General features: G+C 38.1%; 1 protein-coding gene across 1 annotated transcript; it reads right to left on the bottom strand.

Annotated features, from left to right (window-relative positions):
• Positions 1-77,225: 77,225 nt before the first annotated feature.
• Positions 77,226-132,143, bottom strand: LOC307069816 (sodium- and chloride-dependent neutral and basic amino acid transporter B(0+)-like; the record flags this gene model as incomplete). The annotated part of the gene is given in 15 exon segments (XM_079728126.1): positions 77,226-77,372; positions 78,075-78,242; positions 80,251-80,360; positions 80,618-80,717; positions 81,266-81,384; positions 82,591-82,621; positions 82,624-82,671; positions 82,675-82,732; positions 117,153-117,385; positions 122,185-122,325; positions 123,919-124,051; positions 125,205-125,343; positions 126,144-126,305; positions 128,108-128,239; positions 131,972-132,143. Coding segments are annotated over 15 exon segments (1,893 nt in total).
• Positions 132,144-144,179: the final 12,036 nt, after the last annotated feature.

Below are 144,179 nucleotides of genomic sequence, written 5' to 3'. Positions count from 1 at the left end.
ACCTACTTGAGAATGGACTTGAGGATATGGGGAAGGGGAAGGGTAAGCTGTGACAAAGGGAAAGAGAGGCATGGACATATATACACTACCAAACGTAAGGTAGATAGATAGTGGGAAGCAGCCGCAGAGCACAGGGAGATCAGCTCGGTGCTTTGTGACCGCCTGGAGGGGTGGGATGGGGAGGGTGGGAGGGAGGGAGATGCATGAGGGAAGGGATGTGGGAACAGATGTATATGTATGACTGATTCACTTTGTTATAAAGCAGAAACTAATAAAAAAAATAATAAAAATAAAAAATAAAACTAATTATTTAGAAATCTATATAGCAAACAAAACAAAATGAGCAAAAACTAAAAAATCATCTAGTAGTTCCTCTAAATTTACCTGTCTTGAATTTTATAGATATTCAAGTTTAATTTTAGAATTAAATAGATTAATTTCTTTCATTTCATTAGATTAATTTAAGTTTATTTCACAATTACCATAATTTTACATAACTACAAGAGAATGGCTGAGGGATAGTGGAATCTAATATATATGACTTTATACAAAATAGATGATAATGTATATCATTTAATATCTAATACTTTTGCATTTTAAAGTAAATCCAGTTGTCAAACCTAGTAATCAGTGAAAATTAGCTGGCTAAAAAGTCTAGCTAGATCTTCTAAGTTGGTAAAGCACTTATATTATTATGGAGACTTGTGGAGACTTGTGAAGTAAGGAAAACAATATTTAGTAGCACTGTGAAAATCATTTAGCAAGAATATGGAGCATACAAATATTTTATTTCAGCACACCCAGTTCCCAACCGCTCACTACTTGAACCTGACCTTATAATGTTAAAAACACCCTCTAAAACAAATTCTAGATCAAATTATGTAATGGCCTTTTCTAGGAAAACCTTTGAAGCATGGGGGCAGTGAGAACCAAAGCATCCTCTATAAGGCTTTGCCACTGCCCCACCCCCACCATTATCTCTAGTCCATAGAAATTCTCTGTCCCATTAAGTGTTTATTTTGGCATTCAGCCTTTTACTGTCCTGAGCTTTTATTTAAGGATATCATGTCTATATGTCATGTTTCTCCAAGAAGACATCTTTTGCTTTCCCCCAGCTCCTAAATAGCACCAATTTTTAACATAAACTATTGCCTCTATTGACACACGTGAGTTTCTTTTAGTAATTTCAGATACTAAACACTTCACATAAAAAAATATGCATTAACAACCGAGTGTTGTTTCTTAGCAATTAGTATATTTAGATTGAATTCCTTGAAGGCAGAGACTGGGTCTTAAGCAGAGAGGTTAAGAACATTGTAGATGGCTCAGCATATTTTTTAGGGAATGAGCAAATGACTGGCTTTTAAAAATGTATCCTATTGATAATTTTTAAGTATCTAGGACCTTTAAGTCTATAGGAGCCTGGTTATTTTCTCAAATGGTAACTGTTTAAGCCTATGGCCTCAAAACTAAAACTACGAAGAAAGGCATTGTAATTTAGCCAACTTGGAGGCGCCAGTCATGAAGTAAAAGTTGAAAATCATTACTTTATGACATTAATTTGCCTTACTCTATTCAGTGTGAATAATTCAAGTTTACCTTAGAAGTGTTTAAATATATATATTATTGATACCAAATTCATGGCATGTTAATACTTACCGTCAAAAGGATAGGCGTAATGAAAAACCAGCAAGCTCTCCACCATAGCCAGAATATCCACCTTTTTGCTCCAGTCATCATTTCTATATCTTCAATGAATCTGTTGCCTCCTAAAAACAACAAAGAGTGCATTCAGCCCTTATTTATACTTTCATTCATTAATCATTGTGGCCCCAAGTCATCTTTCTATGTCTAAACGTTTCTAATACTACAGCAATGAAGCATATATATACCTTTCACTACATTTTATTCATAATAAATTTTTGTCCAGTATATTATACTTAGCTATTACAGTAAACATAATGAGAAGGAATCAAACTAAGTCATTTTAGTAAAATGTGTAGATAATTCTATATTCACTATTTACCATAAGTCCAGATGATCCCTATTAGTTCCAGTATAGCTGCAATCAAAATGCCCCATCCAACACAGAAGTGGTCAATCAGATGAACCCAGTAAATTCCAGCCTACCAAAAAATATCAGTTACTTTTAAGTATATTTTTAATTATTTCTATGATTGATGAGGTACTCAAATTGAATCTTCTAATTTGATTTTAACATATGCTCCTTGGTTTCACCTCTGCCAAAATGCGAAAAGGAATGTTTTCAAATGTAAACACAAACGTGGCTTTAAATATCTCAAACAGGATGTACCTTTTATTCTATACCGAGTCACTGTTAAAAAATAAGCATTTAGAATAGTTGATTATCAAAATGATATGCAGTGTGTGCTGTGTAGTAGCTGCCAAGAAATACAGCCTATGTTTAAAGTATATAACTTTATTGTAATTGGGGAAACTGTCCATTATTGGGCTTTTTCCCCCTCTGCAAAATATACTTACTATTGAAATTGTGTTATACTGGGGAAAAAACCTGGGCTAAAACTCAGAAAATCTTGATGCAAGTCAGACTTGGACTTGTCACTAAACATCCTCTTAAACCTTGGCTTCCTCATTTAGATTATAAAGTACATTCCAACTAATATTTTGTCTATGAAAAAATACTGTAGTATACCTGAGTCACACAGACGAGGCCAAGGAGAAACAAAATGAAGCAGCAACCCAAAGTTATGGGAACCCTCATTTTCTTCATCACTTTGGGAAATAAATCTTGAATCGTTGTTGTAATCGTCTCTTCAGAAGGGAAAAAATGACATGTCAACTCATTTGCCAATAATTTTAATCACAGAAATCAACTTCTATTAATCAAATTTACAAATATGTGTTGAGAATATATGCTGGGCCCTACTTCTTACTTTTAAAAACCCACGGGGTCCTTTCTCTTGCCAGTGACCACTCATCAGTTCTGATAAAAATCAAATGGAGCTCTATTTGTTGTTTTTAGTCTGTTTTATAAGGTTTTTCATTGGTAGCAATTATAAGGTAACAGGTTCCCAAGGGCTGAAGTAGTTTGAAAGAGGGTTATAGGGAAGGAAGAATTCTAGTAGAACTTCTAAATAAGGTGAATATTTGAATAAATAACTTGGAGACAGAAAGGCCTTCTAGGTTTAAGAAATAAATGTGTTCGTGAAACAGGGTACTGGCTAAAAGTAGAAGGATATATGAGTAAAAGGATTAAGAAACATATTTGAGATTTTTGGAGGGCTTTGAAAGTCAACTAGAGGAAGCTGGACCTTATCCTGTAAACTATTAAAATGGTTTATGTAAGAGCACAATATGATGAAATTCAGAATCTTTAGGTGTGTACCCTAGGGGAAATCCCTATGTGTACACAGAACCATGTGCAAGAATAGTCATTGCAGCAGTGTGTGTAATTTTTAAAAATTGGAAATAATCCAAATGCCCATCATTATGGCAACAGATTGTGAATTAATTAGCACTATATGTCTATGTGTCAACATGGATTCATAATACATATAAAAAACAACTGTCAGAATGATATGTATGCTATGAAACTTCACATTTATGTGAAATTTTAAAAATTTATATGTTATTTATGGATACATATAAAATGTATACAAACATGGTCTGAATAACATACATAATCCATGGTGACAGTTGCTTCTAGGAAGGAAGAAATGTGAATTGTATTAGACAGAGAGACACAGGGGACTTCAAATTTATCTATAACAGTTTAGTTTTCTAAAAAACATCTGAAGCAAATATAAAATATTAATCTCTGCTCCTTTTGGGTGTCTGATACATGAGTACTTTGGATTTTTCCATATTTAAAACTTAAGTTAAAAGGAACTTTCAGAAAGATGATTCTGAGAGTAAAAGCTAGAGGGAGGCAACAAGGGTAAGAAAAGGATGTTTTTAAGTAGAGGAAACATGAGTAAAATATAAGAGGGATATGTTAACATTGGGAGTATTACTTACCAACGGAAGCAAACTGCGAGTCGAGACCCAAAGTCAAAAGCATGAAGAAAAATAATATGGACCAAAATGGCCCACCTCATATGGTATGCAGACCATGATATGCAAGTAATGCATTAAGATGCTTGAGGGGGGCTTCCCTGGTGGCGCAGTGGTTGAGAGTCCGTCTGCCGATGCAGGGGACGCGGGCTCATGCCCCGGTCCGGGAGGATCCCACATGCCTGCCGTGGAGCGGCTGGGCCCGTGAGCCATGGCCGCTGAGCCTGCACGTCCGGAGCCTGTGCTCCGCAACGGGAGAGGCCACAACGGTGAGAGGCCCGTGTACCGCAAAAAAAAAAAAAAAAGATGGTTGAGGGGATCAGGGAGGAGTGGGATATTGGGTCAGATTAAGGGAATCTGAAATGTGGTATTACCTGGGCTTTGGCTATCTGGGAGCGACTGAGGTAAACAAATTCACAAGGTATGAAGTGCTTAGTCCTGGGATTGGGTCTTGTTTTATTTAGTACTTCTGAGTTGCTATGACAGAATATCATGGACTGAGTAGTTTAGAAAACATTAATTTCTCACACTTATGCAGGCTGGGAAGTCTAAGATCAAGGCACTGGCAGAGGTGGCATCTGGTGAGGACCTGTTTCCCAGTTCACAGATAGCCATCTTCTTGCTGTGTCCTCACATGGCAGAAAGGGCAAGGGAGCTCTGTGGGTCTTTTTTATAAGGACACTCGTTCCTTTCATGAGGGCTTCAACCTTATGATCTAATCACCTCCAAAAGGCTCCACCTCCACATACTATCACATTGGGGATTAGGTTTTAACATATGATTTTGGTGGGGGATACAGATATTCAGTCTACAGCGTCTCTTATGGGAAGGTAAGTAATTTGATCCAATTATAGCTTTTTTCTAGGGGGTGGTCTCCTGTGGAATTTCTAGTATTGAGGCTGACAGTGTGGAGGGAGATTATTACATTAAGCACAAGAAACAATATATAACCCCCTTAGTCCTGCAGTGGGTAATGTTGCCACCTTGAGAGGGGTGGGCTTTCATGCAGCACAAGGAAACTGGAGCCCCCCCTTAAATCCAGTTCTGGAAGGAGGAAGTGGTCTTATCAAGAGTCTTTGGAGCTTTGAAAGACTAGTTTAAATACAGAAGTCCTCAGGGGCTTTTTTTTTCCTTTTTTTTCTTTTTTTTGCAGTACGTGGGCCTCTCACTGTTGTGGCCTCTCCCGTTGCGGAGCACAGGCTCCAGACGCGCAGGCTCAGCGGCCATGGCTCACGGGTCCAGCCGCTCCGCGGCATGTGGGATCTTCCCGGACTGGGGCTCGAACCCGTGTCCCCTGCATCAGCAGGCGGACTCTCAACCACTGCTCCACCAGGGAAGCCCTACTTCGTTTTTGAACTTGTTTTTGAAATGAATAATGGAGTGGTTGCAGCAACGATAAATCTTAACAAAAAAATAGGGGGGAGCATTTTTAAAATTCAGTATTTAACCAATTTAGAGTCTGTACTTCTACCATGTTTCAGCTTCCCGAAAATCCCAAACTCTCCCATCATCTCTAACTCTGAAACCAGGTGGGCGGTTACTAGGCGTTGCCTGGTTTCCTGAAAGCCGGTGTTACGGTGTTACGTCATCAGGTTGTGAGTAGCGCCCCGCTGCGTGTGCTTAATTGTGAGGTCACAAGCCCTCTCCGGCTGGACGCTGCCGCGCGTCCCAGTCGCACCAGGCGGTGCGGCGCCCTTAGCGTACTGGTCAGCGGCTTCCGTGGTCTGGGCGGCTAGCAGCCCCCTGCTTCCCAAGAGCCAGCTGAGTGCTTTGGTGCCCCAGAAAAGTGAAGAGGCCGTAGAGGAGCCATGAGCGGAGTCCTGTTCCTGCTAGTGAGCTGCTTTCTGTTCGCCTTCACGTTTGTCTTCTGGAAAACCTTGTTTCGGGTAAAGTGTACAAGAGCAATTGGAATTAGATGAAGCTCGATGAATACGTGGACTGGGGAGGGGCCGTGTTTAAGAGAGTAGAAAGATAGTAAAATAAGAGTAAGGGGGAGGTCACCTCATTCCTTTTTCTTTTGAAAGAGCCCCAGATGTTGAGTTTTTACCCGCACACTTCTCTCATATTGACCAGTGGTTCCACAGCTGAAGTATGTTATAAAAAGCCCCAAGTCACTAAGTGATATGGTCAGCTTTTCACCCACCTGAAAAGTACAGCAGAAAGCACCCACTCCCCAGCACCAACTCCCATTTTAAGAATCTGTACTTTCTCTCTTCTTTGGCTTCTACTGCCACATGTGTTTCTGTTTGCCTCTTCCTCCCTTGTATTTGCCATTTCAGCCATCTTTATAGGAGCTTTTGGGGGCATTCACAAGTAATTAAGGTCAAAATGTGGGTTTCCCGGTGATATTTAAAGTTCCAAGTGAAGTGCCTTTAGATAGGAATCAGACAGGATCCAAGTATAGACCTACTAGATTGCCCAAGAAATGTAAGCCAAGGGTATGGCATTTGGGCATTAAAAAACTACTTTTTCTGTGTTTGGGAAGGGCATATTTCCAAATCAGTGTATTCATTCAACAGATTTTTAACCTTCGGGGAGGACAATCAGTTCATTTTGGTAAACCAAGACTAAGGATGTTATTTGGTGGTATGTGGATATTACTAAACTCAATAAACTACATGTGTATAATTTCCTTCCCTTACAGAGAAACACTGGTGGGGCTTCCCCTGTGGCGCAGGACACGGGTCTGCGCCCCGGTCCGCGCCTCCGTCCGCGCCCCGGTCTGCGCCCCAGACCGTGCCCCGGTCCAAGAGGATCCTGCATGCCGCGGAGCGGAAGAAACTAAAAACAAGAAAAAGAGAAACACTGGTGAAATGTCATCAAAATCGACTTCTCTTGTGCTGGTGAGATCATCCTCTTCCACTCAGTCAACTAAGAGCAATACTGATAAGTGTCTTTCAGTCAACAGTCAATGGAGTATTAATCTCCAAAACTCGATAGCCATGGAGTGGAAAATATTTGTAAACCTCAGCATCGTGGAATACAATCTGGCTGAATTGGAACGATTCCTAGTTACTAAGGGTTTAAATCCTGCATTAAGTTAACCGGAACTCCACTAACAAGCCTACAGAATGTAATGACACTGGAGGCAATCATTAAAGGCACTTTGAGTGGATTCATTTGATTATATGTGTTTAATTATAAATGAATTATTATTTAAAAAGGGGAGGAGAGGGCTTCCCTGGTGGCGCAGTGGTTGAGAGTCCGCCTGCCGATGCAGGGGGACACGGGTTCGTGCCCCGGTCTGGGAAGATCCCACATGGCACGGAGCGGCTGGGCCCGTGAGCCATGGCCGCTGAGCCTGCGCGTCCGGAGCCTGTGCTCCGCAATGGGAGAGGCCACAACAGTGAGAGGCCCACATTTAAAGAACTGATTATGTTGCTAATATATATTTCACTGGGAAAGGAATGAAAGCACAATAGAAAAAGAAACAGTTCGAGTTGTTTTCTTTTTAATAAGCTACACTAAAAAGAATATTGAGATACAGTGATTTTAATTTCACTCAAGTGTGAAAAACAGTTTTTTCTAATGGTTTACAAAACAATACTGTAAACGTTTCCAAGTTTGCATTAAAGTAAATGGGATTTGATGGAACGCTTTCCATTATGCAGAATAGTCTTTCTTACCACTGCTGAATCTGTGTAATAATAATACTAAGAGCTATCATTGAGCACCCTAAAATGTGCCAGGCACTCTGTTAAGACCTGTACTTTACACAATTGTAAAGATAGTCACAGAAACTCTTAACTACTCTTTGTAGTCAGCTCTTGAAGTGGATTTCTTTTCCCGTACCAGCACTACCACCAATTAGATATTATCAGTATTTCATTAGAAGTGTGCCTAAATCTTCCCTGAACTGTAAGAGTCTTCGTAGAAAATTACATGCATTTTTTTATTTGGTGAAAAATCCACACCTCAAATAACACCAAAATATAAGGGTAGAATGCATGTAATATAATATGGATTAAAGTTAACATCTAAGCTGTAGTTATCTATTTCAAATAGTATTTTATAAAATCCAGTATAATTGAGGAATTCACAATCTGTTGACATTCACTAACAGTATTTGATCTACGCTCAAAGAAAACCCTCAAAATATCTAACACGAGTTCATCTTATATATGTACATAATTCACTGAGGTTTTTCAGTTACAGGCCTACCTATTTACCTACCTTCATGCCCCCTCCCCCCAAAATAAGTTACCAGTGTAAATTAAAGAAACCCCTTAATCCCTTACTCCTTTAATCTTCAATCAAAAGGAAGAGGAAAAGGAATTTAAAATGTATAAGAAATTAAGGCTTAAAATTATTCTTTTATTCCTCATTTGACAAGAACAAAAAGCCAGCAGTAGTATATGTGGTTCTTAAACTTTTCTGAGTCACAGATCACTTTTGATATTCTGGTGAAAACTATGTACTCTCGCCCTAGAAAAATGCATACAGACATACACGTAAAAAAATATTACATGTAATTTCAGCTTCCTACATTCTCTGAAGCCCAGCTTAAGAACCTTAAGAATAAATGAAAAGTTTCTTACATAGTTAGGTAATGGTCACGATCCTAGGCTGTGATAGTAAACCAGTTGTCAGTGATATATAGTCAATGTATAAACCTATTAGTGGATGGATCTAGAGACTGTCATACAGAGTGAAGTCAGTCAGAAAGAGAAAAACAAATATCATATATTAACGCATATATGTGGAACCTAGAAAAACCTAGACACAGATGTGGAGGACAAACGTACGGACACCGAGGGGGGAAAGTGGTGGGGGTGGTGGTGGGATGAATTGTGAGACTGGGATTGACATGTATACACTAATATGTATAAAATGGATAACTAATAAGAACCTGCTGTATAAAAAATAAATGAAATTAAATTTTTTTAAAAAGTGGATGGAGCACTTAGAACTCCCATGAGTTGTCAAAAAAAAATCTACGAGTGATATAATATGTTTTCATTATCTTTTGTAAGCAAACTGGGATATAGGACTTTCTAATTTGGCTGCCCTCATTCTTGACAAGTTTCACACGTTTATCTCCTGTAAGTATGTAAATAAGTTACCACCCATAAGTAGTAACTTATTCGGAGAAGACAAAATCATCCTACTTGATCTATTAACTAGAAGTAATCAAAGCTTCTGGATTCCATTTTCTAGATTCATCACTTACTGGCCATAGGATCCTTAGTTTTCTGTCTTACGTCACTATTTGTAAAGAAAGAATGTAACCACTAAGTTCACCTAGAAAAAGTGAGCCATGAATACATGAAGTTTTTAGACATATGAACCAAAAGTATTAAGCTACAGTCATCATAGTATATACACAGTCCAGTTTGTTCATATATATGGCATTTCTAATTAAGTGAGGCTTTCAATTTTAACAGTGTCTTTTAAATATATTGATTTATTTTCCCCAGCTTTATGGAAAGGAAGGATTATGTACTAAGAAAATGTAAGCAAGTGATATTTAAAAACTTGTTTAATAGAAAATATAATTATTTTCTAAATAACCAGTTCAAAATAAAGCCTTCAATATATTAGAAAAATATTATTTTTAATATTTTATTGTGAAATAGAGGCAGCTATGTGTGTGTTAAGATAATCTTAAAAGAAATATAATAATCACATTGCTAAACATTAGTAGATTCACATTTTTATATTACATTCCTGCTTAAATAGGGAAAAAAAGCTCATCATACTATTATGAACCTAGTATATACGTGTTTCTACTCAACATTCAAATAAATAAAACTTTCCTCTATTCTAAAATAACCATGTTACACAACCACATATTTTTAAAAACTAGATCTCATTCTGGTTTTCTACTGCCACTAACGGTAGGTATTTCATGGTCAGTCTCTTTTTTAGGATCTACCATATTTTTATACCTTTCCCCACGATGTCTTTCCAGGTATGGCCCCCAGTTAGGAGCTGGTCTGCAGCAGCTTACAATACGCTGAAAAGCAAAGAAAAAAAATGAAAATTTAGAGTGTTAAGTCTCCTTGCTAACCAAAATGAAATAAGAACCGTAGAAAAGTAAAAAATGATCATCTAAATTCTTAATATACTGTCTACCAAAAAAAAATGACACTCAAATGTAACCAGTTGTTAATAGAATTGTATGAACTACAAAGCCAAGATAATTGAGTATGTAAATGATTTCAAAAGAAAGTGTTTTGTGAACCCATTCAAGCAACAATATCACTTCATATACTTTCACTGAATTCTCAGACATTTCTATCCTGGCCTTAGGGTGAGGGTTAAGTGAGGATCTAAACCAGTGTATGCCTGGGAAGTTTCAAGAACCAAAGAGAGGGTCAAGCCATTGATCTAGATCCACAAAGCACTCACCTAGATCTTGAACCCAATCTGCCTGCTGAGCCTACCCTGTCATTGTCCTATTGAGATGTCATAATCAACTCCCCTAGACCTCCATGGAAGAGGGATAACTCAGGGTCTAGACTGGGTTCAAGAAATTTACCAGAGTTTTTCCAGTTTTAACATGCTATTACAGTATGTATTATAACCAGATGAAGTTTTAAGGGTGAAAATTATAGATATAAAGGAAAAAGGTCATTTGCTTTGTGTCATCTCAGTAGAACTCAGTACGGGTATAGATACCATAACTTTTAAAGTATAAATAATATTAACATGCTTACTTGAAGGATGGTTCCTTCAGCTTGAATTATTTTTATAATAGCCATAATTGGAATCCAAATAATGCAGAAAATAATCATACGCCAGCCTAGAGCAACTCCCCAGTCAGGGTATGGAATTTGGGCATAATTAGGTCTATGAAATTGTACCAATGACCAGATCAAGATTGCCTGTGAAAGTAAAATACGAAAAGAAAATGGTAAAGATTAAGCTTTGTTGCACTAATGATTTCATTTGCACTAAGTATTAGCAATTTGATTCCATTCCTTATCTAAAGCAATTAAAATGAAAATACATTCAAGCCAACTAAGATAATCAGGTAACTAGCCAGAAGATAAAATACTAAATGAACCAATATAAATAACTTGTATTTGGCTCTGAATAGATTCTTCCAAAATTAGCACTTCCATATACTTATAAAAGATACAAATACTTGTACAACATGTATTTCAATAAAATACTGAAATACAACATGTATTTCACTTATAATAGCATGGTTTTATTCTGTTCTATAAGCTAGCCAGCATATCAATCAATTCAATGAGAATGTAAAGTACACTTTAGTGAACATGCTCTGCACCTTGCTTAGCAGTTGTTTCTATTATTTTCTACTACACAGAGCACCCCTTACTCCACACCCAAAACACACACGCATTCACACATTGGTACATAATTACCAAAGAACGCTTCACTTTCTTATTGAGAAAAAAACAAGCTCAATATATGTTTGGGCAAAACAATGACTCTTCAAGATGAAAACTAAGGCCAAGTTTTTTAAAAAGTGTTTAAAAAAAACCTACTAGAATGTTGCAGCATTAAAACTAATTATTTAGAAATCTATATAGCAAACAAAACAAAATGAGCAAAAACTAAAAAGTCATCTAGTAGTTCCTCTAAATTTACCTGTCTTGAATTTTATAGATATTCAAGTTTAATTTTAGAATTAAATAGATTAATTTCTTTCATTTCATTAGATTAATTTAAGTTTATTTCACAATTACCATAATTTTACATAACTACAAGAGAATGGCTGAGGGATAGTGGAATCTAATATATATGACTTTATACAAAATAGATGATAATGTATATCATTTAATATCTAATACTTTTGCATTTTAAAGTAAATCCAGTTGTCAAACCTAGTAATCAGTGAAAATTAGCTGGCTAAAAAGTCTAGCTAGATCTTCTAAGTTGGTAAAGCACTTATATTATTATGGAGACTTGTGGAGACTTGTGAAGTAAGGAAAACAATATTTAGTAGCACTGTGAAAATCATTTAGCAAGAATATGGAGCATACAAATATTTTATTTCAGCACACCCAGTTCCTAACTGCTCACTACTTGAACCTGACCTTATAATGTTAAAAACACCCTCTAAAACAAATTCTAGATCAAATTATGTAATGGCCTTTTCTAGGAAAACCTTTGAAGCATGGGGGCAGTGAGAACCAAAGCATCCTCTATAAGGCTTTGCCACTGCCCCACCCCCACCATTATCTCTAGTCCATAGAAATTCTCTGTCCCATTAAGTGTTTATTTTGGCATTCAGCCTTTTACTGTCCTGAGCTTTTATTTAAGGATATCATGTCTATATGTCATGTTTCTCCAAGAAGACATCTTTTGCTTTCCCCCAGCTCCTAAATAGCACCAATTTTTAACATAAACTATTGCCTCTGTTGACACACGTGAGATTCTTTTAGTAATTTCAGATACTAAACACTTCACATAAAAAAATATGCATTAACAACCGAGTGTTGTTTCTTAGCAATTAGTATATTTAGATTGAATTCCTTGAAGGCAGAGACTGGGTCTTAAGCAGAGAGGTTAAGAACATTGTAGATGGCTCAGCATATTTTTTAGGGAATGAGCAAATGACTGGCTTTTAAAAATGTATCCTATTGATAATTTTTAAGTATCTAGGACCTTTAAGTCTATAGGAGCCTGGTTATTTTCTCAAATGGTAACTGTTTAAGCCTATGGCCTCAAAACTAAAACTACAAAGAAAGGCATTGTAATTTAGCCAACTTGGAGGCGCCAGTCATGAAGTAAAAGTTGAAAATCATTACTTTATGACATTAATTTGCCTTACTCTATTCAGTGTGAATAATTCAAGTTTACCTTAGAAGTGTTTAAATATATATATTATTGATACCAAATTCATGGCATGTTAATACTTACCGTCAAAAGGATAGGCGTAATGAAAAACCAGCAAGCTCTCCACCATAGCCAGAATATCCACCTTTTTGCTCCAGTCATCATTTCTATATCTTCAATGAATCTGTTGCCTCCTAAAAACAACAAAGAGTGCATTCAGCCCTTATTTATACTTTCATTCATTAATCATTGTGGCCCCAAGTCATCTTTCTATGTCTAAACGTTTCTAATACTACAGCAATGAAGCATATATATACCTTTCACTACATTTTATTCATAATAAATTTTTGTCCAGTATATTATACTTAGCTATTACAGTAAACATAATGAGAAGGAATCAAACTAAGTCATTTTAGTAAAATGTGTAGATAATTCTATAGTCACTATTTACCATAAATCCAGATGATCCCTATTAGTTCCAGTATAGCTGCAATCAAAATGCCCCATCCAACACAGAAGTGGTCAATCAGATGAACCCAGTAAATTCCAGCCTACCAAAAAATATCAGTTACTTTTAAGTATATTTTTAATTATTTCTATGATTGATGAGGTACTCAAATTGAATCTTCTAATTTGATTTTAACATATGCTCCTTGGTTTCACCTCTGCCAAAATGCGAAAAGGAATGTTTTCAAATGTAAACACAAACGTGGCTTTAAATATCTCAAACAGGATGTACCTTTTATTCTATACTGAGTCACTGTTAAAAAATAAGCATTTAGAATAGTTGATTATCAAAATGATATGCAGTGTGTGCTGTGTAGTAGCTGCCAAGAAATACAGCCTATGTTTAAAGTATATAACTTTATTGTAATTGGGGAAACTGTCCATTATTGGGCTTTTTCCCCCTCTGCAAAATATACTTACTATTGAAATTGTGTTATACTGGGGAAAAAACCTGGGCTAAAACTCAGAAAATCTTGATGCAAGTCAGACTTGGACTTGTCACTAAACATCCTCTTAAACCTTGGCTTCCTCATTTAGATTATAAAGTACATTCCAACTAATATTTTGTCTATGAAAAAATACTGTAGTATACCTGAGTCACACAGACGAGGCCAAGGAGAAACAAAATGAAGCAGCAACCCAAAGTTATGGGAACCCTCATTTTCTTCATCACTTTGGGAAATAAATCTTGAATCGTTGTTGTAATCGTCTCTTCAGAAGGGAAAAAATGACATGTCAACTCATTTGCCAATAATTTTAATCACAGAAATCAACTTCTATTAATCAAATTTACAAATATGTGTTGAGAATATACGCTGGGCCCTACTTCTTACTTTTAAAAATCCACGGGGTCCTTTCTCTTGCCAGTGACCACTCATCAGTTCTGATAAAACTCAAATGGAGCTCTATTTGTTGTTTTTAGTCTGTTTTATAAGGTTTTTCATTGGTAGCAATTATAAGGTAACAGGTTCCCAAGGGCTGAAGTAGTTTGAAAGAGGGTTATAGGGAAGGAAGAATTCTAGTAGAACTTCTAAATAAGGTGAATATTTGAATAAATAACTTGGAGACAGAAAGGCCTTCTAGGTTTAAGAAATAAATGTGTTCGTGAAACAGGGTACTGGCTAAAAGTAGAAGGATATATGAGTAAAAGGATTAAGAAACATATTTGAGATTTTTGGAGGGCTTTGAAAGTCAACTAGAGGAAGCTGGACCTTATCCTGTAAACTATTAAAATGGTTTATGTAAGAGCACAATATGATGAAATTCAGAATCTTTAGGTGTGTACCCTAGGGGAAATCCCTATGTGTACACAGAACCATGTGCAAGAATAGTCATTGCAGCAGTGTGTGTAATTTTTAAAAATTGGAAATAATCCAAATGCCCATCATTATGTCAACAGATTGTGAATTAATTGGCACTATATGTCTATGTGTCAACATGGATTCATAATACATATAAAAAACAACTGTCATAATGATATGTATGCTATGAAACTTCACATTTATGTGAAATTTTAAAAATTTATATGTTATTTATGGATACATATAAAATGTATACAAACATGGTCTGAATAACATACATAATCCATGGTGACAGTTGCTTCTAGGAAGGAAGAAATGTGAATTGTATTAGACAGAGAGACACAGGGGACTTCAAATTTATCTATAACAGTTTAGTTTTCTAAAAAACATCTGAAGCAAATATAAAATATTAATCTCTGCTCCTTTTGGGTGTCTGATACATGAGTACTTTGGATTTTTCCATATTTAAAACTTAAGTTAAAAGGAACTTTCAGAAAGATGATTCTGAGAGTAAAAGCTAGAGGGAGGCAACAAGGGTAAGAAAAGGATGTTTTTAAGTAGAGGAAACATGAGTAAAATATAAGAGGGATATGTTAACATTGGGAGTATTACTTACCAACGGAAGCAAACTGCGAGTCGAGACCCAAAGTCAAAAGCATGAAGAAAAATAATATGGACCAAAATGGCCCACCTCATATGGTATGCAGACCATGATATGCAAGTAATGCATTAAGATGCTTGAGGGGGGCTTCCCTGGTGGCGCAGTGGTTGAGAGTCCGTCTGCCGATGCAGGGGACGCGGGCTCATGCCCCGGTCCGGGAGGATCCCACATGCCTGCCGTGGAGCGGCTGGGCCCGTGAGCCATGGCCGCTGAGCCTGCACGTCCGGAGCCTGTGCTCCGCAACGGGAGAGGCCACAACGGTGAGAGGCCCGTGTACCGCAAAAAAAAAAAAAAAAGATGGTTGAGGGGATCAGGGAGGAGTGGGATATTGGGTCAGATTAAGGGAATCTGAAATGTGGTATTACCTGGGCTTTGGCTATCTGGGAGCGACTGAGGTAAACAAATTCACAAGGTATGAAGTGCTTAGTCCTGGGATTGGGTCTTGTTTTATTTAGTACTTCTGAGTTGCTATGACAGAATATCATGGACTGAGTAGTTTAGAAAACATTAATTTCTCACACTTATGCAGGCTGGGAAGTCTAAGATCAAGGCACTGGCAGAGGTGGCATCTGGTGAGGACCTGTTTCCCAGTTCACAGATAGCCATCTTCTTGCTGTGTCCTCACATGGCAGAAAGGGCAAGGGAGCTCTGTGGGTCTTTTTTATAAGGACACTCGTTCCTTTCATGAGGGCTTCAACCTTATGATCTAATCACCTCCAAAAGGCTCCACCTCCACATACTATCACATTGGGGATTAGGTTTTAACATATGATTTTGGTGGGGGATACAGATATTCAGTCTACAGCGTCTCTTATGGGAAGGTAAGTAATTTGATCCAATTATAGCTTTTTTCTAGGGGGTGGTCTCCTGTGGAATTTCTAGTATTGAGGCTGACAGTGTGGAGGGAGATTATTACATTAAGCACAAGAAACAATATATAACCCCCTTAGTCCTGCAGTGGGTAATGTTGCCACCTTGAGAGGGGTGGGCTTTCATGCAGCACAAGGAAACTGGAGCCCCCCCTTAAATCCAGTTCTGGAAGGAGGAAGTGGTCTTATCAAGAGTCTTTGGAGCTTTGAAAGACTAGTTTAAATACAGAAGTCCTCAGGGGCTTTTTTTTTCCTTTTTTTTCTTTTTTTTGCAGTACGTGGGCCTCTCACTGTTGTGGCCTCTCCCGTTGCGGAGCACAGGCTCCAGACGCGCAGGCTCAGCGGCCATGGCTCACGGGTCCAGCCGCTCCGCGGCATGTGGGATCTTCCCGGACTGGGGCTCGAACCCGTGTCCCCTGCATCAGCAGGCGGACTCTCAACCACTGCTCCACCAGGGAAGCCCTACTTCGTTTTTGAACTTGTTTTTGAAATGAATAATGGAGTGGTTGCAGCAACGATAAATCTTAACAAAAAAATAGGGGGGAGCATTTTTAAAATTCAGTATTTAACCAATTTAGAGTCTGTACTTCTACCATGTTTCAGCTTCCCGAAAATCCCAAACTCTCCCATCATCTCTAACTCTGAAACCAGGTGGGCGGTTACTAGGCGTTGCCTGGTTTCCTGAAAGCCGGTGTTACGGTGTTACGTCATCAGGTTGTGAGTAGCGCCCCGCTGCGTGTGCTTAATTGTGAGGTCACAAGCCCTCTCCGGCTGGACGCTGCCGCGCGTCCCAGTCGCACCAGGCGGTGCGGCGCCCTTAGCGTACTGGTCAGCGGCTTCCGTGGTCTGGGCGGCTAGCAGCCCCCTGCTTCCCAAGCGCCAGCTGAGTGCTTTGGTGCCCCAGAAAAGTGAAGAGGCCGTAGAGGAGCCATGAGCGGAGTCCTGTTCCTGCTAGTGAGCTGCTTTCTGTTCGCCTTCACGTTTGTCTTCTGGAAAACCTTGTTTCAGGTAAAGTGTACAAGAGCAATTGGAATTAGATGAAGCTCGATGAATACGTGGACTGGGGAGGGGCCGTGTTTAAGAGAGTAGAAAGATAGTAAAATAAGAGTAAGGGGGAGGTCACCTCATTCCTTTTTCTTTTGAAAGAGCCCCAGATGTTGAGTTTTTACCCGCACACTTCTCTCATATTGACCAGTGGTTCCACAGCTGAAGTATGTTATAAAAAGCCCCAAGTCACTAAGTGATATGGTCAGCTTTTCACCCACCTGAAAAGTACAGCAGAAAGCACCCACTCCCCAGCACCAACTCCCATTTTAAGAATCTGTACTTTCTCTCTTCTTTGGCTTCTACTGCCACATGTGTTTCTGTTTGCCTCTTCCTCCCTTGTATTTGCCGTTTCAGCCATCTTTATAGGAGCTTTTGGGGGCATTCACAAGTAATTAAGGTCAAAATGTGGGTTTCCCGGTGATATTTAAAGTTCCAAGTGAAGTGCCTTTAGATAGGAATCAGACAGGATCCAAGTATAGACCTACTAGATTGCCCAAGAAATGTAAGCCAAGGGTATGGCATTTGGGCATTAAAAGACTACTTTGTCTGTGTTTGGGAAGGGCATATTTCCAAATCAGTGTATTCATTCAACAGATTTTTAACCTTCGGGGAGGACAATCAGTTCATTTTGGTAAACCAAGACTAAGGATGTTATTTGGTGGTATGTGGATATTACTAAACTCAATAAACTACATGTGTATAATTTCCTTCCCTTACAGAGAAACACTGGTGGGGCTTCCCCTGTGGCGCAGGACACGGGTCTGCGCCCCTGTCCGTGCCCCGGTCCGCGCCTCCGTCCGCGCCCCGGTCTGCGCCCCAGTCCGTGCCCCGGTCCAAGAGGATCCTGCATGCCGCGGAGCGGAAGAAACTAAAAACAAGAAAAAGAGAAACACTGGTGAAATGTCATCAAAATCGACTTCTCTTGTGCTGGTGAGATCATCCTCTTCCACTCAGTCAACTAAGAGCAATACTGATAAGTGTCTTTCAGTCAACAGTCAATGGAGTATTAATCTCCAAAACTCGATAGCCATGGAGTGGAAAATATTTGTAAACCTCAGCATCGTGGAATACAATCTGGCTGAATTGGAACGATTCCTAGTTACTAAGGGTTTAAATCCTGCATTAAGTTAACCGGAACTCCACTAACAAGCCTACAGAATGTAATGACACTGGAGGCAATCATTAAAGGCACTTTGAGTGGATTCATTTGATTATACGTGTTTAATTATAAATGAATTATTATTTAAAAAGGGGAGGAGAGGGCTTCCCTGGTGGCGCAGTGGTTGAGAGTCCGCCTGCCGATGCAGGGGGACACGGGTTCGTGCCCCGGTCTGGGAAGATCCCACATGGCACGGAGCGGCTGGGCCCGTGAGCCATGGCCGCTGAGCCTGCGCGTCCGGAGCCTGTGCTCCGCAATGGGAGAGGCCACAACAGTGAGAGGCCCACATTTAAAGAACTGATTATGTTGCTAATATATATTTCACTGGGAAAGGAATGAAAGCACAATAGAAAAAGAAACAGTTCGAGTTGTTTTCTTTTTAATAAGCTACACTAAAAAGAATATTGAGATACAGTGATTTTAATTTCACTCAAGTGTGAAAAACAGTTTCTTCTAATGGTTTACAATACAATACTGTAAACGTCTCCAAGTTTGCATTAAAGTAAATGGGATTTGATGGAACGCTTTCCATTATGCAGAATAGTCTTTCTTACCACTGCTGAATCTGTGTAATAATAATACTAAGAGCTATCATTGAGCACCCTAAAATGTGCCAGGCACTCTGTTAAGACCTGTACTTTACACAATTGTAAAGATAGTCACAGAAACTCTTAACTACTCTTTGTAGTCAGCTCTTGAAGTGGATTTCTTTTCCCGTACCAGCACTACCACCAATTAGATATTATCAGTATTTCATTAGAAGTGTGCCTAAATCTTCCCTGAACTGTAAGAGTCTTCGTAGAAAATTACATGCATTTTTTTATTTGGTGAAAAATCCACACCTCAAATAACACCAAAATATAAGGGTAGAATGCATGTAATATAATATGGATTAAAGTTAACATCTAAGCTGTAGTTATCTATTTCAAATAGTATTTTATAAAATCCAGTATAATTGAGGAATTCACAATCTGTTGACATTCACTAACAGTATTTGATCTACGCTCAAAGAAAACCCTCAAAATATCTAACACGAGTTCATCTTATATATGTACATAATTCACTGAGGTTTTTCAGTTACAGGCCTACCTATTTACCTACCTTCATGCCCCCTCCCCCCAAAATAAGTTACCAGTGTAAATTAAAGAAACCCCTTAATCCCTTACTCCTTTAATCTTCAATCAAAAGGAAGAGGAAAAGGAATTTAAAATGTATAAGAAATTAAGGCTTAAAATTATTCTTTTATTCCTCATTTGACAAGAACAAAAAGCCAGCAGTAGTATATGTGGTTCTTAAACTTTTCTGAGTCACAGATCACTTTTGATATTCTGGTGAAAACTATGTACTCTCGCCCTAGAAAAATGCATACAGACATACACGTAAAAAAATATTACATGTAATTTCAGCTTCCTACATTCTCTGAAGCCCAGCTTAAGAACCTTAAGAATAAATGAAAAGTTTCTTACATAGTTAGGTAATGGTCACGATCCTAGGCTGTGATAGTAAACCAGTTGTCAGTGATATATAGTCAATGTATAAACCTATTAGTGGATGGATCTAGAGACTGTCATACAGAGTGAAGTCAGTCAGAAAGAGAAAAGCAAATATCATATATTAACGCATATATGTGGAACCTAGAAAAACCTAGACACAGATGTGGAGGACAAACGTACGGACACCGAGGGGGGAAAGTGGTGGGGGTGGTGGTGGGATGAATTGTGAGACTGGGATTGACATGTATACACTAATATGTATAAAATGGATAACTAATAAGAACCTGCTGTATAAAAAATAAATGAAATTAAATTTTTTAAAAAAGTGGATGGAGCACTTAGAACTCCCATGCGTTGTCAAAAAAAAATCTACGAGTGATATAATATGTTTTCATTATCTTTTGTAAGCAAACTGGGATATAGGACTTTCTAATTTGGCTGCCCTCATTCTTGACAAGTTTCACACGTTTATCTCCTGTAAGTATGTAAATAAGTTACCACCCATAAGTAGTAACTTATTCGGAGAAGACAAAATCATTCTACTTGATCTATTAACTAGAAGTAATCAAAGCTTCTGGATTCCATTTTCTAGATTCATCACTTACTGGCCATAGGATCCTTAGTTTTCTGTCTTACGTCACTATTTGTAAATAAAGAATGTAACCACTAAGTTCACCTAGAAAAAGTGAGCCATGAATACATGAAGTTTTTAGACATATGAACCAAAAGTATTAAGCTACAGTCATCATAGTATATACACAGTCCAGTTTGTTCATATATATGGCATTTCTAATTAAGTGAGGCTTTCAATTTTAACAGTGTCTTTTAAATATATTGATTTATTTTCCCCAGCTTTATGGAAAGGAAGGATTATGTACTAAGAAAATGTAAGCAAGTGATATTTAAAAACTTGTATAATAGAAAATATAATTATTTTCTAAATAACCAGTTCAAAATGAAGCCTTCAATATATTAGAAAAATATTATTTTTAATATTTTATTGTGAAATAGAGGCAGCTATGTGTGTGTTAAGATAATCTTAAAAGAAATATAATAATCACATTGCTAAACATTAGTAGATTCACATTTTTATATTACATTCCTGCTTAAATAGGGAAAAAAAGCTCATCATACTATTATGAACCTAGTATATACGTGTTTCTACTCAACATTCAAATAAATAAAACTTTCCTCTATTCTAAAATAATCATGTTACACAACCACATATTTTTAAAAACTAGATCTCATTCTGGTTTTCTACTGCCACTAACGGTAGGTATTTCATGGTCAGTCTCTTTTTTAGGATCTACCATATTTTTATACCTTTCCCCACGATGTCTTTCTTTCCAGGTATGGCCCCCAGTTAGGAGCTGGTCTGCAGCAGCTTACAATACGCTGAAAAGCAAAGAAAAAAAATGAAAATTTAGAGTGTTAAGTCTCCTTGCTAACCAAAATGAAATAAGAACCGTAGAAAAGTAAAAAATGATCATCTAAATTCTTAATATACTGTCTACCAAAAAAAATGACACTCAAATGTAACCAATTGTTAATAGAATTGTATGAACTACAAAGCCAAGATAATTGAGTATGTAAATGATTTCAAAAGAAAGTGTTTTGTGAACCCATTCAAGCAACAATATCACTTCATATACTTTCACTGAATTCTCAGACATTTCTATCCTGGCCTTAGGGTGAGGGTTAAGTGAGGATCTAAACCAGTGTATGCCTGGGAAGTTTCAAGAACCAAAGAGAGGGTCAAGCCATTGATCTAGATCCACAAAGCACTCACCTAGATCTTGAACCCAATCTGCCTGCTGAGCCTACCCTGTCATTGTCCTATTGAGATGTCATAATCAACTCCCCTAGACCTCCATGGAAGAGGGATAACTCAGGGTCTAGACTGGGTTCAAGAAATTTACCAGAGTTTTTCCAGTTTTAACATGCTATTACAGTATGTATTATAACCAGATGAAGTTTTAAGGGTGAAAATTATAGATATAAAGGAAAAAGGTCATTTGCTTTGTGTCATCTCAGTAGAACTCAGTACGGGTATAGATACCATAACTTTTAAAGTATAAATAATATTAACATGCTTACTTGAAGGATGGTTCCTTCAGCTTGAATTATTTTTATAATAGCCATAATTGGAATCCAAATAATGCAGAAAATAATCATACGCCAGCCTAGAGCAACTCCCCAGTCAGGGTATGGAATTTGGGCATAATTAGGTCTATGAAATTGTACCAATGACCAGATCAAGATTGCCTGTGAAAGTAAAATACGAAAAGAAAATGGTAAAGATTAAGCTTTGTCGCACTAATGATTTCATTTGCACTAAGTATTAGCAATTTGATTCCATTCCTTATCTAAAGCAATTAAAATGAAAATACATTCAAGCCAACTAAGATAATCAGGTAACTAGCCAGAAGATAAAATACTAAATGAACCAATCTAAATAACTTGTATTTGGCTCTGAATAGATTCTTCCAAAATTAGCACTTCCATATACTTATAAAAGATACAAATACTTGTACAACATGTATTTCAATAAAATACTGAAATACAACATGTATTTCACTTATAATAGCATGGTTTTATTCTGTTCTATAAGCTAGCCAGCATATCAATCAATTCAATGAGAATGTAAAGTACACTTTAGTGAACATGCTCTGCACCTTGCTTAGCAGTTGTTTCTATTATTTTCTACTACACAGAGCACCCCTTACTCCACACCCAAAACACACACGCATTCACACATGGGTACATAATTACCAAAGAACGCTTCACTTTCTTATTGAGGAAAAAACAAGCTCAATATATGTTTGGGCAAAACAATGATTCTTCAAGATGAAAACTAAGGCCAAGTTTTTTTAAAAGTGTTTAAAAAAAACCTACTAGAATGTTGCAGCATTAAAACTAATTATTTAGAAATCTATATGGCAAACAAAACAAAATGAGCAAAAACTAAAAAATCATCTAGTAGTTCCTCTAAATTTACCTGTCTTGAATTTTATAGATATTCAAGTTTAATTTTAGAATTAAATAGATTAATTTCTTTCATTTCATTAGATTAATTTAAGTTTATTTCACAATTACCATAATTTTACATAACTACAAGAGAATGGCTGAGGGATAGTGGAATCTAATATATATGACTTTATACAAAATAGATGATAATGTATATCATTTAATATCTAATACTTTTGCATTTTAAAGTAAATCCAGTTGTCAAACCTAGTAATCAGTGAAAATTAGCTGGCTAAAAAGTCTAGCTAGATCTTCTAAGTTGGTAAAGCACTTATATTATTATGGAGACTTGTGGAGACTTGTGAAGTAAGGAAAACAATATTTAGTAGCACTGTGAAAATCATTTAGCAAGAATATGGAGCATACAAATATTTTATTTCAGCACACCCAGTTCCCAACCGCTCACTACTTGAACCTGACCTTATAATGTTAAAAACACCCTCTAAAACAAATTCTAGATCAAATTATGTAATGGCCTTTTCTAGGAAAACCTTTGAAGCATGGGGGCAGTGAGAACCAAAGCATCCTCTATAAGGCTTTGCCACTGCCCCACCCCCACCATTATCTCTAGTCCATAGAAATTCTCTGTCCCATTAAGTGTTTATTTTGGCATTCAGCCTTTTACTGTCCTGAGCTTTTATTTAAGGATATCATGTCTATATGTCATGTTTCTCCAAGAAGACATCTTTTGCTTTCCCCCAGCTCCTAAATAGCACCAATTTTTAACATAAACTATTGCCTCTATTGACACACGTGAGTTTCTTTTAGTAATTTCAGATACTAAACACTTCACATAAAAAAATATGCATTAACAACCGAGTGTTGTTTCTTAGCAATTAGTATATTTAGATTGAATTCCTTGAAGGCAGAGACTGGGTCTTAAGCAGAGAGGTTAAGAACATTGTAGATGGCTCAGCATATTTTTTAGGGAATGAGCAAATGACTGGCTTTTAAAAATGTATCCTATTGATAATTTTTAAGTATCTAGGACCTTTAAGTCTATAGGAGCCTGGTTATTTTCTCAAATGGTAACTGTTTAAGCCTATGGCCTCAAAACTAAAACTACAAAGAAAGGCATTGTAATTTAGCCAACTTGGAGGCGCCAGTCATGAAGTAAAAGTTGAAAATCATTACTTTATGACATTAATTTGCCTTACTCTATTCAGTGTGAATAATTCAAGTTTACCTTAGAAGTGTTTAAATATATATATTATTGATACCAAATTCATGGCATGTTAATACTTACCGTCAAAAGGATAGGCGTAATGAAAAACCAGCAAGCTCTCCACCATAGCCAGAATATCCACCTTTTTGCTCCAGTCATCATTTCTATATCTTCAATGAATCTGTTGCCTCCTAAAAACAACAAAGAGTGCATTCAGCCCTTATTTATACTTTCATTCATTAATCATTGTGGCCCCAAGTCATCTTTCTATGTCTAAACATTTCTAATACTACAGCAATGAAGCATATATATACCTTTCACTACATTTTATTCATAATAAATTTTTGTCCAGTATATTATACTTAGCTATTACAGTAAACATAATGAGAAGGAATCTAACTAAGTCATTTTAGTAAAATGTGTAGATAATTCTATAGTCACTATTTACCATAAATCCAGATGATCCCTATTAGTTCCAGTATAGCTGCAATCAAAATGCCCCATCCAACACAGAAGTGGTCAATCAGATGAACCCAGTAAATTCCAGCCTACCAAAAAATATCAGTTACTTTTAAGTATATTTTTAATTATTTCTATGATTGATGAGGTACTCAAATTGAATCTTCTAATTTGATTTTAACATATGCTCCTTGGTTTCACCTCTGCCAAAATGCGAAAAGGAATGTTTTCAAATGTAAACACAAACGTGGCTTTAAATATCTCAAACAGGATGTACCTTTTATTCTATACTGAGTCACTGTTAAAAAATAAGCATTTAGAATAGTTGATTATCAAAATGATATGCAGTGTGTGCTGTGTAGTAGCTGCCAAGAAATACAGCCTATGTTTAAAGTATATAACTTTATTGTAATTGGGGAAACTGTCCATTATTGGGCTTTTTCCCCCTCTGCAAAATATACTTACTATTGAAATTGTGTTATACTGGGGAAAAAACCTGGGCTAAAACTCAGAAAATCTTGATGCAAGTCAGACTTGGACTTGTCACTAAACATCCTCTTAAACCTTGGCTTCCTCATTTAGATTATAAAGTACATTCCAACTAATATTTTGTCTATGAAAAAATACTGTAGTATACCTGAGTCACACAGACGAGGCCAAGGAGAAACAAAATGAAGCAGCAACCCAAAGTTATGGGAACCCTCATTTTCTTCATCACTTTGGGAAATAAATCTTGAATCGTTGTTGTAATCGTCTCTTCAGAAGGGAAAAAATGACATGTCAACTCATTTGCCAATAATTTTAATCACAGAAATCAACTTCTATTAATCAAATTTACAAATATGTGTTGAGAATATACGCTGGGCCCTACTTCTTACTTTTAAAAATCCACGGGGTCCTTTCTCTTGCCAGTGACCACTCATCAGTTCTGATAAAACTCAAATGGAGCTCTATTTGTTGTTTTTAGTCTGTTTTATAAGGTTTTTCATTGGTAGCAATTATAAGGTAACAGGTTCCCAAGGGCTGAAGTAGTTTGAAAGAGGGTTATAGGGAAGGAAGAATTCTAGTAGAACTTCTAAATAAGGTGAATATTTGAATAAATAACTTGGAGACAGAAAGGCCTTCTAGGTTTAAGAAATAAATGTGTTCGTGAAACAGGGTACTGGCTAAAAGTAGAAGGATATATGAGTAAAAGGATTAAGAAACATATTTGAGATTTTTGGAGGGCTTTGAAAGTCAACTAGAGGAAGCTGGACCTTATCCTGTAAACTATTAAAATGGTTTATGTAAGAGCACAATATGATGAAATTCAGAATCTTTAGGTGTGTACCCTAGGGGAAATCCCTATGTGTACACAGAACCATGTGCAAGAATAGTCATTGCAGCAGTGTGTGTAATTTTTAAAAATTGGAAATAATCCAAATGCCCATCATTATGGCAACAGATTGTGAATTAATTGGCACTATATGTCTATGTGTCAACATGGATTCATAATACATATAAAAAACAACTGTCAGAATGATATGTATGCTATGAAACTTCACATTTATGTGAAATTTTAAAAATTTATATGTTATTTATGGATACATATAAAATGTATACAAACATGGTCTGAATAACATACATAATCCATGGTGACAGTTGCTTCTAGGAAGGAAGAAATGTGAATTGTATTAGACAGAGAGACACAGGGGACTTCAAATTTATCTATAACAGTTTAGTTTTCTAAAAAACATCTGAAGCAAATATAAAATATTAATCTCTGCTCCTTTTGGGTGTCTGATACATGAGTACTTTGGATTTTTCCATATTTAAAACTTAAGTTAAAAGGAACTTTCAGAAAGATGATTCTGAGAGTAAAAGCTAGAGGGAGGCAACAAGGGTAAGAAAAGGATGTTTTTAAGTAGAGGAAACATGAGTAAAATATAAGAGGGATATGTTAACATTGGGAGTATTACTTACCAACGGAAGCAAACTGCGAGTCGAGACCCAAAGTCAAAAGCATGAAGAAAAATAATATGGACCAAAATGGCCCACCTCATATGGTATGCAGACCATGATATGCAAGTAATGCATTAAGATGCTTGAGGGGGGCTTCCCTGGTGGCGCAGTGGTTGAGAGTCCGTCTGCCGATGCAGGGGACGCGGGCTCATGCCCCGGTCCGGGAGGATCCCACATGCCTGCCGTGGAGCGGCTGGGCCCGTGAGCCATGGCCGCTGAGCCTGCACGTCCGGAGCCTGTGCTCCGCAACGGGAGAGGCCACAACGGTGAGAGGCCCGTGTACCGCAAAAAAAAAAAAAAAAAAAAAAAAAAAGATGGTTGAGGGGATCAGGGAGGAGTGGGATATTGGGTCAGATTAAGGGAATCTGAAATGTGGTATTACCTGGGCTTTGGCTATCTGGGAGCGACTGAGGTAAACAAATTCACAAGGTATGAAGTGCTTAGTCCTGGGATTGGGTCTTGTTTTATTTAGTACTTCTGAGTTGCTATGACAGAATATCATGGACTGAGTAGTTTAGAAAACATTAATTTCTCACACTTATGCAGGCTGGGAAGTCTAAGATCAAGGCACTGGCAGAGGTGGCATCTGGTGAGGACCTGTTTCCCAGTTCACAGATAGCCATCTTCTTGCTGTGTCCTCACATGGCAGAAAGGGCAAGGGAGCTCTGTGGGTCTTTTTTATAAGGACACTCGTTCCTTTCATGAGGGCTTCAACCTTATGATCTAATCACCTCCAAAAGGCTCCACCTCCACATACTATCACATTGGGGATTAGGTTTTAACATATGATTTTGGTGGGGGATACAGATATTCAGTCTACAGCGTCTCTTATGGGAAGGTAAGTAATTTGATCCAATTATAGCTTTTTTCTAGGGGGTGGTCTCCTGTGGAATTTCTAGTATTGAGGCTGACAGTGTGGAGGGAGATTATTACATTAAGCACAAGAAACAATATATAACCCCCTTAGTCCTGCAGTGGGTAATGTTGCCACCTTGAGAGGGGTGGGCTTTCATGCAGCACAAGGAAACTGGAGCCCCCCCTTAAATCCAGTTCTGGAAGGAGGAAGTGGTCTTATCAAGAGTCTTTGGAGCTTTGAAAGACTAGTTTAAATACAGAAGTCCTCAGGGGCTTTTTTTTTCCTTTTTTTTCTTTTTTTTGCAGTACGTGGGCCTCTCACTGTTGTGGCCTCTCCCGTTGCGGAGCACAGGCTCCAGACGCGCAGGCTCAGCGGCCATGGCTCACGGGTCCAGCCGCTCCGCGGCATGTGGGATCTTCCCGGACTGGGGCTCGAACCCGTGTCCCCTGCATCAGCAGGCGGACTCTCAACCACTGCTCCACCAGGGAAGCCCTACTTCGTTTTTGAACTTGTTTTTGAAATGAATAATGGAGTGGTTGCAGCAACGATAAATCTTAACAAAAAATAGGGGGGAGCATTTTTAAAATTCAGTATTTAACCAATTTAGAGTCTGTACTTCTACCATGTTTCAGCTTCCCGAAAATCCCAAACTCTCCCATCATCTCTAACTCTGAAACCAGGTGGGCGGTTACTAGGCGTTGCCTGGTTTCCTGAAAGCCGGTGTTACGGTGTTACGTCATCAGGTTGTGAGTAGCGCCCCGCTGCGTGTGCTTAATTGTGAGGTCACAAGCCCTCTCCGGCTGGACGCTGCCGCGCGTCCCAGTCGCACCAGGCGGTGCGGCGCCCTTAGCGTACTGGTCAGCGGCTTCCGTGGTCTGGGCGGCTAGCAGCCCCCTGCTTCCCAAGCGCCAGCTGAGTGCTTTGGTGCCCCAGAAAAGTGAAGAGGCCGTAGAGGAGCCATGAGCGGAGTCCTGTTCCTGCTAGTGAGCTGCTTTCTGTTCGCCTTCACGTTTGTCTTCTGGAAAACCTTGTTTCAGGTAAAGTGTACAAGAGCAATTGGAATTAGATGAAGCTCGATGAATACGTGGACTGGGGAGGGGCCGTGTTTAAGAGAGTAGAAAGATAGTAAAATAAGAGTAAGGGGGAGGTCACCTCATTCCTTTTTCTTTTGAAAGAGCCCCAGATGTTGAGTTTTTACCCGCACACTTCTCTCATATTGACCAGTGGTTCCACAGCTGAAGTATGTTATAAAAAGCCCCAAGTCACTAAGTGATATGGTCAGCTTTTCACCCACCTGAAAAGTACAGCAGAAAGCACCCACTCCCCAGCACCAACTCCCATTTTAAGAATCTGTACTTTCTCTCTTCTTTGGCTTCTACTGCCACATGTGTTTCTGTTTGCCTCTTCCTCCCTTGTATTTGCCGTTTCAGCCATCTTTATAGGAGCTTTTGGGGGCATTCACAAGTAATTAAGGTCAAAATGTGGGTTTCCCGGTGATATTTAAAGTTCCAAGTGAAGTGCCTTTAGATAGGAATCAGACAGGATCCAAGTATAGACCTACTAGATTGCCCAAGAAATGTAAGCCAAGGGTATGGCATTTGGGCATTAAAAGACTACTTTGTCTGTGTTTGGGAAGGGCATATTTCCAAATCAGTGTATTCATTCAACAGATTTTTAACCTTCGGGGAGGACAATCAGTTCATTTTGGTAAACCAAGACTAAGGATGTTATTTGGTGGTATGTGGATATTACTAAACTCAATAAACTACATGTGTATAATTTCCTTCCCTTACAGAGAAACACTGGTGGGGCTTCCCCTGTGGCGCAGGACACGGGTCTGCGCCCCTGTCCGTGCCCCGGTCCGCGCCTCCGTCCGCGCCCCGGTCTGCGCCCCAGTCCGTGCCCCGGTCCAAGAGGATCCTGCATGCCGCGGAGCGGAAGAAACTAAAAACAAGAAAAAGAGAAACACTGGTGAAATGTCATCAAAATCGACTTCTCTTGTGCTGGTGAGATCATCCTCTTCCACTCAGTCAACTAAGAGCAATACTGATAAGTGTCTTTCAGTCAACAGTCAATGGAGTATTAATCTCCAAAACTCGATAGCCATGGAGTGGAAAATATTTGTAAACCTCAGCATCGTGGAATACAATCTGGCTGAATTGGAACGATTCCTAGTTACTAAGGGTTTAAATCCTGCATTAAGTTAACCGGAACTCCACTAACAAGCCTACAGAATGTAATGACACTGGAGGCAATCATTAAAGGCACTTTGAGTGGATTCATTTGATTATACGTGTTTAATTATAAATGAATTATTATTTAAAAAGGGGAGGAGAGGGCTTCCCTGGTGGCGCAGTGGTTGAGAGTCCGCCTGCCGATGCAGGGGGACACGAGTTCGTGCCCCGGTCTGGGAAGATCCCACATGGCACGGAGCGGCTGGGCCCGTGAGCCATGGCCGCTGAGCCTGCGCGTCCGGAGCCTGTGCTCCGCAATGGGAGAGGCCACAACAGTGAGAGGCCCACATTTAAAGAACTGATTATGTTGCTAATATATATTTCACTGGGAAAGGAATGAAAGCACAATAGAAAAAGAAACAGTTCGAGTTGTTTTCTTTTTAATAAGCTACACTAAAAAGAATATTGAGATACAGTGATTTTAATTTCACTCAAGTGTGAAAAACAGTTTCTTCTAATGGTTTACAATACAATACTGTAAACGTCTCCAAGTTTGCATTAAAGTAAATGGGATTTGATGGAACGCTTTCCATTATGCAGAATAGTCTTTCTTACCACTGCTGAATCTGTGTAATAATAATACTAAGAGCTATCATTGAGCACCCTAAAATGTGCCAGGCACTCTGTTAAGACCTGTACTTTACACAATTGTAAAGATAGTCACAGAAACTCTTAACTACTCTTTGTAGTCAGCTCTTGAAGTGGATTTCTTTTCCCGTACCAGCACTACCACCAATTAGATATTATCAGTATTTCATTAGAAGTGTGCCTAAATCTTCCCTGAACTGTAAGAGTCTTTGTAGAAAATTACATGCATTTTTTTATTTGGTGAAAAATCCACACCTCAAATAACACCAAAATATAAGGGTAGAATGCATGTAATATAATATGGATTAAAGTTAACATCTAAGCTGTAGTTATCTATTTCAAATAGTATTTTATAAAATCCAGTATAATTGAGGAATTCACAATCTGTTGACATTCACTAACAGTATTTGATCTACGCTCAAAGAAAACCCTCAAAATATCTAACACGAGTTCATCTTATATATGTACATAATTCACTGAGGTTTTTCAGTTACAGGCCTACCTATTTACCTACCTTCATGCCCCCTCCCCCCAAAATAAGTTACCAGTGTAAATTAAAGAAACCCCTTAATCCCTTACTCCTTTAATCTTCAATCAAAAGGAAGAGGAAAAGGAATTTAAAATGTATAAGAAATTAAGGCTTAAAATTATTCTTTTATTCCTCATCTGACAAGAACAAAAAGCCAGCAGTAGTATATGTGGTTCTTAAACTTTTCTGAGTCACAGATCACTTTTGATATTCTGGTGAAAACTATGTACTCTCGCCCTAGAAAAATGCATACAGACATACACGTAAAAAAATATTACATGTAATTTCAGCTTCCTACATTCTCTGAAGCCCAGCTTAAGAACCTTAAGAATAAATGAAAAGTTTCTTACATAGTTAGGTAATGGTCACGATCCTAGGCTGTGATAGTAAACCAGTTGTCAGTGATATATAGTCAATGTATAAACCTATTAGTGGATGGATCTAGAGACTGTCATACAGAGTGAAGTCAGTCAGAAAGAGAAAAGCAAATATCATATATTAACGCATATATGTGGAACCTAGAAAAACCTAGACACAGATGTGGAGGACAAACGTACGGACACCGAGGGGGGAAAGTGGTGGGGGTGGTGGTGGGATGAATTGTGAGACTGGGATTGACATGTATACACTAATATGTATAAAATGGATAACTAATAAGAACCTGCTGTATAAAAAATAAATGAAATTAAATTTTTTAAAAAAGTGGATGGAGCACTTAGAACTCCCATGCGTTGTCAAAAAAAAATCTACGAGTGATATAATATGTTTTCATTATCTTTTGTAAGCAAACTGGGATATAGGACTTTCTAATTTGGCTGCCCTCATTCTTGACAAGTTTCACACGTTTATCTCCTGTAAGTATGTAAATAAGTTACCACCCATAAGTAGTAACTTATTCGGAGAAGACAAAATCATTCTACTTGATCTATTAACTAGAAGTAATCAAAGCTTCTGGATTCCATTTTCTAGATTCATCACTTACTGGCCATAGGATCCTTAGTTTTCTGTCTTACGTCACTATTTGTAAAGAAAGAATGTAACCACTAAGTTCACCTAGAAAAAGTGAGCCATGAATACATGAAGTTTTTAGACATATGAACCAAAAGTATTAAGCTACAGTCATCATAGTATATACACAGTCCAGTTTGTTCATATATATGGCATTTCTAATTAAGTGAGGCTTTCAATTTTAACAGTGTCTTTTAAATATATTGATTTATTTTCCCCAGCTTTATGGAAAGGAAGGATTATGTACTAAGAAAATGTAAGCAAGTGATATTTAAAAACTTGTATAATAGAAAATATAATTATTTTCTAAATAACCAGTTCAAAATGAAGCCTTCAATATATTAGAAAAATATTATTTTTAATATTTTATTGTGAAATAGAGGCAGCTATGTGTGTGTTAAGATAATCTTAAAAGAAATATAATAATCACATTGCTAAACATTAGTAGATTCACATTTTTATATTACATTCCTGCTTAAATAGGGAAAAAAAGCTCATCATACTATTATGAACCTAGTATATACGTGTTTCTACTCAACATTCAAATAAATAAAACTTTCCTCTATTCTAAAATAATCATGTTACACAACCACATATTTTTAAAAACTAGATCTCATTCTGGTTTTCTACTGCCACTAACGGTAGGTATTTCATGGTCAGTCTCTTTTTTAGGATCTACCATATTTTTATACCTTTCCCCACGATGTCTTTCCAGGTATGGCCCCCAGTTAGGAGCTGGTCTGCAGCAGCTTACAATACGCTGAAAAGCAAAGAAAAAAAATGAAAATTTAGAGTGTTAAGTCTCCTTGCTAACCAAAATGAAATAAGAACCGTAGAAAAGTAAAAAATGATCATCTAAATTCTTAATATACTGTCTACCAAAAAAAATGACACTCAAATGTAACCAATTGTTAATAGAATTGTATGAACTACAAAGCCAAGATAATTGAGTATGTAAATGATTTCAAAAGAAAGTGTTTTGTGAACCCATTCAAGCAACAATATCACTTCATATACTTTCACTGAATTCTCAGACATTTCTATCCTGGCCTTAGGGTGAGGGTTAAGTGAGGATCTAAACCAGTGTATGCCTGGGAAGTTTCAAGAACCAAAGAGAGGGTCAAGCCATTGATCTAGATCCACAAAGCACTCACCTAGATCTTGAACCCAATCTGCCTGCTGAGCCTACCCTGTCATTGTCCTATTGAGATGTCATAATCAACTCCCCTAGACCTCCATGGAAGAGGGATAACTCAGGGTCTAGACTGGGTTCAAGAAATTTACCAGAGTTTTTCCAGTTTTAACATGCTATTACAGTATGTATTATAACCAGATGAAGTTTTAAGGGTGAAAATTATAGATATAAAGGAAAAAGGTCATTTGCTTTGTGTCATCTCAGTAGAACTCAGTACGGGTATAGATACCATAACTTTTAAAGTATAAATAATATTAACATGCTTACTTGAAGGATGGTTCCTTCAGCTTGAATTATTTTTATAATAGCCATAATTGGAATCCAAATAATGCAGAAAATAATCATACGCCAGCCTAGAGCAACTCCCCAGTCAGGGTATGGAATTTGGGCATAATTAGGTCTATGAAATTGTACCAATGACCAGATCAAGATTGCCTGTGAAAGTAAAATACGAAAAGAAAATGGTAAAGATTAAGCTTTGTCGCACTAATGATTTCATTTGCACTAAGTATTAGCAATTTGATTCCATTCCTTATCTAAAGCAATTAAAATGAAAATACATTCAAGCCAACTAAGATAATCAGGTAACTAGCCAGAAGATAAAATACTAAATGAACCAATCTAAATAACTTGTATTTGGCTCTGAATAGATTCTTCCAAAATTAGCACTTCCATATACTTATAAAAGATACAAATACTTGTACAACATGTATTTCAATAAAATACTGAAATACAACATGTATTTCACTTATAATAGCATGGTTTTATTCTGTTCTATAAGCTAGCCAGCATATCAATCAATTCAATGAGAATGTAAAGTACACTTTAGTGAACATGCTCTGCACCTTGCTTAGCAGTTGTTTCTATTATTTTCTACTACACAGAGCACCCCTTACTCCACACCCAAAACACACACGCATTCACACATGGGTACATAATTACCAAAGAACGCTTCACTTTCTTATTGAGGAAAAAACAAGCTCAATATATGTTTGGGCAAAACAATGATTCTTCAAGATGAAAACTAAGGCCAAGTTTTTTTAAAAGTGTTTAAAAAAAACCTACTAGAATGTTGCAGCATTAAAACTAATTATTTAGAAATCTATATGGCAAACAAAACAAAATGAGCAAAAACTAAAAAATCATCTAGTAGTTCCTCTAAATTTACCTGTCTTGAATTTTATAGATATTCAAGTTTAATTTTAGAATTAAATAGATTAATTTCTTTCATTTCATTAGATTAATTTAAGTTTATTTCACAATTACCATAATTTTACATAACTACAAGAGAATGGCTGAGGGATAGTGGAATCTAATATATATGACTTTATACAAAATAGATGATAATGTATATCATTTAATATCTAATACTTTTGCATTTTAAAGTAAATCCAGTTGTCAAACCTAGTAATCAGTGAAAATTAGCTGGCTAAAAAGTCTAGCTAGATCTTCTAAGTTGGTAAAGCACTTATATTATTATGGAGACTTGTGGAGACTTGTGAAGTAAGGAAAACAATATTTAGTAGCACTGTGAAAATCATTTAGCAAGAATATGGAGCATACAAATATTTTATTTCAGCACACCCAGTTCCCAACCGCTCACTACTTGAACCTGACCTTATAATGTTAAAAACACCCTCTAAAACAAATTCTAGATCAAATTATGTAATGGCCTTTTCTAGGAAAACCTTTGAAGCATGGGGGCAGTGAGAACCAAAGCATCCTCTATAAGGCTTTGCCACTGCCCCACCCCCACCATTATCTCTAGTCCATAGAAATTCTCTGTCCCATTAAGTGTTTATTTTGGCATTCAGCCTTTTACTGTCCTGAGCTTTTATTTAAGGATATCATGTCTATATGTCATGTTTCTCCAAGAAGACATCTTTTGCTTTCCCCCAGCTCCTAAATAGCACCAATTTTTAACATAAACTATTGCCTCTATTGACACACGTGAGTTTCTTTTAGTAATTTCAGATACTAAACACTTCACATAAAAAAATATGCATTAACAACCGAGTGTTGTTTCTTAGCAATTAGTATATTTAGATTGAATTCCTTGAAGGCAGAGACTGGGTCTTAAGCAGAGAGGTTAAGAACATTGTAGATGGCTCAGCATATTTTTTAGGGAATGAGCAAATGACTGGCTTTTAAAAATGTATCCTATTGATAATTTTTAAGTATCTAGGACCTTTAAGTCTATAGGAGCCTGGTTATTTTCTCAAATGGTAACTGTTTAAGCCTATGGCCTCAAAACTAAAACTACAAAGAAAGGCATTGTAATTTAGCCAACTTGGAGGCGCCAGTCATGAAGTAAAAGTTGAAAATCATTACTTTATGACATTAATTTGCCTTACTCTATTCAGTGTGAATAATTCAAGTTTACCTTAGAAGTGTTTAAATATATATATTATTGATACCAAATTCATGGCATGTTAATACTTACCGTCAAAAGGATAGGCGTAATGAAAAACCAGCAAGCTCTCCACCATAGCCAGAATATCCACCTTTTTGCTCCAGTCATCATTTCTATATCTTCAATGAATCTGTTGCCTCCTAAAAACAACAAAGAGTGCATTCAGCCCTTATTTATACTTTCATTCATTAATCATTGTGGCCCCAAGTCATCTTTCTATGTCTAAACGTTTCTAATACTACAGCAATGAAGCATATATATACCTTTCACTACATTTTATTCATAATAAATTTTTGTCCAGTATATTATACTTAGCTATTACAGTAAACATAATGAGAAGGAATCAAACTAAGTCATTTTAGTAAAATGTGTAGATAATTCTATAGTCACTATTTACCATAAATCCAGATGATCCCTATTAGTTCCAGTATAGCTGCAATCAAAATGCCCCATCCAACACAGAAGTGGTCAATCAGATGAACCCAGTAAATTCCAGCCTACCAAAAAATATCAGTTACTTTTAAGTATATTTTTAATTATTTCTATGATTGATGAGGTACTCAAATTGAATCTTCTAATTTGATTTTAACATATGCTCCTTGGTTTCACCTCTGCCAAAATGCGAAAAGGAATGTTTTCAAATGTAAACACAAACGTGGCTTTAAATATCTCAAACAGGATGTACCTTTTATTCTATACTGAGTCACTGTTAAAAAATAAGCATTTAGAATAGTTGATTATCAAAATGATATGCAGTGTGTGCTGTGTAGTAGCTGCCAAGAAATACAGCCTATGTTTAAAGTATATAACTTTATTGTAATTGGGGAAACTGTCCATTATTGGGCTTTTTCCCCCTCTGCAAAATATACTTACTATTGAAATTGTGTTATACTGGGGAAAAAACCTGGGCTAAAACTCAGAAAATCTTGATGCAAGTCAGACTTGGACTTGTCACTAAACATCCTCTTAAACCTTGGCTTCCTCATTTAGATTATAAAGTACATTCCAACTAATATTTTGTCTATGAAAAAATACTGTAGTATACCTGAGTCACACAGACGAGGCCAAGGAGAAACAAAATGAAGCAGCAACCCAAAGTTATGGGAACCCTCATTTTCTTCATCACTTTGGGAAATAAATCTTGAATCGTTGTTGTAATCGTCTCTTCAGAAGGGAAAAAATGACATGTCAACTCATTTGCCAATAACTTTAATCACAGAAATCAACTTCTATTAATCAAATTTACAAATATGTGTTGAGAATATACGCTGGGCCCTACTTCTTACTTTTAAAAATCCACGGGGTCCTTTCTCTTGCCAGTGACCACTCATCAGTTCTGATAAAAATCAAATGGAGCTCTATTTGTTGTTTTTAGTCTGTTTTATAAGGTTTTTCATTGGTAGCAATTATAAGGTAACAGGTTCCCAAGGGCTGAAGTAGTTTGAAAGAGGGTTATAGGGAAGGAAGAATTCTAGTAGAACTTCTAAATAAGGTGAATATTTGAATAAATAACTTGGAGACAGAAAGGCCTTCTAGGTTTAAGAAATAAATGTGTTCGTGAAACAGGGTACTGGCTAAAAGTAGAAGGATATATGAGTAAAAGGATTAAGAAACATATTTGAGATTTTTGGAGGGCTTTGAAAGTCAACTAGAGGAAGCTGGACCTTATCCTGTAAACTATTAAAATGGTTTATGTAAGAGCACAATATGATGAAATTCAGAATCTTTAGGTGTGTACCCTAGGGGAAATCCCTATGTGTACACAGAACCATGTGCAAGAATAGTCATTGCAGCAGTGTGTGTAATTTTTAAAAATTGGAAATAATCCAAATGCCCATCATTATGTCAACAGATTGTGAATTAATTGGCACTATATGTCTATGTGTCAACATGGATTCATAATACATATAAAAAACAACTGTCAGAATGATATGTATGCTATGAAACTTCACATTTATGTGAAATTTTAAAAATTTATATGTTATTTATGGATACATATAAAATGTATACAAACATGGTCTGAATAACATACATAATCCATGGTGACAGTTGCTTCTAGGAAGGAAGAAATGTGAATTGTATTAGACAGAGAGACACAGGGGACTTCAAATTTATCTATAACAGTTTAGTTTTCTAAAAAACATCTGAAGCAAATATAAAATATTAATCTCTGCTCCTTTTGGGTGTCTGATACATGAGTACTTTGGATTTTTCCATATTTAAAACTTAAGTTAAAAGGAACTTTCAGAAAGATGATTCTGAGAGTAAAAGCTAGAGGGAGGCAACAAGGGTAAGAAAAGGATGTTTTTAAGTAGAGGAAACATGAGTAAAATATAAGAGGGATATGTTAACATTGGGAGTATTACTTACCAACGGAAGCAAACTGCGAGTCGAGACCCAAAGTCAAAAGCATGAAGAAAAATAATATGGACCAAAATGGCCCACCTCATATGGTATGCAGACCATGATATGCAAGTAATGCATTAAGATGCTTGAGGGGGGCTTCCCTGGTGGCGCAGTGGTTGAGAGTCCGTCTGCCGATGCAGGGGACGCGGGCTCATGCCCCGGTCCGGGAGGATCCCACATGCCTGCCGTGGAGCGGCTGGGCCCGTGAGCCATGGCCGCTGAGCCTGCACGTCCGGAGCCTGTGCTCCGCAACGGGAGAGGCCACAACGGTGAGAGGCCCGTGTACCGCAAAAAAAAAAAAAAAAAAAAAAAAAAAGATGGTTGAGGGGATCAGGGAGGAGTGGGATATTGGGTCAGATTAAGGGAATCTGAAATGTGGTATTACCTGGGCTTTGGCTATCTGGGAGCGACTGAGGTAAACAAATTCACAAGGTATGAAGTGATTAGTCCTGGGATTGGGTCTTGTTTTATTTAGTACTTCTGAGTTGCTATGACAGAATATCATGGACTGAGTAGTTTAGAAAACATTAATTTCTCACACTTATGCAGGCTGGGAAGTCTAAGATCAAGGCACTGGCAGAGGTGGCATCTGGTGAGGACCTGTTTCCCAGTTCACAGATAGCCATCTTCTTGCTGTGTCCTCACATGGCAGAAAGGGCAAGGGAGCTCTGTGGGTCTTTTTTATAAGGACACTCGTTCCTTTCATGAGGGCTTCAACCTTATGATCTAATCACCTCCAAAAGGCTCCACCTCCACATACTATCACATTGGGGATTAGGTTTTAACATATGATTTTGGTGGGGGATACAGATATTCAGTCTACAGCGTCTCTTATGGGAAGGTAAGTAATTTGATCCAATTATAGCTTTTTTCTAGGGGGTGGTCTCCTGTGGAATTTCTAGTATTGAGGCTGACAGTGTGGAGGGAGATTATTACATTAAGCACAAGAAACAATATATAACCCCCTTAGTCCTGCAGTGGGTAATGTTGCCACCTTGAGAGGGGTGGGCTTTCATGCAGCACAAGGAAACTGGAGCCCCCCCTTAAATCCAGTTCTGGAAGGAGGAAGTGGTCTTATCAAGAGTCTTTGGAGCTTTGAAAGACTAGTTTAAATACAGAAGTCCTCAGGGGCTTTTTTTTTCCTTTTTTTTCTTTTTTTTGCAGTACGTGGGCCTCTCACTGTTGTGGCCTCTCCCGTTGCGGAGCACAGGCTCCAGACGCGCAGGCTCAGCGGCCATGGCTCACGGGTCCAGCCGCTCCGCGGCATGTGGGATCTTCCCGGACTGGGGCTCGAACCCGTGTCCCCTGCATCAGCAGGCGGACTCTCAACCACTGCTCCACCAGGGAAGCCCTACTTCGTTTTTGAACTTGTTTTTGAAATGAATAATGGAGTGGTTGCAGCAACGATAAATCTTAACAAAAAAATAGGGGGGAGCATTTTTAAAATTCAGTATTTAACCAATTTAGAGTCTGTACTTCTACCATGTTTCAGCTTCCCGAAAATCCCAAACTCTCCCATCATCTCTAACTCTGAAACCAGGTGGGCGGTTACTAGGCGTTGCCTGGTTTCCTGAAAGCCGGTGTTACGGTGTTACGTCATCAGGTTGTGAGTAGCGCCCCGCTGCGTGTGCTTAATTGTGAGGTCACAAGCCCTCTCCGGCTGGACGCTGCCGCGCGTCCCAGTCGCACCAGGCGGTGCGGCGCCCTTAGCGTACTGGTCAGCGGCTTCCGTGGTCTGGGCGGCTAGCAGCCCCCTGCTTCCCAAGCGCCAGCTGAGTGCTTTGGTGCCCCAGAAAAGTGAAGAGGCCGTAGAGGAGCCATGAGCGGAGTCCTGTTCCTGCTAGTGAGCTGCTTTCTGTTCGCCTTCACGTTTGTCTTCTGGAAAACCTTGTTTCAGGTAAAGTGTACAAGAGCAATTGGAATTAGATGAAGCTCGATGAATACGTGGACTGGGGAGGGGCCGTGTTTAAGAGAGTAGAAAGATAGTAAAATAAGAGTAAGGGGGAGGTCACCTCATTCCTTTTTCTTTTGAAAGAGCCCCAGATGTTGAGTTTTTACCCGCACACTTCTCTCATATTGACCAGTGGTTCCACAGCTGAAGTATGTTATAAAAAGCCCCAAGTCACTAAGTGATATGGTCAGCTTTTCACCCACCTGAAAAGTACAGCAGAAAGCACCCACTCCCCAGCACCAACTCCCATTTTAAGAATCTGTACTTTCTCTCTTCTTTGGCTTCTACTGCCACATGTGTTTCTGTTTGCCTCTTCCTCCCTTGTATTTGCCGTTTCAGCCATCTTTATAGGAGCTTTTGGGGGCATTCACAAGTAATTAAGGTCAAAATGTGGGTTTCCCGGTGATATTTAAAGTTCCAAGTGAAGTGCCTTTAGATAGGAATCAGACAGGATCCAAGTATAGACCTACTAGATTGCCCAAGAAATGTAAGCCAAGGGTATGGCATTTGGGCATTAAAAGACTACTTTGTCTGTGTTTGGGAAGGGCATATTTCCAAATCAGTGTATTCATTCAACAGATTTTTAACCTTCGGGGAGGACAATCAGTTCATTTTGGTAAACCAAGACTAAGGATGTTATTTGGTGGTATGTGGATATTACTAAACTCAATAAACTACATGTGTATAATTTCCTTCCCTTACAGAGAAACACTGGTGGGGCTTCCCCTGTGGCGCAGGACACGGGTCTGCGCCCCTGTCCGTGCCCCGGTCCGCGCCTCCGTCCGCGCCCCGGTCTGCGCCCCAGTCCGTGCCCCGGTCCAAGAGGATCCTGCATGCCGCGGAGCGGAAGAAACTAAAAACAAGAAAAAGAGAAACACTGGTGAAATGTCATCAAAATCGACTTCTCTTGTGCTGGTGAGATCATCCTCTTCCACTCAGTCAACTAAGAGCAATACTGATAAGTGTCTTTCAGTCAACAGTCAATGGAGTATTAATCTCCAAAACTCGATAGCCATGGAGTGGAAAATATTTGTAAACCTCAGCATCGTGGAATACAATCTGGCTGAATTGGAACGATTCCTAGTTACTAAGGGTTTAAATCCTGCATTAAGTTAACCGGAACTCCACTAACAAGCCTACAGAATGTAATGACACTGGAGGCAATCATTAAAGGCACTTTGAGTGGATTCATTTGATTATACGTGTTTAATTATAAATGAATTATTATTTAAAAAGGGGAGGAGAGGGCTTCCCTGGTGGCGCAGTGGTTGAGAGTCCGCCTGCCGATGCAGGGGGACACGGGTTCGTGCCCCGGTCTGGGAAGATCCCACATGGCACGGAGCGGCTGGGCCCGTGAGCCATGGCCGCTGAGCCTGCGCGTCCGGAGCCTGTGCTCCGCAATGGGAGAGGCCACAACAGTGAGAGGCCCACATTTAAAGAACTGATTATGTTGCTAATATATATTTCACTGGGAAAGGAATGAAAGCACAATAGAAAAAGAAACAGTTCGAGTTGTTTTCTTTTTAATAAGCTACACTAAAAAGAATATTGAGATACAGTGATTTTAATTTCACTCAAGTGTGAAAAACAGTTTCTTCTAATGGTTTACAATACAATACTGTAAACGTCTCCAAGTTTGCATTAAAGTAAATGGGATTTGATGGAACGCTTTCCATTATGCAGAATAGTCTTTCTTACCACTGCTGAATCTGTGTAATAATAATACTAGAGCTATCATTGAGCACCCTAAAATGTGCCAGGCACTCTGTTAAGACCTGTACTTTACACAATTGTAAAGATAGTCACAGAAACTCTTAACTACTCTTTGTAGTCAGCTCTTGAAGTGGATTTCTTTTCCCGTACCAGCACTACCACCAATTAGATATTATCAGTATTTCATTAGAAGTGTGCCTAAATCTTCCCTGAACTGTAAGAGTCTTCGTAGAAAATTACATGCATTTTTTTATTTGGTGAAAAATCCACACCTCAAATAACACCAAAATATAAGGGTAGAATGCATGTAATATAATATGGATTAAAGTTAACATCTAAGCTGTAGTTATCTATTTCAAATAGTATTTTATAAAATCCAGTATAATTGAGGAATTCACAATCTGTTGACATTCACTAACAGTATTTGATCTACGCTCAAAGAAAACCCTCAAAATATCTAACACGAGTTCATCTTATATATGTACATAATTCACTGAGGTTTTTCAGTTACAGGCCTACCTATTTACCTACCTTCATGCCCCCTCCCCCCAAAATAAGTTACCAGTGTAAATTAAAGAAACCCCTTAATCCCTTACTCCTTTAATCTTCAATCAAAAGGAAGAGGAAAAGGAATTTAAAATGTATAAGAAATTAAGGCTTAAAATTATTCTTTTATTCCTCATTTGACAAGAACAAAAAGCCAGCAGTAGTATATGTGGTTCTTAAACTTTTCTGAGTCACAGATCACTTTTGATATTCTGGTGAAAACTATGTACTCTCGCCCTAGAAAAATGCATACAGACATACACGTAAAAAAATATTACATGTAATTTCAGCTTCCTACATTCTCTGAAGCCCAGCTTAAGAACCTTAAGAATAAATGAAAAGTTTCTTACATAGTTAGGTAATGGTCACGATCCTAGGCTGTGATAGTAAACCAGTTGTCAGTGATATATAGTCAATGTATAAACCTATTAGTGGATGGATCTAGAGACTGTCATACAGAGTGAAGTCAGTCAGAAAGAGAAAAGCAAATATCATATATTAACGCATATATGTGGAACCTAGAAAAACCTAGACACAGATGTGGAGGACAAACGTACGGACACCGAGGGGGGAAAGTGGTGGGGGTGGTGGTGGGATGAATTGTGAGACTGGGATTGACATGTATACACTAATATGTATAAAATGGATAACTAATAAGAACCTGCTGTATAAAAAATAAATGAAATTAAATTTTTTAAAAAAGTGGATGGAGCACTTAGAACTCCCATGCGTTGTCAAAAAAAAATCTACGAGTGATATAATATGTTTTCATTATCTTTTGTAAGCAAACTGGGATATAGGACTTTCTAATTTGGCTGCCCTCATTCTTGACAAGTTTCACACGTTTATCTCCTGTAAGTATGTAAATAAGTTACCACCCATAAGTAGTAACTTATTCGGAGAAGACAAAATCATTCTACTTGATCTATTAACTAGAAGTAATCAAAGCTTCTGGATTCCATTTTCTAGATTCATCACTTACTGGCCATAGGATCCTTAGTTTTCTGTCTTACGTCACTATTTGTAAAGAAAGAATGTAACCACTAAGTTCACCTAGAAAAAGTGAGCCATGAATACATGAAGTTTTTAGACATATGAACCAAAAGTATTAAGCTACAGTCATCATAGTATATACACAGTCCAGTTTGTTCATATATATGGCATTTCTAATTAAGTGAGGCTTTCAATTTTAACAGTGTCTTTTAAATATATTGATTTATTTTCCCCAGCTTTATGGAAAGGAAGGATTATGTACTAAGAAAATGTAAGCAAGTGATATTTAAAAACTTGTATAATAGAAAATATAATTATTTTCTAAATAACCAGTTCAAAATGAAGCCTTCAATATATTAGAAAAATATTATTTTTAATATTTTATTGTGAAATAGAGGCAGCTATGTGTGTGTTAAGATAATCTTAAAAGAAATATAATAATCACATTGCTAAACATTAGTAGATTCACATTTTTATATTACATTCCTGCTTAAATAGGGAAAAAAAGCTCATCATACTATTATGAACCTAGTATATACGTGTTTCTACTCAACATTCAAATAAATAAAACTTTCCTCTATTCTAAAATAATCATGTTACACAACCACATATTTTTAAAAACCAGATCTCATTCTGGTTTTCTACTGCCACTAACGGTAGGTATTTCATGGTCAGTCTCTTTTTTAGGATCTACCATATTTTTATACCTTTCCCCACGATGTCTTTCCAGGTATGGCCCCCAGTTAGGAGCTGGTCTGCAGCAGCTTACAATACGCTGAAAAGCAAAGAAAAAAAATGAAAATTTAGAGTGTTAAGTCTCCTTGCTAACCAAAATGAAATAAGAACCGTAGAAAAGTAAAAAATGATCATCTAAATTCTTAATATACTGTCTACCAAAAAAAATGACACTCAAATGTAACCAATTGTTAATAGAATTGTATGAACTACAAAGCCAAGATAATTGAGTATGTAAATGATTTCAAAAGAAAGTGTTTTGTGAACCCATTCAAGCAACAATATCACTTCATATACTTTCACTGAATTCTCAGACATTTCTATCCTGGCCTTAGGGTGAGGGTTAAGTGAGGATCTAAACCAGTGTATGCCTGGGAAGTTTCAAGAACCAAAGAGAGGGTCAAGCCATTGATCTAGATCCACAAAGCACTCACCTAGATCTTGAACCCAATCTGCCTGCTGAGCCTACCCTGTCATTGTCCTATTGAGATGTCATAATCAACTCCCCTAGACCTCCATGGAAGAGGGATAACTCAGGGTCTAGACTGGGTTCAAGAAATTTACCAGAGTTTTTCCAGTTTTAACATGCTATTACAGTATGTATTATAACCAGATGAAGTTTTAAGGGTGAAAATTATAGATATAAAGGAAAAAGGTCATTTGCTTTGTGTCATCTCAGTAGAACTCAGTACGGGTATAGATACCATAACTTTTAAAGTATAAATAATATTAACATGCTTACTTGAAGGATGGTTCCTTCAGCTTGAATTATTTTTATAATAGCCATAATTGGAATCCAAATAATGCAGAAAATAATCATACGCCAGCCTAGAGCAACTCCCCAGTCAGGGTATGGAATTTGGGCATAATTAGGTCTATGAAATTGTACCAATGACCAGATCAAGATTGCCTGTGAAAGTAAAATACGAAAAGAAAATGGTAAAGATTAAGCTTTGTCGCACTAATGATTTCATTTGCACTAAGTATTAGCAATTTGATTCCATTCCTTATCTAAAGCAATTAAAATGAAAATACATTCAAGCCAACTAAGATAATCAGGTAACTAGCCAGAAGATAAAATACTAAATGAACCAATCTAAATAACTTGTATTTGGCTCTGAATAGATTCTTCCAAAATTAGCACTTCCATATACTTATAAAAGATACAAATACTTGTACAACATGTATTTCAATAAAATACTGAAATACAACATGTATTTCACTTATAATAGCATGGTTTTATTCTGTTCTATAAGCTAGCCAGCATATCAATCAATTCAATGAGAATGTAAAGTACACTTTAGTGAACATGCTCTGCACCTTGCTTAGCAGTTGTTTCTATTATTTTCTACTACACAGAGCACCCCTTACTCCACACCCAAAACACACACGCATTCACACATGGGTACATAATTACCAAAGAACGCTTCACTTTCTTATTGAGGAAAAAACAAGCTCAATATATGTTTGGGCAAAACAATGATTCTTCAAGATGAAAACTAAGGCCAAGTTTTTTTAAAAGTGTTTAAAAAAAACCTACTAGAATGTTGCAGCATTAAAACTAATTATTTAGAAATCTATATGGCAAACAAAACAAAATGAGCAAAAACTAAAAAATCATCTAGTAGTTCCTCTAAATTTACCTGTCTTGAATTTTATAGATATTCAAGTTTAATTTTAGAATTAAATAGATTAATTTCTTTCATTTCATTAGATTAATTTAAGTTTATTTCACAATTACCATAATTTTACATAACTACAAGAGAATGGCTGAGGGATAGTGGAATCTAATATATATGACTTTATACAAAATAGATGATAATGTATAGCATTTAATATCTAATACTTTTGCATTTTAAAGTAAATCCAGTTGTCAAACCTAGTAATCAGTGAAAATTAGCTGGCTAAAAAGTCTAGCTAGATCTTCTAAGTTGGTAAAGCACTTATATTATTATGGAGACTTGTGGAGACTTGTGAAGTAAGGAAAACAATATTTAGTAGCACTGTGAAAATCATTTAGCAAGAATATGGAGCATACAAATATTTTATTTCAGCACACCCAGTTCCCAACCGCTCACTACTTGAACCTGACCTTATAATGTTAAAAACACCCTCTAAAACAAATTCTAGATCAAATTATGTAATGGCCTTTTCTAGGAAAACCTTTGAAGCATGGGGGCAGTGAGAACCAAAGCATCCTCTATAAGGCTTTGCCACTGCCCCACCCCCACCATTATCTCTAGTCCATAGAAATTCTCTGTCCCATTAAGTGTTTATTTTGGCATTCAGCCTTTTACTGTCCTGAGCTTTTATTTAAGGATATCATGTCTATATGTCATGTTTCTCCAAGAAGACATCTTTTGCTTTCCCCCAGCTCCTAAATAGCACCAATTTTTAACATAAACTATTGCCTCTATTGACACACGTGAGTTTCTTTTAGTAATTTCAGATACTAAACACTTCACATAAAAAAATATGCATTAACAACCGAGTGTTGTTTCTTAGCAATTAGTATATTTAGATTGAATTCCTTGAAGGCAGAGACTGGGTCTTAAGCAGAGAGGTTAAGAACATTGTAGATGGCTCAGCATATTTTTTAGGGAATGAGCAAATGACTGGCTTTTAAAAATGTATCCTATTGATAATTTTTAAGTATCTAGGACCTTTAAGTCTATAGGAGCCTGGTTATTTTCTCAAATGGTAACTGTTTAAGCCTATGGCCTCAAAACTAAAACTACAAAGAAAGGCACTGTAATTTAGCCAACTTGGAGGCGCCAGTCATGAAGTAAAAGTTGAAAATCATTACTTTATGACATTAATTTGCCTTACTCTATTCAGTGTGAATAATTCAAGTTTACCTTAGAAGTGTTTAAATATATATATTATTGATACCAAATTCATGGCATGTTAATACTTACCGTCAAAAGGATAGGCGTAATGAAAAACCAGCAAGCTCTCCACCATAGCCAGAATATCCACCTTTTTGCTCCAGTCATCATTTCTATATCTTCAATGAATCTGTTGCCTCCTAAAAACAACAAAGAGTGCATTCAGCCCTTATTTATACTTTCATTCATTAATCATTGTGGCCCCAAGTCATCTTTCTATGTCTAAACGTTTCTAATACTACAGCAATGAAGCATATATATACCTTTCACTACATTTTATTCATAATAAATTTTTGTCCAGTATATTATACTTAGCTATTACAGTAAACATAATGAGAAGGAATCAAACTAAGTCATTTTAGTAAAATGTGTAGATAATTCTATAGTCACTATTTACCATAAATCCAGATGATCCCTATTAGTTCCAGTATAGCTGCAATCAAAATGCCCCATCCAACACAGAAGTGGTCAATCAGATGAACCCAGTAAATTCCAGCCTACCAAAAAATATCAGTTACTTTTAAGTATATTTTTAATTATTTCTATGATTGATGAGGTACTCAAATTGAATCTTCTAATTTGATTTTAACATATGCTCCTTGGTTTCACCTCTGCCAAAATGCGAAAAGGAATGTTTTCAAATGTAAACACAAACGTGGCTTTAAATATCTCAAACAGGATGTACCTTTTATTCTATACTGAGTCACTGTTAAAAAATAAGCATTTAGAATAGTTGATTATCAAAATGATATGCAGTGTGTGCTGTGTAGTAGCTGCCAAGAAATACAGCCTATGTTTAAAGTATATAACTTTATTGTAATTGGGGAAACTGTCCATTATTGGGCTTTTTCCCCCTCTGCAAAATATACTTACTATTGAAATTGTGTTATACTGGGGAAAAAACCTGGGCTAAAACTCAGAAAATCTTGATGCAAGTCAGACTTGGACTTGTCACTAAACATCCTCTTAAACCTTGGCTTCCTCATTTAGATTATAAAGTACATTCCAACTAATATTTTGTCTATGAAAAAATACTGTAGTATACCTGAGTCACACAGACGAGGCCAAGGAGAAACAAAATGAAGCAGCAACCCAAAGTTATGGGAACCCTCATTTTCTTCATCACTTTGGGAAATAAATCTTGAATCGTTGTTGTAATCGTCTCTTCAGAAGGGAAAAAATGACATGTCAACTCATTTGCCAATAACTTTAATCACAGAAATCAACTTCTATTAATCAAATTTACAAATATGTGTTGAGAATATACGCTGGGCCCTACTTCTTACTTTTAAAAATCCACGGGGTCCTTTCTCTTGCCAGTGACCACTCATCAGTTCTGATAAAACTCAAATGGAGCTCTATTTGTTGTTTTTAGTCTGTTTTATAAGGTTTTTCATTGGTAGCAATTATAAGGTAACAGGTTCCCAAGGGCTGAAGTAGTTTGAAAGAGGGTTATAGGGAAGGAAGAATTCTAGTAGAACTTCTAAATAAGGTGAATATTTGAATAAATAACTTGGAGACAGAAAGGCCTTCTAGGTTTAAGAAATAAATGTGTTCGTGAAACAGGGTACTGGCTAAAAGTAGAAGGATATATGAGTAAAAGGATTAAGAAACATATTTGAGATTTTTGGAGGGCTTTGAAAGTCAACTAGAGGAAGCTGGACCTTATCCTGTAAACTATTAAAATGGTTTATGTAAGAGCACAATATGATGAAATTCAGAATCTTTAGGTGTGTACCCTAGGGGAAATCCCTATGTGTACGCAGAACCATGTGCAAGAATAGTCATTGCAGCAGTGTGTGTAATTTTTAAAAATTGGAAATAATCCAAATGCCCATCATTATGTCAACAGATTGTGAATTAATTGGCACTATATGTCTATGTGTCAACATGGATTCATAATACATATAAAAAACAACTGTCAGAATGATATGTATGCTATGAAACTTCACATTTATGTGAAATTTTAAAAATTTATATGTTATTTATGGATACATATAAAATGTATACAAACATGGTCTGAATAACATACATAATCCATGGTGACAGTTGCTTCTAGGAAGGAAGAAATGTGAATTGTATTAGACAGAGAGACACAGGGGACTTCAAATTTATCTATAACAGTTTAGTTTTCTAAAAAACATCTGAAGCAAATATAAAATATTAATCTCTGCTCCTTTTGGGTGTCTGATACATGAGTACTTTGGATTTTTCCATATTTAAAACTTAAGTTAAAAGGAACTTTCAGAAAGATGATTCTGAGAGTAAAAGCTAGAGGGAGGCAACAAGGGTAAGAAAAGGATGTTTTTAAGTAGAGGAAACATGAGTAAAATATAAGAGGGATATGTTAACATTGGGAGTATTACTTACCAACGGAAGCAAACTGCGAGTCGAGACCCAAAGTCAAAAGCATGAAGAAAAATAATATGGACCAAAATGGCCCACCTCATATGGTATGCAGACCATGATATGCAAGTAATGCATTAAGATGCTTGAGGGGGGCTTCCCTGGTGGCGCAGTGGTTGAGAGTCCGTCTGCCGATGCAGGGGACGCGGGCTCATGCCCCGGTCCGGGAGGATCCCACATGCCTGCCGTGGAGCGGCTGGGCCCGTGAGCCATGGCCGCTGAGCCTGCACGTCCGGAGCCTGTGCTCCGCAACGGGAGAGGCCACAACGGTGAGAGGCCCGTGTACCGCAAAAAAAAAAAAAAAAAAAAAAAAAAAAAAGATGGTTGAGGGGATCAGGGAGGAGTGGGATATTGGGTCAGATTAAGGGAATCTGAAATGTGGTATTACCTGGGCTTTGGCTATCTGGGAGCGACTGAGGTAAACAAATTCACAAGGTATGAAGTGATTAGTCCTGGGATTGGGTCTTGTTTTATTTAGTACTTCTGAGTTGCTATGACAGAATATCATGGACTGAGTAGTTTAGAAAACATTAATTTCTCACACTTATGCAGGCTGGGAAGTCTAAGATCAAGGCACTGGCAGAGGTGGCATCTGGTGAGGACCTGTTTCCCAGTTCACAGATAGCCATCTTCTTGCTGTGTCCTCACATGGCAGAAAGGGCAAGGGAGCTCTGTGGGTCTTTTTTATAAGGACACTCGTTCCTTTCATGAGGGCTTCAACCTTATGATCTAATCACCTCCAAAAGGCTCCACCTCCACATACTATCACATTGGGGATTAGGTTTTAACATATGATTTTGGTGGGGGATACAGATATTCAGTCTACAGCGTCTCTTATGGGAAGGTAAGTAATTTGATCCAATTATAGCTTTTTTCTAGGGGGTGGTCTCCTGTGGAATTTCTAGTATTGAGGCTGACAGTGTGGAGGGAGATTATTACATTAAGCACAAGAAACAATATATAACCCCCTTAGTCCTGCAGTGGGTAATGTTGCCACCTTGAGAGGGGTGGGCTTTCATGCAGCACAAGGAAACTGGAGCCCCCCCTTAAATCCAGTTCTGGAAGGAGGAAGTGGTCTTATCAAGAGTCTTTGGAGCTTTGAAAGACTAGTTTAAATACAGAAGTCCTCAGGGGCTTTTTTTTTCCTTTTTTTTCTTTTTTTTGCAGTACGTGGGCCTCTCACTGTTGTGGCCTCTCCCGTTGCGGAGCACAGGCTCCAGACGCGCAGGCTCAGCGGCCATGGCTCACGGGTCCAGCCGCTCCGCGGCATGTGGGATCTTCCCGGACTGGGGCTCGAACCCGTGTCCCCTGCATCAGCAGGCGGACTCTCAACCACTGCTCCACCAGGGAAGCCCTACTTCGTTTTTGAACTTGTTTTTGAAATGAATAATGGAGTGGTTGCAGCAACGATAAATCTTAACAAAAAAATAGGGGGGAGCATTTTTAAAATTCAGTATTTAACCAATTTAGAGTCTGTACTTCTACCATGTTTCAGCTTCCCGAAAATCCCAAACTCTCCCATCATCTCTAACTCTGAAACCAGGTGGGCGGTTACTAGGCGTTGCCTGGTTTCCTGAAAGCCGGTGTTACGGTGTTACGTCATCAGGTTGTGAGTAGCGCCCCGCTGCGTGTGCTTAATTGTGAGGTCACAAGCCCTCTCCGGCTGGACGCTGCCGCGCGTCCCAGTCGCACCAGGCGGTGCGGCGCCCTTAGCGTACTGGTCAGCGGCTTCCGTGGTCTGGGCGGCTAGCAGCCCCCTGCTTCCCAAGCGCCAGCTGAGTGCTTTGGTGCCCCAGAAAAGTGAAGAGGCCGTAGAGGAGCCATGAGCGGAGTCCTGTTCCTGCTAGTGAGCTGCTTTCTGTTCGCCTTCACGTTTGTCTTCTGGAAAACCTTGTTTCAGGTAAAGTGTACAAGAGCAATTGGAATTAGATGAAGCTCGATGAATACGTGGACTGGGGAGGGGCCGTGTTTAAGAGAGTAGAAAGATAGTAAAATAAGAGTAAGGGGGAGGTCACCTCATTCCTTTTTCTTTTGAAAGAGCCCCAGATGTTGAGTTTTTACCCGCACACTTCTCTCATATTGACCAGTGGTTCCACAGCTGAAGTATGTTATAAAAAGCCCCAAGTCACTAAGTGATATGGTCAGCTTTTCACCCACCTGAAAAGTACAGCAGAAAGCACCCACTCCCCAGCACCAACTCCCATTTTAAGAATCTGTACTTTCTCTCTTCTTTGGCTTCTACTGCCACATGTGTTTCTGTTTGCCTCTTCCTCCCTTGTATTTGCCGTTTCAGCCATCTTTATAGGAGCTTTTGGGGGCATTCACAAGTAATTAAGGTCAAAATGTGGGTTTCCCGGTGATATTTAAAGTTCCAAGTGAAGTGCCTTTAGATAGGAATCAGACAGGATCCAAGTATAGACCTACTAGATTGCCCAAGAAATGTAAGCCAAGGGTATGGCATTTGGGCATTAAAAGACTACTTTGTCTGTGTTTGGGAAGGGCATATTTCCAAATCAGTGTATTCATTCAACAGATTTTTAACCTTCGGGGAGGACAATCAGTTCATTTTGGTAAACCAAGACTAAGGATGTTATTTGGTGGTATGTGGATATTACTAAACTCAATAAACTACATGTGTATAATTTCCTTCCCTTACAGAGAAACACTGGTGGGGCTTCCCCTGTGGCGCAGGACACGGGTCTGCGCCCCTGTCCGTGCCCCGGTCCGCGCCTCCGTCCGCGCCCCGGTCTGCGCCCCAGTCCGTGCCCCGGTCCAAGAGGATCCTGCATGCCGCGGAGCGGAAGAAACTAAAAACAAGAAAAAGAGAAACACTGGTGAAATGTCATCAAAATCGACTTCTCTTGTGCTGGTGAGATCATCCTCTTCCACTCAGTCAACTAAGAGCAATACTGATAAGTGTCTTTCAGTCAACAGTCAATGGAGTATTAATCTCCAAAACTCGATAGCCATGGAGTGGAAAATATTTGTAAACCTCAGCATCGTGGAATACAATCTGGCTGAATTGGAACGATTCCTAGTTACTAAGGGTTTAAATCCTGCATTAAGTTAACCGGAACTCCACTAACAAGCCTACAGAATGTAATGACACTGGAGGCAATCATTAAAGGCACTTTGAGTGGATTCATTTGATTATACGTGTTTAATTATAAATGAATTATTATTTAAAAAGGGGAGGAGAGGGCTTCCCTGGTGGCGCAGTGGTTGAGAGTCCGCCTGCCGATGCAGGGGGACACGGGTTCGTGCCCCGGTCTGGGAAGATCCCACATGGCACGGAGCGGCTGGGCCCGTGAGCCATGGCCGCTGAGCCTGCGCGTCCGGAGCCTGTGCTCCGCAATGGGAGAGGCCACAACAGTGAGAGGCCCACATTTAAAGAACTGATTATGTTGCTAATATATATTTCACTGGGAAAGGAATGAAAGCACAATAGAAAAAGAAACAGTTCGAGTTGTTTTCTTTTTAATAAGCTACACTAAAAAGAATATTGAGATACAGTGATTTTAATTTCACTCAAGTGTGAAAAGCAGTTTCTTCTAATGGTTTACAATACAATACTGTAAACGTCTCCAAGTTTGCATTAAAGTAAATGGGATTTGATGGAACGCTTTCCATTATGCAGAATAGTCTTTCTTACCACTGCTGAATCTGTGTAATAATAATACTGAGAGCTATCATTGAGCACCCTAAAATGTGCCAGGCACTCTGTTAAGACCTGTACTTTACACAATTGTAAAGATAGTCACAGAAACTCTTAACTACTCTTTGTAGTCAGCTCTTGAAGTGGATTTCTTTTCCCGTACCAGCACTACCACCAATTAGATATTATCAGTATTTCATTAGAAGTGTGCCTAAATCTTCCCTGAACTGTAAGAGTCTTCGTAGAAAATTACATGCATTTTTTTATTTGGTGAAAAATCCACACCTCAAATAACACCAAAATATAAGGGTAGAATGCATGTAATATAATATGGATTAAAGTTAACATCTAAGCTGTAGTTATCTATTTCAAATAGTATTTTATAAAATCCAGTATAATTGAGGAATTCACAATCTGTTGACATTCACTAACAGTATTTGATCTACGCTCAAAGAAAACCCTCAAAATATCTAACACGAGTTCATCTTATATATGTACATAATTCACTGAGGTTTTTCAGTTACAGGCCTACCTATTTACCTACCTTCATGCCCCCTCCCCCCAAAATAAGTTACCAGTGTAAATTAAAGAAACCCCTTAATCCCTTACTCCTTTAATCTTCAATCAAAAGGAAGAGGAAAAGGAATTTAAAATGTATAAGAAATTAAGGCTTAAAATTATTCTTTTATTCCTCATTTGACAAGAACAAAAAGCCAGCAGTAGTATATGTGGTTCTTAAACTTTTCTGAGTCACAGATCACTTTTGATATTCTGGTGAAAACTATGTACTCTCGCCCTAGAAAAATGCATACAGACATACACGTAAAAAAATATTACATGTAATTTCAGCTTCCTACATTCTCTGAAGCCCAGCTTAAGAACCTTAAGAATAAATGAAAAGTTTCTTACATAGTTAGGTAATGGTCACGATCCTAGGCTGTGATAGTAAACCAGTTGTCAGTGATATATAGTCAATGTATAAACCTATTAGTGGATGGATCTAGAGACTGTCATACAGAGTGAAGTCAGTCAGAAAGAGAAAAGCAAATATCATATATTAACGCATATATGTGGAACCTAGAAAAACCTAGACACAGATGTGGAGGACAAACGTACGGACACCGAGGGGGGAAAGTGGTGGGGGTGGTGGTGGGATGAATTGTGAGACTGGGATTGACATGTATACACTAATATGTATAAAATGGATAACTAATAAGAACCTGCTGTATAAAAAATAAATGAAATTAAATTTTTTTAAAAAGTGGATGGAGCACTTAGAACTCCCATGCGTTGTCAAAAAAAAATCTACGAGTGATATAATATGTTTTCATTATCTTTTGTAAGCAAACTGGGATATAGGACTTTCTAATTTGGCTGCCCTCATTCTTGACAAGTTTCACACGTTTATCTCCTGTAAGTATGTAAATAAGTTACCACCCATAAGTAGTAACTTATTCGGAGAAGACAAAATCATTCTACTTGATCTATTAACTAGAAGTAATCAAAGCTTCTGGATTCCATTTTCTAGATTCATCACTTACTGGCCATAGGATCCTTAGTTTTCTGTCTTACGTCACTATTTGTAAAGAAAGAATGTAACCACTAAGTTCACCTAGAAAAAGTGAGCCATGAATACATGAAGTTTTTAGACATATGAACCAAAAGTATTAAGCTACAGTCATCATAGTATATACACAGTCCAGTTTGTTCATATATATGGCATTTCTAATTAAGTGAGGCTTTCAATTTTAACAGTGTCTTTTAAATATATTGATTTATTTTCCCCAGCTTTATGGAAAGGAAGGATTATGTACTAAGAAAATGTAAGCAAGTGATATTTAAAAACTTGTATAATAGAAAATATAATTATTTTCTAAATAACCAGTTCAAAATGAAGCCTTCAATATATTAGAAAAATATTATTTTTAATATTTTATTGTGAAATAGAGGCAGCTATGTGTGTGTTAAGATAATCTTAAAAGAAATATAATAATCACATTGCTAAACATTAGTAGATTCACATTTTTATATTACATTCCTGCTTAAATAGGGAAAAAAAGCTCATCATACTATTATGAACCTAGTATATACGTGTTTCTACTCAACATTCAAATAAATAAAACTTTCCTCTATTCTAAAATAATCATGTTACACAACCACATATTTTTAAAAACTAGATCTCATTCTGGTTTTCTACTGCCACTAACGGTAGGTATTTCATGGTCAGTCTCTTTTTTAGGATCTACCATATTTTTATACCTTTCCCCACGATGTCTTTCCAGGTATGGCCCCCAGTTAGGAGCTGGTCTGCAGCAGCTTACAATACGCTGAAAAGCAAAGAAAAAAAATGAAAATTTAGAGTGTTAAGTCTCCTTGCTAACCAAAATGAAATAAGAACCGTAGAAAAGTAAAAAATGATCATCTAAATTCTTAATATACTGTCTACCAAAAAAAATGACACTCAAATGTAACCAATTGTTAATAGAATTGTATGAACTACAAAGCCAAGATAATTGAGTATGTAAATGATTTCAAAAGAAAGTGTTTTGTGAACCCATTCAAGCAACAATATCACTTCATATACTTTCACTGAATTCTCAGACATTTCTATCCTGGCCTTAGGGTGAGGGTTAAGTGAGGATCTAAACCAGTGTATGCCTGGGAAGTTTCAAGAACCAAAGAGAGGGTCAAGCCATTGATCTAGATCCACAAAGCACTCACCTAGATCTTGAACCCAATCTGCCTGCTGAGCCTACCCTGTCATTGTCCTATTGAGATGTCATAATCAACTCCCCTAGACCTCCATGGAAGAGGGATAACTCAGGGTCTAGACTGGGTTCAAGAAATTTACCAGAGTTTTTCCAGTTTTAACATGCTATTACAGTATGTATTATAACCAGATGAAGTTTTAAGGGTGAAAATTATAGATATAAAGGAAAAAGGTCATTTGCTTTGTGTCATCTCAGTAGAACTCAGTACGGGTATAGATACCATAACTTTTAAAGTATAAATAATATTAACATGCTTACTTGAAGGATGGTTCCTTCAGCTTGAATTATTTTTATAATAGCCATAATTGGAATCCAAATAATGCAGAAAATAATCATACGCCAGCCTAGAGCAACTCCCCAGTCAGGGTATGGAATTTGGGCATAATTAGGTCTATGAAATTGTACCAATGACCAGATCAAGATTGCCTGTGAAAGTAAAATACGAAAAGAAAATGGTAAAGATTAAGCTTTGTCGCACTAATGATTTCATTTGCACTAAGTATTAGCAATTTGATTCCATTCCTTATCTAAAGCAATTAAAATGAAAATACATTCAAGCCAACTAAGATAATCAGGTAACTAGCCAGAAGATAAAATACTAAATGAACCAATCTAAATAACTTGTATTTGGCTCTGAATAGATTCTTCCAAAATTAGCACTTCCATATACTTATAAAAGATACAAATACTTGTACAACATGTATTTCAATAAAATACTGAAATACAACATGTATTTCACTTATAATAGCATGGTTTTATTCTGTTCTATAAGCTAGCCAGCATATCAATCAATTCAATGAGAATGTAAAGTACACTTTAGTGAACATGCTCTGCACCTTGCTTAGCAGTTGTTTCTATTATTTTCTACTACACAGAGCACCCCTTACTCCACACCCAAAACACACACGCATTCACACATGGGTACATAATTACCAAAGAACGCTTCACTTTCTTATTGAGAAAAAAACAAGCTCAATATATGTTTGGGCAAAACAATGACTCTTCAAGATGAAAACTAAGGCCAAGTTTTTTAAAAAGTGTTTAAAAAAAACCTACTAGAATGTTGCAGCATTAAAACTAATTATTTAGAAATCTATATAGCAAACAAAACAAAATGAGCAAAAACTAAAAAGTCATCTAGTAGTTCCTCTAAATTTACCTGTCTTGAATTTTATAGATATTCAAGTTTAATTTAGAATTAAATAGATTAATTTCTTTCATTTCATTAGATTAATTTAAGTTTATTTCACAATTACCATAATTTTACATAACTACAAGAGAATGGCTGAGGGATAGTGGAATCTAATATATATGACTTTATACAAAATAGATGATAATGTATATCATTTAATATCTAATACTTTTGCATTTTAAAGTAAATCCAGTTGTCAAACCTAGTAATCAGTGAAAATTAGCTGGCTAAAAAGTCTAGCTAGATCTTCTAAGTTGGTAAAGCACTTATATTATTATGGAGACTTGTGGAGACTTGTGAAGTAAGGAAAACAATATTTAGTAGCACTGTGAAAATCATTTAGCAAGAATATGGAGCATACAAATATTTTATTTCAGCACACCCAGTTCCCAACCGCTCACTACTTGAACCTGACCTTATAATGTTAAAAACACCCTCTAAAACAAATTCTAGATCAAATTATGTAATGGCCTTTTCTAGGAAAACCTTTGAAGCATGGGGGCAGTGAGAACCAAAGCATCCTCTATAAGGCTTTGCCACTGCCCCACCCCCACCATTATCTCTAGTCCATAGAAATTCTCTGTCCCATTAAGTGTTTATTTTGGCATTCAGCCTTTTACTGTCCTGAGCTTTTATTTAAGGATATCATGTCTATATGTCATGTTTCTCCAAGAAGACATCTTTTGCTTTCCCCCAGCTCCTAAATAGCACCAATTTTTAACATAAACTATTGCCTCTATTGACACACGTGAGTTTCTTTTAGTAATTTCAGATACTAAACACTTCACATAAAAAAATATGCATTAACAACCGAGTGTTGTTTCTTAGCAATTAGTATATTTAGATTGAATTCCTTGAAGGCAGAGACTGGGTCTTAAGCAGAGAGGTTAAGAACATTGTAGATGGCTCAGCATATTTTTTAGGGAATGAGCAAATGACTGGCTTTTAAAAATGTATCCTATTGATAATTTTTAAGTATCTAGGACCTTTAAGTCTATAGGAGCCTGGTTATTTTCTCAAATGGTAACTGTTTAAGCCTATGGCCTCAAAACTAAAACTACAAAGAAAGGCACTGTAATTTAGCCAACTTGGAGGCGCCAGTCATGAAGTAAAAGTTGAAAATCATTACTTTATGACATTAATTTGCCTTACTCTATTCAGTGTGAATAATTCAAGTTTACCTTAGAAGTGTTTAAATATATATATTATTGATACCAAATTCATGGCATGTTAATACTTACCGTCAAAAGGATAGGCGTAATGAAAAACCAGCAAGCTCTCCACCATAGCCAGAATATCCACCTTTTTGCTCCAGTCATCATTTCTATATCTTCAATGAATCTGTTGCCTCCTAAAAACAACAAAGAGTGCATTCAGCCCTTATTTATACTTTCATTCATTAATCATTGTGGCCCCAAGTCATCTTTCTATGTCTAAACGTTTCTAATACTACAGCAATGAAGCATATATATACCTTTCACTACATTTTATTCATAATAAATTTTTGTCCAGTATATTATACTTAGCTATTACAGTAAACATAATGAGAAGGAATCAAACTAAGTCATTTTAGTAAAATGTGTAGATAATTCTATAGTCACTATTTACCATAAATCCAGATGATCCCTATTAGTTCCAGTATAGCTGCAATCAAAATGCCCCATCCAACACAGAAGTGGTCAATCAGATGAACCCAGTAAATTCCAGCCTACCAAAAAATATCAGTTACTTTTAAGTATATTTTTAATTATTTCTATGATTGATGAGGTACTCAAATTGAATCTTCTAATTTGATTTTAACATATGCTCCTTGGTTTCACCTCTGCCAAAATGCGAAAAGGAATGTTTTCAAATGTAAACACAAACGTGGCTTTAAATATCTCAAACAGGATGTACCTTTTATTCTATACTGAGTCACTGTTAAAAAATAAGCATTTAGAATAGTTGATTATCAAAATGATATGCAGTGTGTGCTGTGTAGTAGCTGCCAAGAAATACAGCCTATGTTTAAAGTATATAACTTTATTGTAATTGGGGAAATTGTCCATTATTGGGCTTTTTCCCCCTCTGCAAAATATACTTACTATTGAAATTGTGTTATACTGGGGAAAAAACCTGGGCTAAAACTCAGAAAATCTTGATGCAAGTCAGACTTGGACTTGTCACTAAACATCCTCTTAAACCTTGGCTTCCTCATTTAGATTATAAAGTACATTCCAACTAATATTTTGTCTATGAAAAAATACTGTAGTATACCTGAGTCACACAGACGAGGCCAAGGAGAAACAAAATGAAGCAGCAACCCAAAGTTATGGGAACCCTCATTTTCTTCATCACTTTGGGAAATAAATCTTGAATCGTTGTTGTAATCGTCTCTTCAGAAGGGAAAAAATGACATGTCAACTCATTTGCCAATAATTTTAATCACAGAAATCAACTTCTATTAATCAAATTTACAAATATGTGTTGAGAATATACGCTGGGCCCTACTTCTTACTTTTAAAAATCCACGGGGTCCTTTCTCTTGCCAGTGACCACTCATCAGTTCTGATAAAACTCAAATGGAGCTCTATTTGTTGTTTTTAGTCTGTTTTATAAGGTTTTTCATTGGTAGCAATTATAAGGTAACAGGTTCCCAAGGGCTGAAGTAGTTTGAAAGAGGGTTATAGGGAAGGAAGAATTCTAGTAGAACTTCTAAATAAGGTGAATATTTGAATAAATAACTTGGAGACAGAAAGGCCTTCTAGGTTTAAGAAATAAATGTGTTCGTGAAACAGGGTACTGGCTAAAAGTAGAAGGATATATGAGTAAAAGGATTAAGAAACATATTTGAGATTTTTGGAGGGCTTTGAAAGTCAACTAGAGGAAGCTGGACCTTATCCTGTAAACTATTAAAATGGTTTATGTAAGAGCACAATATGATGAAATTCAGAATCTTTAGGTGTGTACCCTAGGGGAAATCCCTATGTGTACACAGAACCATGTGCAAGAATAGTCATTGCAGCGGTGTGTGTAATTTTTAAAAATTGGAAATAATCCAAATGCCCATCATTATGGCAACAGATTGTGAATTAATTGGCACTATATGTCTATGTGTCAACATGGATTCATAATACATATAAAAAACAACTGTCAGAATGATATGTATGCTATGAAACTTCACATTTATGTGAAATTTTAAAAATTTATATGTTATTTATGGATACATATAAAATGTATACAAACATGGTCTGAATAACATACATAATCCATGGTGACAGTTGCTTCTAGGAAGGAAGAAATGTGAATTGTATTAGACAGAGAGACACAGGGGACTTCAAATTTATCTATAACAGTTTAGTTTTCTAAAAAACATCTGAAGCAAATATAAAATATTAATCTCTGCTCCTTTTGGGTGTCTGATACATGAGTACTTTGGATTTTTCCATATTTAAAACTTAAGTTAAAAGGAACTTTCAGAAAGATGATTCTGAGAGTAAAAGCTAGAGGGAGGCAACAAGGGTAAGAAAAGGATGTTTTTAAGTAGAGGAAACATGAGTAAAATATAAGAGGGATATGTTAACATTGGGAGTATTACTTACCAACGGAAGCAAACTGCGAGTCGAGACCCAAAGTCAAAAGCATGAAGAAAAATAATATGGACCAAAATGGCCCACCTCATATGGTATGCAGACCATGATATGCAAGTAATGCATTAAGATGCTTGAGGGGGGCTTCCCTGGTGGCGCAGTGGTTGAGAGTCCGTCTGCCGATGCAGGGGACGCGGGCTCATGCCCCGGTCCGGGAGGATCCCACATGCCTGCCGTGGAGCGGCTGGGCTCGTGAGCCATGGCCGCTGAGCCTGCACGTCCGGAGCCTGTGCTCCGCAACGGGAGAGGCCACAACGGTGAGAGGCCCGTGTACCGCAAAAAAAAAAAAAAAAAAAAAAAAAAGATGGTTGAGGGGATCAGGGAGGAGTGGGATATTGGGTCAGATTAAGGGAATCTGAAATGTGGTATTACCTGGGCTTTGGCTATCTGGGAGCGACTGAGGTAAACAAATTCACAAGGTATGAAGTGATTAGTCCTGGGATTGGGTCTTGTTTTATTTAGTACTTCTGAGTTGCTATGACAGAATATCATGGACTGAGTAGTTTAGAAAACATTAATTTCTCACACTTATGCAGGCTGGGAAGTCTAAGATCAAGGCACTGGCAGAGGTGGCATCTGGTGAGGACCTGTTTCCCAGTTCACAGATAGCCATCTTCTTGCTGTGTCCTCACATGGCAGAAAGGGCAAGGGAGCTCTGTGGGTCTTTTTTATAAGGACACTCGTTCCTTTCATGAAGGCTTCAACCTTATGATCTAATCACCTCCAAAAGGCTCCACCTCCACATACTATCACATTGGGGATTAGGTTTTAACATATGATTTTGGTGGGGGATACAGATATTCAGTCTACAGCGTCTCTTATGGGAAGGTAAGTAATTTGATCCAATTATAGCTTTTTTCTAGGGGGTGGTCTCCTGTGGAATTTCTAGTATTGAGGCTGACAGTGTGGAGGGAGATTATTACATTAAGCACAAGAAACAATATATAACCCCCTTAGTCCTGCAGTGGGTAATGTTGCCACCTTGAGAGGGGTGGGCTTTCATGCAGCACAAGGAAACTGGAGCCCCCCCTTAAATCCAGTTCTGGAAGGAGGAAGTGGTCTTATCAAGAGTCTTTGGAGCTTTGAAAGACTAGTTTAAATACAGAAGTCCTCAGGGGCTTTTTTTTCCTTTTTTTTCTTTTTTTTGCAGTACGTGGGCCTCTCACTGTTGTGGCCTCTCCCGTTGCGGAGCACAGGCTCCAGACGCGCAGGCTCAGCGGCCATGGCTCACGGGTCCAGCCGCTCCGCGGCATGTGGGATCTTCCCGGACTGGGGCTCGAACCCGTGTCCCCTGCATCAGCAGGCGGACTCTCAACCACTGCTCCACCAGGGAAGCCCTACTTCGTTTTTGAACTTGTTTTTGAAATGAATAATGGAGTGGTTGCAGCAACGATAAATCTTAACAAAAAAATAGGGGGGAGCATTTTTAAAATTCAGTATTTAACCAATTTAGAGTCTGTACTTCTACCATGTTTCAGCTTCCCGAAAATCCCAAACTCTCCCATCATCTCTAACTCTGAAACCAGGTGGGCGGTTACTAGGCGTTGCCTGGTTTCCTGAAAGCCGGTGTTACGGTGTTACGTCATCAGGTTGTGAGTAGCGCCCCGCTGCGTGTGCTTAATTGTGAGGTCACAAGCCCTCTCCGGCTGGACGCTGCCGCGCGTCCCAGTCGCACCAGGCGGTGCGGCGCCCTTAGCATACTGGTCAGCGGCTTCCGTGGTCTGGGCGGCTAGCAGCCCCCTGCTTCCCAAGCGCCAGCTGAGTGCTTTGGTGCCCCAGAAAAGTGAAGAGGCCGTAGAGGAGCCATGAGCGGAGTCCTGTTCCTGCTAGTGAGCTGCTTTCTGTTCGCCTTCACGTTTGTCTTCTGGAAAACCTTGTTTCAGGTAAAGTGTACAAGAGCAATTGGAATTAGATGAAGCTCGATGAATACGTGGACTGGAGAGGGGCCGTGTTTAAGAGAGTAGAAAGATAGTAAAATAAGAGTAAGGGGGAGGTCACCTCATTCCTTTTTCTTTTGAAAGAGCCCCAGATGTTGAGTTTTTACCCGCACACTTCTCTCATATTGACCAGTGGTTCCACAGCTGAAGTATGTTATAAAAAGCCCCAAGTCACTAAGTGATATGGTCAGCTTTTCACCCACCTGAAAAGTACAGCAGAAAGCACCCACTCCCCAGCACCAACTCCCATTTTAAGAATCTGTACTTTCTCTCTTCTTTGGCTTCTACTGCCACATGTGTTTCTGTTTGCCTCTTCCTCCCTTGTATTTGCCGTTTCAGCCATCTTTATAGGAGCTTTTGGGGGCATTCACAAGTAATTAAGGTCAAAATGTGGGTTTCCCGGTGATATTTAAAGTTCCAAGTGAAGTGCCTTTAGATAGGAATCAGACAGGATCCAAGTATAGACCTACTAGATTGCCCAAGAAATGTAAGCCAAGGGTATGGCATTTGGGCATTAAAAGACTACTTTGTCTGTGTTTGGGAAGGGCATATTTCCAAATCAGTGTATTCATTCAACAGATTTTTAACCTTCGGGGAGGACAATCAGTTCATTTTGGTAAACCAAGACTAAGGATGTTATTTGGTGGTATGTGGATATTACTAAACTCAATAAACTACATGTGTATAATTTCCTTCCCTTACAGAGAAACACTGGTGGGGCTTCCCCTGTGGCGCAGGACACGGGTCTGCGCCCCTGTCCATGCCCCGGTCCGCGCCTCCGTCCGCGCCCCGGTCTGCGCCCCAGTCCGTGCCCCGGTCCAAGAGGATCCTGCATGCCGCGGAGCGGAAGAAACTAAAAACAAGAAAAAGAGAAACACTGGTGAAATGTCATCAAAATCGACTTCTCTTGTGCTGGTGAGATCATCCTCTTCCACTCAGTCAACTAAGAGCAATACTGATAAGTGTCTTTCAGTCAACAGTCAATGGAGTATTAATCTCCAAAACTCGATAGCCATGGAGTGGAAAATATTTGTAAACCTCAGCATCGTGGAATACAATCTGGCTGAATTGGAACGATTCCTAGTTACTAAGGGTTTAAATCCTGCATTAAGTTAACCGGAACTCCACTAACAAGCCTACAGAATGTAATGACACTGGAGGCAATCATTAAAGGCACTTTGAGTGGATTCATTTGATTATACGTGTTTAATTATAAATGAATTATTATTTAAAAAGGGGAGGAGAGGGCTTCCCTGGTGGCGCAGTGGTTGAGAGTCCGCCTGCCGATGCAGGGGGACACGGGTTCGTGCCCCGGTCTGGGAAGATCCCACATGGCACGGAGCGGCTGGGCCCGTGAGCCATGGCCGCTGAGCCTGCGCGTCCGGAGCCTGTGCTCCGCAATGGGAGAGGCCACAACAGTGAGAGGCCCACATTTAAAGAACTGATTATGTTGCTAATATATATTTCACTGGGAAAGGAATGAAAGCACAATAGAAAAAGAAACAGTTCGAGTTGTTTTCTTTTTAATAAGCTACACTAAAAAGAATATTGAGATACAGTGATTTTAATTTCACTCAAGTGTGAAAAGCAGTTTCTTCTAATGGTTTACAATACAATACTGTAAACGTCTCCAAGTTTGCATTAAAGTAAATGGGATTTGATGGAACGCTTTCCATTATGCAGAATAGTCTTTCTTACCACTGCTGAATCTGTGTAATAATAATACTGAGAGCTATCATTGAGCACCCTAAAATGTGCCAGGCACTCTGTTAAGACCTGTACTTTACACAATTGTAAAGATAGTCACAGAAACTCTTAACTACTCTTTGTAGTCAGCTCTTGAAGTGGATTTCTTTTCCCGTACCAGCACTACCACCAATTAGATATTATCAGTATTTCATTAGAAGTGTGCCTAAATCTTCCCTGAACTGTAAGAGTCTTCGTAGAAAATTACATGCATTTTTTTATTTGGTGAAAAATCCACACCTCAAATAACACCAAAATATAAGGGTAGAATGCATGTAATATAATATGGATTAAAGTTAACATCTAAGCTGTAGTTATCTATTTCAAATAGTATTTTATAAAATCCAGTATAATTGAGGAATTCACAATCTGTTGACATTCACTAACAGTATTTGATCTACGCTCAAAGAAAACCCTCAAAATATCTAACACGAGTTCATCTTATATATGTACATAATTCACTGAGGTTTTTCAGTTACAGGCCTACCTATTTACCTACCTTCATGCCCCCTCCCCCCAAAATAAGTTACCAGTGTAAATTAAAGAAACCCCTTAATCCCTTACTCCTTTAATCTTCAATCAAAAGGAAGAGGAAAAGGAATTTAAAATGTATAAGAAATTAAGGCTTAAAATTATTCTTTTATTCCTCATTTGACAAGAACAAAAAGCCAGCAGTAGTATATGTGGTTCTTAAACTTTTCTGAGTCACAGATCACTTTTGATATTCTGGTGAAAACTATGTACTCTCGCCCTAGAAAAATGCATACAGACATACACGTAAAAAAATATTACATGTAATTTCAGCTTCCTACATTCTCTGAAGCCCAGCTTAAGAACCTTAAGAATAAATGAAAAGTTTCTTACATAGTTAGGTAATGGTCACGATCCTAGGCTGTGATAGTAAACCAGTTGTCAGTGATATATAGTCAATGTATAAACCTATTAGTGGATGGATCTAGAGACTGTCATACAGAGTGAAGTCAGTCAGAAAGAGAAAAGCAAATATCATATATTAACGCATATATGTGGAACCTAGAAAAACCTAGACACAGATGTGGAGGACAAACGTACGGACACCGAGGGGGGAAAGTGGTGGGGGTGGTGGTGGGATGAATTGTGAGACTGGGATTGACATGTATACACTAATATGTATAAAATGGATAACTAATAAGAACCTGCTGTATAAAAAATAAATGAAATTAAATTTTTTTAAAAAGTGGATGGAGCACTTAGAACTCCCATGCATTGTCAAAAAAAAATCTACGAGTGATATAATATGTTTTCATTATCTTTTGTAAGCAAACTGGGATATAGGACTTTCTAATTTGGCTGCCCTCATTCTTGACAAGTTTCACACGTTTATCTCCTGTAAGTATGTAAATAAGTTACCACCCATAAGTAGTAACTTATTCGGAGAAGACAAAATCATTCTACTTGATCTATTAACTAGAAGTAATCAAAGCTTCTGGATTCCATTTTCTAGATTCATCACTTACTGGCCATAGGATCCTTAGTTTTCTGTCTTACGTCACTATTTGTAAAGAAAGAATGTAACCACTAAGTTCACCTAGAAAAAGTGAGCCATGAATACACGAAGTTTTTAGACATATGAACCAAAAGTATTAAGCTACAGTCATCATAGTATATACACAGTCCAGTTTGTTCATATATATGGCATTTCTAATTAAGTGAGGCTTTCAATTTTAACACTGTCTTTTAAATATATTGATTTATTTTCCCCAGCTTTATGGAAAGGAAGGATTATGTACTAAGAAAATGTAAGCAAGTGATATTTAAAAACTTGTATAATAGAAAATATAATTATTTTCTAAATAACCAGTTCAAAATAAAGCCTTCAATATATTAGAAAAATATTATTTTTAATATTTTATTGTGAAATAGAGGCAGCTATGTGTGTGTTAAGATAATCTTAAAAGAAATATAATAATCACATTGCTAAACATTAGTAGATTCACATTTTTATATTACATTCCTGCTTAAATAGGGAAAAAAAGCTCATCATACTATTATGAACCTAGTATATACGTGTTTCTACTCAACATTCAAATAAATAAAACTTTCCTCTATTCTAAAATAATCATGTTACACAACCACATATTTTTAAAAACTAGATCTCATTCTGGTTTTCTACTGCCACTAACGGTAGGTATTTCATGGTCAGTCTCTTTTTTAGGATCTACCATATTTTTATACCTTTCCCCACGATGTCTTTCCAGGTATGGCCCCCAGTTAGGAGCTGGTCTGCAGCAGCTTACAATACGCTGAAAAGCAAAGAAAAAAAATGAAAATTTAGAGTGTTAAGTCTCCTTGCTAACCAAAATGAAATAAGAACCGTAGAAAAGTAAAAAATGATCATCTAAATTCTTAATATACTGTCTACCAAAAAAAATGACACTCAAATGTAACCAATTGTTAATAGAATTGTATGAACTACAAAGCCAAGATAATTGAGTATGTAAATGATTTCAAAAGAAAGTGTTTTGTGAACCCATTCAAGCAACAATATCACTTCATATACTTTCACTGAATTCTCAGACATTTCTATCCTGGCCTTAGGGTGAGGGTTAAGTGAGGATCTAAACCAGTGTATGCCTGGGAAGTTTCAAGAACCAAAGAGAGGGTCAAGCCATTGATCTAGATCCACAAAGCACTCACCTAGATCTTGAACCCAATCTGCCTGCTGAGCCTACCCTGTCATTGTCCTATTGAGATGTCATAATCAACTCCCCTAGACCTCCATGGAAGAGGGATAACTCAGGGTCTAGACTGGGTTCAAGAAATTTACCAGAGTTTTTCCAGTTTTAACATGCTATTACAGTATGTATTATAACCAGATGAAGTTTTAAGGGTGAAAATTATAGATATAAAGGAAAAAGGTCATTTGCTTTGTGTCATCTCAGTAGAACTCAGTACGGGTATAGATACCATAACTTTTAAAGTATAAATAATATTAACATGCTTACTTGAAGGATGGTTCCTTCAGCTTGAATTATTTTTATAATAGCCATAATTGGAATCCAAATAATGCAGAAAATAATCATACGCCAGCCTAGAGCAACTCCCCAGTCAGGGTATGGAATTTGGGCATAATTAGGTCTATGAAATTGTACCAATGACCAGATCAAGATTGCCTGTGAAAGTAAAATACGAAAAGAAAATGGTAAAGATTAAGCTTTGTCGCACTAATGATTTCATTTGCACTAAGTATTAGCAATTTGATTCCATTCCTTATCTAAAGCAATTAAAATGAAAATACATTCAAGCCAACTAAGATAATCAGGTAACTAGCCAGAAGATAAAATACTAAATGAACCAATCTAAATAACTTGTATTTGGCTCTGAATAGATTCTTCCAAAATTAGCACTTCCATATACTTATAAAAGATACAAATACTTGTACAACATGTATTTCAATAAAATACTGAAATACAACATGTATTTCACTTATAATAGCATGGTTTTATTCTGTTCTATAAGCTAGCCAGCATATCAATCAATTCAATGAGAATGTAAAGTACACTTTAGTGAACATGCTCTGCACCTTGCTTAGCAGTTGTTTCTATTATTTTCTACTACACAGAGCACCCCTTACTCCACACCCAAAACACACACGCATTCACACATGGGTACATAATTACCAAAGAACGCTTCACTTTCTTATTGAGGAAAAAACAAGCTCAATATATGTTTGGGCAAAACAATGACTCTTCAAGATGAAAACTAAGGCCAAGTTTTTTTAAAAGTGTTTAAAAAAAACCTACTAGAATGTTGCAGCATTAAAACTAATTATTTAGAAATCTATATAGCAAACAAAACAAAATGAGCAAAAACTAAAAAATCATCTAGTAGTTCCTCTAAATTTACCTGTCTTGAATTTTATAGATATTCAAGTTTAATTTTAGAATTAAATAGATTAATTTCTTTCATTTCATTAGATTAATTTAAGTTTATTTCACAATTACCATAATTTTACATAACTACAAGAGAATGGCTGAGGGATAGTGGAATCTAATATATATGACTTTATACAAAATAGATGATAATGTATATCATTTAATATCTAATACTTTTGCATTTTAAAGTAAATCCAGTTGTCAAACCTAGTAATCAGTGAAAATTAGCTGGCTAAAAAGTCTAGCTAGATCTTCTAAGTTGGTAAAGCACTTATATTATTATGGAGACTTGTGGAGACTTGTGAAGTAAGGAAAACAATATTTAGTAGCACTGTGAAAATCATTTAGCAAGAATATGGAGCATACAAATATTTTATTTCAGCACACCCAGTTCCCAACCGCTCACTACTTGAACCTGACCTTATAATGTTAAAAACACCCTCTAAAACAAATTCTAGATCAAATTATGTAATGGCCTTTTCTAGGAAAACCTTTGAAGCATGGGGGCAGTGAGAACCAAAGCATCCTCTATAAGGCTTTGCCACTGCCCCACCCCCACCATTATCTCTAGTCCATAGAAATTCTCTGTCCCATTAAGTGTTTATTTTGGCATTCAGCCTTTTACTGTCCTGAGCTTTTATTTAAGGATATCATGTCTATATGTCATGTTTCTCCAAGAAGACATCTTTTGCTTTCCCCCAGCTCCTAAATAGCACCAATTTTTAACATAAACTATTGCCTCTATTGACACACGTGAGTTTCTTTTAGTAATTTCAGATACTAAACACTTCACATAAAAAAATATGCATTAACAACCGAGTGTTGTTTCTTAGCAATTAGTATATTTAGATTGAATTCCTTGAAGGCAGAGACTGGGTCTTAAGCAGAGAGGTTAAGAACATTGTAGATGGCTCAGCATATTTTTTAGGGAATGAGCAAATGACTGGCTTTTAAAAATGTATCCTATTGATAATTTTTAAGTATCTAGGACCTTTAAGTCTATAGGAGCCTGGTTATTTTCTCAAATGGTAACTGTTTAAGCCTATGGCCTCAAAACTAAAACTACAAAGAAAGGCATTGTAATTTAGCCAACTTGGAGGCGCCAGTCATGAAGTAAAAGTTGAAAATCATTACTTTATGACATTAATTTGCCTTACTCTATTCAGTGTGAATAATTCAAGTTTACCTTAGAAGTGTTTAAATATATATATTATTGATACCAAATTCATGGCATGTTAATACTTACCGTCAAAAGGATAGGCGTAATGAAAAACCAGCAAGCTCTCCACCATAGCCAGAATATCCACCTTTTTGCTCCAGTCATCATTTCTATATCTTCAATGAATCTGTTGCCTCCTAAAAACAACAAAGAGTGCATTCAGCCCTTATTTATACTTTCATTCATTAATCATTGTGGCCCCAAGTCATCTTTCTATGTCTAAACGTTTCTAATACTACAGCAATGAAGCATATATATACCTTTCACTACATTTTATTCATAATAAATTTTTGTCCAGTATATTATACTTAGCTATTACAGTAAACATAATGAGAAGGAATCAAACTAAGTCATTTTAGTAAAATGTGTAGATAATTCTATAGTCACTATTTACCATAAATCCAGATGATCCCTATTAGTTCCAGTATAGCTGCAATCAAAATGCCCCATCCAACACAGAAGTGGTCAATCAGATGAACCCAGTAAATTCCAGCCTACCAAAAAATATCAGTTACTTTTAAGTATATTTTTAATTATTTCTATGATTGATGAGGTACTCAAATTGAATCTTCTAATTTGATTTTAACATATGCTCCTTGGTTTCACCTCTGCCAAAATGCGAAAAGGAATGTTTTCAAATGTAAACACAAACGTGGCTTTAAATATCTCAAACAGGATGTACCTTTTATTCTATACTGAGTCACTGTTAAAAAATAAGCATTTAGAATAGTTGATTATCAAAATGATATGCAGTGTGTGCTGTGTAGTAGCTGCCAAGAAATACAGCCTATGTTTAAAGTATATAACTTTATTGTAATTGGGGAAATTGTCCATTATTGGGCTTTTTCCCCCTCTGCAAAATATACTTACTATTGAAATTGTGTTATACTGGGGAAAAAACCTGGGCTAAAACTCAGAAAATCTTGATGCAAGTCAGACTTGGACTTGTCACTAAACATCCTCTTAAACCTTGGCTTCCTCATTTAGATTATAAAGTACATTCCAACTAATATTTTGTCTATGAAAAAATACTGTAGTATACCTGAGTCACACAGACGAGGCCAAGGAGAAACAAAATGAAGCAGCAACCCAAAGTTATGGGAACCCTCATTTTCTTCATCACTTTGGGAAATAAATCTTGAATCGTTGTTGTAATCGTCTCTTCAGAAGGGAAAAAATGACATGTCAACTCATTTGCCAATAATTTTAATCACAGAAATCAACTTCTATTAATCAAATTTACAAATATGTGTTGAGAATATACGCTGGGCCCTACTTCTTACTTTTAAAAATCCACGGGGTCCTTTCTCTTGCCAGTGACCACTCATCAGTTCTGATAAAACTCAAATGGAGCTCTATTTGTTGTTTTTAGTCTGTTTTATAAGGTTTTTCATTGGTAGCAATTATAAGGTAACAGGTTCCCAAGGGCTGAAGTAGTTTGAAAGAGGGTTATAGGGAAGGAAGAATTCTAGTAGAACTTCTAAATAAGGTGAATATTTGAATAAATAACTTGGAGACAGAAAGGCCTTCTAGGTTTAAGAAATAAATGTGTTCGTGAAACAGGGTACTGGCTAAAAGTAGAAGGATATATGAGTAAAAGGATTAAGAAACATATTTGAGATTTTTGGAGGGCTTTGAAAGTCAACTAGAGGAAGCTGGACCTTATCCTGTAAACTATTAAAATGGTTTATGTAAGAGCACAATATGATGAAATTCAGAATCTTTAGGTGTGTACCCTAGGGGAAATCCCTATGTGTACACAGAACCATGTGCAAGAATAGTCATTGCAGCAGTGTGTGTAATTTTTAAAAATTGGAAATAATCCAAATGCCCATCATTATGGCAACAGATTGTGAATTAATTAGCACTATATGTCTATGTGTCAACATGGATTCATAATACATATAAAAAACAACTGTCAGAATGATATGTATGCTATGAAACTTCACATTTATGTGAAATTTTAAAAATTTATATGTTATTTATGGATACATATAAAATGTATACAAACATGGTCTGAATAACATACATAATCCATGGTGACAGTTGCTTCTAGGAAGGAAGAAATGTGAATTGTATTAGACAGAGAGACACAGGGGACTTCAAATTTATCTATAACAGTTTAGTTTTCTAAAAAACATCTGAAGCAAATATAAAATATTAATCTCTGCTCCTTTTGGGTGTCTGATACATGAGTACTTTGGATTTTTCCATATTTAAAACTTAAGTTAAAAGGAACTTTCAGAAAGATGATTCTGAGAGTAAAAGCTAGAGGGAGGCAACAAGGGTAAGAAAAGGATGTTTTTAAGTAGAGGAAACATGAGTAAAATATAAGAGGGATATGTTAACATTGGGAGTATTACTTACCAACGGAAGCAAACTGCGAGTCGAGACCCAAAGTCAAAAGCATGAAGAAAAATAATATGGACCAAAATGGCCCACCTCATATGGTATGCAGACCATGATATGCAAGTAATGCATTAAGATGCTTGAGGGGGGCTTCCCTGGTGGCGCAGTGGTTGAGAGTCCGTCTGCCGATGCAGGGGACGCGGGCTCATGCCCCGGTCCGGGAGGATCCCACATGCCTGCCGTGGAGCGGCTGGGCCCGTGAGCCATGGCCGCTGAGCCTGCACGTCCGGAGCCTGTGCTCCGCAACGGGAGAGGCCAAAACGGTGAGAGGCCCGTGTACCGCAAAAAAAAAAAAAAAAAAAAAGATGGTTGAGGGGATCAGGGAGGAGTGGGATATTGGGTCAGATTAAGGGAATCTGAAATGTGGTATTACCTGGGCTTTGGCTATCTGGGAGCGACTGAGGTAAACAAATTCACAAGGTATGAAGTGCTTAGTCCTGGGATTGGGTCTTGTTTTATTTAGTACTTCTGAGTTGCTATGACAGAATATCATGGACTGAGTAGTTTAGAAAACATTAATTTCTCACACTTATGCAGGCTGGGAAGTCTAAGATCAAGGCACTGGCAGATGTGGCATCTGGTGAGGACCTGTTTCCCAGTTCACAGATAGCCATCTTCTTGCTGTGTCCTCACATGGCAGAAAGGGCAAGGGAGCTCTGTGGGTCTTTTTTATAAGGACACTCGTTCCTTTCATGAGGGCTTCAACCTTATGATCTAATCACCTCCAAAAGGCTCCACCTCCACATACTATCACATTGGGGATTAGGTTTTAACATATGATTTTGGTGGGGGATACAGATATTCAGTCTACAGCGTCTCTTATGGGAAGGTAAGTAATTTGATCCAATTATAGCTTTTTTCTAGGGGGTGGTCTCCTGTGGAATTTCTAGTATTGAGGCTGACAGTGTGGAGGGAGATTATTACATTAAGCACAAGAAACAATATATAACCCCCTTAGTCCTGCAGTGGGTAATGTTGCCACCTTGAGAGGGGTGGGCTTTCATGCAGCACAAGGAAACTGGAGCCCCCCCTTAAATCCAGTTCTGGAAGGAGGAAGTGGTCTTATCAAGAGTCTTTGGAGCTTTGAAAGACTAGTTTAAATACAGAAGTCCTCAGGGGCTTTTTTTTTTCTTTTTTTTTTTTTTGCAGTACGTGGGCCTCTCACTGTTGTGGCCTCTCCCGTTGCGGAGCACAGGCTCCAGACGCGCAGGCTCAGCGGCCATGGCTCACGGGTCCAGCCGCTCCGCGGCATGTGGGATCTTCCCGGACTGGGGCTCGAACCCGTGTCCCCTGCATCAGCAGGCGGACTCTCAACCACTGCTCCACCAGGGAAGCCCTACTTCGTTTTTGAACTTGTTTTTGAAATGAATAATGGAGTGGTTGCAGCAACGATAAATCTTAACAAAAAAATAGGGGGGAGCATTTTTAAAATTCAGTATTTAACCAATTTAGAGTCTGTACTTCTACCATGTTTCAGCTTCCCGAAAATCCCAAACTCTCCCATCATCTCTAACTCTGAAACCAGGTGGGCGGTTACTAGGCGTTGCCTGGTTTCCTGAAAGCCGGTGTTACGGTGTTACGTCATCAGGTTGTGAGTAGCGCCCCGCTGCGTGTGCTTAATTGTGAGGTCACAAGCCCTCTCCGGCTGGACGCTGCCGCGCGTCCCAGTCGCACCAGGCGGTGCGGCGCCCTTAGCATACTGGTCAGCGGCTTCCGTGGTCTGGGCGGCTAGCAGCCCCCTGCTTCCCAAGCGCCAGCTGAGTGCTTTGGTGCCCCAGAAAAATGAAGAGGCCGTAGAGGAGCCATGAGCGGAGTCCTGTTCCTGCTAGTGAGCTGCTTTCTGTTCGCCTTCACGTTTGTCTTCTGGAAAACCTTGTTTCAGGTAAAGTGTACAAGAGCAATTGGAATTAGATGAAGCTCGATGAATACGTGGACTGGGGAGGGGCCGTGTTTAAGAGAGTAGAAAGATAGTAAAATAAGAGTAAGGGGGAGGTCACCTCATTCCTTTTTCTTTTGAAAGAGCCCCAGATGTTGAGTTTTTACCCGCACACTTCTCTCATATTGACCAGTGGTTCCACAGCTGAAGTATGTTATAAAAAGCCCCAAGTCACTAAGTGATATGGTCAGCTTTTCACCCACCTGAAAAGTACAGCAGAAAGCACCCACTCCCCAGCACCAACTCCCATTTTAAGAATCTGTACTTTCTCTCTTCTTTGGCTTCTACTGCCACATGTGTTTCTGTTTGCCTCTTCCTCCCTTGTATTTGCCGTTTCAGCCATCTTTATAGGAGCTTTTGGGGGCATTCACAAGTAATTAAGGTCAAAATGTGGGTTTCCCGGTGATATTTAAAGTTCCAAGTGAAGTGCCTTTAGATAGGAATCAGACAGGATCCAAGTATAGACCTACTAGATTGCCCAAGAAATGTAAGCCAAGGGTATGGCATTTGGGCATTAAAAGACTACTTTGTCTGTGTTTGGGAAGGGCATATTTCCAAATCAGTGTATTCATTCAACAGATTTTTAACCTTCGGGGAGGACAATCAGTTCATTTTGGTAAACCAAGACTAAGGATGTTATTTGGTGGTATGTGGATATTACTAAACTCAATAAACTACATGTGTATAATTTCCTTCCCTTACAGAGAAACACTGGTGGGGCTTCCCCTGTGGCGCAGGACACGGGTCTGCGCCCCTGTCCGTGCCCCGGTCCGCGCCTCCGTCCGCGCCCCGGTCTGCGCCCCAGTCCGTGCCCCGGTCCAAGAGGATCCTGCATGCCGCGGAGCGGAAGAAACTAAAAACAAGAAAAAGAGAAACACTGGTGAAATGTCATCAAAATCGACTTCTCTTGTGCTGGTGAGATCATCCTCTTCCACTCAGTCAACTAAGAGCAATACTGATAAGTGTCTTTCAGTCAACAGTCAATGGAGTATTAATCTCCAAAACTCGATAGCCATGGAGTGGAAAATATTTGTAAACCTCAGCATCGTGGAATACAATCTGGCTGAATTGGAACGATTCCTAGTTACTAAGGGTTTAAATCCTGCATTAAGTTAACCGGAACTCCACTAACAAGCCTACAGAATGTAATGACACTGGAGGCAATCATTAAAGGCACTTTGAGTGGATTCATTTGATTATACGTGTTTAATTATAAATGAATTATTATTTAAAAAGGGGAGGAGAGGGCTTCCCTGGTGGCGCAGTGGTTGAGAGTCCGCCTGCCGATGCAGGGGGACACGGGTTCGTGCCCCGGTCTGGGAAGATCCCACATGGCACGGAGCGGCTGGGCCCGTGAGCCATGGCCGCTGAGCCTGCGCGTCCGGAGCCTGTGCTCCGCAATGGGAGAGGCCACAACAGTGAGAGGCCCACATTTAAAGAACTGATTATGTTGCTAATATATATTTCACTGGGAAAGGAATGAAAGCACAATAGAAAAAGAAACAGTTCGAGTTGTTTTCTTTTTAATAAGCTACACTAAAAAGAATATTGAGATACAGTGATTTTAATTTCACTCAAGTGTGAAAAGCAGTTTCTTCTAATGGTTTACAATACAATACTGTAAACGTCTCCAAGTTTGCATTAAAGTAAATGGGATTTGATGGAACGCTTTCCATTATGCAGAATAGTCTTTCTTACCACTGCTGAATCTGTGTAATAATAATACTGAGAGCTATCATTGAGCACCCTAAAATGTGCCAGGCACTCTGTTAAGACCTGTACTTTACACAATTGTAAAGATAGTCACAGAAACTCTTAACTACTCTTTGTAGTCAGCTCTTGAAGTGGATTTCTTTTCCCGTACCAGCACTACCACCAATTAGATATTATCAGTATTTCATTAGAAGTGTGCCTAAATCTTCCCTGAACTGTAAGAGTCTTCGTAGAAAATTACATGCATTTTTTTATTTGGTGAAAAATCCACACCTCAAATAACACCAAAATATAAGGGTAGAATGCATGTAATATAATATGGATTAAAGTTAACATCTAAGCTGTAGTTATCTGTTTCAAATAGTATTTTATAAAATCCAGTATAATTGAGGAATTCACAATCTGTTGACATTCACTAACAGTATTTGATCTACGCTCAAAGAAAACCCTCAAAATATCTAACACGAGTTCATCTTATATATGTACATAATTCACTGAGGTTTTTCAGTTACAGGCCTACCTATTTACCTACCTTCATGCCCCCTCCCCCCAAAATAAGTTACCAGTGTAAATTAAAGAAACCCCTTAATCCCTTACTCCTTTAATCTTCAATCAAAAGGAAGAGGAAAAGGAATTTAAAATGTATAAGAAATTAAGGCTTAAAATTATTCTTTTATTCCTCATTTGACAAGAACAAAAAGCCAGCAGTAGTATATGTGGTTCTTAAACTTTTCTGAGTCACAGATCACTTTTGATATTCTGGTGAAAACTATGTACTCTCGCCCTAGAAAAATGCATACAGACATACACGTAAAAAAATATTACATGTAATTTCAGCTTCCTACATTCTCTGAAGCCCAGCTTAAGAACCTTAAGAATAAATGAAAAGTTTCTTACATAGTTAGGTAATGGTCACGATCCTAGGCTGTGATAGTAAACCAGTTGTCAGTGATATATAGTCAATGTATAAACCTATTAGTGGATGGATCTAGAGACTGTCATACAGAGTGAAGTCAGTCAGAAAGAGAAAAGCAAATATCATATATTAACGCATATATGTGGAACCTAGAAAAACCTAGACACAGATGTGGAGGACAAACGTACGGACACCGAGGGGGGAAAGTGGTGGGGGTGGTGGTGGGATGAATTGTGAGACTGGGATTGACATGTATACACTAATATGTATAAAATGGATAACTAATAAGAACCTGCTGTATAAAAAATAAATGAAATTAAATTTTTTAAAAAAGTGGATGGAGCACTTAGAACTCCCATGCGTTGTCAAAAAAAAATCTACGAGTGATATAATATGTTTTCATTATCTTTTGTAAGCAAACTGGGATATAGGACTTTCTAATTTGGCTGCCCTCATTCTTGACAAGTTTCACACGTTTATCTCCTGTAAGTATGTAAATAAGTTACCACCCATAAGTAGTAACTTATTCGGAGAAGACAAAATCATTCTACTTGATCTATTAACTAGAAGTAATCAAAGCTTCTGGATTCCATTTTCTAGATTCATCACTTACTGGCCATAGGATCCTTAGTTTTCTGTCTTACGTCACTATTTGTAAAGAAAGAATGTAACCACTAAGTTCACCTAGAAAAAGTGAGCCATGAATACATGAAGTTTTTAGACATATGAACCAAAAGTATTAAGCTACAGTCATCATAGTATATACACAGTCCAGTTTGTTCATATATATGGCATTTCTAATTAAGTGAGGCTTTCAATTTTAACACTGTCTTTTAAATATATTGATTTATTTTCCCCAGCTTTATGGAAAGGAAGGATTATGTACTAAGAAAATGTAAGCAAGTGATATTTAAAAACTTGTATAATAGAAAATATAATTATTTTCTAAATAACCAGTTCAAAATAAAGCCTTCAATATATTAGAAAAATATTATTTTTAATATTTTATTGTGAAATAGAGGCAGCTATGTGTGTGTTAAGATAATCTTAAAAGAAATATAATAATCACATTGCTAAACATTAGTAGATTCACATTTTTATATTACATTCCTGCTTAAATAGGGAAAAAAAGCTCATCATACTATTATGAACCTAGTATATACGTGTTTCTACTCAACATTCAAATAAATAAAACTTTCCTCTATTCTAAAATAATCATGTTACACAACCACATATTTTTAAAAACCAGATCTCATTCTGGTTTTCTACTGCCACTAACGGTAGGTATTTCATGGTCAGTCTCTTTTTTAGGATCTACCATATTTTTATACCTTTCCCCACGATGTCTTTCCAGGTATGGCCCCCAGTTAGGAGCTGGTCTGCAGCAGCTTACAATACGCTGAAAAGCAAAGAAAAAAAATGAAAATTTAGAGTGTTAAGTCTCCTTGCTAACCAAAATGAAATAAGAACCGTAGAAAAGTAAAAAATGATCATCTAAATTCTTAATATACTGTCTACCAAAAAAAATGACACTCAAATGTAACCAATTGTTAATAGAATTGTATGAACTACAAAGCCAAGATAATTGAGTATGTAAATGATTTCAAAAGAAATTGTTTTGTGAACCCATTCAAGCAACAATATCACTTCATATACTTTCACTGAATTCTCAGACATTTCTATCCTGGCCTTAGGGTGAGGGTTAAGTGAGGATCTAAACCAGTGTATGCCTGGGAAGTTTCAAGAACCAAAGAGAGGGTCAAGCCATTGATCTAGATCCACAAAGCACTCACCTAGATCTTGAACCCAATCTGCCTGCTGAGCCTACCCTGTCATTGTCCTATTGAGATGTCATAATCAACTCCCCTAGACCTCCATGGAAGAGGGATAACTCAGGGTCTAGACTGGGTTCAAGAAATTTACCAGAGTTTTTCCAGTTTTAACATGCTATTACAGTATGTATTATAACCAGATGAAGTTTTAAGGGTGAAAATTATAGATATAAAGGAAAAAGGTCATTTGCTTTGTGTCATCTCAGTAGAACTCAGTACGGGTATAGATACCATAACTTTTAAAGTATAAATAATATTAACATGCTTACTTGAAGGATGGTTCCTTCAGCTTGAATTATTTTTATAATAGCCATAATTGGAATCCAAATAATGCAGAAAATAATCATACGCCAGCCTAGAGCAACTCCCCAGTCAGGGTATGGAATTTGGGCATAATTAGGTCTATGAAATTGTACCAATGACCAGATCAAGATTGCCTGTGAAAGTAAAATACGAAAAGAAAATGGTAAAGATTAAGCTTTGTCGCACTAATGATTTCATTTGCACTAAGTATTAGCAATTTGATTCCATTCCTTATCTAAAGCAATTAAAATGAAAATACATTCAAGCCAACTAAGATAATCAGGTAACTAGCCAGAAGATAAAATACTAAATGAACCAATCTAAATAACTTGTATTTGGCTCTGAATAGATTCTTCCAAAATTAGCACTTCCATATACTTATAAAAGATACAAATACTTGTACAACATGTATTTCAATAAAATACTGAAATACAACATGTATTTCACTTATAATAGCATGGTTTTATTCTGTTCTATAAGCTAGCCAGCATATCAATCAATTCAATGAGAATGTAAAGTACACTTTAGTGAACATGCTCTGCACCTTGCTTAGCAGTTGTTTCTATTATTTTCTACTACACAGAGCACCCCTTACTCCACACCCAAAACACACACGCATTCACACATGGGTACATAATTACCAAAGAACGCTTCACTTTCTTATTGAGGAAAAAACAAGCTCAATATATGTTTGGGCAAAACAATGATTCTTCAAGATGAAAACTAAGGCCAAGTTTTTTTAAAAGTGTTTAAAAAAAACCTACTAGAATGTTGCAGCATTAAAACTAATTATTTAGAAATCTATATGGCAAACAAAACAAAATGAGCAAAAACTAAAAAATCATCTAGTAGTTCCTCTAAATTTACCTGTCTTGAATTTTATAGATATTCAAGTTTAATTTTAGAATTAAATAGATTAATTTCTTTCATTTCATTAGATTAATTTAAGTTTATTTCACAATTACCATAATTTTACATAACTACAAGAGAATGGCTGAGGGATAGTGGAATCTAATATATATGACTTTATACAAAATAGATGATAATGTATATCATTTAATATCTAATACTTTTGCATTTTAAAGTAAATCCAGTTGTCAAACCTAGTAATCAGTGAAAATTAGCTGGCTAAAAAGTCTAGCTAGATCTTCTAAGTTGGTAAAGCACTTATATTATTATGGAGACTTGTGGAGACTTGTGAAGTAAGGAAAACAATATTTAGTAGCACTGTGAAAATCATTTAGCAAGAATATGGAGCATACAAATATTTTATTTCAGCACACCCAGTTCCCAACCGCTCACTACTTGAACCTGACCTTATAATGTTAAAAACACCCTCTAAAACAAATTCTAGATCAAATTATGTAATGGCCTTTTCTAGGAAAACCTTTGAAGCATGGGGGCAGTGAGAACCAAAGCATCCTCTATAAGGCTTTGCCACTGCCCCACCCCCACCATTATCTCTAGTCCATAGAAATTCTCTGTCCCATTAAGTGTTTATTTTGGCATTCAGCCTTTTACTGTCCTGAGCTTTTATTTAAGGATATCATGTCTATATGTCATGTTTCTCCAAGAAGACATCTTTTGCTTTCCCCCAGCTCCTAAATAGCACCAATTTTTAACATAAACTATTGCCTCTATTGACACACGTGAGTTTCTTTTAGTAATTTCAGATACTAAACACTTCACATAAAAAAATATGCATTAACAACCGAGTGTTGTTTCTTAGCAATTAGTATATTTAGATTGAATTCCTTGAAGGCAGAGACTGGGTCTTAAGCAGAGAGGTTAAGAACATTGTAGATGGCTCAGCATATTTTTTAGGGAATGAGCAAATGACTGGCTTTTAAAAATGTATCCTATTGATAATTTTTAAGTATCTAGGACCTTTAAGTCTATAGGAGCCTGGTTATTTTCTCAAATGGTAACTGTTTAAGCCTATGGCCTCAAAACTAAAACTACAAAGAAAGGCACTGTAATTTAGCCAACTTGGAGGCGCCAGTCATGAAGTAAAAGTTGAAAATCATTACTTTATGACATTAATTTGCCTTACTCTATTCAGTGTGAATAATTCAAGTTTACCTTAGAAGTGTTTAAATATATATATTATTGATACCAAATTCATGGCATGTTAATACTTACCGTCAAAAGGATAGGCGTAATGAAAAACCAGCAAGCTCTCCACCATAGCCAGAATATCCACCTTTTTGCTCCAGTCATCATTTCTATATCTTCAATGAATCTGTTGCCTCCTAAAAACAACAAAGAGTGCATTCAGCCCTTATTTATACTTTCATTCATTAATCATTGTGGCCCCAAGTCATCTTTCTATGTCTAAACGTTTCTAATACTACAGCAATGAAGCATATATATACCTTTCACTACATTTTATTCATAATAAATTTTTGTCCAGTATATTATACTTAGCTATTACAGTAAACATAATGAGAAGGAATCAAACTAAGTCATTTTAGTAAAATGTGTAGATAATTCTATAGTCACTATTTACCATAAATCCAGATGATCCCTATTAGTTCCAGTATAGCTGCAATCAAAATGCCCCATCCAACACAGAAGTGGTCAATCAGATGAACCCAGTAAATTCCAGCCTACCAAAAAATATCAGTTACTTTTAAGTATATTTTTAATTATTTCTATGATTGATGAGGTACTCAAATTGAATCTTCTAATTTGATTTTAACATATGCTCCTTGGTTTCACCTCTGCCAAAATGCGAAAAGGAATGTTTTCAAATGTAAACACAAACGTGGCTTTAAATATCTCAAACAGGATGTACCTTTTATTCTATACTGAGTCACTGTTAAAAAATAAGCATTTAGAATAGTTGATTATCAAAATGATATGCAGTGTGTGCTGTGTAGTAGCTGCCAAGAAATACAGCCTATGTTTAAAGTATATAACTTTATTGTAATTGGGGAAACTGTCCATTATTGGGCTTTTTCCCCCTCTGCAAAATATACTTACTATTGAAATTGTGTTATACTGGGGAAAAAACCTGGGCTAAAACTCAGAAAATCTTGATGCAAGTCAGACTTGGACTTGTCACTAAACATCCTCTTAAACCTTGGCTTCCTCATTTAGATTATAAAGTACATTCCAACTAATATTTTGTCTATGAAAAAATACTGTAGTATACCTGAGTCACACAGACGAGGCCAAGGAGAAACAAAATGAAGCAGCAACCCAAAGTTATGGGAACCCTCATTTTCTTCATCACTTTGGGAAATAAATCTTGAATCGTTGTTGTAATTGTCTCTTCAGAAGGGAAAAAATGACATGTCAACTCATTTGCCAATAACTTTAATCACAGAAATCAACTTCTATTAATCAAATTTACAAATATGTGTTGAGAATATACGCTGGGCCCTACTTCTTACTTTTAAAAATCCACGGGGTCCTTTCTCTTGCCAGTGACCACTCATCAGTTCTGATAAAACTCAAATGGAGCTCTATTTGTTGTTTTTAGTCTGTTTTATAAGGTTTTTCATTGGTAGCAATTATAAGGTAACAGGTTCCCAAGGGCTGAAGTAGTTTGAAAGAGGGTTATAGGGAAGGAAGAATTCTAGTAGAACTTCTAAATAAGGTGAATATTTGAATAAATAACTTGGAGACAGAAAGGCCTTCTAGGTTTAAGAAATAAATGTGTTCGTGAAACAGGGTACTGGCTAAAAGTAGAAGGATATATGAGTAAAAGGATTAAGAAACATATTTGAGATTTTTGGAGGGCTTTGAAAGTCAACTAGAGGAAGCTGGACCTTATCCTGTAAACTATTAAAATGGTTTATGTAAGAGCACAATATGATGAAATTCAGAATCTTTAGGTGTGTACCCTAGGGGAAATCCCTATGTGTACACAGAACCATGTGCAAGAATAGTCATTGCAGCAGTGTGTGTAATTTTTAAAAATTGGAAATAATCCAAATGCCCATCATTATGTCAACAGATTGTGAATTAATTGGCACTATATGTCTATGTGTCAACATGGATTCATAATACATATAAAAAACAACTGTCAGAATGATATGTATGCTATGAAACTTCACATTTATGTGAAATTTTAAAAATTTATATGTTATTTATGGATACATATAAAATGTATACAAACATGGTCTGAATAACATACATAATCCATGGTGACAGTTGCTTCTAGGAAGGAAGAAATGTGAATTGTATTAGACAGAGAGACACAGGGGACTTCAAATTTATCTATAACAGTTTAGTTTTCTAAAAAACATCTGAAGCAAATATAAAATATTAATCTCTGCTCCTTTTGGGTGTCTGATACATGAGTACTTTGGATTTTTCCATATTTAAAACTTAAGTTAAAAGGAACTTTCAGAAAGATGATTCTGAGAGTAAAAGCTAGAGGGAGGCAACAAGGGTAAGAAAAGGATGTTTTTAAGTAGAGGAAACATGAGTAAAATATAAGAGGGATATGTTAACATTGGGAGTATTACTTACCAACGGAAGCAAACTGCGAGTCGAGACCCACCCCAAAGTCAAAAGCATGAAGAAAAATAATATGGACCAAAATGGCCCACCTCATATGGTATGCAGACCATGATATGCAAGTAATGCATTAAGATGCTTGAGGGGGGCTTCCCTGGTGGCGCAGTGGTTGAGAGTCCGTCTGCCGATGCAGGGGACGCGGGCTCATGCCCCGGTCCGGGAGGATCCCACATGCCTGCCGTGGAGCGGCTGGGCCCGTGAGCCATGGCCGCTGAGCCTGCACGTCCGGAGCCTGTGCTCCGCAACGGGAGAGGCCACAACGGTGAGAGGCCCGTGTACCGCAAAAAAAAAAAAAAAAAAAAAAAAAAAAGATGGTTGAGGGGATCAGGGAGGAGTGGGATATTGGGTCAGATTAAGGGAATCTGAAATGTGGTATTACCTGGGCTTTGGCTATCTGGGAGCGACTGAGGTAAACAAATTCACAAGGTATGAAGTGATTAGTCCTGGGATTGGGTCTTGTTTTATTTAGTACTTCTGAGTTGCTATGACAGAATATCATGGACTGAGTAGTTTAGAAAACATTAATTTCTCACACTTATGCAGGCTGGGAAGTCTAAGATCAAGGCACTGGCAGAGGTGGCATCTGGTGAGGACCTGTTTCCCAGTTCACAGATAGCCATCTTCTTGCTGTGTCCTCACATGGCAGAAAGGGCAAGGGAGCTCTGTGGGTCTTTTTTATAAGGACACTCGTTCCTTTCATGAGGGCTTCAACCTTATGATCTAATCACCTCCAAAAGGCTCCACCTCCACATACTATCACATTGGGGATTAGGTTTTAACATATGATTTTGGTGGGGGATACAGATATTCAGTCTACAGCGTCTCTTATGGGAAGGTAAGTAATTTGATCCAATTATAGCTTTTTTCTAGGGGGTGGTCTCCTGTGGAATTTCTAGTATTGAGGCTGACAGTGTGGAGGGAGATTATTACATTAAGCACAAGAAACAATATATAACCCCCTTAGTCCTGCAGTGGGTAATGTTGCCACCTTGAGAGGGGTGGGCTTTCATGCAGCACAAGGAAACTGGAGCCCCCCCTTAAATCCAGTTCTGGAAGGAGGAAGTGGTCTTATCAAGAGTCTTTGGAGCTTTGAAAGACTAGTTTAAATACAGAAGTCCTCAGGGGCTTTTTTTTTCCTTTTTTTTCTTTTTTTTGCAGTACGTGGGCCTCTCACTGTTGTGGCCTCTCCCGTTGCGGAGCACAGGCTCCAGACGCGCAGGCTCAGCGGCCATGGCTCACGGGTCCAGCCGCTCCGCGGCATGTGGGATCTTCCCGGACTGGGGCTCGAACCCGTGTCCCCTGCATCAGCAGGCGGACTCTCAACCACTGCTCCACCAGGGAAGCCCTACTTCGTTTTTGAACTTGTTTTTGAAATGAATAATGGAGTGGTTGCAGCAACGATAAATCTTAACAAAAAAATAGGGGGGAGCATTTTTAAAATTCAGTATTTAACCAATTTAGAGTCTGTACTTCTACCATGTTTCAGCTTCCCGAAAATCCCAAACTCTCCCATCATCTCTAACTCTGAAACCAGGTGGGCGGTTACTAGGCGTTGCCTGGTTTCCTGAAAGCCGGTGTTACGGTGTTACGTCATCAGGTTGTGAGTAGCGCCCCGCTGCGTGTGCTTAATTGTGAGGTCACAAGCCCTCTCCGGCTGGACGCTGCCGCGCGTCCCAGTCGCACCAGGCGGTGCGGCGCCCTTAGCGTACTGGTCAGCGGCTTCCGTGGTCTGGGCGGCTAGCAGCCCCCTGCTTCCCAAGCGCCAGCTGAGTGCTTTGGTGCCCCAGAAAAGTGAAGAGGCCGTAGAGGAGCCATGAGCGGAGTCCTGTTCCTGCTAGTGAGCTGCTTTCTGTTCGCCTTCACGTTTGTCTTCTGGAAAACCTTGTTTCAGGTAAAGTGTACAAGAGCAATTGGAATTAGATGAAGCTCGATGAATACGTGGACTGGGGAGGGGCCGTGTTTAAGAGAGTAGAAAGATAGTAAAATAAGAGTAAGGGGGAGGTCACCTCATTCCTTTTTCTTTTGAAAGAGCCCCAGATGTTGAGTTTTTACCCGCACACTTCTCTCATATTGACCAGTGGTTCCACAGCTGAAGTATGTTATAAAAAGCCCCAAGTCACTAAGTGATATGGTCAGCTTTTCACCCACCTGAAAAGTACAGCAGAAAGCACCCACTCCCCAGCACCAACTCCCATTTTAAGAATCTGTACTTTCTCTCTTCTTTGGCTTCTACTGCCACATGTGTTTCTGTTTGCCTCTTCCTCCCTTGTATTTGCCGTTTCAGCCATCTTTATAGGAGCTTTTGGGGGCATTCACAAGTAATTAAGGTCAAAATGTGGGTTTCCCGGTGATATTTAAAGTTCCAAGTGAAGTGCCTTTAGATAGGAATCAGACAGGATCCAAGTATAGACCTACTAGATTGCCCAAGAAATGTAAGCCAAGAGTATGGCATTTGGGCATTAAAAGACTACTTTGTCTGTGTTTGGGAAGGGCATATTTCCAAATCAGTGTATTCATTCAACAGATTTTTAACCTTCGGGGAGGACAATCAGTTCATTTTGGTAAACCAAGACTAAGGATGTTATTTGGTGGTATGTGGATATTACTAAACTCAATAAACTACATGTGTATAATTTCCTTCCCTTACAGAGAAACACTGGTGGGGCTTCCCCTGTGGCGCAGGACACGGGTCTGCGCCCCTGTCCGTGCCCCGGTCCGCGCCTCCGTCCGCGCCCCGGTCTGCGCCCCAGTCCGTGCCCCGGTCCAAGAGGATCCTGCATGCCGCGGAGCGGAAGAAACTAAAAACAAGAAAAAGAGAAACACTGGTGAAATGTCATCAAAATCGACTTCTCTTGTGCTGGTGAGATCATCCTCTTCCACTCAGTCAACTAAGAGCAATACTGATAAGTGTCTTTCAGTCAACAGTCAATGGAGTATTAATCTCCAAAACTCGATAGCCATGGAGTGGAAAATATTTGTAAACCTCAGCATCGTGGAATACAATCTGGCTGAATTGGAACGATTCCTAGTTACTAAGGGTTTAAATCCTGCATTAAGTTAACCGGAACTCCACTAACAAGCCTACAGAATGTAATGACACTGGAGGCAATCATTAAAGGCACTTTGAGTGGATTCATTTGATTATACGTGTTTAATTATAAATGAATTATTATTTAAAAAGGGGAGGAGAGGGCTTCCCTGGTGGCGCAGTGGTTGAGAGTCCGCCTGCCGATGCAGGGGGACACGAGCTCGTGCCCCGGTCTGGGAAGATCCCACATGGCACGGAGCGGCTGGGCCCGTGAGCCATGGCCGCTGAGCCTGCGCGTCCGGAGCCTGTGCTCCGCAATGGGAGAGGCCACAACAGTGAGAGGCCCACATTTAAAGAACTGATTATGTTGCTAATATATATTTCACTGGGAAAGGAATGAAAGCACAATAGAAAAAGAAACAGTTCGAGTTGTTTTCTTTTTAATAAGCTACACTAAAAAGAATATTGAGATACAGTGATTTTAATTTCACTCAAGTGTGAAAAACAGTTTCTTCTAATGGTTTACAATACAATACTGTAAACGTCTCCAAGTTTGCATTAAAGTAAATGGGATTTGATGGAACGCTTTCCATTATGCAGAATAGTCTTTCTTACCACTGCTGAATCTGTGTAATAATAATACTAAGAGCTATCATTGAGCACCCTAAAATGTGCCAGGCACTCTGTTAAGACCTGTACTTTACACAATTGTAAAGATAGTCACAGAAACTCTTAACTACTCTTTGTAGTCAGCTCTTGAAGTGGATTTCTTTTCCCGTACCAGCACTACCACCAATTAGATATTATCAGTATTTCATTAGAAGTGTGCCTAAATCTTCCCTGAACTGTAAGAGTCTTCGTAGAAAATTACATGCATTTTTTTATTTGGTGAAAAATCCACACCTCAAATAACACCAAAATATAAGGGTAGAATGCATGTAATATAATATGGATTAAAGTTAACATCTAAGCTGTAGTTATCTATTTCAAATAGTATTTTATAAAATCCAGTATAATTGAGGAATTCACAATCTGTTGACATTCACTAACAGTATTTGATCTACGCTCAAAGAAAACCCTCAAAATATCTAACACGAGTTCATCTTATATATGTACATAATTCACTGAGGTTTTTCAGTTACAGGCCTACCTATTTACCTACCTTCATGCCCCCTCCCCCCAAAATAAGTTACCAGTGTAAATTAAAGAAACCCCTTAATCCCTTACTCCTTTAATCTTCAATCAAAAGGAAGAGGAAAAGGAATTTAAAATGTATAAGAAATTAAGGCTTAAAATTATTCTTTTATTCCTCATTTGACAAGAACAAAAAGCCAGCAGTAGTATATGTGGTTCTTAAACTTTTCTGAGTCACAGATCACTTTTGATATTCTGGTGAAAACTATGTACTCTCGCCCTAGAAAAATGCATACAGACATACACGTAAAAAAATATTACATGTAATTTCAGCTTCCTACATTCTCTGAAGCCCAGCTTAAGAACCTTAAGAATAAATGAAAAGTTTCTTACATAGTTAGGTAATGGTCACGATCCTAGGCTGTGATAGTAAACCAGTTGTCAGTGATATATAGTCAATGTATAAACCTATTAGTGGATGGATCTAGAGACTGTCATACAGAGTGAAGTCAGTCAGAAAGAGAAAAGCAAATATCATATATTAACGCATATATGTGGAACCTAGAAAAACCTAGACACAGATGTGGAGGACAAACGTACGGACACCGAGGGGGGAAAGTGGTGGGGGTGGTGGTGGGATGAATTGTGAGACTGGGATTGACATGTATACACTAATATGTATAAAATGGATAACTAATAAGAACCTGCTGTATAAAAAATAAATGAAATTAAATTTTTTAAAAAAGTGGATGGAGCACTTAGAACTCCCATGCGTTGTCAAAAAAAAATCTACGAGTGATATAATATGTTTTCATTATCTTTTGTAAGCAAACTGGGATATAGGACTTTCTAATTTGGCTGCCCTCATTCTTGACAAGTTTCACACGTTTATCTCCTGTAAGTATGTAAATAAGTTACCACCCATAAGTAGTAACTTATTCGGAGAAGACAAAATCATTCTACTTGATCTATTAACTAGAAGTAATCAAAGCTTCTGGATTCCATTTTCTAGATTCATCACTTACTGGCCATAGGATCCTTAGTTTTCTGTCTTACGTCACTATTTGTAAAGAAAGAATGTAACCACTAAGTTCACCTAGAAAAAGTGAGCCATGAATACATGAAGTTTTTAGACATATGAACCAAAAGTATTAAGCTACAGTCATCATAGTATATACACAGTCCATTTTGTTCATATATATGGCATTTCTAATTAAGTGAGGCTTTCAATTTTAACACTGTCTTTTAAATATATTGATTTATTTTCCCCAGCTTTATGGAAAGGAAGGATTATGTACTAAGAAAATGTAAGCAAGTGATATTTAAAAACTTGTATAATAGAAAATATAATTATTTTCTAAATAACCAGTTCAAAATAAAGCCTTCAATATATTAGAAAAATATTATTTTTAATATTTTATTGTGAAATAGAGGCAGCTATGTGTGTGTTAAGATAATCTTAAAAGAAATATAATAATCACATTGCTAAACATTAGTAGATTCACATTTTTATATTACATTCCTGCTTAAATAGGGAAAAAAAGCTCATCATACTATTATGAACCTAGTATATACGTGTTTCTACTCAACATTCAAATAAATAAAACTTTCCTCTATTCTAAAATAATCATGTTACACAACCACATATTTTTAAAAACTAGATCTCATTCTGGTTTTCTACTGCCACTAACGGTAGGTATTTCATGGTCAGTCTCTTTTTTAGGATCTACCATATTTTTATACCTTTCCCCACGATGTCTTTCCAGGTATGGCCCCCAGTTAGGAGCTGGTCTGCAGCAGCTTACAATACGCTGAAAAGCAAAGAAAAAAAATGAAAATTTAGAGTGTTAAGTCTCCTTGCTAACCAAAATGAAATAAGAACCGTAGAAAAGTAAAAAATGATCATCTAAATTCTTAATATACTGTCTACCAAAAAAAAATGACACTCAAATGTAACCAATTGTTAATAGAATTGTATGAACTACAAAGCCAAGATAATTGAGTATGTAAATGATTTCAAAAGAAAGTGTTTTGTGAACCCATTCAAGCAACAATATCACTTCATATACTTTCACTGAATTCTCAGACATTTCTATCCTGGCCTTAGGGTGAGGGTTAAATGAGGATCTAAACCAGTGTATGCCTGGGAAGTTTCAAGAACCAAAGAGAGGGTCAAGCCATTGATCTAGATCCACAAAGCACTCACCTAGGTCTTGAACCCAATCTGCCTGCTGAGCCTACCCTGTCATTGTCCTATTGAGATGTCATAATCAACTCCCCTAGACCTCCATGGAAGAGGGATAACTCAGGGTCTAGACTGGGTTCAAGAAATTTACCAGAGTTTTTCCAGTTTTAACATGCTATTACAGTATGTATTATAACCAGATGAAGTTTTAAGGGTGAAAATTATAGATATAAAGGAAAAAGGTCATTTGCTTTGTGTCATCTCAGTAGAACTCAGTACGGGTATAGATACCATAACTTTTAAAGTATAAATAATATTAACATGCTTACTTGAAGGATGGTTCCTTCAGCTTGAATTATTTTTATAATAGCCATAATTGGAATCCAAATAATGCAGAAAATAATCATACGCCAGCCTAGAGCAACTCCCCAGTCAGGGTATGGAATTTGGGCATAATTAGGTCTATGAAATTGTACCAATGACCAGATCAAGATTGCCTGTGAAAGTAAAATACGAAAAGAAAATGGTAAAGATTAAGCTTTGTTGCACTAATGATTTCATTTGCACTAAGTATTAGCAATTTGATTCCATTCCTTATCTAAAGCAATTAAAATGAAAATACATTCAAGCCAACTAAGATAATCAGGTAACTAGCCAGAAGATAAAATACTAAATGAACCAATCTAAATAACTTGTATTTGGCTCTGAATAGATTCTTCCAAAATTAGCACTTCCATATACTTATAAAAGATACAAATACTTGTACAACATGTATTTCACTAAAATACTGAAATACAACATGTATTTCACTTATAATAGCATGGTTTTATTCTGTTCTATAAGCTAGCCAGCATATCAATCAATTCAATGAGAATGTAAAGTACACTTTAGTGAACATGCTCTGCACCTTGCTTAGCAGTTGTTTCTATTATTTTCTACTACACAGAGCACCCCTTACTCCACACCCAAAACACACACGCATTCACACATGGGTACATAATTACCAAAGAACGCTTCACTTTCTTATTGAGGAAAAAACAAGCTCAATATATGTTTGGGCAAAACAATGACTCTTCAAGATGAAAACTAAGGCCAAGTTTTTTTAAAAGTGTTTAAAAAAAACCTACTAGAATGTTGCAGCATTAAAACTAATTATTTAGGGGCCGGAGGAAGATGGCGGAAGAGTAAGACGCGGAGATCACCTTCCTCCCCACAGATACATCAGAAATTCATCTACACGTGGAACAACTCCAACAGAACACCTACTGAACGCTGACAGAAGACCTCAGACCCCCCAAAAGGCAAGAAACTCCCCACATACCTGGGTAGGTCAAAAGAAAAAAAGAATAAACAGAGACAATAGGATATGGACGGGACCTGCACCAGTGGGAGGGAGCCGTGAAGGAGGGAAGGTTTCTACACACTACAAGCCCCTTCGCGGGCGGAGACTGCAGGTGGCGGAGGGGGAAAGCTTCGGAGTAGCGGAGGAGAGCACAGCAACAGGGGTGCGGAGGGCAAAGCAGAGAGATTTTGGCACAGAGGATCGGTGCCCTCAGGCACACACCAGCCCGAGAGACTTGTCTGCTCGGCCGCCAGGGCGGGCGGGGCTGGGAGCTGAGGCTCGGGTATCGGCTTTCAGTCGGAGCGCAGGGAGAGGTCTGGGGCTGGCGGCAGGAAGAGACCCTGAAGGGGTTAGTGCTAGCCCGGAGGGAGTCCGGGGAAAGGGTCTGGAGCTACCGGAGAGCCAAGAGACTTTTTTCCCTTTTGTTGCCTGGTGCGCGAGGAGAGGGCATTCCCCTCCCTCCCCTCTGCCTGAGTGAGCCAGAGCCCCCGAATCAGCGGCCCCTTTAAACCCGTCCTGTCTGAGCGAAGAACGGACGCCCTCCGGCGACCTACGCGCAGAGGCGGGGCCAGGTCCAAGGCTGAGACCCGGGAGCTGTGAGAGCAGAGACAGGGAAATCTCTCTGTGCAGCCTCCGAGGCAGCGGATTAAAGCTCCACGGTCCATTTGATGTGCCCTGCGTCTGTGGAGTGCATGAATGGACAGCGAATCATCCCAAATTGAGGAAGTGGACCTTGAGGACAAGATTTAAGACTTTCCCCCCCTTTTTTTTCTTCTTTTTACAACGAATTATCTCAAATTAAGGAGGTGGACTTAGCAAGATTTCAGACTTTTCGCCCTTTTCCTCTTTTTACAACGAATTATCCCAAATCGAGGAGGTGGACTTGGAGAGCAAGATTTTTGATTTTTCCCCCTGCTCTCTTTTTGTGAATGTGTATGTGTAATCTTCTGTGTAAGATTCTCTCTGTATAGCTTTGCTTCCACCATATGTCCCAGGGTTCTTTCGGTCCGTGTTTTTTTTCAATAATTACTTGTTAATTTTAATAACGCTACTATATTTCATACTTTATTCTATTTTACTTTACCTGCTCTTTCTTTTTTTCCTCCCTTCCCTTCCTCCCTCCCTCCCTCCACTCCTCCTTTCCTTCTTTCTTTTTCTTTCCTCCATCCCTCCCTCCCTCACACCCTTCTTCTTTCCACTTTCTTTTTCTTTCCTTCCTCCCTCCCTCCCTCCCTCCTGTCTTTCTTTCTTTCTTTCCTTCCTCCCTCCCTCCCTCTCTTCTTCCATTCACTCTTCCTTTTGCTTTCATTCCTCCCTCCCTCCCTCCTTTCTTTCCTTCTTTCTTTCCATCCTTCCTCCCTCCCTCCTTTCTTTCTTTCTTCCTTCCTTCCTTTCTTCCCTTCTTCCTTTCTTTCAATCTCTCTTTCTTTCTTCTACTAATTATTTCTCTCTACTTTTTCTCACTGTTATTCTGAGCCGGGTGGATGAAAGGCTCTTGGTGCTGCAGCCAGGAGTTAGTGCTGTGCCTCTGAAGTGGGAGAGCCAACTTCAGGACACGGGTCCACAAGAGACCTCCCAGCTCCACATAATATCAAGCAGCGAAAATCTCCCAGGGATCTCCATCTCAACACCAGCACCCAGCTTCAGTCAACGACCAGCAAGCTACAGTGCTGGTCACCCTATGCCAAGCAACTAGCAAGGCAGGAACACAACCCCACCCATTAGCAGAGAGGCTACCTAAAAACATAATAAGGCCACAGACACCCCAAAACACACCACCAGACGTGGACCTGTCCACCAGAAAGACAAGATCGAGCTTCAACCACCGGAACACAGGCATTAGTCCCCCCCACCAGGAAGCCTACACAACTTACTGAAACAACCTTAGCCACGGGGGACAGACACCAAAAACAACGGGAACTACGAATCTGCAGCCTGCAAAAAGGAGACCCCAAACACAGTAACATAAGCAAAATGAGAAAGCAGAAAAACACACAGCAGGTGAAGGAGCAAGATAAAAACCTACCAGACCTAACAAATGAAGAGGTAATAGGCAGTCTACCTGAAAAAGAATTCAGAATAATGATAGTAAAGCTGATCCAAGATTCTATTTCCCAGATCCAAAATCTTGGAAATAGAATAGACAATATGCAAGAAACAGTTAACAAGGACCTAGAAGAACTAAAGATGAATCAAGCATCGATTAAAAACACAATAAATGAAATGAAAAATACTCTAGATGGGATCAATAGCAGAATAACTGAGGCAGAAGAACGGATAAGTGAGGTGGAAGATAAAATAGTGGAAATAACTGATGCAGAGAAAAATAAAGAAAAAAGAATGAAAAGAACAGAGGACAGTCTCAGAGACCTCTGGGACAACATTAAACGCACCAACATTCGAATTATAGGGGTTCCAGAAGAAGAAGAGAAAAAGAAAGGCACTGAGAAAATATTTGAAGAGATTATAGTTGAAAACTTCCCTAATATGGGAAAGGAAATAGTTAATCAAGTCCAGGAGGCACAGAGAGTCCCATATAGAATAAATCCAAGAAGAAATACGCCAAGACACATATTAATCAAACTGTCAAAAATTAAACACAAAGAAATCATATTAAAAGCAGCAAGGGAAAAACAACAAATAACACACAAGGGAATCCCCATCAGGTTAACAGCTGATCTCTCAGCAGAAACTCTACAAGCCAGAAGGGAGTGGCAGGACATAATTAAAGTGATGAAGGAGAGAAACCTGCAACCAAGATTACTCTACCCAGCAAGGATCTCATTCAGATTTGATGGAGAAATTAAAACCTTTACAGACAAGCAAAAGTTGAGAGAGTTCAGCACCACCAAACCAGCTTTACAACAAATGCTAAAGGAACTTCTCTAGGCAAGAAACACAACAGAAGGACTATACCTACAATAACGAACCCAAAGCCATTAAGGAAATGGGAATAGGAACATACATATCAATAATTACCTTAAATGTAAATGGACTAAATGCTCCCACCAAAAGACACAGAGTGGCTGAATGGATACAAAAACAAGACCCATATATATGCTGTCTACAAGAGACCCACTTCAGACCTAGAGACACATACAGATTGAAAGTAAGGGGATGGAAAAAGATATTCCATGCAAATGGAAATCAAAAGAAAGCTGGAGTAGCAATTCTTATATCAGACAAAATAGACTTTAAAATAAAGACTATTAGAAGAGACAAAGAAGGACACTACATAACGATAAAGGGATCGATCCAAGAAGAAGATATAACAATTGTAAATATTTATGCACCCAACGTAGGAGCACCTCAATACATAAGGCAAATACTAACAGCCATAAAAGGGGAAATCGACAGTAACACAATCATAGTAGGGGACTTTAACACCCCACTTTCACCAATGGACAGATCATCCAAAATGAAAATAAATAAGGAAACACAAGCTTTAAATGATACATTAAACAAGATGGACTTAATTGATATTTATAGGACATTCCACCCAAAAACAACAGAATACACATTTTTCTCAAGTGCTCATGGAACATTCTCCAGGATAGATCATATCTTGGGTCACAAATCAAGCCTTGGTAAATTTAAGAAAATTGAAATTGTATCAAGTATCTTTTCCGACCACAATGCTATGAGACTAGACATCAATTACAGGAAAAGATCTGTAAAAAATACAAACACATGGAGGCTAAACAATACACTACTCAATAACGAAGTGATCACTGAAGAAATCAAAGAGGAAATTAAGAAATACCTAGAAACAAATGACAATGGAGACACGACGACCCAAAACCTATGGGACGCAGCAAAAGCAGTTCTAAGGGGGAAGTTTATAGCAATACAATCCCACCTTAAGAAACAGGAAACATTTCGAGTAAACAACCTGACCCTGCACCTAAAGCAATTAGAGAAAGAAGAACAAAAAACCCCCAAAGTTAGCAGAAGGAAAGAAATCATAAAGATCAGATCAGAAATAAATGAAAAAGAAATGAAGGAAACGATAGCAAAGATCAACCAAACTAAAAGCTGGTTCTTTGAGAAGATAAACAAAATTGACAAACCATTAGCCAGACTCATCAAGAAAAGAAGGGAGAAGACTCAAATCAGTAGAATTAGAAATGAAAAAGGAGAAGTAACAACTGACACTGCAGAAATACAAAAGATCATGAGAGATTACTATAAGCAACTCTATGCCAATAAAATGGACAACCTGGAAGAAATGGACAAATTCTTAGAAATGCACAACCTACCAAGACTGACTCAGGAAGAAATAGAAAATATGAATAGACCAATCACAAGCACTGAAATTGAAACTGTGATTAAAAATCTTCCATCAAACAAAAGCCCAGGACCAGATGGCTTCACAGGCGAATTCTATCAAACATTTAGAGAAGAGCTAACACCCATCCTTCTCAAACTCTTCCAAACAATATCAGAGGAAGGAACACTCCCAAACTCATTCTACGAGGCCACCATCACCTTGATACCAAAACCAGGCAAGGATGTCACAAAGAAAGAAAACTACAGGCCAATATCACTGATGAACATAGATGCAAAAATCCTCAACAAAATACTAGCAAACAGAATCCAACAGCACATTAAAAGGATCATACACCATGATCAAGTGGGGTTTATTCCAGGAATGCAAGGATTCTTCAATATACGCAAATCAATCAATGTGATACACCATATTAACAAGTTGAAGGAGAAAAACCATATGATCATCTCAATAGATGCAGAGAAAGCTTTCGACAAAATTCAACACCCATTTATGATAAAAACCCTGCAGAAAGTAGGCATAGAGGGAACTTTCCTCAACATAATAAAGGCCATATATGACAAACCCACAGCCAACATTGTCCTCAATGGTGAAAAACTGAAACCATTTCCACTAAGATCAGGAACAAGACAAGGCTGCCCACTCTCACCACTCTTATTCAACATAGTTTTGGAAGTTTTAGCCACAGCAATCAGAGAAGAAAAGGAAATAAAAGGAATCCAAATTGGAAAAGAAGAAGTAAAGCTGTCACTGTTTGCAGATGACATGATACTATACATAGAGAATCCTAAAGATGCTACCGAAAAACTACTAGAGCTAATCAATGAATTTGGTAAAGTAGCAGGATACAAAATTAATGCACAGAAATCTCTGGCATTCCTGTACACTAATGATGAAAAATCTGAAAATGAAATCAAGAAAACACTCCCATTTACCATTGCAACAAAAAGAATAAAATATCTAGGAATAAACCTACCTAAGGAGACAAAAGACCTGTATGCAGAAAATTATAAGACACTGATGAAAGAAATTAAAGATGATATAAATAGATGGAGAGATATACCATGCTCCTGGATTGGAAGAATCAATATTGTGAAAATGACTCTACTACCCAAAGCAATCTACAGATTCAATGCAATCCCTATCAAACTACCACTGGCATTTTTCACAGAAGTAGAACAAAAAATTTCAAAATTTGTTTGGAAAAACAAAAGACCCCGAATAGCCAAAGCAATCTTGAGAACGAAAAACGGAGCTGGAGGAATCAGGCTGCCTGACTTCAGACTATACTACAAAGCTACAGTAATTAAGACAGTGTGGTACTGGCATAAAAACAGAAAGATAGATCAGTGGATCAGGATAGAAAGCCCAGAGATAAACCCACGCACATATGGCCAACTTATCTTTGATAAAGGAGGCAGGAATGTACAGTGGAGAAAGGACAGCCTCTTCAATAAGTGGTGCTGGGAAAACTGGACAGGGACATGTAAAAGTAAGAGATTAGATCATTCCCTAACACCATACACAAAAATAAGCTCAAAATGGATTAAAGACCTAAATGTAAGGCCAGAAACTATCAAACTCCTAGAGGAAAACATAGGTAGAACACTCTATGACATAAATCACAGCAAGATCCTTTTGGACCCACCTCCTAGAGAAATGGAAATAAAAACAAAGATAAACAAATGGGACCTAATGAAACTTCAAAGCTTTTGCACAGCAAAGGAAACCATAAACAAGACCAAAAGACAACCCTCAGAATGGGAGAAAATATTTGCAAATGAAGCAACTGACAAAGGATTAATCTCCAAAATTTATAAACAGCTCATGCAGCTCAATAGCAAAAAAACAAACAACCCAATCCAAAAATGGGCAGAAGACTTAAATAGGCATTTCTCCAAAGAAGATATACAGACTGCCAACAAACACATGAAAGAATGCTCAACATCATTAATCATTAGAGAAATGCAAATCAAAACTACAATGAGATATCATCTCACACCAGTCAGAATGGCCATCATCAAGAAATCTAGAAACAATAAATGCTGGAGAGGGTGTGGAGAAAAGGGAACACTCTTGCACTGCTGGTGGGAATGTGAATTGGTACAGCCACTATGGAGAACAGTATGGAGGTTCCTTAAAAAACTAAAAATAGAACAACCATATGACCCAGCAATCCCACTACTAGGCATATACCCTGAGAAAACCATAATTCAAAAAGAGACATGTACCAAAATGTTCATTGAAGCTCTACTCACAATAGCCCGGAGCTGGAAACAACCTAAGTGTCCATCATCGGATGAATGGATAAAGAAGATGTGGCACATATATACAATGGAATATTACTCAGCCATAAAAAGAAACGAAACTGAGCTATTTGTAATGAGGTGGATAGACCTAGAGTCTGTCATACAGAGTGAAGTAAGTCAGAAAGAGAAAGACAAATACCGTATGCTAACACATATATATGGAATTTAAAAAAAAAAAATGTCATGAAGAACCTAGGGGTAAAACGGGAATAAAGACACAGACCTACTTGAGAATGGACTTGAGGATATGGGGAAGGGGAAGGGTAAGCTGTGACAAAGGGAAAGAGAGGCATGGACATATATACACTACCAAACGTAAGGTAGATAGATAGTGGGAAGCAGCCGCAGAGCACAGGGAGATCAGCTCGGTGCTTTGTGACCGCCTGGAGGGGTGGGATGGGGAGGGTGGGAGGGAGGGAGATGCATGAGGGAAGGGATGTGGGAACAGATGTATATGTATGACTGATTCACTTTGTTATAAAGCAGAAACTAATAAAAAAAATAATAAAAATAAAAAATAAAACTAATTATTTAGAAATCTATATAGCAAACAAAACAAAATGAGCAAAAACTAAAAAATCATCTAGTAGTTCCTCTAAATTTACCTGTCTTGAATTTTATAGATATTCAAGTTTAATTTTAGAATTAAATAGATTAATTTCTTTCATTTCATTAGATTAATTTAAGTTTATTTCACAATTACCATAATTTTACATAACTACAAGAGAATGGCTGAGGGATAGTGGAATCTAATATATATGACTTTATACAAAATAGATGATAATGTATATCATTTAATATCTAATACTTTTGCATTTTAAAGTAAATCCAGTTGTCAAACCTAGTAATCAGTGAAAATTAGCTGGCTAAAAAGTCTAGCTAGATCTTCTAAGTTGGTAAAGCACTTATATTATTATGGAGACTTGTGGAGACTTGTGAAGTAAGGAAAACAATATTTAGTAGCACTGTGAAAATCATTTAGCAAGAATATGGAGCATACAAATATTTTATTTCAGCACACCCAGTTCCCAACCGCTCACTACTTGAACCTGACCTTATAATGTTAAAAACACCCTCTAAAACAAATTCTAGATCAAATTATGTAATGGCCTTTTCTAGGAAAACCTTTGAAGCATGGGGGCAGTGAGAACCAAAGCATCCTCTATAAGGCTTTGCCACTGCCCCACCCCCACCATTATCTCTAGTCCATAGAAATTCTCTGTCCCATTAAGTGTTTATTTTGGCATTCAGCCTTTTACTGTCCTGAGCTTTTATTTAAGGATATCATGTCTATATGTCATGTTTCTCCAAGAAGACATCTTTTGCTTTCCCCCAGCTCCTAAATAGCACCAATTTTTAACATAAACTATTGCCTCTATTGACACACGTGAGTTTCTTTTAGTAATTTCAGATACTAAACACTTCACATAAAAAAATATGCATTAACAACCGAGTGTTGTTTCTTAGCAATTAGTATATTTAGATTGAATTCCTTGAAGGCAGAGACTGGGTCTTAAGCAGAGAGGTTAAGAACATTGTAGATGGCTCAGCATATTTTTTAGGGAATGAGCAAATGACTGGCTTTTAAAAATGTATCCTATTGATAATTTTTAAGTATCTAGGACCTTTAAGTCTATAGGAGCCTGGTTATTTTCTCAAATGGTAACTGTTTAAGCCTATGGCCTCAAAACTAAAACTACGAAGAAAGGCATTGTAATTTAGCCAACTTGGAGGCGCCAGTCATGAAGTAAAAGTTGAAAATCATTACTTTATGACATTAATTTGCCTTACTCTATTCAGTGTGAATAATTCAAGTTTACCTTAGAAGTGTTTAAATATATATATTATTGATACCAAATTCATGGCATGTTAATACTTACCGTCAAAAGGATAGGCGTAATGAAAAACCAGCAAGCTCTCCACCATAGCCAGAATATCCACCTTTTTGCTCCAGTCATCATTTCTATATCTTCAATGAATCTGTTGCCTCCTAAAAACAACAAAGAGTGCATTCAGCCCTTATTTATACTTTCATTCATTAATCATTGTGGCCCCAAGTCATCTTTCTATGTCTAAACGTTTCTAATACTACAGCAATGAAGCATATATATACCTTTCACTACATTTTATTCATAATAAATTTTTGTCCAGTATATTATACTTAGCTATTACAGTAAACATAATGAGAAGGAATCAAACTAAGTCATTTTAGTAAAATGTGTAGATAATTCTATATTCACTATTTACCATAAGTCCAGATGATCCCTATTAGTTCCAGTATAGCTGCAATCAAAATGCCCCATCCAACACAGAAGTGGTCAATCAGATGAACCCAGTAAATTCCAGCCTACCAAAAAATATCAGTTACTTTTAAGTATATTTTTAATTATTTCTATGATTGATGAGGTACTCAAATTGAATCTTCTAATTTGATTTTAACATATGCTCCTTGGTTTCACCTCTGCCAAAATGTGAAAAGGAATGTTTTCAAATGTAAACACAAACGTGGCTTTAAATATCTCAAACAGGATGTACCTTTTATTCTATACTGAGTCACTGTTAAAAAATAAGCATTTAGAATAGTTGATTATCAAAATGATATGCAGTGTGTGCTGTGTAGTAGCTGCCAAGAAATACAGCCTATGTTTAAAGTATATAACTTTATTGTAATTGGGGAAACTGTCCATTATTGGGCTTTTTCCCCCTCTGCAAAATATACTTACTATTGAAATTGTGTTATACTGGGGAAAAAACCTGGGCTAAAACTCAGAAAATCTTGATGCAAGTCAGACTTGGACTTGTCACTAAACATCCTCTTAAACCTTGGCTTCCTCATTTAGATTATAAAGTACATTCCAACTAATATTTTGTCTATGAAAAAATACTGTAGTATACCTGAGTCACACAGACGAGGCCAAGGAGAAACAAAATGAAGCAGCAACCCAAAGTTATGGGAACCCTCATTTTCTTCATCACTTTGGGAAATAAATCTTGAATCGTTGTTGTAATCGTCTCTTCAGAAGGGAAAAAATGACATGTCAACTCATTTGCCAATAATTTTAATCACAGAAATCAACTTCTATTAATCAAATTTACAAATATGTGTTGAGAATATATGCTGGGCCCTACTTCTTACTTTTAAAAACCCACGGGGTCCTTTCTCTTGCCAGTGACCACTCATCAGTTCTGATAAAAATCAAATGGAGCTCTATTTGTTGTTTTTAGTCTGTTTTATAAGGTTTTTCATTGGTGGCAATTATAAGGTAACAGGTTCCCAAGGGCTGAAGTAGTTTGAAAGAGGGTTATAGGGAAGGAAGAATTCTAGTAGAACTTCTAAATAAGGTGAATATTTGAATAAATAACTTGGAGACAGAAAGGCCTTCTAGGTTTAAGAAATAAATGTGTTTGTGAAACAGGGTACTGGCTAAAAGTAGAAGGATATATGAGTAAAAGGATTAAGAAACATATTTGAGATTTTTGGAGGGCTTTGAAAGTCAACTAGAGGAAGCTGGACCTTATCCTGTAAACTATTAAAATGGTTTATGTAAGAGCACAATATGATGAAATTCAGAATCTTTAGGTGTGTACCCTAGGGGAAATCCCTATGTGTACACAGAACCATGTGCAAGAATAGTCATTGCAGCAGTGTGTGTAATTTTTAAAAATTGGAAATAATCCAAATGCCCATCATTATGGCAACAGATTGTGAATTAATTAGCACTATATGTCTATGTGTCAACATGGATTCATAATACATATAAAAAACAACTGTCAGAATGATATGTATGCTATGAAACTTCACATTTATGTGAAATTTTAAAAATTTATATGTTATTTATGGATACATATAAAATGTATACAAACATGGTCTGAATAACATACATAATCCATGGTGACAGTTGCTTCTAGGAAGGAAGAAATGTGAATTGTATTAGACAGAGAGACACAGGGGACTTCAAATTTATCTATAGCAGTTTAGTTTTCTAAAAAACATCTGAAGCAAATATAAAATATTAATCTCTGCACCTTTTGGGTGTCTGATACATGAGTACTTTGGATTTTTCCATATTTAAAACTTAAGTTAAAAGGAACTTTCAGAAAGATGATTCTGAGAGTAAAAGCTAGAGGGAGGCAACAAGGGTAAGAAAAGGATGTTTTTAAGTAGAGGAAACATGAGTAAAATATAAGAGGGATATGTTAACATTGGGAGTATTACTTACCAACGGAAGCAAACTGCGAGTCGAGACCCAAAGTCAAAAGCATGAAGAAAAATAATATGGACCAAAATGGCCCACCTCATATGGTATGCAGACCATGATATGCAAGTAATGCATTAAGATGCTTGAGGGGGGCTTCCCTGGTGGCGCAGTGGTTGAGAGTCCGTCTGCCGATGCAGGGGACGCGGGCTCATGCCCCGGTCCGGGAGGATCCCACATGCCTGCCGTGGAGCGGCTGGGCCCGTGAGCCATGGCCGCTGAGCCTGCACGTGCGGAGCCTGTGCTCCGCAACGGGAGAGGCCACAACGGTGAGAGGCCCGTGTACCGCAAAAAAAAAAAAAAAAAAAAAAAAAAGATGGTTGAGGGGATCAGGGAGGAGTGGGATATTGGGTCAGATTAAGGGAATCTGAAATGTGGTATTACCTGGGCTTTGGCTATCTGGGAGCGACTGAGGTAAACAAATTCACAAGGTATGAAGTGATTAGTCCTGGGATTGGGTCTTGTTTTATTTAGTACTTCTGAGTTGCTATGACAGAATATCATGGACTGAGTAGTTTAGAAAACATTAATTTCTCACACTTATGCAGGCTGGGAAGTCTAAGATCAAGGCACTGGCAGATGTGGCATCTGGTGAGGACCTGTTTCCCAGTTCACAGATAGCCATCTTCTTGCTGTGTCCTCACATGGCAGAAAGGGCAAGGGAGCTCTGTGGGTCTTTTTTATAAGGACACTCGTTCCTTTCATGAGGGCTTCAACCTTATGATCTAATCACCTCCAAAAGGCTCCACCTCCACATACTATCACATTGGGGATTAGGTTTTAACATATGATTTTGGTGGGGGATACAGATATTCAGTCTACAGCGTCTCTTATGGGAAGGTAAGTAATTTGATCTAATTATAGCTTTTTTCTAGGGGGTGGTCTCCTGTGGAATTTCTAGTATTGAGGCTGACAGTGTTGAGGGAGATTATTACATTAAGCACAAGAAACAATATATAACCCCCTTAGTCCTGCAGTGGGTAATGTTGCCACCTTGAGAGGGGTGGGCTTTCATGCAGCACAAGGAAACTGGAGCCCCCCCTTAAATCCAGTTCTGGAAGGAGGAAGTGGTCTTATCAAGAGTCTTTGGAGCTTTGAAAGACTAGTTTAAATACAGAAGTCCTCAGGGGCTTTTTTTTTTCTTTTTTTTTTTTTTGCAGTACGTGGGCCTCTCACTGTTGTGGCCTCTCCCGTTGCGGAGCACAGGCTCCAGACGCGCAGGCTCAGCGGCCATGGCTCACGGATCCAGCCGCTCCGCGGCATGTGGGATCTTCCCGGACTGGGGCTCGAACCCGTGTCCCCTGCATCAGCAGGCGGACTCTCAACCACTGCTCCACCAGGGAAGCCCTACTTCGTTTTTGAACTTGTTTTTGAAATGAATAATGGAGTGGTTGCAGCAACGATAAATCTTAACAAAAAATAGGGGGGAGCATTTTTAAAATTCAGTTTTTAACCAATTTAGAGTCTGTACTTCTACCATGTTTCAGCTTCCCGAAAATCCCAAACTCTCCCATCATCTCTAACTCTGAAACCAGGTGGGCGGTTACTAGGCGTTGCCTGGTTTCCTGAAAGCCGGTGTTACGGTGTTACGTCATCAGGTTGTGAGTAGCGCCCCGCTGCGTGTGCTTAATTGTGAGGTCACAAGCCCTCTCCGGCTGGACGCTGCCGCGCGTCCCAGTCGCACCAGGCGGTGCGGCGCCCTTAGCATACTGGTCAGCGGCTTCCGTGGTCTGGGCGGCTAGCAGCCCCCTGCTTCCCAAGCGCCAGCTGAGTGCTTTGGTGCCCCAGAAAAGTGAAGAGGCCGTAGAGGAGCCATGAGCGGAGTCCTGTTCCTGCTAGTGAGCTGCTTTCTGTTCGCCTTCACGTTTGTCTTCTGGAAAACCTTGTTTCAGGTAAAGTGTACAAGAGCAATTGGAATTAGATGAAGCTCGATGAATACGTGGACTGGGGAGGGGCCGTGTTTAAGAGAGTAGAAAGATAGTAAAATAAGAGTAAGGGGGAGGTCACCTCATTCCTTTTTCTTTTGAAAGAGCCCCAGATGTTGAGTTTTTACCCGCACACTTCTCTCATATTGACCAGTGGTTCCACAGCTGAAGTATGTTATAAAAAGCCCCAAGTCACTAAGTGATATGGTCAGCTTTTCACCCACCTGAAAAGTACAGCAGAAAGCACCCACTCCCCAGCACCAACTCCCATTTTAAGAATCTGTACTTTCTCTCTTCTTTGGCTTCTACTGCCACATGTGTTTCTGTTTGCCTCTTCCTCCCTTGTATTTGCCGTTTCAGCCATCTTTATAGGAGCTTTTGGGGGCATTCACAAGTAATTAAGGTCAAAATGTGGGTTTCCCGGTGATATTTAAAGTTCCAAGTGAAGTGCCTTTAGATAGGAATCAGACAGGATCCAAGTATAGACCTACTAGATTGCCCAAGAAATGTAAGCCAAGGGTATGGCATTTGGGCATTAAAAGACTACTTTGTCTGTGTTTGGGAAGGGCATATTTCCAAATCAGTGTATTCATTCAACAGATTTTTAACCTTCGGGGAGGACAATCAGTTCATTTTGGTAAACCAAGACTAAGGATGTTATTTGGTGGTATGTGGATATTACTAAACTCAATAAACTACATGTGTATAATTTCCTTCCCTTACAGAGAAACACTGGTGGGGCTTCCCCTGTGGCGCAGGACACGGGTCTGCGCCCCTGTCCGTGCCCCGGTCCGCGCCTCCGTCCGCGCCCCGGTCTGCGCCCCAGTCCGTGCCCCGGTCCAAGAGGATCCTGCATGCCGCGGAGCGGAAGAAACTAAAAACAAGAAAAAGAGAAACACTGGTGAAATGTCATCAAAATCGACTTCTCTTGTGCTGGTGAGATCATCCTCTTCCACTCAGTCAACTAAGAGCAATACTGATAAGTGTCTTTCAGTCAACAGTCAATGGAGTATTAATCTCCAAAACTCGATAGCCATGGAGTGGAAAATATTTGTAAACCTCAGCATCGTGGAATACAATCTGGCTGAATTGGAACGATTCCTAGTTACTAAGGGTTTAAATCCTGCATTAAGTTAACCGGAACTCCACTAACAAGCCTACAGAATGTAATGACACTGGAGGCAATCATTAAAGGCACTTTGAGTGGATTCATTTGATTATATGTGTTTAATTATAAATGAATTATTATTTAAAAAGGGGAGGAGAGGGCTTCCCTGGTGGCGCAGTGGTTGAGAGTCCGCCTGCCGATGCAGGGGGACACGGGTTCGTGCCCCGGTCTGGGAAGATCCCACATGGCACGGAGCGGCTGGGCCCGTGAGCCATGGCCGCTGAGCCTGCGCGTCCGGAGCCTGTGCTCCGCAATGGGAGAGGCCACAACAGTGAGAGGCCCACATTTAAAGAACTGATTATGTTGCTAATATATATTTCACTGGGAAAGGAATGAAAGCACAATAGAAAAAGAAACAGTTCGAGTTGTTTTCTTTTTAATAAGCTACACTAAAAAGAATATTGAGATACAGTGATTTTAATTTCACTCAAGTGTGAAAAACAGTTTTTTCTAATGGTTTACAATACAATACTGTAAACGTTTCCAAGTTTGCATTAAAGTAAATGGGATTTGATGGAACGCTTTCCATTATGCAGAATAGTCTTTCTTACCACTGCTGAATCTGTGTAATAATAATACTAAGAGCTATCATTGAGCACCCTAAAATGTGCCAGGCACTCTGTTAAGACCTGTACTTTACACAATTGTAAAGATAGTCACAGAAACTCTTAACTACTCTTTGTAGTCAGCTCTTGAAGTGGATTTCTTTTCCCGTACCAGCACTACCACCAATTAGATATTATCAGTATTTCATTAGAAGTGTGCCTAAATCTTCCCTGAACTGTAAGAGTCTTCGTAGAAAATTACATGCATTTTTTTATTTGGTGAAAAATCCACACCTCAAATAACACCAAAATATAAGGGTAGAATGCATGTAATATAATATGGATTAAAGTTAACATCTAAGCTGTAGTTATCTATTTCAAATAGTATTTTATAAAATCCAGTATAATTGAGGAATTCACAATCTGTTGACATTCACTAACAGTATTTGATCTACGCTCAAAGAAAACCCTCAAAATATCTAACACGAGTTCATCTTATATATGTACATAATTCACTGAGGTTTTTCAGTTACAGGCCTACCTATTTACCTACCTTCATGCCCCCTCCCCCCAAAATAAGTTACCAGTGTAAATTAAAGAAACCCCTTAATCCCTTACTCCTTTAATCTTCAATCAAAAGGAAGAGGAAAAGGAATTTAAAATGTATAAGAAATTAAGGCTTAAAATTATTCTTTTATTCCTCATTTGACAAGAACAAAAAGCCAGCAGTAGTATATGTGGTTCTTAAACTTTTCTGAGTCACAGATCACTTTTGATATTCTGGTGAAAACTATGTACTCTCGCCCTAGAAAAATGCATACAGACATACACGTAAAAAAATATTACATGTAATTTCAGCTTCCTACATTCTCTGAAGCCCAGCTTAAGAACCTTAAGAATAAATGAAAAGTTTCTTACATAGTTAGGTAATGGTCACGATCCTAGGCTGTGATAGTAAACCAGTTGTCAGTGATATATAGTCAATGTATAAACCTATTAGTGGATGGATCTAGAGACTGTCATACAGAGTGAAGTCAGTCAGAAAGAGAAAAACAAATATCATATATTAACGCATATATGTGGAACCTAGAAAAACCTAGACACAGATGTGGAGGACAAACGTACGGACACCGAGGGGGGAAAGTGGTGGGGGTGGTGGTGGGATGAATTGTGAGACTGGGATTGACATGTATACACTAATATGTATAAAATGGATAACTAATAAGAACCTGCTGTATAAAAAATAAATGAAATTAAATTTTTTTAAAAAGTGGATGGAGCACTTAGAACTCCCATGAGTTGTCAAAAAAAAATCTACGAGTGATATAATATGTTTTCATTATCTTTTGTAAGCAAACTGGGATATAGGACTTTCTAATTTGGCTGCCCTCATTCTTGACAAGTTTCACACGTTTATCTCCTGTAAGTATGTAAATAAGTTACCACCCATAAGTAGTAACTTATTCGGAGAAGACAAAATCATTCTACTTGATCTATTAACTAGAAGTAATCAAAGCTTCTGGATTCCATTTTCTAGATTCATCACTTACTGGCCATAGGATCCTTAGTTTTCTGTCTTACGTCACTATTTGTAAAGAAAGAATGTAACCACTAAGTTCACCTAGAAAAAGTGAGCCATGAATACATGAAGTTTTTAGACATATGAACCAAAAGTATTAAGCTACAGTCATCATAGTATATACACAGTCCATTTTGTTCCTATATATGGCATTTCTAATTAAGTGAGGCTTTCAATTTTAACACTGTCTTTTAAATATATTGATTTATTTTCCCCAGCTTTATGGAAAGGAAGGATTATGTACTAAGAAAATGTAAGCAAGTGATATTTAAAAACTTGTATAATAGAAAATATAATTATTTTCTAAATAACCAGTTCAAAATAAAGCCTTCAATATATTAGAAAAATATTATTTTTAATATTTTATTGTGAAATAGAGGCAGCTATGTGTGTGTTAAGATAATCTTAAAAGAAATATAATAATCACATTGCTAAACATTAGTAGATTCACATTTTTATATTACATTCCTGCTTAAATAGGGAAAAAAAGCTCATCATACTATTATGAACCTAGTATATACGTGTTTCTACTCAACATTCAAATAAATAAAACTTTCCTCTATTCTAAAATAATCATGTTACACAACCACATATTTTTAAAAACTAGATCTCATTCTGGTTTTCTACTGCCACTAACGGTAGGTATTTCATGGTCAGTCTCTTTTTTAGGATCTACCATATTTTTATACCTTTCCCCACGATGTCTTTCTTTCCAGGTATGGCCCCCAGTTAGGAGCTGGTCTGCAGCAGCTTACAATACGCTGAAAAGCAAAGAAAAAAAATGAAAATTTAGAGTGTTAAGTCTCCTTGCTAACCAAAATGAAATAAGAACCGTAGAAAAGTAAAAAATGATCATCTAAATTCTTAATATACTGTCTACCAAAAAAAATGACACTCAAATGTAACCAATTGTTAATAGAATTGTATGAACTACAAAGCCAAGATAATTGAGTATGTAAATGATTTCAAAAGAAAGTGTTTTGTGAACCCATTCAAGCAACAATATCACTTCATATACTTTCACTGAATTCTCAGACATTTCTATCCTGGCCTTAGGGTGAGGGTTAAGTGAGGATCTAAACCAGTGTATGCCTGGGAAGTTTCAAGAACCAAAGAGAGGGTCAAGCCATTGATCTAGATCCACAAAGCACTCACCTAGATCTTGAACCCAATCTGCCTGCTGAGCCTACCCTGTCATTGTCCTATTGAGATGTCATAATCAACTCCCCTAGACCTCCATGGAAGAGGGATAACTCAGGGTCTAGACTGGGTTCAAGAAATTTACCAGAGTTTTTCCAGTTTTAACATGCTATTACAGTATGTATTATAACCAGATGAAGTTTTAAGGGTGAAAATTATAGATATAAAGGAAAAAGGTCATTTGCTTTGTGTCATCTCAGTAGAACTCAGTACGGGTATAGATACCATAACTTTTAAAGTATAAATAATATTAACATGCTTACTTGAAGGATGGTTCCTTCAGCTTGAATTATTTTTATAATAGCCATAATTGGAATCCAAATAATGCAGAAAATAATCATACGCCAGCCTAGAGCAACTCCCCAGTCAGGGTATGGAATTTGGGCATAATTAGGTCTATGAAATTGTACCAATGACCAGATCAAGATTGCCTGTGAAAGTAAAATACGAAAAGAAAATGGTAAAGATTAAGCTTTGTCGCACTAATGATTTCATTTGCACTAAGTATTAGCAATTTGATTCCATTCCTTATCTAAAGCAATTAAAATGAAAATACATTCAAGCCAACTAAGATAATCAGGTAACTAGCCAGAAGATAAAATACTAAATGAACCAATCTAAATAACTTGTATTTGGCTCTGAATAGATTCTTCCAAAATTAGCACTTCCATATACTTATAAAAGATACAAATACTTGTACAACATGTATTTCAATAAAATACTGAAATACAACATGTATTTCACTTATAATAGCATGGTTTTATTCTGTTCTATAAGCTAGCCAGCATATCAATCAATTCAATGAGAATGTAAAGTACACTTTAGTGAACATGCTCTGCACCTTGCTTAGCAGTTGTTTCTATTATTTTCTACTACACAGAGCACCCCTTACTCCACACCCAAAACACACACGCATTCACACATGGGTACATAATTACCAAAGAACGCTTCACTTTCTTATTGAGAAAAAAACAAGCTCAATATATGTTTGGGCAAAACAATGACTCTTCAAGATGAAAACTAAGGCCAAGTTTTTTAAAAAGTGTTTAAAAAAAACCTACTAGAATGTTGCAGCATTAAAACTAATTATTTAGAAATCTATATAGCAAACAAAACAAAATGAGCAAAAACTAAAAAGTCATCTAGTAGTTCCTCTAAATTTACCTGTCTTGAATTTTATAGATATTCAAGTTTAATTTAGAATTAAATAGATTAATTTCTTTCATTTCATTAGATTAATTTAAGTTTATTTCACAATTACCATAATTTTACATAACTACAAGAGAATGGCTGAGGGATAGTGGAATCTAATATATATGACTTTATACAAAATAGATGATAATGTATATCATTTAATATCTAATACTTTTGCATTTTAAAGTAAATCCAGTTGTCAAACCTAGTAATCAGTGAAAATTAGCTGGCTAAAAAGTCTAGCTAGATCTTCTAAGTTGGTAAAGCACTTATATTATTATGGAGACTTGTGGAGACTTGTGAAGTAAGGAAAACAATATTTAGTAGCACTGTGAAAATCATTTAGCAAGAATATGGAGCATACAAATATTTTATTTCAGCACACCCAGTTCCCAACCGCTCACTACTTGAACCTGACCTTATAATGTTAAAAACACCCTCTAAAACAAATTCTAGATCAAATTATGTAATGGCCTTTTCTAGGAAAACCTTTGAAGCATGGGGGCAGTGAGAACCAAAGCATCCTCTATAAGGCTTTGCCACTGCCCCACCCCCACCATTATCTCTAGTCCATAGAAATTCTCTGTCCCATTAAGTGTTTATTTTGGCATTCAGCCTTTTACTGTCCTGAGCTTTTATTTAAGGATATCATGTCTATATGTCATGTTTCTCCAAGAAGACATCTTTTGCTTTCCCCCAGCTCCTAAATAGCACCAATTTTTAACATAAACTATTGCCTCTATTGACACACGTGAGTTTCTTTTAGTAATTTCAGATACTAAACACTTCACATAAAAAAATATGCATTAACAACCGAGTGTTGTTTCTTAGCAATTAGTATATTTAGATTGAATTCCTTGAAGGCAGAGACTGGGTCTTAAGCAGAGAGGTTAAGAACATTGTAGATGGCTCAGCATATTTTTTAGGGAATGAGCAAATGACTGGCTTTTAAAAATGTATCCTATTGATAATTTTTAAGTATCTAGGACCTTTAAGTCTATAGGAGCCTGGTTATTTTCTCAAATGGTAACTGTTTAAGCCTATGGCCTCAAAACTAAAACTACAAAGAAAGGCACTGTAATTTAGCCAACTTGGAGGCGCCAGTCATGAAGTAAAAGTTGAAAATCATTACTTTATGACATTAATTTGCCTTACTCTATTCAGTGTGAATAATTCAAGTTTACCTTAGAAGTGTTTAAATATATATATTATTGATACCAAATTCATGGCATGTTAATACTTACCGTCAAAAGGATAGGCGTAATGAAAAACCAGCAAGCTCTCCACCATAGCCAGAATATCCACCTTTTTGCTCCAGTCATCATTTCTATATCTTCAATGAATCTGTTGCCTCCTAAAAACAACAAAGAGTGCATTCAGCCCTTATTTATACTTTCATTCATTAATCATTGTGGCCCCAAGTCATCTTTCTATGTCTAAACGTTTCTAATACTACAGCAATGAAGCATATATATACCTTTCACTACATTTTATTCATAATAAATTTTTGTCCAGTATATTATACTTAGCTATTACAGTAAACATAATGAGAAGGAATCAAACTAAGTCATTTTAGTAAAATGTGTAGATAATTCTATAGTCACTATTTACCATAAATCCAGATGATCCCTATTAGTTCCAGTATAGCTGCAATCAAAATGCCCCATCCAACACAGAAGTGGTCAATCAGATGAACCCAGTAAATTCCAGCCTACCAAAAAATATCAGTTACTTTTAAGTATATTTTTAATTATTTCTATGATTGATGAGGTACTCAAATTGAATCTTCTAATTTGATTTTAACATATGCTCCTTGGTTTCACCTCTGCCAAAATGCGAAAAGGAATGTTTTCAAATGTAAACACAAACGTGGCTTTAAATATCTCAAACAGGATGTACCTTTTATTCTATACTGAGTCACTGTTAAAAAATAAGCATTTAGAATAGTTGATTATCAAAATGATATGCAGTGTGTGCTGTGTAGTAGCTGCCAAGAAATACAGCCTATGTTTAAAGTATATAACTTTATTGTAATTGGGGAAACTGTCCATTATTGGGCTTTTTCCCCCTCTGCAAAATATACTTACTATTGAAATTGTGTTATACTGGGGAAAAAACCTGGGCTAAAACTCAGAAAATCTTGATGCAAGTCAGACTTGGACTTGTCACTAAACATCCTCTTAAACCTTGGCTTCCTCATTTAGATTATAAAGTACATTCCAACTAATATTTTGTCTATGAAAAAATACTGTAGTATACCTGAGTCACACAGACGAGGCCAAGGAGAAACAAAATGAAGCAGCAACCCAAAGTTATGGGAACCCTCATTTTCTTCATCACTTTGGGAAATAAATCTTGAATCGTTGTTGTAATCGTCTCTTCAGAAGGGAAAAAATGACATGTCAACTCATTTGCCAATAATTTTAATCACAGAAATCAACTTCTATTAATCAAATTTACAAATATGTGTTGAGAATATACGCTGGGCCCTACTTCTTACTTTTAAAAATCCACGGGGTCCTTTCTCTTGCCAGTGACCACTCATCAGTTCTGATAAAACTCAAATGGAGCTCTATTTGTTGTTTTTAGTCTGTTTTATAAGGTTTTTCATTGGTAGCAATTATAAGGTAACAGGTTCCCAAGGGCTGAAGTAGTTTGAAAGAGGGTTATAGGGAAGGAAGAATTCTAGTAGAACTTCTAAATAAGGTGAATATTTGAATAAATAACTTGGAGACAGAAAGGCCTTCTAGGTTTAAGAAATAAATGTGTTCGTGAAACAGGGTACTGGCTAAAAGTAGAAGGATATATGAGTAAAAGGATTAAGAAACATATTTGAGATTTTTGGAGGGCTTTGAAAGTCAACTAGAGGAAGCTGGACCTTATCCTGTAAACTATTAAAATGGTTTATGTAAGAGCACAATATGATGAAATTCAGAATCTTTAGGTGTGTACCCTAGGGGAAATCCCTATGTGTACGCAGAACCATGTGCAAGAATAGTCATTGCAGCAGTGTGTGTAATTTTTAAAAATTGGAAATAATCCAAATGCCCATCATTATGTCAACAGATTGTGAATTAATTGGCACTATATGTCTATGTGTCAACATGGATTCATAATACATATAAAAAACAACTGTCAGAATGATATGTATGCTATGAAACTTCACATTTATGTGAAATTTTAAAAATTTATATGTTATTTATGGATACATATAAAATGTATACAAACATGGTCTGAATAACATACATAATCCATGGTGACAGTTGCTTCTAGGAAGGAAGAAATGTGAATTGTATTAGACAGAGAGACACAGGGGACTTCAAATTTATCTATAACAGTTTAGTTTTCTAAAAAACATCTGAAGCAAATATAAAATATTAATCTCTGCTCCTTTTGGGTGTCTGATACATGAGTACTTTGGATTTTTCCATATTTAAAACTTAAGTTAAAAGGAACTTTCAGAAAGATGATTCTGAGAGTAAAAGCTAGAGGGAGGCAACAAGGGTAAGAAAAGGATGTTTTTAAGTAGAGGAAACATGAGTAAAATATAAGAGGGATATGTTAACATTGGGAGTATTACTTACCAACGGAAGCAAACTGCGAGTCGAGACCCAAAGTCAAAAGCATGAAGAAAAATAATATGGACCAAAATGGCCCACCTCATATGGTATGCAGACCATGATATGCAAGTAATGCATTAAGATGCTTGAGGGGGGCTTCCCTGGTGGCGCAGTGGTTGAGAGTCCGTCTGCCGATGCAGGGGACGCGGGCTCATGCCCCGGTCCGGGAGGATCCCACATGCCTGCCGTGGAGCGGCTGGGCCCGTGAGCCATGGCCACTGAGCCTGCACGTCCGGAGCCTGTGCTCCGCAACGGGAGAGGCCACAACGGTGAGAGGCCCGTGTACCGCAAAAAAAAAAAAAAAAAAAAAAAAAAAAGATGGTTGAGGGGATCAGGGAGGAGTGGGATATTGGGTCAGATTAAGGGAATCTGAAATGTGGTATTACCTGGGCTTTGGCTATCTGGGAGCGACTGAGGTAAACAAATTCACAAGGTATGAAGTGATTAGTCCTGGGATTGGGTCTTGTTTTATTTAGTACTTCTGAGTTGCTATGACAGAATATCATGGACTGAGTAGTTTAGAAAACATTAATTTCTCACACTTATGCAGGCTGGGAAGTCTAAGATCAAGGCACTGGCAGAGGTGGCATCTGGTGAGGACCTGTTTCCCAGTTCACAGATAGCCATCTTCTTGCTGTGTCCTCACATGGCAGAAAGGGCAAGGGAGCTCTGTGGGTCTTTTTTATAAGGACACTCGTTCCTTTCATGAGGGCTTCAACCTTATGATCTAATCACCTCCAAAAGGCTCCACCTCCACATACTATCACATTGGGGATTAGGTTTTAACATATGATTTTGGTGGGGGATACAGATATTCAGTCTACAGCGTCTCTTATGGGAAGGTAAGTAATTTGATCCAATTATAGCTTTTTTCTAGGGGGTGGTCTCCTGTGGAATTTCTAGTATTGAGGCTGACAGTGTGGAGGGAGATTATTACATTAAGCACAAGAAACAATATATAACCCCCTTAGTCCTGCAGTGGGTAATGTTGCCACCTTGAGAGGGGTGGGCTTTCATGCAGCACAAGGAAACTGGAGCCCCCCCTTAAATCCAGTTCTGGAAGGAGGAAGTGGTCTTATCAAGAGTCTTTGGAGCTTTGAAAGACTAGTTTAAATACAGAAGTCCTCAGGGGCTTTTTTTTTCCTTTTTTTTCTTTTTTTTGCAGTACGTGGGCCTCTCACTGTTGTGGCCTCTCCCGTTGCGGAGCACAGGCTCCAGACGCGCAGGCTCAGCGGCCATGGCTCACGGGTCCAGCCGCTCCGCGGCATGTGGGATCTTCCCGGACTGGGGCTCGAACCCGTGTCCCCTGCATCAGCAGGCGGACTCTCAACCACTGCTCCACCAGGGAAGCCCTACTTCGTTTTTGAACTTGTTTTTGAAATGAATAATGGAGTGGTTGCAGCAACGATAAATCTTAACAAAAAAATAGGGGGGAGCATTTTTAAAATTCAGTATTTAACCAATTTAGAGTCTGTACTTCTACCATGTTTCAGCTTCCCGAAAATCCCAAACTCTCCCATCATCTCTAACTCTGAAACCAGGTGGGCGGTTACTAGGCGTTGCCTGGTTTCCTGAAAGCCGGTGTTACGGTGTTACATCATCAGGTTGTGAGTAGCGCCCCGCTGCGTGTGCTTAATTGTGAGGTCACAAGCCCTCTCCGGCTGGACGCTGCCGCGCGTCCCAGTCGCACCAGGCGGTGCGGCGCCCTTAGCGTACTGGTCAGCGGCTTCCGTGGTCTGGGCGGCTAGCAGCCCCCTGCTTCCCAAGCGCCAGCTGAGTGCTTTGGTGCCCCAGAAAAGTGAAGAGGCCGTAGAGGAGCCATGAGCGGAGTCCTGTTCCTGCTAGTGAGCTGCTTTCTGTTCGCCTTCACGTTTGTCTTCTGGAAAACCTTGTTTCAGGTAAAGTGTACAAGAGCAATTGGAATTAGATGAAGCTCGATGAATACGTGGACTGGGGAGGGGCCGTGTTTAAGAGAGTAGAAAGATAGTAAAATAAGAGTAAGGGGGAGGTCACCTCATTCCTTTTTCTTTTGAAAGAGCCCCAGATGTTGAGTTTTTACCCGCACACTTCTCTCATATTGACCAGTGGTTCCACAGCTGAAGTATGTTATAAAAAGCCCCAAGTCACTAAGTGATATGGTCAGCTTTTCACCCACCTGAAAAGTACAGCAGAAAGCACCCACTCCCCAGCACCAACTCCCATTTTAAGAATCTGTACTTTCTCTCTTCTTTGGCTTCTACTGCCACATGTGTTTCTGTTTGCCTCTTCCTCCCTTGTATTTGCCGTTTCAGCCATCTTTATAGGAGCTTTTGGGGGCATTCACAAGTAATTAAGGTCAAAATGTGGGTTTCCCGGTGATATTTAAAGTTCCAAGTGAAGTGCCTTTAGATAGGAATCAGACAGGATCCAAGTATAGACCTACTAGATTGCCCAAGAAATGTAAGCCAAGGGTATGGCATTTGGGCATTAAAAGGCTACTTTAATTTTTTTTTCCTCAGTCTGTGTTTGGGAAGGGCATATTTCCAAATCAGTGTATTCATTCAACAGATTTTTAATCTTGGGGGAGGACCATCAGTTCATTTTGGTAAACCAAGACTAAGGATGTTATTTGGTGGTATGTGGATATTACTAAACTCAATAAACTACATTTGTATAATTTCCTTCCCTTACAGAGAAACACTGGTGGGGCTTCCCATGTGGCGCAGGACACGGGTCTGCGCCCCGGTCCGCGCCTCCGTCCGCGCCCCGGTGCGCGCTCCCGTCCGTGCCCCGGTCCGCGCTTCCCTCCGCGCCCCGGTCCGCGCCCAGGTCCAAGAGGATCCTGCATGCCGCGGAGCGGAAGAAACTAAAAACAAGAAAAAGAGGAACACTGGTGAAATGTCATCAAAATCGACTTCTCTTGTGCTGGTGAGATCATCCTCTTCCACTCAGTCAACTAAGAGCAATACTGATAAGTGTCTTTCAGTCAACTGTCAATGGGCTATTAATCTCCAAAACTCGATAGCCATGGAGTGGAAAATATTTGTAAACCTCAGCATCGTGGAATACAATGTGGCTGAATTGGAACGATTCCTAGTTACTAAGGGTTTAAATCCTGCATTAAGTTAACCGGAACTCCACTAACAAGCCTACAGAATGTAATGACACTGGAGGCAATCATTAAAGGCACTTTGAGTGGATTCATTTGATTATACGTGTTTAATTATAAATGAATTATTATTTAAAAAGGGGAGGAGAGGGCTTCCCTGGTGGCACAGTGGTTGAGAGTCCGCCTGCCGATGCAGGAGGACACGGGTTCCTGCCCCGGTCTGGGAAGATCCCACATGGCACGGAGCGGCTGGGCCCGTGAGCCATGGCCGCTGAGCCTGCGCGTCCGGAGCCTGTGCTCCGCAATGGGAGAGGCCACAACAGTGAGAGGCCCACATTTAAAGAACTGATTATGTTGCTAATATATATTTCACTGGGAAAGGAATGAAAGCCCAATAGAAAAAGAAAAAAAGATATACAGTATAGTGATTCAGTATTTTTTGCAGATTATACTCCATTATAGGTTATTACAAGGTAATGGGTGTAATTTTAGTGCCGTTTTAATTATTATATGGATACCTGCAAAATTGTATGTAATGAAACTATAAATTGAATCTTATTTTCTATTTGTTTTTTTGTTTGTTTTTATTTTTTACTTATTTTAAACATTTTATCAAGAAGGCACTTTTTTATATACAGCAGGTTCTTATTAGTCATCAATTTTATATACATCAGTGTATACATGTGAATCCAAATCGCCCAATTCATTCTATTTGATGTATGTTACCTTTAGAGATGCTTTATTAAAAAATTTCAGTCATGTTATATGATACTCAGTTTTAAGTATTTTAAGTTTCTCCAACCTCCCAGAGGACTGATCTAGGAGTCAGGGTAATTAGCTTCTAGCCTAGGCTCTGCCACTTCCTAATGATTCGATCTTCTGCAAGACATAACATTTCTGTGCATCAATCCACTCCTCTGTAAATGAGGAGCTGGATACTAGATGATCTCCAAAGACTTTCTAGTCCTAACATTCTATTCTCATTCATCAATCTCTCCATCAAATGATACTAACCATAAATAGAAATTTAATAAGAAAGTCCTACTTAAAACAACCCTAGAACTCTGTTCCTGAGAATCTTTAGCCAGATAATTAAGCATCCCTAGTTAATGTCTTTAAAGTTAGGAAGTTCACTAATCAGATTCCTTTCAAGTTGGACACAGCTGTATACTCAAGTCAGTTGTGTTTCTATCTGTATGATATTTGTGCGTTTTAAAAATTCAGACCTAATAGTGTAATTTTACGTGGATTAATTTTTATATATAGTCTCTCATATATTCATATATACATATTAACACACACATGTATATATATATGTATGTGTATATAGATATACATACACACAAATGAAGATAATGCATGTAAAGTGCATAGCATGATGCCTGATATTTGCAATTGTGCAGTAAGTATTTCCTATTAAGGACTAAACAAAATTTGGAAAAGATATTCTTAAACAAGTGTTCTGTAATATACTGCTGTTTCTGAGATCATCTAAGAATTATTAAATCATTAAAACATTCAAGTTATATAAGATGAAATGAGAAAGAAAACACAATACCCTAAATCTTGAGTGCTTTAATTGCTGTAAAATGTATCAGTGTTTCTTAAATGAGCTATATTGAGTTAATCAAAGTTAATAATATATAGCATTACATACCTGATTTTACAACTTGAGAGACTTCCTTTCCAGATATATGAGCCATGTGTCCCAATATAGAAAAAATAGCAAATCCAGCGAACACACTAGTGAGGCAATTTGTCAAACAAATTACAATGGCATCTGAGAAGCAGTTGTTATTGAACTTATTGTAAGATGACAGAGCAACTAAACCACCCCAAGCCACTGACAAGGAATAAAATATCTGTGTGGCAGCATCTTTCCAAACCTACAAGAGAAAATAATATTTAAAAACACACTCTTAATTTTTCATTTGTATAAAATATTTCATATATACAAATGAATAAATATTCATACAAGAACAAAATAAATACCCAAGTACCCACTACTCAGCTTAAGAAATAAAATGTTACTAGTCTATTAAAGCCTCCCTGTGCCCCTTCCTGATCATATCACTCTTCCAACCTCAGTGGTAACTGCTATCCTGACTTCTGTGTTTATCATTTCTTCAATTTTCTTTATATTTTTACTAACCTAAACAATATGGCATTTAGCTTTACATGTTTCTGAGTTTATAGAAAAGTTTTCTTAAAGCATAGAAACTTATACAACCTGCTTTTTACATTCAGTAGTGTATGAGATTTATCCATTATCAAATTGAACCACATGAAATTTCAATTTTGTAAGTCAAAAATGAAAGAATATAGGCAAATTCATATGGTTCAATTAAATGTATGTAGTTCTGAACATTTTTTTCCACTGCTGTATTGCCCCACTAAATATTGCCAAATTGTGCTCCAAAGTAGTTGCATCACTTTGCACTGCCACCAGCTGGTATGAGAGTTCCCATTCCCCTACATCCTTGCCAACACTGGTCAGAATTTTTAATACTGTCCAAACGAGTGGCTGTGAAATGAGTTTTGATAACCCTAAGTACTTTATAAGGTTTAGCATGTTTTTATGTGTATATATATATTCCATAGTCTTTTCCTGTGAAATTCCTGTTCATACTTTTTGCCAATTTTTTGTTTGGGTTATTCGCCTTATTTGAGCTCTAGGAATTCTTTATGTAGTTCAGATTCTAATCCTTTAGCTGTTATATATGTTAGTTTTTTTCTCCCAATTTGTGGCTTATATTTTTCACCTCTTAACATTGTGTCCTTTGACGAACCAAAGATTTTGTTTTAATGTAACTGAAGGTATTCATCTTTGCTTTTATGTATTGTTCTTGATTTCTCTGACTTAAAAAAAGAATCCTTAGCCCAAGGTCATAAAGCTACTATCCTATATCTTCTTCTAAAAGACTTAAAGTTTTGCTTATATCCTTAAGTTTTCAGTTCACCTGAAATTGATATTATGCATATTAAATTAGAAATCCCAACACACTGTTTTCTAAATGGAATATCAATTATCTGAAGATAATTGATATTATCAATTATGTCCAAAGATAATTGATATTTTCAATTATATCATTTGGATATCAATTTTATATCAATTGGATAGTCCATCCCTTTCCCACTGACCTGCATCCCCACCTCTGCCACATATCAAGTTCCATAGGTTCATGAATCTGTTTCCGAGATTACTATTCTGTGCCACAGGTCTGTATGTCTATACCTAGGCTAACACCACATTGTTTTTATACCTATAGCATTATAATATTGTTTCATATCTGGTAGGACAAGTCTTCCTCACTTCCTCAGAAACACCTTGCTTTTTTGCCTTTTCTCCTTTGCATAAATTTTAGAATAAATTTTCAAGTTCCATGGAAACGGTGCTGGGAATTTGGTTGCAATTCTATTTACTCCACATATCAACTTGGGGACAATAAAAACATTAATTCTTAACAAGGGTGGTACTAGGCAGTTTTTGAAGAATGATGATACATTTAGGCATCCCCTCAGTCATCCAGTACCCTCATTCCATGTTTTGATTAGAGCCTCACGTGGCTGGCCTCATCTCTCCATCTAATTCGACCCCTTTATCATTCCCCCTTTCACAATTTGCCCCTCCTATGTCTCTGCTAAAGGACAATAATAAATCTTAGAAACAAACCTATGTAAATCCATTTTAATAGTAAAATTCTGTAGATATAACATTACCCCAAAGAAAAATCTAATTGTGAAGACTACACATAATAGGGCTGGCACATATGTAGGCAAAAGTGTGCTTTTAGTCCATCTGAAAACAGGACTGGTCAGTGGAAGGCAAGCCGTATAACATGCTGACTAACAGTTCTTGCTCTGGAGTCAAAAAGAATGAAGCCTAAATCCAGTACATCTCACTTTCATTGAATTTGATTTATTTAACATCTTCAAGCCTGTTTCATCATCTATAAAGTAGAGATGATGATGATGATAATAATAGTAGTAATAATTATATGTCCTAGGAAGGATATGAGAATTAAATGAGATAACATATGTAAAGCAATTAGTAGGATACTCAGTGATAACTATTATTGTTTTTATGGAAAAGAAACATAAATTGATACTCAGTTTCTTTTGTGGAAGTTAAAAACAATAATTTTCTCCTTGAAAGATATGTAATCTATTTCCAATTTCAATTGAAATAAAGTTGTTAGGAGTGAAATAAATACTTACTAGGTCTTCAGAATACAGCTTGATGTTAGATTATTATTACATTTTATTTCTCACATGATTTTGTTATATAGAAGTGAAATATATATATAATATATATACTGGCAGGAAGCCAGTAGGAAGTAAAATGGATGGATAAATAGATGGATAGATAGACAGCTAGATCACGGTTAGTTCACTTATATATAACAAAATCATGTGAGAAAAAAATGCTCTTTTATTTCTTAGGCGGTTGTACATATTAAGAAATGAACAACAGGCTTATGTTGGTCTCTCAGCTGCTTTGACTTGATACATTATGTATGCATATGTGAGTTGGGGGAAGGAGGCTGGAGGTCGTGTGGCAGGTCTGGGTTGTATAAGAATGCTACTGCATACCATGATGTACTTAGGCTGCAAATAAAAGTGAAATATAGTTCCAAACATAGTTATATTCTCTGTATCTACCCATCTCATAGCTATATACAAGATTATTAGTTGAGTGATTAGGAAACCTTAATTCAAGATGCAAAAGCAGGTTATGTAGATTTAATTAAATGTGACTCTTCCTGGGTCTCAACTTCATCACTGTAAAATGACGGAGTTAGTAAAATAGTCACTGGAGGCCCCTCTAGCTATAAATTTCTATGGTTCTCTACTCTCCTAGAGATATCAGTAGAGTTCAAATACTTAAAGAAAAGGAAAAAATATATACTTATGATTGCATGTTTAGAATATGGATTGGAGAGGAATAAAAAACATCTAAGAAAAAATTCTCATTGCCAGCAAACCCAAAGAAGGCATGAGGGTAGTGTTTGTGTTGGGGAGAGGAGGTAGGATAATTAAACTGTATGTTTCATAAGGAGCTTTAGGCTTAGCTCTGATGTTTTAAAGACAATAGAGACACCGAACACAGACCAGTAAGAAATAGTCATATAAAATTTTCTGGATAGTTTCATGGAGCTATAAAGCCCAGGTGATCTGAGGCTTGTAAAAGCCACTTAAAGGAATATCAAAGGGGTTTTTCAACTGTGCTCCAAGTTATGAGGTTTAAAGAAAATGGAGGGTCCACTTCTTAGGGAAAATGTTGCATCTACAATAATACAGTATTATATAACAGCAATAATTAAAATACTTGTGTCCTCATATTTATATAACGGTTTACCATTTCAAAGAACATTAACATATTTTATCTTGTTTAATAACCTAACAGAGGGAAGATGGTGAGTCCCAACTTCCATTTTATTTGCTTCTCATCCATTACCAAAAATGGTCTAGATGGAAAGAGACTAACAGACAAGATTAAAAGATATGAGGCCCAAGATAAATGAAGAAATCAACAGTGGCCTAGGGACACATCAAACTATGTTACTCTCCAGCACATAAACAACAAAAGTTCATGGTTCTAAAATAATTTAGGGTTTTTTGGTTAATTATTGAGTGAAAATTATTTGGACACACAGAAGGTAACTGAAGGCCAGAGATTGACCTCTAAATTTTCAAAAAGGTAAAGGATGGATTTCCATGACTAAAAACTGATAAATTTGACTTGCTTACCAGAAATGTTCTACAACAAATAATTAAATATCCGGACTGTGAGTATTTAGAAAGTCACAATTGCTGGAAATTAGCATGAGTTCCACAAAGAATACCATAGCAAACTAAAACTAATATCCATTTTGGCTAACACTACTAATACGTTAGATATTATAGTGTTTCTTGATTTTAATGTAATATCGTGGGGTTTTACCTGACCAGAAGCTTAATGTGTTCCAAGAATGTGACATGACTACTAAAAAAGTGAAACTGTTATTAGGCTGTATCAATAGAAGCATAGTATATAGAGTACACTTACTGACAATGCTGTCTGCAGTAAAAATTGTAAAAGATGTTATGTACCTATGATACACACAGCCATTGTCTGGAGATGGACTAATATTATAAGGGGTTACCAATTCATATTCATGGCACGTATTTATGTGTCTGGTACAAGTAACAGTTTTGTTTATGGAATGCTTCATCCATTTCAAATTTATGTTTTAACTTCATAATATTAACTTTTGATACTAACTTTTGAAGACAATTAAAATTTATATTAGACCATTAAACCATCAGCTATAATCTTTAAATCTACTACGAGTTTATCTGATAAGTCACATAGCCCTAGTCATCAATTTGTGGGTATTCATGCATGACATATTCTTTTTCAGATTAATAAGCCCCAAATCCTTTTGGTCAAATAGAATCAGTTTGAATAAAATGACTTTGAAAATCCTATTGCTAAAAATGATTGTCTCACTTCCAATAAGAGAGCATTAGTGCCATGTTCAATAGTTAAATCAGACATCCTAGGGGACGGAAACACTAATAAACTTAAGTACATATTCTTTTGCAAGCTACTATATTATGACACTCAATGGCAATCAAAGATTTTCAATATTGGCTTTTAAGTTTTACCTCCTCAGATAATTTGAAATCCAAATTGTCTTACCTCAGCTTCCCTAAGTTTTGTAAAATTTGACTGTGCTCCAATATAGTATGAAATGCCTTTTGATGCACCATCCAGAGTTGCCCCTCGGATCAGCAGGATGAGCAAGGCAACATAGGGGAAAATAGCTGTAAAATATACCACCTACCAAGAAGAACAACCAAAAGTTAATGTTATTTTTTTAAATCATGGTGTATAATTATATAAAAATAAAGTTATTAGCCAGTTGAAATTAGTAAAATGAAGTATCAAAGATTTCATTAGGTTATTAATGTCCGATAATACTAATACCAATGTGGGCATAACTTTCTCTTTCTGTTCTCACCACTCTCAAATGATCCACTTTCAAAACACTCTGATGTATGAAGCAATATTTACCAGGTTTGTGTTGTAAATACTCAATACATTAGCAATGGTGACTTGGAATCTAGATCGAGTGCCTTCCTAAATGTATCCTAATAAATGTCTGAGGGGACTGAATAGCACCTCTTGGTAAATTACTGCATTGATGTGGGAAGGGAAATGATTTTAAACCCTGCAATGATACTCAATCCCCAAGGAGAAGGAAAATCTCCTAGTAGGTGTCCAAATCCCACGAAAGTTGATTAAGTGAATACTTAATCAACACTTGCTATTATTATCCTTAAAGCTACCATTAAGAGAGTTTGATAGCACACATATATACGTGTGAACTGCTTGTGTCCTGGATAATACATGGTTCCAGATGAGCAGACTGCCTTTGAGGCTGGCTTTTCATTAATGTGGATGATTTCTTTGGTCCATAGATGTCCTATGTTTGACAATATGCCCAAGGAGATGATTTAAACAAGTCATCCAGAGACCAATAAAAATTAATTGCGTGGGTAAATGGCTTTTAATGGATTCTTTCAATATTAACATCAAAAAGGAGCCAAAGGTTTCAAAAATGTGCAATTGCAACATTATTTTGGAAAGTTTCCACTGACTTTGTGATGTTCACTGTGTTTTTCTGACCTAACAGCATGTCTCATTACAATGTAACATTAATTGACTGTGCTAGATATTGTACCAGAACACAAAGATAGTATCCACAGTTATTCCTGTCGTCTGTCTTTAAGGAAATTTCAGTCTAGTAGTTACAAACACATACACATTTACTTTTCTGAGTACTGTCCAACTGCTCACAGAGAAAATTTCATACTGTTCTCTGAAATTGCCACAATGTTCTCTGAGAGTTTAAAAAATAAAACAATGAAGTGGGAAATGTTTTTCAGAAGAGGACTCTGCTGAGACAAGGTTCTGAGTCAATTTTGGCAAGCTTTAAGAGAACAATGGTATAGTTTTTTTTCCTTCTCTCTCTAACAAGGGGAATCCTGACACTGACACCCTATATAACATATATAACAAGGATCTAAACTTTCCAAACCAAACATTGCAATACATAATTCCATTCAAGATGCTTCTTTATTATAGTAGGACAGAAATACTCCCAAGCCTCAGAATGCTGTATCAGCTAGAAGGGCCCAAGTTTAGAGAAATTGCACACATCTAGTACTAATTTTTGCTTGTTTTGTTTTATTTTTAACAATAGCAGGGTTCTTATGTATTTTCTTAGAGCGAGGCTGCCTACTTAGAAAGCTTTTCACACATTTGAATGTTCCCATCATAGAAAAAACATGCATTTGGTACTACCTGGCATTGAACTACAATGAAATTGGAAAACAGCTACATCACTGTCTAATGTGTTTTCTAAATTACCTTCCCAGAAGACTTAATTCCTCTAAATAGTGCTGCTCCAACTATGAGCCAGGCCAGAAGAAGACAAAGTGCTAAATACCACACAATGACTCCAGTCTCATCCAATCCACTTGACCGTTGGAGCGCCACATTACTGAAAACACATAAGCCCTTTGATGAACACACAATCACTTGTCTTAATACATTGAATTTTTTAATATCTTTCATCCAGGGAGAAGCTTCATGAGTACTTTATTAATACATCAGTGTTGTGTGAGTCTTTTATTGATACAATTGTATGGAGGGGCAAACATAGTTCAGTGAAAAATTAGGCTCTGAACTTTCTGGTCAACTGCAGCCAATCCAAAGTTCCAAACCCCAAAATAAAAGACCCACTCATTCCTTTAGCTATGATTTTCCCCTAATATTTCAAAGCCCCTGTATGGAAAGAATTTAACCTTACATCAGATTATTTCATTTTACTTGTTACGGTAGTTTTTTCTCAAGTTCAAGTGATGGAGAAAACATTTAAATTGTATTAAATATTTTCTTATTCATCATACTTGTAGTTATCAAACCTAAATGGTCCCATTATTTATACCTTTTTCAAAGGTATAATTCCATGATTTCCACTAGGGACATATATGGATCTAGGATTTTAATTCTTAGCTTGATATTTGGAACATTTCAAGGTCCAAATTTTAAAAGGGTCACAAAGAGCAACAACATGGAGCTGAGGAAGAGCTCATTACAGCAATAGTCAAAGAAGTTATGTAAGGGTAAAAGATAGGTATACAGTAAGGAGATAAAAGAGAGCTCAGTTAAAATTAATAAAAGCAAATATAACCCCAAACATCTATTTTTACCATATAATGACAATTATAAGCAAAATGGATAATGAAGAATCTCAGCCTTAAATAGCAATTTTGCCCCCAATATTACTCATCACCCAACTGTTTATCATTAGAACTTGCTCATTAGAGTCTAAAAGTTGCATATTTTTCCCTCAAAGCAATACCCTAGCTTATAGCTAATAAACACTGTATAAATCATCACTGAGAACATTGTGCCCATTTAATAACTAATTTATAAATGACAATCTATTAACTATGAGCTAATTTTGCAGGCTACTACTACTCACACAGGCTAGGTAAACATTTGAGTCAAATGAAGTATAATTTGCTCTGACTTGACTCCCCCCCTTTTTTTCTACTTATATGAGTTAAGAAAAAAGCGGATCAATATTTTATGGTTATAAACATTTTTAATAACATCCGTTTAAGATGTAGATAATTTACTGTACTCACTTCCAATATTGTTCACTGGGAAGCTGCCCTGGCTGATAAACTTCACTTCCATTGATGCAGGTAAAATTGTTGGCATCTACCCAGCTTTTATTCACTTGGAAGATTTCACCTAGCTTTATACTCACATTACAATGTGTCACTAAAAATTAGAAAAAAGAATACATACACAGACACATACTTAGTTTTAGAAGTGTACTTACCTGGAAAAAAAAATTTTAATGATGAAATATTTAAAGTACTGTCTAAATTGTTACTTGGTGAAGGTGGAGTAGAAATCTTACAAATGGAATAAGCCATGCACATTCAGCATCTGAAATCCTCTCTACTACTAAGCTGGGGGTGAGTATGAAAATATCTGCCTTTTTAAATTGTGGTTCTATTTAGAGTAATAACAGCTATAGAGTAACAATCATTTCAGTTGGGTCTTAGTGCTCTAAGGAACTTTTCATATGTGGACTTATTTAACCTATATAGATAAATGACACCTTTAAATTCCTAAGAAGTGTTAAATCTTTATCACTTTATCCTCCAATATACACAGGCAATCCCAGTGGTAATAGTCTACAATATGGATGCTACATTGTCCCAAAGATTAGCAACATTCAACCATCAACTGAAACACTACTACTATCATAAATAGTGCTTTTCTCTCTTACCACTTTCCCATTTTCTTCCTTTTCTTGATGCCCACAACTTAGGCCTGCAAGAAGTACTCCAAGTAGTGGTTTAGCCTTACTGGGTGCCTTCAGAAATTAACATATTGCATTAATCAATTTTCAGGTTATACATGCTTTATTCTGCTTTTATCAATAACCTATGGCTCACTTAAAATTGAACCTAAATTGGTTAGAAAATGATTTAACCCTTTAATCTTCTTAGAAAATATAAAAGAATGATGCAGAGTTAATAATATTTTTTAAATAAATAAATGAATTTTACCTACAGGAGATCTGCTACAGGTTTTATCTGCCCAATAAGAACAAGTTTTCCATGGTAGTTCACGTTGAAAAGAAGCAAACATGTAGTAAAGACTATGGGCAATTATGACATTATAATACATTGTCACAAAAATGGATATCAGGACCATTGTAATCCCCACACCTGGAAAAGAGAACAATTAAAATAAAAAACAAGTGAAATTTGTTTTCCTAATTCATAAAGCTGCATCTCAATTTCCACAAAATCTATTTTAAAATGAGAAAATTGTTTCAAACAATGTTTTCTCTCTCTCTCTCTTTTTTTTTTTTATGTGGGGAGGCAGTACTACTGTCTGAGTAGCTTTCTTGTCAAAATTATTTTGATGATTGACTTTCTGAGACAGTTTTTTAGTTGATCAGAAAAAGGTTCTAAGATCAAAGACCTGTATTAAGCCATCGAATTCACATAAGGGAAAACCATGTTCATTATTCTTTCTTATTAAGTCTATAAATTCTGGTCAGAGTGGATACTACTAAAAAAAAAAACTATTCAAAGCTCATATCCTATCGACTCGCTGACCAATACTTCCCTCTTCATCTATAAACCAGCATTTTTAAAAACATCTTTATTATAATTGCTTTACAGTAGTGTAGTAGTTTCTGCTTTATAACAAAGTGAATCAGCTATACATATACATATATCCCCATGTTTCCTCCCTCTTGCATCTCCCTCCCTCCCACCCTCCCTATCCCACCCCTCTAGGTGGTCACAAAGCACGGAGCTGATCTCCCTGTGCTATGTGGCTGCTTCCCACTAGCTAGCTATTTTACGTAAACTGGGACCAAGTGAGAGAGTGGCATGGACATATATAAACCAACATTTTGACAAGTAGAAGATAAATCCTCTGAATGAATGTCCTAAAAGGAAAGTGTACAGCATTTCTACAAGTGCATGTAAAGAAAATTCAATAATTCAGTAACAATCGAAATTTAAACTTCTGAAATTCCTTTAACTCAGTAGTTTCAAAATACAGCAAGCATATTGAATGTAACTCCTATGTTAAGACTAGCTTTTGTGACAAAGGAAGAGAGTTGCATGGACATATATACACTACCAAACGTAAAATACATAGCTAGTGGGAAGCAGCCGCATAGCACAGGGAGATCAGCTCCGTGCTTTGTGACCACCTAGAGGGGTGGGATAGGGAGGGTGGGAGGGAGGGAGACGCAAGAGGGAAGAGATATGGGAACATATGTATATGTATAACTGATTCACTTTGTTATAAAGCAGAAACTAACACACCACTGTAAAGCAATTATACTCCAATAAAGATGTTTTTAAAAAAAGATCAAAGAGACATATCAACAAAGAAAAAAAAAGACTAGCTTTTGAGGTAGCTTCCTTAATATTCCAGCACTATTCTATTCACCTCGCTATAAATACATTTTTGATGTTACACTGAAGCCTTTACAAGTAGTTTTCAGCAGCTAGCACATACGAAAATGATATCTAATCTTCAAACAGAAAGGCTATTGGATGTTTAATAACAATGAAAGCATTTAAAAAAAAAACCTCTCCTAGTGTCCTATTCCATGAGGAGCATCCAAGAAAAACTAGTGACCTGCCCTTCAACTCTTCTGAATGAGGCGTTCTAAAGGATATGCAAAAGCAAGAAGACAAAGGCCGCATGTGAAGTAGAAAAAAAACCAGAGCCATAAAGTTAATGCACAAGACTGTGTGCCAAGAGCATTCAAAAGGTGAAAACAGGAAAATAATGACACCTTTACAACTCTCTCATATCCTTCTTAACCCCTACCATATCTGCAGCCCAAGCTAAAGAGAAATATAAATTAACATTTGATTTCTAAATTCGACAGTGTCAAATAGTCAGAAAAGCAACGTATGCCCTTTTGCCTTTAATATGAGGACAGCTATACGCAGGAATAGACCAATAAGCACAATAAGGAAAACATTTTAATACCAACCTTGAAATAATGGTAGAATCCTCCAAACTGAAACTGGACCTAAGCTAGAAAATTGTCCCAGTGAACACTCTAGGAAGAACAAAGGTAAACCAGCCAGTGCTAGCATAATCACATAAGGTATCAAGAAGGCACCTAGAAAACACACAAAAAGAACAAAAGCACTATTATATGCCCAAATCTTGATGGCACTTTGACAACTAGCACAACATTTTGAAAGCATTCTGATATAGTGGAGTCAGAGAGTACTGGGTTTAAGCTCCAAATTTACTACTGTCTGTGAGAAAATAGTTGATTCTCTAAATCTTGGATTCCTCATCCATGAAACGGGGATGCTAGTATTACCTAATGAGGTTGCTGTGATTATTAAAAACAATAGCCCGGGGCTTCCCTGGTGGCGCAGTGATTGAGAGTCTGCCTGCCGATGCAGGGGACACGGGTTTGTGCCCCGGTCCGGGAAGATCCCACATGCCACGGAGCGGCTGGGCCCGTGAGCCGTGGCCGCTGAGCCTGCGCGTCCGGAGCCTGTGCTCCACAACAGGAGAGGCCACAACAGTGAGAGGCCCGCGTGCCGCAAAAAAAAAAGAAAAAAAACAATAGCCCATAAAAAGCAATCCAGAGAAGTTGAATGATCACAGGCTTTGGAGCTAGATAGCCCTAGCTTTATATCCTGGCTCCATCATATACCAGTTATGTGACCTGGGGCAGTTTACCTAACCTCTTAACCTTGGGTTCCTCATAAATGGGAAGAACAATGCCAAATCATCAGTTTGTGGTAAGGGTTAAATCATAGACCCTATGTGAAAACACTTGGCAAAATGGGCAGGCACATAGTATATTTTCAAAGTTAAGTTCCCTCCTTTCTCCTTAAAAAACAGTTTTTAAGACTTAGGGTTCAAATGTTAAATGTGGCTCAAAGTGGAAGTTACTGCAGCTAAGTTCAGTATTCTCCAAATAGTCATAAGGGTCTTCACTCAACGTTAATAAGAAACATTATTTTTGGTGGAAGAATCTGAACAACTGAGATGCATTCAGAATTAACTTTCAATTTCATAAGGACTACATTCTGGCCAGTTAAATGAGAGTGGTAGTATCATGTGCAGCTTTGGGGAAATGTCCTTAAAAGAAAGGAGGCACGTCTTTCTTCACGTTTCCACCAGCCTGGTAACAGAACAGCTCAGCAGCAACTTGGACCACGAGGTGGAAGATGTATGTTGAAGATGACAAAGCAACAGAGTATAACAAACCAGGGCTCCCAATACGTTTATGAATCTCCCGTGCCCACACTGAATTGCTTGTCTTTTAATCAACTCTTTTTGTTTAAGTTATTGTTGCAGTGAAATATTATTCAGCTTTAAAAGGAAGGAAATTCTGACAAGGGCTACAACATGGATGAACCTTGAAGACATTATGCTAAGTGAAATAAACCAGTCACAACACAACGAATATTGTATAATTCCACTTATATAAGGTACGTAGTATAGTCAAATTCATAGAGACAAACAGTAGAATGGTGGTTTCCAGGGCATGTGTGGAGGGGAGAATAGGAAGCTAGTGTTTAATGAGTACAGATTTTCAGTTGGGAAAGATGAAAAAGTTTTGGAGATTGATGGTGGTGATGGCTGCACAACAATGTGAATGTACCTACTGCCACAGAACTGTACACTTAAAATTGGTTAAAATGTTAAGTTGTATATTTTATATACTTTATGACAATTTAAAAAATGCCAGAAAAAGTCAATGTTAGCAACAGTCAATGTGCATGATGGGAATATTTTCCAAAATCTTTGAGGTGCTCCCTTGGGCACCAGTAAGATCAAAATTCAAAATTCTATTGTTAGAGACAATGTTACTGGGCTTCACTCAATTTTATTTGATGAAATAAGAAATTAAATGTTAATATAACCACAATTACATGCCAAAGGAAGTGTTATCACCCAACTATTAAATATTTAAATCCTTCAATGCTCTATTCTTACTTCTCTTTCAGTTTGTACGCCCTACACTGACATGAGGGAATTTCTTACACATCTAGAGCTTCAATTGTCATTTATATGCAGATGCCTCACAAATGTATGTTTTCACTTATTTCCCTGAGATCAATTATTTTATGTTTCAAAGTCTCCTCAAACTCAACATGTCCAACACCAAATTCATGATCAGCACCCCCATACTTGGTTATTTCCCATCCATTCAATTGAGTAGGCCATAAAGCCAGGACCTTCACTCTCCTTTACATCTCATATCCTAGTATAAGCTCCTGTGTCATCATGTACTTCTTGTTATCACTTATCTCATTAATACTTTTACATGATTTCTGTGAGTATTTGATTGATTAATGTCTATCTCTCACACTAGAGTGCACATTCCAGGTGAGCAGAGACTTTTTTTTTTTTTTTGGTATGCCGGCCTCTCAGCGTTGTGGCCTCTCCCGTTGCAGAGCACAGGCTCCGGATGCTCAGGCTCAGCGGCCATGGCTCACGGGCCCAGCCGCTCCGCGGCATGTGGGATCTTCCCGGACCGGGTCACGAACCCGTGTCCCCTGCATCGGCAGGCAGACTCTCAACCACTGCGCCACCAGGGAAGCCCCGAGACTTTATTTTTGCTCAAACTCATATTCCCAGAATACAGCACAGTGCCCACCCTTAATGTGGGTGTTTAATAAATACGCGTTAAATAAATCTTTAAGCTCTGAACTCATAATTGGGAAATAAGTTTGATATGAAAAATGTATAAATGTAATTCCTCTCCTTCCTGTCTATATGAAAATTTGAGTTATTCCCCAAGCACGGTTAGTGGATTACACTTTGACACTCATCTTGAGATTACCCTGGCTATTGCTTTTAGTTCTGCGTTTTACTTCAGTGCCATTTTGTACATTTACCTGAATTTCTTGAATGCTTCTAACTTGTCTAGTACCATGATTCCTGTATCTATCCCCTCTCATTATCTAATCCAAATATACTGTTCAATTCCTTGGGTGGAGAATAGTATATACTTGAGGCTCACAAGTGTAGGTAGAAGTCCTGGGGATGGGGATGAGGGTAAGGGAATGGGACAGTTTATCTCAGGACTCAAACTCTGTGGGTTCAAGTCGTGCTTTTGCTGCTAGTTTCAAATGAGTTTACTTAACATCTGAATCTGTTTCTGCATTTCCAAAAGTAGACACAGTATTAAAAATACCTATAGCACAAAATTATTGTGAGAACTATGTGGAGGAATGACCCTGGAATTACTTTTAAACTGTACAGTGACACAAATGTACATTAACTATCCCAGTGTGAATAGGGTTGGAGTGAATCCTAAAATAGCAGCGGGGGTAGGGAGGAGGTATTTGGCCAAGACTCACAATTTGTAGGTAACTACTTTTACAGCATTTCTACTTCGTTTTTGTTTCTTTGTTTGTTTGTTTGTTTGCGGTACGCAGGCCTCTCACTGTTGTGGCCTCTCCCGTTGCGGAGCACAGGCTCCGGATGCGCAGGCTCAGCGGCCATGGCTCACGGGCCCAGCTGCTCCATGGCATGTGGGATCTTCCCAGACCGGGGCACGAACCCGTTTCCCCTGCATAGGATGGCCCAGTTATCTTCTGTGGTCTGGGCTAGTATTTGGCTGGTCTGGCAAGTAATTGAGGTGACCTCAGGTCCCAGTATCCAGCATCGGCAGGCGAACTCTCAACCACTGCGCCACCAGGGAAGCCCAATCACTCGTGTTTCTTGCTGTAATTTTGCACTGACCTCTGAATCAGCAATTATGGCAGTGATTGTGATGCAGGAAGGGACTCTTTTTGTTATTTGGGGCCCATACAGAGTTAGAAAGAGAAGGGCTTTGAACTTCAGGTAACGACGGTCTCAGTCGGTCAGTGAGTGCGAGGCGAGGTCGTGCGCTCGGCAGCCAGCAGCACAGGGGCAGTGCAAGCCCAGCCAGAGCACACGGCTGCTGTTAACAGAGGCGAGGCGCAGACTGCTGTGACGGAGGCGGCCTCTTGGGACACACCGTAGGCTTGGGCCACTATCCTAAGCCTACATGTTGTAAATGTCATGATTGCCTTTAATGGTCCTGGAACAAGCAAGAGAGCGAGACTTTGTGCATGTGTGTGTATGTGAGAGCATGCGCTGAGTGATGTGCGCGTGTGGAAGTGTGATATGGTGGACCTGCGTGTGCTTGGTGCCTGTGGGCGTCCTTTCGGTTTGGGTAAAGCACTGTGAAGGGATGGGGGCGTTAGGGTGTATGTGGTGTGTGTGCTGATGGGGGCAGGGAGGGGGAACCTTCTAGTCACCCATGGCTCAGCTAGGTGACTTAGTATTCAGCAGTGGGGTGGCTGAGGGCCACTGGGAAGGGGGTGCCTGATATTTTGGGCTTTGTGGGACTCTGGAACCAGACATTATCTTAATCAGAAGTTCTGGATCTTTCTTAGCTTGCAGACCACCACCAATAATAGCTACAATTTATTGAGCGTTTACCATGTGCCAGGTCCTGTGTGCTAAGGTCTTTCCCTGTATGAGTTCATTTGACTCTTCTAACAGTGCTATGCAGTAGGCACTGTAACTTCCTGTTTACTCTGGAGGAAGAAACTGAAGGCACAGAGTGTTTGAGCAACTTCCCTCAGGCCACTCAACTCCTAAACGGCAGAGCCAGGCAGCCTGGCTACACAGCCCATGCTCTTTGTCACGATGCTCTACAGCCTCTTACCTGTCATCTCCCTATCAAAACCCACTTATTCTGAGGACCCCAACACTCTCCTTTTACAGCTACGGAAAAAGGAGCCTGGAGAGGAGAAGCAGCTTGCCTTGGGCCCAAGTGGCCACTGGTAGAGCCCGTACTTCAGCCACAACCTGCTCTGTCCTTGACGTTGGGCAGCCAGCCTCCTGGGCTGGGTGGGCGGCATCTTCTCTGTGAGCACCTTACACAATTCTGGTCCCACTGTCATTAGCAGCCTTGATTTCAAGGGCTTGAGCATAGCCGGTCAGAAACAGAGTCCCTTTGCTGGTTTGAAGGCAAATGGAATCATTCCATTTTGTTTCCCTTTTGTCATTAATATTGTGAATGAGGGTATATTTTGCTTAAGGCTGTGCACATATGCACCTTCCAAAGTCCTCCAACCTATCAGCCTCGCAGTATTACGGGGAAGGCGAGTTTGACAAATCTAGTGAAACACCTCAGAGGACACTAATCCAGGAGGGTTATTGCCTATTTTTTTTTTTAAATAGCCAAAGTGCTAAGGCAGGATCTGTGTAACACCAGGGGCTAAGCCATAGGAATATGAAGATTCTTTTATGAATGGCTCTTGGTGATATGACAAAATGAAATGAAATATAAGGAATTGTAAAATTACTTTGTAACTTTACATTTTACGCTGTGAAGCCATGTGTATATGATAAGCAAAACAGAACCACAAATGGTTGATCGATGCTTTTGACCATCTTAATGGCCAAATGGTATGTACTGCTTGGGTGCTGGAATCATTTATGCACAAATTAGGCAAGGCTGACCACCTCTAGAATGAGCTGATTGGGGACGAAACAGCCCTAGCAGTGGTTGTGAGATAGCCCCTCCTAAAGTTTTGGAGCAGCATATGCTCCATCTATTTCTCTGCTAACTTGGAAATATGATGTTTTTAACTAAGAAGCAAATTCTAGATTGGAAGAAATAGATACAAAGCACAGACTGTAAATCAGAAATGCACATTATGCATTTTACTCTGGAAATGTAGCAAATGAACTCACTACATAAATCAGTGGATGAGCCAACTTTCCAGAAAACTGTCAGAACAGCCATGGAGGACAAGAGAAAGCTTATTTAAGAGTATGTCCTACAAATGTGGTATACACACACACACACATACACACAAACACACACACAATGGAATACTACTCAGCCATAAAAAAGAATGAAATGCCATTTGCAGCAACATGGATGAATCTAGAGATGATCATACTAAGTCAGAAACAGAAAGACAAATACCATATGATATCACTTATATGTGGAATCTAAAATATTGACACAAACGAACCTAACTATGAAACAGAAACAAACTCACAGACATAGAGAACAGACTTGTGGTTGCCAAGGGGGAGGGAGGTGGGGGAGGGACGGAGTGGGAGGTTGGGGTTAGCAGATGGAAGCTATTATATATGGAATGGATAAACAACAAGGTCCTACTGCATAGCACAGGGAACTATATTCAATACCCTGTGATAAGCCATAATGGAAAAGAATATGAAAAAGAACACATATACACACATATATATATAAATATATGCATATGTTCATAAATATATGTATATAAACACACACACATATATATATATAACTGAATCACTTTGCTGTACAACAGAAACTAACACAACATTGTGTCAATAAAACAGCTAAACTTTAGAAAAAATAAATTAAAAAAAAGAGCACAACCTTCAAAAATGGCTAGGCTCTTCACCTCATACTAGCTAACAAGACAGAAGACTGGCAGTTCTGGTGGGTATAGTTTCCCCTGCTTTTAAAAAAAAACTTTTAATAAAAGTTATACCAGGGTAACTGCCTATAGCTGGGTGGAAATGGAGGGGAGGTAATAAATTAACAGCATCTTCTGACACACAGGAGAAATACTATTTTATTTTATTTTATTTTTAACATCTTTATTGGAGTATAGTTGCTTTACAATGGTGTGTTAGTTTCTGCTGCATAACAAAGTGAATCAGTTCTACATATACATATATCCCCATAACTCCTCTCTCTTGCGTCTCTCTCCCACCCTCCCTATCCCACCCCTCTAGGTGGTCACAAAGCACCGAGCTGATCTCCCTGTGCTATGCAGCTGCTTCCCACTAGCTATCTATTTTACATTTGGTAGTGTATGAAAACCTAAATAGACATTTCTCCAAAGAAGATATACAGACTGCCAACAAACACATGAAAGGATGCTCAACATCACTAATCATTAGAGAAATGCAAATCAAAACTACAATGAGGTATCACCTCACCAGTCAGAATGGCCATCATCAAAAAATCTACAAACAATAAATGCTGGAGAAGGTGTGGAGAAAAGGGAACCCTCTTGCACTGTTGGTGGGAATGTGAACTGATACACCCACTATGGAGAACAGTATGGAGGTTCCTTAAAAAACTAAAAATAGAGTTACCATACGACCCAGCAATCCCGCTACTGGGCATATATCCTGTATAATTCAAAAAGAGTCATGTACCACAATATTCATTGCAGCTGTATTTACAATAGCCAGGACATGGAAGCAACCTAGGTGTCCATCAACAGATGAATGGATAAAGAAGATGTGGCACATATATACAACGGAATATTACTCAGCCATAAAAAGAAATGAAATTGAGTTGTTTGTAGTGAGGTGGATGGAACTAGAGTCTGTCATACAGAGTGAAGTAAGTCAGGAAGAGGAAAACAAATACTGTATGCTAACACATATATATGGAATCTAAGAAAAAAAAAAACAGGGTTCTGAAGAACGTAGGGGCAGGACAGGAATAAAGACGCAGACGTAGAGAATGGATTTGAGGACACGGGGAGGGGAAGGAACGAAGTGAGAGAGTGGCATGGACATATATACACTACGAAGAGAAATACTCTTTTAAACATTTTTCTTTCTTTTTTAAAAACAACAACAACAAGAATTTAATATCAGCTGTCAACAAAGAGAAGGACAGGAGAAAGATGAGTACAGGGATTTGGAAGTTAGACACACAGTCGCAAGTTCTTCCAAATATTTCCAGTTCTACTTTCTGAAGTGTTAGGCAAATGTGCAGAAAAACCAATAGATTTGTAGCTGAGAAATGATGCTCCTGAGATCTTAATTGTTATTTAAAATAATGAGAACTGCAACAAGAACTTAAAAATATCATGGTGGTGGGCTTCCCTGGTGGCGCAGTGGTTGAGAGTCCGCCTGCCGATGCAAGGGACACGGGTTCGTGCCCCGGTCCGGGAAGGTCCCACGTGCCACGGAGCGGCGGGGCCCGTGAGCCATGGCCACTGAGCTTGCGTGTCCAGAGCCTGTGCTCCGCAACGGGAGAGGCCGCAACTGTGAGAGGCCCGCGTACAGCAAAAAAAAAAAAAAACATGGTGGTTATTTAATCACTTTGGTAGTTTCTAACACCAGAAATGTCATGTATTCTCTGCAAAGTTTTATGTTTCCTTTGATCTATTTCTTTGTGGATTTCCTAACTCCTACAGTTATTTCTTTTCTTTTTTATTATTATTTTTTTTTGCGGTATGCGGGACTCTCACTGTTGTGGCCTCTCCCATTGTGGACCACAGGCTCCGGACGCGCAGGCTCGGCAGCCATGGCTCACGTGCCCAGGCGCTCTGCGGCACACGGGACCTTCCCGGACCGGGGCACGAACCCGTGTCCCCTGCATCGGCAGGCGGACTCTCAACCACTGCACCACCAGGGAAGCCCTACAGTTATTTCTTAAAATAATCACTTCTGTTTATTCTGTTAAGTAGAAAACTTCTAAGCTATTGTACATATACCTTGGAAAGAATAAACGATTATACTGATCCCAAAGCTTGAATAGCACTCAATGATATTCAAATACATTATCTTATTTGTCTCACAAACACCCTGTCTGTAAGGCAGACCCTGTTATTTCCATTTTACAGATAGAAAATTGAGGCCCCAAGACATTAAGTGACTTACTAAGATCATCTTGCAAGTGGTAGAGCTAAATGTAAGCCACTTTTCTGACTCTACCATTCTATACCTAGAGGATGTCTGACGCAGAGCGATTTTCAAATATAACTGAAAGATGTTTAACTCTGGTTATTGGAGAGCAGACTACCATTTAGTGAGGTGAATTGGCCAGGCATCTTCACATCCACCTGCAATCCAATAAGGGGATCTAGGCGAGGCTGGGAAGGATTGTGTATGTGAGCACAGCTCCCTTTGGCTTGAGTGCGCCATGGCCCCATCCAGGACCAGCTGCATAATTTGTGAGGCCAAGTGCAAAATGAAAATGCAAGGCTCCTTGTTCAAAAATCATTAAGCATTTCAAGACAGCAACAGCAGAGCTTTCAACCAAGTCTGGGGCCCTTCTAGGCACAGCCCTCTGACTACATGGGTTGCATGCCCAGGAGGCTGGACCTGGCCCCTGTGCCACCCAAAGCACTAATAGTGAGTGTTCGGAAGACTTTTCCTCAGGCAGTACACCATCAAGAAAGTGACCAGAGAGTGCCTGGCATGGCTAGCCCAGACTGCCTCCGAGAAACTGCCACGGAAGTTTCTGTTTCCTCAAATATACAGTAGAGAAAAATAAGCAAAAAGTAAGATGAAAGGATTAACTGAAGCTCCAATAAAAGAAACAGAAGACATTTGTGCAAACACAAGTGAGAGTGACAAGAGTTGATCAAATATGATGGAAGACATAGAGTAGGTACTCAAAGAATATTTGTCAAAAGACTAATGGGATGGATTTGTACTTAGTCACATACCTACCCCATCTCCTAACTCGTACAGGTATTATAATATGGAAATATGAGAACACATGGATTATGTAAGTGATTCCCAGCAGCTCAGAACCTGGGCTCCATATCATTGGAGGAAGAAGCAATTTCCTACTAGGTAGAATCCTCCAAAGGCTTGCTCAGGGCAGTTTCTCAATGTGCCCACTTCTCCTGGGATTCATGCCTTTATTGTCAGCCACAGGGTTGGTCACACTCCGCTTATGGCTCTGATCAAGGATTCTGTAGCGTTGCTACTGCTGAAACAAAAAGTTACATGGGAGCTGGGACTGAGGCACTAAATAAGAGGAACAAAAATAGCTCCTTTCCTGTTAAAATTGAAAATATTATCTTGAGAGCCAGTTAAGAGTTCAGACACAGGAATGAGGCCAACTTAAGCCTGAAATCCCCCTTTGCTATTTTGAACTTTGTGATCTTGTCTAAGTCACTAATCTTTCTAGCATCAGTTTCCTTTCATGTAAAATGAGGATAATACCTACCCCATTAGGATGCTGTAGGAATTAGTGAGATCATTAAAGTATGTAAATTGCTTAGCACCTGTGCCTGGCAATTGATAGACACACGAAAGATGCAACTGCTATTATTATTGGAAAAATTAAATAAGTATTGCCACTATTAGCTCCAGATCTTAAAGCCCATTTTATATCTTTATGAAAAGTATAATGATCCCCAAAATATCAACACTGTATGTTCTTGGGATGCCAAGTCTCAGGTTTTTAAATATGAGTGGGCCTTTTAACATCTTGCATGACTTTAGGTGTAGTTTAGAGAGAAGTTGGGGAGTCATAACAAAATTGTGTCAACACAGCATTTTATTTTATTTTATTTTGCGGTACGCGGGCCTCTCACTGTTGCGGCCTCTCCCGTTGCAGAGCACAGGCTCCGGATACGCAGGCTCAGCGGCCATGGCTCACGGGTGCAGCCGCTCTGTGGCATGTGGGATCTTCCCAGACCGGGGCACGAACCCGTGTCCCCTGCATCAGCAGGCAGACTCTCAACCACTGCGCCACCAGGGAAGCCCACACAGCATTTTATTTTAGACTCTATAACATTTTGGTTTATTCTTGTGAGTTTTCAATTAAAACACATTCATTTAATATGTAGGTTTTAATGACAGTTACATAAATAACTGTAATGACAATCATGTGAAATAAATTACATATAAGGATTAAGTCTGGAAGGGAATATGGGAAAGAAAAAGGGTTGTACTGTCAGGGACAAGGGCTTATTTTCAAATATTCACTTTAATGTTGTTGAATTGTTAATTTAGCAATAAGTAGTATTTTAGTTATATTTAGGTTTAAAAAAGAAAAGATACTCACAGTAATATAAGATACTTTTACTCATGCATAATTAAAAGAAGAAATCAATATTCATCTTGTTCTTATATTCCCTTCAAAACATGAAAGTGGAAGAAGAGGTCAAATACCCCAAATCACTGAAGACTTACCTATTGATTTTAAGTAAACAACTTCCTTTGATCTTTGTTTTTCAAATGTAGTGTATTGTTTTCCATAAATATTCACACCAAAAGAAGGGCTCTGGTTTTACCATTTCTTCTTGAAGTCCATAGCTCTAGGCTTTGACGCCATATGCACATCTAAGTGATCATTCCCCCACTATCACTACAAGTAACAGCCCACACCTGGAAGTCAAATGAATCCTTCTAAAAGACTTTTTGTAAAGTTTACCCCTCTCCTCTTCCTTTCAAAATCCTCAGTTGTATTCTAGTGGCTATAGGATAAAGCACAAACAAACTCCTCATTTAATGTGCCCTTTGTGGTTTTTCACAGTTGGGCGCCTCTTTCTTCAATGTTATCTTCTACAACCTCATAGTAAACTAAACCTTTCTCGATAGTTTTTCCTACCTGACATACATTGCACTTCTCTGTTTCCTAGCTATTCCTTAAGAAGCAGCTTGAGACCAGCATTCTGCAGGAAAGTCCTCCCTTTCTCTTCAGGCCCTTGGGGATCTCTGCTTTCACCACCTCCTCTGCCCACCTATGTACCTGAACATTCTTGGCCTTGAGCACTTGCTGCCTGATACATGCGTGGCCTTGACCTCCATCCTGACATGAATGCCTCCTCTTTTCCCCTTCCAGCAGGGAAGGCACACATCAGTGTTGTTTGTTGATGATGATGATGGTAGAGCAATTATTGTGAAAAAAAATCGATGGAAAAATAGCCCTAATCTTTCCCCTTCATGTACCCTAAGCTCTTACCTACAGTTTCAGTTAGAAGCATATGATCGCATACTTGCTGCCATGTTACTTGTAATTGTCCTCGAGTATTTTTCTCACATGTGTGCTATCTTCCCAACAAGAATCTCAGCTCCCCAAAGGGAAGACTCTAGTTTTCTTCATCCTGTGTAATACTGAACTTAGCAGGGCCAACCTAAAGGTTCAGTTATGTCTTTGTGCCTAAGTAGCCATAAGTAACCAAGAAGGAAGGCGTGGACAGCACCTGAAAGGGAAGGTTATTAACCTAACTTCCTAGATACCTCTTCCAAATTTGATTATTTTTATTGGCAATGGTACATCCAATAGCTTGGCACAAAGACATTTCTTAATAAAAATTTTAATGCCCCTCCCTCACGTTATGGGTGTGTGAGTGGGGGTCATGGTGGTGCTGAAATGTTTTTGGAAGATAAGGTGTTATACTTGAGGTAGAGTGCAACTTAGGCCAAAATGCATCTAATCCAGGAGAACTTTTCAGGGAAAGTGAGACCAAATGTGGGATTAGGACACCAGTATGTTATAGTGAGAAAAGCCCTGGACTACAAGTCAGGAAATCTGGGCTCTTATCCCTGTTCATGTACTGAATGCATCTCCTTAAACCTCTAACTTTAATTTTTTCATTTGTAAAATGAGAGAGTTGGTCTTGCTAAGGTTTATAGAATCTCAGAATTCTTGAGACCCATCAGATATTAAAACCTTCCCTCCAACGTCTACATCAGTGAGCCAGTGAGCCAGTGCTTACATACCTCCTGTGACGGGGATCTCACAACCTATCTAGGAAGCCCATTTGTTTTAATGCAACTCTAATTCTTGGGCAGTTTTATTTTCTGGAATGATATCCTTTCTAGCTGCAAACTTGAAATTTGATGAGATATCTGGGATAATCTGGCAGATCAAATTGAAGGCCATGTCCGGCACAGGAGAATGGACAATGTGATAGAGGGGGAAAATCAACAACCTGTAAGAAGTGAGTTCACAAGAGGGAAAGGGAAGAAGGGGATAAAAATATCTGCTACGACATAGGAAGGGTCACAAAGAAGCATGTCGAGAAAAAGCTGCTAAGGCCAGGAGGATGAGACCACAAAGAGAGCGACATTTCACTGACATGGGGTGGGCCACGAGGGTCTTCAGTGGCGACAGCAGCTACCCCCACATCCTCCATTTCCTTTGTACACCACTGAGCACGCATCAGCTCTCAAAGAAATCTGAAGCCTAGTTCGTGCCCTGCGGTACTGCGTGTAAACTATCAGGTTTGTTTCCTGCTGGGATTTCTCTGCTTCGGCAAAGTATCTAAATGACTAAGAATCTTGAAATATTCTAAGAAATTTAGTTTCAGCAAAAGTTCCAATGAGCCAAAGTGCACCTTTTCAGCTCGCTGAGAACGATGATCAATGGGCACTTGGGCTCACAGTAGTTATTTCTGCCTTCAGACTACCCTCTTTTGTGGCGGTTTCCATCACCCTGTTAACACTGTCTCTGAGTCACCTGCCATCAGCATGCACACAGCAGCTGCATGGAAGGCAGTCTCCAGAGGTGCTGAAGGAAGGCAGCCTGAAACGAAATATTTGCTGCAGCAATCTGAACAGGGCTGCCTGGAAGGCGGTGGGGCTATGTGTGCGCAGGGGAGAGAGAAGGAGCTGACGCCTACTGCACCTCTTGCTGCTATGTGCCAGGAACATAAATGCATGGAGCTTCTCATTTACTCTCCACAAAACTGCTATAAGCTGAGTGTTGTTATTATTATCCCCATTTATATTCATTTATTCATCCATTTAGTCAACATATACGATTGCATACGTTCTGTGATGAGGAAGCTGAGCCTTCGAGGTGGAAAGACTTGCTGGAGGGCACAGAGCTAGTACCCTGTCTTGTTTGCTCCATTTTCTGCTGAAATCAGAATATCAAAAATATGTCATTGAGGATAAGAAGGGTAAAGCAGCTTCTTTCCTTATCTCCTGAAATTGGTAACACAGACTGTAGTTAGAAAGGCCAAAGAGATCAGATAGTTATTACAGGAAAGTATTCTGTAAGTATACTACATAGGAGAACAAAGTGACCTGGGGTTTGGCAACTCATCACCACATTGCATGATCGGGTAGGTAGTTCCACACCCATCTGTCTTGCAATGCACCACTCTGCTTTGTAAGAATATATGATACTTTAGCCTGTTGCTTCGAAAAAGCTACCTCTGAGGAAGTCCCTCTAGTTCTGACCTAAACCAGCTGGACTGTCTTCCAAAGAGCTAATTTGCCTAGACTGGTTCTTCTTTCTATCACTTGCTTTATGTTTATGTAGACACAGCCAAGGAATTCAGTGAAGTCAGAGGATGCTTTTGCTGCCTCCTAGCTCTGCGAAGCTCTGAAGCTTGGAGACATTCAGGTTTTTCAGGCACGAGCAGCCCAGACTGCAGTGTAAACATGAGCGCTCCATGAGCTTAGGCATCAGAAAACTGACAACTGCTACTAAAAGTTCTGCTCTTCCCTCCACGAAGTCTCATGAGGCTGACACTGTCACTAGCCATGCCTTTGCCAAGTTCAAGCTCATAGAGTTGCGGAGTGAGTAAAATAAAGCCCAGCGCCTCTGCCGGCCTTAAAGCTGGGTCTTGGCTATGGCCAGTCCTTGAGGCATTTGGTCAGAGTTTGGTGGAAGCTGTAAGTTAGTGTCTCTCCCCCTTCCATTACCAGCTCAGCTAGAATCAAGGATCTGCTGGTTAAAGCCAGGCTTAAACCAGTTGTCAAGATACCAAAGGCATCGGTCCCATTAAAGAGGGCTCCAGGTAAAGGAAAAGATTAATCTCTGGATGCTACAGGCCAGGCCAAGGGTCCTCAACCATTGGGAGAACAGGGGATGCTCTTAATTTCTGTGAAACCTTGGAATACTGATAGAAGAGAAATAGGGGGTCATGACTGAGAGTGGACATCTTAGCAGGAAGGCCCTGAGCAGAGTCAGGGGAAGAAGACAGATGGCATGTACACATTTTAGTCCATGAATGGGACAGGGGAGCAGAGAGAACTTGGGGCCTCTGGGGGATCCTGGAGGGCCATTGGGGGTTGCTTCATGCTAAGAGAAAGGTAAAGAGTAATACTTGCCAAGTGGCTACTATGTACCAGGCATTGTGCCAATTGTTAGACACATTCTTACATTTAATTTTCTTGTCATCTCTATGAATGAGCTCTTGTTATCTTGATTTCGTAGATCAGAAAAGTGAGGCTCAGAGACATGAAGTCACTAGCCCAAGGGCACACAGCAAGTGAGGGTCGGAGTCGAGAGTGGAACCCAAGTCTGTCTCCCTTTACAGTTTCTTTCACTGTATCAGCTGGCTTTAAATGCGCTGAAGCGTGCACACCTCCATCCAGAGTCCCAGTGACCAGTAAGAGAGCAAGAGGCAATTGTGGACAGTAGGAGAGCGTGGCATGAGGAAGGCAAGGTAGCTGCGGAATGCTGAGAGAACTCAGGCTGATAAGCATCCCCACACTGCCCAGTGGCCTCAGAATTCCCAAGAACAACACAAGCAAAGGCCAAGGGTGTTTGCACTCAACAGTGGAAAAGCAGGAGTGAGAGTGTGATGTCATCAACACACTATTTTCCTGGCCATTTTCACATAGTTCCTGGTGCAGGAAGAGAGTCCTTCACAGCGCAGATGCTGGCCTAATGAGAGTACATACCACAGTGCAGCAAAGGGCTCTCGAATCAATAGTGCTTTCTGGCATACACCTCCTTGGTAAGCACTTTTGCAAGGTGGACATAAAAATAAATGTGCAATGTAATATTTAAGAGTAACCTTTAGCTATTAAGCTGATTGCCTATCAAGCTGTTACCTTTGCAGTAGAAGCTCACTAATTTATGCTTGCATAAAATCCCTATAGGCAGGTACCTCATTCAACACACCCTAACCCGGCTGAGGGGTGAGGGAGGAGGATATAGGTAGGGAGGCTGCACGGCCTTCTTAACTCGAGAAGCCCACCATGAAGAACTTCAGTCTCTGACTTTTCACTGTCCTAATAAACAGCAGTGAAAAGTCCATTGCCTTTCTGTGTTTCTGCGTTTATGTGCTTGCCCATGATTCCAAACGAAGCAGTCTGCAACAGGCCCTTCAGTCCCAACCAAGAGTCAGCCAAACTTAAGGAACCTTACAAATAAGCCCAGCTCAGAGAGCTGGTATCAGAAAATGAAAACTCTTTCTGCGCTTTCACCAATCAATTCTTCATGTGGAATACTATCTAACCCAACAGTCACTCTCATTTTTTTTTAAATCTTTTCCTAGCAAGGAGAAAATTCTTCACATGCTTAATTATCACCTTTCTAGCCTATGTCCAGAAATCTCCCAGGATTTCTGATACAGCAAATTCAAAAATGATGT

This window comes from Hyperoodon ampullatus (assembly GCF_949752795.1).
Source record: "Hyperoodon ampullatus genome assembly, chromosome: X".
Lineage (NCBI taxonomy): Eukaryota > Metazoa > Chordata > Mammalia > Artiodactyla > Ziphiidae > Hyperoodon > Hyperoodon ampullatus.
The sequence above is the reverse complement of the archived record's forward strand: the minus strand, read 5'-3'. Positions and strand labels throughout refer to the sequence as shown.